General features: G+C 36.2%; 9 protein-coding genes across 19 annotated transcripts; 7 read left to right on the top strand and 2 right to left on the bottom strand.

Moving 5' to 3' along the window:
• The first annotated feature begins 1489 nt into the window (after positions 1 to 1489).
• Positions 1490 to 2797, top strand: LOC145958862 (uncharacterized). The gene is made up of 2 exons (XM_083076400.1): positions 1490 to 2218; positions 2304 to 2797. The coding sequence occupies exons 1-2, from the start codon at positions 1722 to 1724 to the stop codon at positions 2461 to 2463; spliced, it is 657 nt and encodes a 218-aa protein (XP_082932526.1). The 5' UTR covers positions 1490 to 1721; the 3' UTR covers positions 2464 to 2797.
• Positions 2798 to 18971: 16174 nt separating this feature from the next.
• Positions 18972 to 20264, top strand: LOC145958678 (uncharacterized). Its single transcript, XM_083076189.1, has one exon. It carries the CDS (start codon positions 18972 to 18974, stop codon positions 20262 to 20264), a length of 1293 nt encoding a protein of 430 aa, XP_082932315.1.
• A 7135-nt stretch (positions 20265 to 27399) lies between these two features.
• On the top strand, positions 27400 to 28734 carry LOC109801016 (Dof-type zinc finger DNA-binding family protein). The gene has a single exon (XM_020361980.3). It carries the CDS (start codon positions 27546 to 27548, stop codon positions 28416 to 28418), a length of 873 nt encoding a protein of 290 aa, XP_020217569.1. The 5' UTR covers positions 27400 to 27545; the 3' UTR covers positions 28419 to 28734.
• Positions 28735 to 51456: 22722 nt separating this feature from the next.
• LOC109806047 (hAT transposon superfamily) lies at positions 51457 to 56817 on the top strand. 4 transcript variants are annotated; one of them, XM_083076996.1, is made up of 7 exons: positions 51457 to 51611; positions 52404 to 52489; positions 52587 to 52666; positions 52882 to 52927; positions 53178 to 53457; positions 53716 to 55347; positions 56167 to 56817. In XM_083076996.1, coding segments are annotated over exons 5-7 (2040 nt in total). In that variant the 5' UTR covers positions 51457 to 51611; positions 52404 to 52489; positions 52587 to 52666; positions 52882 to 52927; positions 53178 to 53456; the 3' UTR covers positions 56574 to 56817. The 4 variants fall into 4 exon arrangements, with proteins under 4 accessions (XP_082933122.1, XP_020223981.1, XP_020223982.1 ...); XM_020368393.3 differs by lacking the exon at positions 53178 to 53457 and adding an exon at positions 51815 to 51983 and having other exon boundaries at positions 51464 to 51611; XM_020368392.3 differs by lacking the exon at positions 53178 to 53457.
• Positions 56818 to 62397: 5580 nt separating this feature from the next.
• Positions 62398 to 71378, top strand: LOC109805810 (cell division cycle 5-like protein). Of its 3 annotated transcripts, XM_029272850.2 has the most exons (8): positions 62398 to 62539; positions 63294 to 63378; positions 63481 to 63561; positions 64775 to 64822; positions 66542 to 66729; positions 67080 to 68795; positions 69798 to 70079; positions 70542 to 71378. In XM_029272850.2, exons 5-8 carry the CDS (start codon positions 66553 to 66555, stop codon positions 71214 to 71216), a joined length of 2850 nt encoding a protein of 949 aa, XP_029128683.1. In that variant the 5' UTR covers positions 62398 to 62539; positions 63294 to 63378; positions 63481 to 63561; positions 64775 to 64822; positions 66542 to 66552; the 3' UTR covers positions 71217 to 71378. The 3 variants fall into 3 exon arrangements, with proteins under 3 accessions (XP_029128683.1, XP_020223608.1, XP_020223609.1); XM_020368019.3 differs by lacking the exon at positions 64775 to 64822; XM_020368020.3 differs by lacking the exons at positions 62398 to 62539; positions 64775 to 64822 and adding an exon at positions 62646 to 62907.
• Positions 71379 to 72449: 1071 nt separating this feature from the next.
• On the bottom strand, positions 72450 to 75603 carry LOC109805438 (uncharacterized). Its single transcript, XM_020367504.3, has 6 exons — positions 75184 to 75603; positions 74930 to 75041; positions 73539 to 73620; positions 73396 to 73447; positions 73158 to 73212; positions 72450 to 72726 (listed from the first exon to the last, which is right to left on the bottom strand). The coding sequence occupies exons 1-6, from the start codon at positions 75544 to 75546 to the stop codon at positions 72671 to 72673; spliced, it is 720 nt and encodes a 239-aa protein (XP_020223093.1). The 5' UTR covers positions 75547 to 75603; the 3' UTR covers positions 72450 to 72670.
• Positions 75604 to 89542: 13939 nt separating this feature from the next.
• Positions 89543 to 97786, top strand: LOC109806544 (uncharacterized). Of its 6 annotated transcripts, XM_083077001.1 has the most exons (9): positions 89543 to 89795; positions 89871 to 89924; positions 91194 to 91462; positions 93545 to 93603; positions 93946 to 96283; positions 96374 to 96685; positions 96758 to 96850; positions 96943 to 97040; positions 97141 to 97183. In XM_083077001.1, the coding sequence occupies exons 5-7, from the start codon at positions 94503 to 94505 to the stop codon at positions 96798 to 96800; spliced, it is 2136 nt and encodes a 711-aa protein (XP_082933127.1). In that variant the 5' UTR covers positions 89543 to 89795; positions 89871 to 89924; positions 91194 to 91462; positions 93545 to 93603; positions 93946 to 94502; the 3' UTR covers positions 96801 to 96850; positions 96943 to 97040; positions 97141 to 97183. The 6 variants fall into 6 exon arrangements, with proteins under 6 accessions (XP_082933127.1, XP_082933123.1, XP_082933125.1 ...); XM_083076997.1 differs by lacking the exon at positions 97141 to 97183 and having other exon boundaries at positions 89544 to 89795; positions 96939 to 97041; XM_083076999.1 differs by lacking the exon at positions 97141 to 97183 and having other exon boundaries at positions 89544 to 89795; positions 93962 to 96283; positions 96939 to 97041.
• A 15489-nt stretch (positions 97787 to 113275) lies between these two features.
• On the top strand, positions 113276 to 117592 carry LOC109806141 (uncharacterized). Its single transcript, XM_020368519.3, has 2 exons — positions 113276 to 116451; positions 116850 to 117592. The coding sequence occupies exons 1-2, from the start codon at positions 113646 to 113648 to the stop codon at positions 117308 to 117310; spliced, it is 3267 nt and encodes a 1088-aa protein (XP_020224108.1). The 5' UTR covers positions 113276 to 113645; the 3' UTR covers positions 117311 to 117592.
• Positions 117593 to 130685: 13093 nt separating this feature from the next.
• On the bottom strand, positions 130686 to 133996 carry LOC109806038 (Thioredoxin superfamily protein). The gene is made up of 9 exons (XM_020368374.3): positions 133666 to 133996; positions 133482 to 133547; positions 132810 to 132890; positions 132650 to 132703; positions 132500 to 132568; positions 131683 to 131745; positions 131484 to 131566; positions 131040 to 131105; positions 130686 to 130933 (listed from the first exon to the last, which is right to left on the bottom strand). The coding sequence occupies exons 1-9, from the start codon at positions 133894 to 133896 to the stop codon at positions 130891 to 130893; spliced, it is 756 nt and encodes a 251-aa protein (XP_020223963.1). The 5' UTR covers positions 133897 to 133996; the 3' UTR covers positions 130686 to 130890.
• Positions 133997 to 144179: the final 10183 nt, after the last annotated feature.

Genomic DNA, 144179 nt, shown 5'->3' on the forward strand with positions numbered 1-144179 from the left:
CTATTCACCTTGCATATGAAGCACGACTTGGTGGTCCAGTTCAATATAGGTGGATGTATCCATTTGAAAGGTACTACAATTATCATACTATTGTATATAACTAGTATTGTTCAATGTTTATTAACCCTAACCTATTCATATAATTTTATAGATTTATGGGAGATTCTAAGCGATCAGTGAAAAATAAGGCGAGGGTTGAAGGATCGATATGTGCATCTTACATACACCGCGAAACAACTCATTTTTGTTCTCATTATTTCCACAACTCCACGTTGTCATCGCAAAGTTGTAGAAATGAATTGGAAACTAAAAGTGATAGGTGTCCATCATTGTTGTCCATATTTAATCAACCAGCTCGTCATTCTGGGAAGCAAAAATCTCATTGGTTAAGCCAACAACAATGGAAATCAGCCCATGTTCATGTTTTGATCAATTGTACAGAAGTTAAACCATATCTTGAGTCAGTATTTTCCAACAATTGATTTTGTAGTATAGTAAATCAAACTTTCTTTTTGAACTGACCATCTCATTCATATTTTTTGATAGTTCATTCCTACAATTAGAACAAATAAGTGAATCAACAGCTCCTTCTCGCATACATGATGATTTCCCCAAATGGTTTAAGGATCATGTACGTAGCATAAAATTTATTTTACTTTAACATTACTTATATAAAACATAACAAATACTTTGTTGAATATTGTAGGTTTACAATGAACCTATAAGCGTCAGAAACCAACACTTGAGAGAATTATCACTTGGTCCGTTCATTAAGGTTAAAGAATGTCACACTCTATATGTGAATGGCTATAAATTTCATAACCATGAATGGAGTCAAGGTAAAAAGACAATAAACAGTGGAGTTTATGTCAAAGGGCTTACTGAAGGAGGTGATGATGACTTCTATGGGGTCATCCAACACATATATGAACTAGAGTACAATAGTTCAAGTTCTCCCAAGAAAGTCATGCTATTTTATTGTGACTGGTATGATCCATCACGAAGAGGTACAAGAGTAGATCCCAAATATAATGTTGTCAATATTCGCATGGACAGAAGATATGTGGCATATGATCCATTTATTATTGCTCATAATGTAAGGCAAGTTTATTATGTCCCATATCCAACATCACGAATAGATAAACGCGGTTGGTGTGTGCCAATTAAAACAAAGCCTAGAGGTCGTATAGAATGTCATGTGGAGGACGATGTACCATACCAAGTAGACCAAGTGTCACACGTCAATGAAGTCATAGAAGTAGAACCTATTTTAGGCTTCCAAGATTCACAAATTCTTGTTGAAGAAGAAGATGAACCATCCGAGATACAACCAGTTCATTTGGAAGAACATATTCAACAAGGGAAATTTGAAGACAATCATTTGGAGCAACATTATGATGATGAAGAAGGAGAATTTGAAGATTATGATTCTGAAGAGGACAATGAAGAAATGGAGATGGATAATGAGAATTCTGACTCGTCTGACTAGGATTATAACTATTATAGAAATTGTGAGTAGACAAATATCATGTTCAATTGTAACATCAATGTTTAATTAATATTTATATAAAACCAATATATATTGTTTCTCATAGTAATCACTTGATATTTGCATTGTTTTAATTGCTACATACTATTTAATTATAATGTTTTAAAAACCATTAGGTGCTGATAAGTTTCCCCAATTTGTTAAATTTGTTAAATTGTTTTTTTTGCAGATAATGGCATCAGGAGGTGCTGATAAGTTTCCCCAATGTCCTTCACTTGGTGGCAACAAAGGAAAAAAGGGGAAAAAACCAAGGTATGTTCTTAGACTACCTAAACAAACAACCCAGCCACTTGTAGGTTTAGAGCCCATAACTCCTCAAACTGAAATCCCTGCACCCATGCCTCACCAAACAGAAGTTGCTATGAGCACACCTCCCCAAACCCAAAATGCTAGAACCATACCTCCTAACACCCAAATTGCTACACCCCCATTACCCCAAACCCAAAATGCTGAACCCACATGCTCCCAAAAACAAAATCAGTTACCTTCTTCTAGAGCTTCACATTGTGAACCTAGTAGCAATGCATCACCAATGTCAGTACCCTCCAGACTTTTTGAAATTCCTACTGGAGATGAAGAGCAAGTGTCCAACAATAATACATCACCATTCAACAATGAAGATCCACTAGCTGGGTCTGTTCTTCCAATGATTGAGCCTTGTAATTATGGGTAAAACTTATAATTTTTGCTTTCTAAATCCTATTTTTTCTTCCCCATCATTGAACTGATTTAATTTTTTTTCCTCATTAATTAGGTTTTATCCAAGCAGAGTAGCATCTAAGGCAATCACATTGACTATTAAGCAACAATTTGTTGAGCCATGGATGACTTGGGGTGCAATGACGGAAGAACAAAAAGATATCTTCTTTCAGCGTTTTAAGGTACATAATTTGTTTATTATCATTCTGTTCTAAAGGGATTACGTTAAATGCACTAAGTTTGTAGTCATGAATAATTTAACTGCTTCCTTATTCTGTTAATGCAGAAAAAAGTTTTATGGAGACCTAAACATGAAGAGAAGATAAAAAAAATATTTCACACAAAAGCATCTCATAGGCTTTCTGAAATGTTCAAGAAAGCTCGTCAAATAAACAAGAAGCCTAATTGGATGTTTGATACAGTTTGGCAGAGTTTGATTGCCCAGTGGATGGCCCAGAATTTAAAACAAAGAGTATCCAAGCTCAAAAAAATAGAGCATCTGAGAAAGGTGGAAGTCTGCACACAGGTGGCTCCATCACCCATCACGAGCGTGCTATGCGGATGGTAATTACATTAAACTAATATATTTTATTTAATATAATTTTAGAAATATGATGATTAACTATTTATACAATTATAGTCCCAAGAGTTGGGTCGCCTTCCACATGTTGATGAGTTGTTCCACCAAACTCATGTACGGAAGCTTACGGGTGATTTTTTTGACCAAAGATCTAAGCGAACATATGTGAGTTATTTTTTTCGTATTATTGCTTTATTCTTTTCAATTTTAATCATCTTTGATAAATTTCACTTCTAAACATCTTTATTTGTGAAATAGGATCAATTTGAGACTATATTTAATCAAGCTAGGTCTGAGGCTGCATCTTGTACTGGAGGTTCTGAAACGTCTTCTATGGACCCAGTTCAGGAAGAAAGACTCCACAATAAGAGTTGGATTGTTGCTGCTGGTGGGGTTACAGACAAAAGAAGAATTTATGGGGTTGGAAAAGTCACTCCTCCATTGACATTGGTGGATACCTTCACAAATATATCTTATGCTCGTGCTACAGAAGATTCAGACAAAATTATTCAATTGGAAGAGCAAGTCCGTAAGTCTAGGAAGGAGGCTCGTCAATCTAGGGAACAAAATGAACGCTTGCAACGCCAGTTTCAATCCCTGTTCAATGTTGTTCTACCTCTCCTACCTTCTGATACACAACATATTTTGCAACAACAAGTGGATCAACAATTTCATGACAACCACGATGACCAACAACCACCACCTATGGACACTATGGAGATAACTATTAGTTAGATGTTTTTTTTAGATTATGGATCCACAACTATTTAAATATTTTATTATGTATAATTTTATGCAAAAATAGTCTTATTTTACACTATGACATGGAAACTAATTATGCATAATTGCTATGGGTATTTAGATTTTAAAGATGTTTGATTTCATATTGTGGTTATAGGATATTTAAAGAAACCTGAGAAGTGATTTTATTAATATTTCTGACCAGGTAAAAATATTTATAAAGATTGGTGTGGAAAGGTAAACAAAACAATTCATGCTATGTTGAAATCAGTTATCTACAAAAATTTCTGTAGGTAAGTTATCTACGGAAATATCCGTAGGTAAGTTATCTACAGAAATTTCCGTAGGTAACTTATCTGCGGAAATTTCCGTAGCTAACTTATCTACGGAAATTTCCGTAGATAAACTCATCCGTAGATAAATTTTATATCCGTAGATAACGTTATCTACGGAAAATTTTTCGTAGATAACGTTATCTACGACCTTATTATCTACAGATTTTTTCCCATAGATAATCCGTAGATAATTATCAGTTATCTACAAATTTTCATCATTATCTACGAATTTTTTCTGTAGATAATGCTGATTTTTCTTGTAGTGAGCACAAAAGAACTGATTATTTTTATTCAAAATAGGAACATTACATTGTTGTAGAACAATTTTTTGAACATGAGAATTTAGATGTCCTAGTCTAGCATGCCATAAGGCTTGAGAACTAGTCCTAGAATTATTCAAGGCATTAACATCAATATTTACATCATTAGCAATATTCAACACTAAACATGTGGCAGAAGTGCTTGGAGTAGTTTGAAGTTGAAGACTAGGGAAACAATAGAGACCATCAGGACCCACTTTGCCATGTATATACCAATACTTCATTGGTGGCCTGATATTTAACAAGACAGTAAGTAGAATGAAATTCAAAGAAGACAGAGTTACCCTTGGCAAATTTACTAACACTGATTAAGTTTTTGGTAATATTAGGAACATGCAACAAATTATGTAGGGCTAGAGAGAATTTTGGATTATATTGAGACAAAAAGAATAAAGAACTAGAAGAATGGATAGGCAAACCTTGACCATTGCCAATGAAAATCTGATCAAGTCCTTTAAAAGGATTGATCTGTTGAATATTTTGTTGGTTTCCTATTACATGAAATGAAGCATCAGAATCTGGAAACCAACTTGTAGGACTCAGAGCATTATTCGTGTTGGTTACCATGGCACTAAGTTGTTGAGAAGTTGACCTATTGTTTTGATTCCATTGATTAGAAACTAATCTGGTATTCTGATTCCATTGATTATTGGATCCAGAATGTGCAAAAAATTATTGTGGCTGACTAACATAACTCAGTTGTTCGATAGTTCCATTTAACAAGTTTTCATGATTTAGAGAATAATTGCCTTGAAAATTGTAGGTGAAGACAGGTTGATAGTATTGGTCAAAATGATGATAGCAATGTGTTGCAATATGACCAATTTTACAACATACTTGGCACTGAATGCCTAAATATCGTCCATTACGACCACGACCACGACGATTACCACGACCATGATACATATTTCTTCCACCATTCATATTTACATCAACACCTTATGAAGATTGACTAACTTGACTGTCGACACTACTATTTTGTTAAGGTTTGTATTAGGAGCTTGTGTGAGATTGACCACGACTGACTCTGATAGGAGTTTCTTCTCACTAGTGGAAAATCAATCTTTTACGTCATCTTTTTGTCGTCGAACATACAAATAAGCGACGTAAAAAAGACGCGGTGGCAATTTTGAAAATAAGTCGAACTATTTTATGTCGAACAAAAGCCACAATTAACATAGATTTGAAATTTTACGTCGGACCCCTATTTAGTCTGACGTAAAAACCTTTTTATATCCCTGGGCGCGCCTTCGTCTTCCTCGCGCACACGACCTAGGTTAATTTGAAAAGCGTTTGGGCGATTTTCGACGAAGGTGAGAACGAGTTCTGGTTGCGTTTTGAGCTCTGGTGACTTCCAGCGAAGGGAAGCTCATCATTGGTGGGCCATTCTCCATCTTTTTGACCGATTGGAATCCAGTGAAGGGCGTTTTTGAGTTTTTGGTGAAGGTGAGTTGCTATTTCCAGTGAGCCTTTCGTTCATTTCCCTTTCATTTCCTATATATGAATCTTCAGCATTTTTGTTTCATGCGTATTTTCGGTGGAGGCTTTGGCGTCATGGTAGATGCTGGTATTTGTGAGGTCGGGGATGGTGACGGAGAGTGGTTGGGCGACGCGTGAGGTTGTTTCATGCGTGTAGAGGGCCAGGATGACGACCTCAAAGCCAGCCTAGGGCTTCCGGTCGCCGACGCGGGAGAGGTAGACACCACCGATGACAGGGAGGATGTTTTATGTCGGACATGGTAGATCCGACATAAATTTACGTCTCCCGCATTAATGTCGGTCTTATTTATGACGTAAAAATCTTAAAATAACCGACGTAAAATATCTCTTTTCCACCAGTGTCTTGCACTTTTGAGTACACATTTCATGTGCTAATAGCAATGCTTCCACTTCTTCAATTGAAGGAGTATCGAATTTGCTTTCAATAATAGATATGATTGAACTATAATCTTGCTAAACCTTCAAGAATCACATTGACATGTTCTTGTTGTGAAATTGATTCTCCGACAAATGCAAGAGCATTAACCAAGGCTTTAATGCGAATAAGAAATTCTTTCATAGTCTTTTCTTCAAGCAAAGTCGATTGCAACTTTGTTCGTAACTGTCAAGCCCTAGCTCGAGTTTGTTTGTGAAAGTAGTCACGGATTTTATCTCAGACTTGATAGGAATGAATACTTCCTAATACTCGCAAGAGAATTGTAGGAGATATAGACGATTGCAACCACAACATAAGCATTTGATCTTGTTGCTCCCAAGTTATATATTTTGGATTGATTCTTCTTTCATCTCAATCGAATTCGTTTATGAATCACAAAGGAATTTGCAAACAAACTACAAAATGTTGAAGGCGATGAGCCTTGACGACCGGCTCAACTTGTTAGTGCTAGATCAGAAAGTTCATTTCATCTAGTTTCGTTGAAATCGTATGCATGAAAGTGATTGGCGCACAGGAAGAGAGGTTAAAGGATGAATCAACCATTGAGATCGTTAAGCTCTAGATACCATATTGAATGACAGAGAGAAAGAAGTGAAGCAGAAAATTTGTAAAATGTGTAACTGATTCTTATTACTTTACAGTAGAGCAAAGCCACTTATTTATAGAGCAAAAACACCTATAACAAACTAACCACCCGAGCAACTGCTCTCTTTACAGTTCACTCATAGAATTGAAGTTACCAATGCCCAGAAAACCAGTTCTATGGTGTGACAACTTAAGTGCTAAGTCACTTGCATCAAATCCTATTATGCATGCTTGTTTCAAACACATTGAGATAGATGTCCACTACATGCATGATCAACCTTGAAATTGTTGGCATGTGGTGAACCAGGTGCATACTACTGTTCTTTGTTTACAGGACATTCGTTCTTCATTAACCAACAACAATCAACATTCGGTCTCCTAGACGTACGCCTCCAAATGGATCAATAGTGAAAGTTAATACAGATGGCAGTTCGTTGGGCAACCCAGGGATCTCTGGATTCGATGATCTTATTCGTAATTCTTTTGGTCACTGGGTCTTGGGTTTCTCTAGCACTTGTGGTATTACTACTAATATGAAGGCCTAGCTTCTTGGTTTATACCATGGCATACGTGCCCGCATGCCTCCCTTATGCAGCTATCGACAATAGAATTGGTTCTCTTATTCATCAAGATTGGACAATTTCCTTTAATCATGTATTATGGGAAGGTAATCAGGTAGTGGATTGGTTGCCCTGGCATGGCTCCTCTGGACTTTATACATTGGAAATGATGGAATCTTGTCTACCAAAGATTCTTCACATTTTGTTTTTGTTAGACATTAGTTCATATCCTTTATGTCCTTTTCTTTTTTGTTTTTTCTTCTTCTTTCTAATCTTTCTTAATGATAAAAAAATTGATTTATATTAGTATATAAGAAAAATGAATAACTATGTAGAATATAATTTTTAATTATCTATCACTAAAATCATAATTATTACTTAATTATTTGCATCAAATTTGTAAATATTAAATAACAATAACCAAATTATCAATATAATCAAACGATATTCTTACCAATAGTTTAATTTAATTGTCCATAATTTAGACACAAGTTGGCTTTTATTAATTTTTGCATAGTCTTTCTTTTATTCATTATTACATTTCTTCCTCTTCTTTGTCCATTATTTGCATTTAGATCTTGTGTAACACACATGATGGTAATTCCAGTTTTCATTTTTTTTTAAAATTCACATTATAGTACTCTTTTCGTATCTTAATATAGTACTGCCCCGTCAAGAAAACAAAGCTACGGCATAATTTCATAGCAATGTAAAGTTTTATTGATATAATTCATATAATAAAAACTTAAATTCAACAGCAAATGATGTTATAAGATAAAATTTTGTAATAAAATTTATTCAATCGTGCAGTTAAGAGTAATTTTGATTGGGGGATCAATCATATTTAATAACTCATTATTTATGTTAAATTTTAATAATATAATTATTAAATTAATTTTTATAAATAAATTATCTATAAATTTTAACAAAATTTTAAAATTATTTAATATTTCATTACATAAATTCAAATTAATATATAATATCAAATTATCATTATTAGGGTTCAAATAAACATAGGTTCAAATTGATAGAGTTTGATAAGAAAAAAATATTAAGAATAATTTTAATGTTGTAAGGTTTCGAGAAATATTATTTTTCAGCAAAACTGATAAATATATCATTACCAATTCTATGATATCCAAAAAATAATTGATGTATAATTTACTTTTATGAATATATGTTAATTTAAATTTATACAAATGAAACATCAAATACTTCTAATTTTGTTAAAATTTATATATTTAATTTATATAATAAAAATTATTAATTTAACAATTATATTATATTACTAAAATTTATTATAAATTATGAGTTATTGAGTGAAGTAATTTTTAAAATAAGTAAATAATAATATTTTATTATTTACATTAATGTAAAACTATTAGTACTACTGTATAGCTTAAGACACACCCAATTATTGCTATAGTATTTAGGATTCTAGATGATGCATTTACTAAGAAGGGAAGACGATGGGTGGTGCATGGCTACTACTGAATTAGCCTACATAACAAAATAGAATTCAAAAGAAGGTCTTACTCCCACAGTCAAAGTAGCAGCTTCGAACATAACGAGATTCCAGTTCTAGAGATTTATTTGTGGGACCATTTGAGACCAGAATTGCTGAAACGGTCTCTTTTCTTTTCATGTCTCAATTGAAAAAGAGTAACATTAAAAGGGACATAGTCAGTATTGATTAGTCCTACGACCTAAACCTAACATGCCATATTTGAAAGTTCTTTGTAACTTTTTTATCCCAAAAGAATAATACTATTCTATTGGATTTGTCCGTAGTATTTTCCATCACGATTGTATGTTCAAGTGAAATTGAAACTCAACTTTTTATTAAAAAATACAAGTGTCTAATTACTTTTAGTAATATCCTTAATTTTTGATTGAAAGTTTTATGTATTAATCTCTATGCTAAGTAACTTTTGAATGAAACTTATACAAAATATAAGTGTTGTTTGTATTTATACTATCCATATCACGAAGCTGAGCTTGAGCTCGGCATCACAACGTAGATTGACATTGGATATACGCCGTATGACATCGGTCAAGACAAAGGCCCACTACCTGAACAGGTCACAACCGATCTCAGGCCCAAGGCCCAGATAAACCCTAATTCACACTAAGGTACGTGCATTACATATACGAGACCCATACACCCACAAACACTAACTTTAGCATCGGAGTCTCTTTTACAGGTACCACCCCCACTTCAGAGCAGTCAACATACCCAACAAGGAAGGCTTATCAATCTTGCCCAGCAGATCGTCCCTCTCAACCGATCTCCGGTAAGAACATTTGGCTTCCACCGTGGGGCCAATCAAGACATCTCTTATCGGCCACGCTTATGGTTTTCACCCGAAGCCATAGTAGACGAGCAACGGATGAACGTACAAGATCACGCAACAAGAATGGAAGGCGAAACGACATTGAGGCGGCTGATCGAGCAGGTCGATCAGATGCGGCAACAGCACGCCGTCGACTTGGAAAACATTCGTGCTCGACACGAAGCCGACCTAGCGACATTGCGAGCCGGGAATGAGCGCATTCGCGCCCAGCTTCCTCGGCGCCCCTCAGATCAGCCCCCTCAGCCAAGCAATCAAAACGAGGAAGAAGGGCACTCAGTTTCCCAGCCACCGACTGCACCCAGGGCGGCGATCCATAGGTCTACTGTACATCGGTCACACGTACCGACCAATAGGTCAGACCATGAAGTCAGCAATGCACCTGCTCAAGCTTCAGGGCATAGGGCGAGCATCTGCCGCCATCCTTTTGTTGACGACATCATGGAGACGCCCCTTCCTTTTGGATGGAAACCTCTCAACATTGACCGCTATGATGGCACCACCGACCCAAATGAGCACCTCGATCTGTATGTCACGTAGGTAAACTTATACACTAACGATGATGTTATTCTGTGTAGGGTTTTTTCGACCTCACTTAAGGGATCGGCACTCGCCTGGTATACTCAATTGCTAGCGGGATCAGTCGATAACTTCATCACTCAGGTGAGGTGATTCACGGCGCAGTACGCAACGAGTCGACCTCATCACATCACATCTGTTGCCTTGGCCAGCCTTAGACAGGGCGACGATGAACCACTAAGAACGTTCATGGAACTCTTTGCCAGCATCTCGGTCAAAATCCATAACCTAAACCTTGAGGTCTCCCTACACGCCTTGCTCATGGCGCTCAAGCCAGGACCTTTTGTTGACAACCTATGTCGGCGACCTCCCTCGAACATGGATGAACTCCGCGCTCGAGTTGCAGGGTACATTCAGATGGAAGAGCACACTGTTTTTCGTGACCATGTTCGGGGAAAACCACCGGGAAAGCCAGACCATGGCCATAAAGATAAGGTAAAAGTCACCAATGATAGCCAATTCAAGAAGGCTAGGGCAAGCAAAGGAGGGAGGTATGACTTCTACACCCCCCTGAATGTGCCCCAAGTACACATCCTGGAAGAGATACCAATCTCATCACTCTGCCACCGCCTGGGCACAGCCCCAACAGTGCGGACAAATCCAAGCATTCCAGATACCATAGAAACTATGGTCACACAACCGAGGAGTGTCGCACACTCAGAGACTCGCCGAAAGAGGAAGATGACTCATTTTACTTATATTCCTCCAGTTTCATTCTGTCTTGATACGAACCTTAACACGAATTATATCAATTAAGCCAAGGTCAAATTCAAACCTTGGCATGAACCATATTACACCAAGGTCGAATTTGAGCCTTGGCATGAATCATGCTAAGCCAAGGTCGAATTCGAGCCTTGGCACGAATTAAATCAATTAAGCTAAGGTCGAATTTGAACCTTGGCACGAATCAATTAAGCCAAGGTCGAATTCAAACCTTGGCACGAATCATATTAAGCCAAGGTCGAATCCGAACCTTGATATGAATCATACATATTAAGCCAAGGTCAAATTCGAACCTTGACACGAATTATATCACTTAAATCAAGGTCGAATTCGAACCTTGATACGAAGCATATTAAGTCAAGGTCGAATTCGAACCTTAGCACGACTCATTTTAAAACAAGGTCGCATGTTAGGAACCTTGCGCTTACTATATTAAGGGTCGAGTTCGAACCTCACAAAGGCGAAAAGGTCAAGTTTGAACCTTTACAGGCTAAGATTGAGCCTCAAAATGAAAATTACAAGTCAATTTCTAAACCTCAAAGGCCAAACATGAGCCTTAAAATGCAACATAGAGGTCCGGTAAGAACCATGACCAAAAAAAAAAACTACCCCTAGTCGAATTCATTCAAACGCAAGATCAAAAGCAAAGTAAAAACTCAAACAGCAATGGGAAAAGCAATTATATACATAGCAGGTTCATCAACAAAAACATGAGTTCAGAAAGAAAATAAAATAAACTAAATTAATACAGACAGCAGCCTAAGCAGTAGTATTCTCGCTCGAGCTATCAGGAAGGTCGTCTTCATTCACTAGCTGCCCACCTCGCACATCCTTCTCTATGTGCATAGCAGAGAAGTCGACCCCTGGTGCCAACACCCTAGCCTGATGAGTTGCCTTGGCGAACCCCCTCTTGTGCTCCACCAAGACAGTCCGCTCAGTCTCGACGAGCTTCCTCTCTAAGCCTGCCCTTGTCGTTGTCACTGCATCAAGGTTGGCCTTTAAGGCCCCAACCTCTTCCTCCTTCCCAGCCAGGAGCACCTCGTCACAAAGGCGCTTATCGACAGCCTCCCTCAGGTCGGCCCACAACGTCGCGCTCTCCTCCTCCAAGGACTGGACCCGGCTCCGCGCAATCTCCGCGTCAGCCTTGTAGATCTTGGCAACCTCTTGCAGGATACCAACCTCGGTGGCGTACGCCTCATTGGCCTCCAGGGCAATCTCCAAAGACTTTTGAGTCCTTGCAAGATCCCTCCTCGAAGCTTGAAGCTCAGCCTCATCCTTCTTCGCAGCCTCCAGCGCGGCCCTCAAGGCTCGGTTCTCCTCCTCCAAAGGCCGAACTCGGCTCTGAGCACTCTCAAGCTCTCCTTGCAGCTTTGGCCACTTGCGCCTCCAGTGGTCCACGATGGCGATAGACCTCTGCATAAAGACCTCTGCAGAGTCTAGGACCTCCACTGGACCAACCTTCTCGATCATCACCTTGTTAGCTGCAAGGAGTGAATCCCCCTTGTATAAGGCCTCGGCGGTCACCTTGGAACTCCACATTGAGTCTACATCTGGTGACACGCTTACATGATCCAATCTCGCTAGGGGGCGACTAACATCAAAGCGTTGTATAATGCATTTCCCCCTTGGAACCCCTAGCGGAGGAGGAGGCAGCGTAGTGGCCGGAGGAGTTGACGTCGGCGCCCCAGAGCTCGGCCCCTTCTCGTGGGCCTCGGCGGAAGAAGGCGTAGGAGCCGCCTACGCAGCAGTAGGAGAACTCGGCCTTGGCGCCTCAAAGCTCGGCTCCGCGCGAGCCTCGGTTGAAGTTGGCACAGGCCCCGCCTACACGAAACACAAAAAATTTTCTAAGTTACAAAGCAGAACATCATGCAATATAGAAGAAGAATCAGAAGGTAAAGACACAAACCTGTGCATCACGGGCGACCTCTGCCACGGGCACCCTCGGCGATCCCTCGCACGGAGGACTCCTGGTAAGGTTGACGGGATTGGCATCAGCAGCCCTCGAGGTCACCTCCTCAAAAACAGCAAGGGTCGAGGTCTCACCGACCCTCTTCTCGCCCTTCTTCCTCTTTCAGCGAGTCTCCAGTGGAGCGATCTCCTCCTCGCTGGGCTTGAGGACCTCAAGCTCCTCCGTGTTGTAGTGGGCCTTCAGCTCGCGCCACTTGTTTTTCCCCATTATACCTGCAGACACAAAGAGCCCAACACATAAGAAGAGAAGAAAAAAGACAGAGAATCTTATAACGGAGGATGACGAGGTACTCACTCTCCAAACTCCTCTCCTTATTTGCCAAGTTAACAAGCGACAAGACGAGCTTGCAATTCAAGGGACGAGCGTGGCTAAATCAGCAATGGCAGTGGTATCCGAATCCGACAGCTGAAGGCTGCTCGACCCATAAAACTTTATCAGATTCTGCTACTAGAAGAGGGGGAACCTCGGCAACCCACCAAAGTGGAAGACTTCATCAACTAGTGGGTCGGCCTCAGCAGGCCAAACTCGGAAGAACTCCTTCTTGAAGCTCTTGTACGACTGGGAATAAAGCTGGAACAACCCCCCAGCCTTACTCCCATTCAAAGACACCCAACCCAGGGGAGGATCACCCAATTTGAGTTGGTAGAAATGAAGGAAAACGGGCAACGACAACCCTATCTCCAAGGCCGAGCACAAGACTTGGAAAACCCTCAAAAAACTCCAACTATTGGGGTGCAATTGGCAGGGAGCCACATTGACAAAATTCAAAAAATCACATTCAAACTGAGAAAAGGCAAACACACACCCAAATCTCGGAAAAAACACTGGTACATATAGAAAAAGGGGGTATTCGGGGTACCCCCCATATACACACGCTCACCGGGCTGATAGGACTCAACCCAGATGAGCTTGGAAATGGACGATTAATAGATCCTGTGTGATTTCCACATCGCATTCATTTCCAGGAACGATTTGAACACACTTTGAAACTCTCCGACGTCCCCCCTAACCCACTCATACCTAGGGACGGAGATGGCGGGGTGCGAGTCTTTGGGGTTATTACCCCCCCCCCCCCTCTTACCCTTAGGCTCGCCATCAGCAACGGCCGCTTTCGCCTTACCCTTCCCCTTGGCCTGCCTAGCGGCGGCCTTAGGGGGAATAGAACCTTGACTGCCTTCACCGGCCATTCTCTCAATAAGACCAAACGAAGAAGAAAGAAGAAGGAGACTGACAGAGAGAAAGAACGAGGGAGAAGGCAATAGAGAAGAAGTACCTGGTACTCCTTCAACAGTGACCTTAACGGCAACCTGGTTGCCGGAAACGGCGATGACAGAGTAGAACAGAGACGAAAAAGGTAGACGATGAAAGGAAGAGTGCAGAGGAAGCGTTGGTGTGCACGGGAAGCTAAAGAAATGAAAAGGTAAAGTGCGCGAAGGAGGAGAGAGGCAAAACGTTTTGAATTAAAAACGGAAGTGACACGTGGGCACAAAATGACAAAACTGACGACACATTAAATGAAGGCCATAATGACGGGTACACCCATCATTACAAAATCGTCACCCCCCCATTAACACGTCGCCCACACGTTTGAGGGAACGAGGTGACACTTATGACACATGGCGTTACGCCAAGGAAGCGTACACGAAGTGTTGTGACCCTTCACTGAACTCGGTATTAACTCCTCGATCCACGGTCTTCGGAGCTCGGGGGGCTAGTGTACTATCCGTACCACGAAGCCGAGCTTGAGCTCGGCATCACAACGCAAATTGACATTAGATATACGCCGCATGACATCGGTCAAGACAAAGGCCCACTATCTAAACAGGTCATAATCGATCTCAGGCTCAGGACCCAGATAAACCCTAATTCACACTAAGGTACGTGCATTACATATACGAGACTCATAGTCCACAAACACTAACTTTAGCATCGGAGTCTCTTTTGCAGGTACTACCCCCACTTCGGAGCAGCCGACGTACCCAACAAGGAAGGCTCATCAATCTTGCCCAGCAGATCGTCCCTCTCAACTGATCTCCGGTAAGAACAATATTATTTTTTTTATTAAAATACTTTGGTTTCAATAATATGTATGTATAAAAATCATTAAATGTGAAATATTGTATCCGAGGTAAACCTTCAATTAACATTAATATTACCTATCAAGTTTTCTCCTTAGCTTAATTTAATCGTATGTCATACATATATGACATCTTATTCTTAACCAATCCTCTGAGCAGTCCTCCTCATAGACCTAATCGAAGTTGTCAATGGACTGAACTAATCAACATTTAAGCAGTTGTGAAATGAAACAAGTGGCTTCTAAACATTATTTTGACTTTGGGCCCAGAGGATGAATGTCAATGGTATTATTACTTAAATGATTACGAAACTCAGCCAGATTTTCAATATTTTTTTTTTAATAAAAAGAGAAAGGCAAATGGGAAACGTTATGAATATGATGGACGAAACGAAAATCTTGATTTAAAAATATATGGATATTAACAACTCTGTTGGGGTACTTGAACCTGGCTGCATGTGTTAAGAAACGTGATGAAGTATGTTTTCGGATAGATGCTTACAAATTTAATTTTAGTTAAATTGATTTTGATTCAAAATAGTAATTTTTAACTGAAGTGAGTTTTGTTTAAATTGTTTTATTTTTGAAAGTGAATTTGCTATATAAAAAAATTATTTAATTGTAAAACTTTTTTTATTTATCACTTTTAGTCAAACCTAAGTTTTGAGTCAAAATTAACATTTATTATTTCAAGCGTGATGTTCTACCAACTTAACATGTTATTTCTACGCTCAAATTATCAATATACAACTATATATTAAATATTCAATAGGAACCGACTCAAATAATATTACCTCTTGTAGGAAACGCATGATCAATATTAAAGAAATCTATATTTTTATAAATTACAGTCAAATTCAATTATCATTATTTTCATTACAAAACTAAACACGATCTGAATAGTCTCTAGCAACCTTTGACAATAGATTCTTTCAGATATTTTAAAAAATTGTATTTGGTGTCATATACAACATATATATATATATATATATATATATATATATATATATATATATAATTTTATTTTTCCTACAGTAATTGAAGATGAAAATTAGGCAATAATTATTGCCGCCTAAGTTAGTGTTTGACGATAGGTCAGAAAACAAATCGCAAAGAGGAAAGGTGACTTATTTTTTTCTTTTTACAAAGGTTGCTTGTGAAAGTTAAAAGGAAAAAATCTGGGTTCATGATATATATATCTCTTTTTTTTTTTTTTATAAGTACACCTCCTTTTAAAAAAAATAATTTTTTAAAATATTCCTAATTTTTTTAAATTTTTTAATTTTACATCCACAACATTTAATTTTAGTACTTTTTTTTCACACATCATTCCTCTTTTTTTCAATTTTTACATGCATTCCCTTTACCTTTTTTTTACCACCTATTTTGATAGCATGTGAAAACTAAAAGAGAAAAAAAAAAGTGCGTGAAATAAAAGAAGAAAGTAGAAAATTAAAAGTTGAAGGTATAAAATTAAAAAAATTTAAAAAAATTTATAATATTTTATAATTTTTTTAAAAAAAGATAAAGCAGATGTACTTATAAAAAAAAAGAGGTGTATATATCATAAGCCAAAAATCTGTAGTATCTAATAGTGTATGGGCTTAAGTAAAGTTGGACAATGGCCCAATGAGCGTATCAAGCCCAAAAATAATATTTCTAGGGCCCATTATATCATCTGGTTCACCTGGAATTGGATCAAACACCTGAAGCTCCAAATTCTCCTACTCATTGTGCCCCAAAAACATGCTTTTGTTACAACATTTCTTATTGCTGAGGTGATCATGTTACTGTTAATTGGACTTGACTTGAAGTTTGATTTAGAATAGTAAGAATAATAGTCGTTAAATTATTGCATTAGAAATCGATTTAGGGTGCAATTTAGAATGAGTTAGATTGGTCAATTTTGAATTATTTTATTATTCAATTTAATTAAATTAAATTAAGTTCGATTGAGTTGAGTTTATGAATTTTTTAAGCGGTCTAATCCAACTCAATTTCAATCAGATTGAGTCAAGTCGAATAATTGGATTCACCAGTTAAAAGATAAATTTATTTTAAATATTGAAACACAATAATAAATAATAAATAAAAATACTTCATTCAAATTTTAGGATTTGACTTTTTTAAAGTAAGAAGATTTCACTTTAAAAAAATAAAGTGCAATGATAACCATTAATTAAAAATTAATGATAAATATTATATTTAATCTTAAATTTTATCATTTGATTTTATACAAAATTTTCATTGTTCATTTTTTAATCAATCATTATTATGGTACTTTATCCTTTAAAAATCTAAAATATAACCTCCATTTTAAAAAAGTTCAGTCTCAAATTTTAATATAATAATATATAATTTAAAATATAGACAACATTACAACAATCATAAATTATTTTAAATAAGTAAAGACTATGTAACTAACATAAAAAAATTTAATTAAATAAAAAGAGGAATTAAATTATTATTTTTCTTTATGTCTTCTTTAATAATATTATATATATATATATATAAACCAAAAATAAAACTAAATATAAACTCATTTAATATATAAAATATGCTATATCATGTATACCATTTTTAATTTAATTTAATAATGTATTATAGGTGAAGTTAATTCAAATTCATTATATAACAAACTCTTTAATCTATTATTCAATCCCCATAACCGGTTAATGAAAACAATTATCCTATCCAACCCACAAAAGTGCAATTGAGTAATTATCCGCTTACACTTTTGGTGCAATTCATTCGCTAAAATTATAGGTATAAAATAATATAAAACTATTTGTTATATATTTAATTTAAAAATTTGTTACCGGACAAAACAAAATAAAATAAAATAAAATAAAATAAAAAAACAGAGGGAACAAAAACATAAAAACTTGTAACTCATCAGCAGTACAACTTTTTGTCCAATACATAATGAATTTGAAATGTAAGAAATGTCTTCGTGGTACTCTTTCTTCACATGCTTTTTTTTTTCCTCCTTAATTATTCCAAGTTTTTATTGCTTTCTTCACTCACGAATTGTTAAAGTATGTAAAACTCACATAAAAATTATTGCATAATTCAGGTGTCTCTTCAATGGATTTTATAAAATTGAATGGATTATTATTTATTTTAGTAAATTATCTTGACGTGCCTATCATAGATTTTAGTAAATTTATATAATTTGATGTGAAGACTAGAATTTACTCGAAGAATCTTTAAAGCATATGAAACGAAATAGGAAAAGAATAATTTAGAAAATTTTACTTGTTTTAACTAGTACGCAAGCCTGTCAAATAAAATATAATATAAATATTTTATGTTATCCATCTAATACTAAACAACATATAACACAAAGTTATGTTATGATTCAATTATTTATCCTATATCATTCTATTCATCGTGAATTTTATATAAATCAAATCATAGGCACCTTAGTGTAGTGTCAAAGTAGTTTACTTAAACTAATGTTATTTATTTTTGTGAGTGAGAGAGAGTCATAGGCTTCAGACAAAAAATACAACTAAGTTTTATATCAAGGGTTAACCCTAACACATCCTTGTAAAGCAAGGAAAAATAATCTAATGAAGGAGTATATGATAGTGATGCGGGTCCTAATTCAGGCCCAAATGAGGAAATTTACATTAGTGGAATAACTGACCCAATGATGTCAACAAGGATTCGTAGGGTGCCAAAGTACTTGGCTGACTATAAGCTGTGAGAATTGGGTTATGGGTGAGGGAACATTCATGTATGACGTGTCAGTATTTTAGTGGGTTTGTTATGAGTTTGTTATTAACTTTTCTGTTATATAGTGCTGGTAAGGAATGAATGAAGTAAGAAAAGAATATTTCCATCATTTCTCTATCTCTTTCCTGCAGGAGGCTCCTTGACCTCGAATCAAGGCAATATTTCTCTATCATTTTGGTGCTCTCGTTGTCCCTTTCTATCCTTCTTTTTTCTCCATTTCTTCATCATGTCAGATCATAACACTCGTTCAAAATCCATCACCAATTTGGAAGAAGCCGTTCTCAAACTCACCGTTAACCAAACTGAGATTACTACCCGTTTGGACGCTATTGTTTCTCAGCTTGCTAACCGTGACACATCTTCTTCCCATTTGGACGATCGCCGTTCCGATGCTCCTTCGTTTCCCCCTCACCTCCGTTTGGATGTTCCTCGGTTCGATGGCACAGATCCCATGGGGTGGATCTTCAAGATCTCCCAATTTTTTGAGTACCATCGCACACCGGAGGTGGATCGGCTCCGGATTGCGTCTTTTTGCATGGAGGGTCCGGCTCTCAGTTGGTTCCAGTGGCTGCATCAAAACAACATGATCCCTTCCTGGCAAGAGTTTCTTCAAGCTCTTGAGGTTCGTTTTGCCCCTTCTTATTATGAGGACCCACGTGGTTCCCTGTTTAAATTGACACAAAAAGGTTCTGTTCAAGATTATTTGCATGAATTTGAACGCCTTGCCAACCGCATTGTTGGCCTCCCTGTAACTTTCTTGTTGAGTAACTTTATTTCCGGGTTAAACCCGGATATCCTTCGAGAGGTTCAAGCGTTGCAACCACGGACATTAACACAAGCCACGGCGTTAGCTAAATTGCAGGAGGACAAACTTGCTGACCAGCGCCGTTCTTTCCGTCCTCGTCCTGGTCTCTCTGGACCACCGCTGCTTCCGACACCGCCTCGACCATCGGCATCGCCGTCCACCCCGTCTAAATCTCATTACAAAAAGCTAACTCATGAGGAGATGCTGGCTCGCCGTGAGAAAGGATTGTGTTACAACTGTGATGACAAGTTCAGTCCAGGTCATAAGTGCAAGGCTCGTTTCTTTCTGCTAGTTTCTGTTGATGATGAGGATGAGGACAGCAGGGTTGAGTCACCACGTTTAGAAACGGTTCCTAGCCTGCTCCATCTGGAAGGTGCAAATCTGGGCCAGAGTGAAGCCCAAATAAGTTTCAATGCCTTGGCTGGGTTACCAGCACCTGAAGCTCTCCGTATTGTGGGCCACATCTCTAACCAGCCCACTACTATTCTGGTAGATGGGGGTAGTACCCACAACTTTATCCAGGCCAGGGTAGCCCGTTTCTTGAATTTGGATGCTAAGGCCACTAACACTCTTAGAGTAATGGTTGGAAATGGTAGTGAAATTGAATGCCACAGTATTTGTCCAGGGGTGGAATTAAAAATTCAGGGCCATAAGTTTGTGGTGGACCTTCATGTACTTCCCATTAGTGGAGCTGACGTCGTTCTTGGCATTTAGTGGCTCAAAGATTTGGGCCCCATTGTTACTGATTACTCCCAACTCACTATGAAATTCATTAAGGATGGGAAATTTGTTGACTTTAAAGTTGATGCCCCTCCTAAGCCCAATGACATTTCAGCCCAACAGGTTAAACGTATCCTCCAAACACATGGTGCAGCAGGTTTTTTCCACATTCGTATACTTCCCACTACTCAACCAACACCTAACTCACCGACCATACCTACTCATCCTCTTCCCCACATTTCTACTCTCTTGAACAAATATTCTAAACTTTTCCAGAAACCTACATCCTTGCCACCCTCTCGCCACATGGACCACCAAATTCATCTCCTTCCCAATTCTTCCCCGGTTTCGGTGAGACCGTACCGCTATCCTCATTTCTAGAAGGCTGAAATTGAGAGACAAATTGAAGAAATGTTATCTGATGGCATGATCCAACCAAGTCAAAGTCCTTTTTCCTCCCCAGTTTTACTTGTCAAGAAAAAGGATGGTAGTTGGAGATTCTGTGTTGATTATCGTGCGCTTAATGCCATCACCATCAAGGACAAGTTTCTCATTCCCACAATTGATGAGTTGTTGGATGAGTTGGGGGGAGCCTCATGGTTCTCAAAATTGGATCTGCGCCAGGGATATCATCAGATTCGCATGACTCTTTCTGATATTCCTAAAACCGCCTTTCGTATCCACCATGGACATTATGAATATACGGTGATGCCGTTTGGGCTTTGTAACGCCCCTTCCACATTCCAGGCAACTATGAATGAACTGCTCAAGCCATTTATGCGCAAATTCCTTATTGTTTTTTTTTTATGACATCTTGGTTTATAGCAGGTCTCTGGAGGATCATATTCAACACTTAGAATTGACTTTCTAGCAACTGTTACTGGGCGAGTTTTTTCTGCGAGGCTCTAAGTGTTTGTTTGCACAGCAACAGGTTAAATATTTGGGGCATGTGGTTTCTGCCACTGGTGTTGCACCGGAACAGTCAAAAATTCAGGCAATGTTGGATTGGCCACCTCCTACCACGATTAAGGCATTGCGTGGATTCTTGGGATTGACAGGGTTTTACCGGCGATTCATAAAGGGGTATGCATCCATAGCTTCTCCCTTGACTGCACTATTGAAGAAGGACGCATTCATGTGGAACAGTGAAGCTCAAACCGCTTTTGACACTTTGAAAAAGGCTATGACTGAGGCGCCAGTCTTAGCCTTACCCAATTTTGAACTGCCTTTTGTTTTGGAGACAGACGCATCAGGCTTAGCCATGGGAGCCGTTTTGATGCAAGAAGGTCATCCGATCGCGTTCCACAGCAAACCTTTTTGCCCTAAGCTTATGCGTTCTTCTACTTATGTTCGGGAACTTCATGCCATTACAGCTGCTGTTAAGAAATGGCGCCAATACTTGCTTGGGCACTTCTTTACAATCCTCACTGATCATCGTAGCCTCAAGGAGTTGATGTCACAAGTTATCCAAACTCCAGAACAACAAGTTTATTTGTCAAAGTTGTTGGGGTTCGATTATTCCATTCAGTATAAATCAGGGAAGACAAATGTAGTGGCGGATGCTCTCTCGCGTCCTGTTGATTTTGGTGACAGTCAACTCTTCGTTTTATCTATGCCTCGTTTCTTGTTCCTTGAGGAACTTCGCAAAGCTTTAATCACAAGTGCTGAATTTGTTCAACTGTTCCTGGATGTTCAGGCTGACCAGGATGCTTATGAACATTTCAGTATTCACCAAGGCCTTTTGTTGTACAAAGGCAAGATTTGGTTGAACCGTGATAATCCCTTTGTTTCAGTTTTGTTGGAAGAGTTTCACAAAACTCCACTTAGTGGGCATACAGGGGTTGCCAAGACTTTGTCAAGGCTTCAACATAATTTCTATTGGAAGGGTATGCGTGAGGATGTTCAGAAATTTGTCGCTCACTGTACAACTTGTTTGCAAACCAAGTATGAGACTAAGCGGCCAGCAGGATTATTACAACCCCTCTCAATTCCAGTGGAACCATGGGTTGACTTGTCCTTGGATTTTATTACGGGCTTGCCACCTTCCCAGGGCTATACAGTGATTCTAGTGGTTGTTGACCGTTTCTCGAAAGGTGCACATTTTGGGATGCTACCTACACACTTCACTTCCTTCAAAGTTGCACAACTGTTCCTGGATATGGTTTGCAAACACCACGGGTTCCCTCGCAGCTTGGTTTCGGATCGTGACCTTATCTTCTTAAGCAAATTTTGGAGAGAACTGTTCCGATTGTGTGGTACCAAGTTGCGCATGAGCACCTCCTTCCACCCTGAAACGGATGGCCAGACAGAGGTTCTGAACAGGGTCTTAGAACAGTACCTGCGTTCTATGGTTCACAACAAACCAACTGATTGGGGTAGATACTTGGGCTTGGCAGAATGGTGCTACAATACCACTACTCACTCAGCTACTGGAATGTCCCCTTTCCAAGTCACGTTTGGCAAGGAACCTCCTTCGATTCCTCAATATTTAGTAGGATCTTCGTCTGTAGAGGCGGTTGATTCTCTGCTAGCAACGCGCCAAGACATGCTGAACGACCTCCAAAAGAAACTTCAAAAGGTTCAAAGTCAGATGAAACTTGTTGCTGATGGCAAGAGGAGGCAAGTAGACTATCAGGTTGATGATTGAGTTTATGTTCGGTTGCGACCCTACCGCCAGAATTCAGTCCGTGGTTCAGCTTATGAGAAGCTGGGCAAACGTTTTTATGGTCCCTTTCGCATTCTGGAGCGAGTTGGACCCGTTGCTTACAAGCTAGAGCTGCCTTCAAATTCCAAAATTCATCCGGTTTTTCATTGTTCAGTGCTTAAGGCTCATATTGGCCCTCCCCCTGTGCATCATGTTGAATTACCTGCTGAGACCCATGGTAACTGCCCAACCATCACCCCTATGGCTATACTTGATTCTAAGGTTGACACCTCCACAGATCCCCCTGCGAAATTGGTTTTGGTGCAGTGGTAAGGATTGACGCCGGAAGACACAACTTGGGAAGATTGGAATGATTTGCAGCTGAATTATCACCTTGAGGACAAGGTGTCTTTTCCAGGGGACAGTAATGATAGTGATGCGGGTCCTAATTCAGGCCCAAATGAGGAAACTTACATTAGTGGAATAACTGACCCAATGATGTCAACAATGATTCGTAGGGTGCCAAAGTACTTGGCTGATTATAAGCTGTGAGAATTGGGTTATGGGTGAGGGAACATTCATGTATGACGTGTCAGTATTTTAGTGGGTTTGTTATGAGTTTGTTATTAACTTTTCTGTTATATAGTGCTGGTAAGGAATGAATGAAGTAAGAAAAGAATATTTCCATCATTTCTCTATCTCTTTCCTGCAGGAGGCTCTTTGACCTCGAATCAAGGCAATATTTCTCTATCAGTATACCCTTGAAAACTAAAAAAGATTTATATAATTTAAGATCACATGATGTCAAACAATCTTTACCTAGTATGTAATTATATTTTTTTATAAAAATAATTAATAATATAATACAAGAAATTACTCATATTCTAAAACCATATAATAATTTGTATGGAGAGAATGGCTAAAGCTAGAAAGTTATTTTTAAGATGAGATTAATTTTGTTGCATAACCAATGTCATATTTGGCTTGTTTAATAGTATATATGTTTGACTATCTATTTTAAAGTATTTCTTTTAGGGGAATCTATTTTAAAGTATTGAAATACATGTTTTCATTTTTCAATACGTGAAATCCAAAAATAACAAGATTATTATTTTAAAACAAAAGTTTATTAAGTTTAATTTAACTTTTATCCAAACACACTTTTTATAACATGCCTATGCGAGTATTAATTACGACGCAAGGTAATGTTTTAATTGTGCATTTAGCAATCAATAGCTTTTATGCTAATATTACTTAATAACATCATAAAAAGTATTCTTTATTTGATGGTCATCGATCAAATTATACTTTCATATTATATTGATCTTACAAATTAAATTTTACAAAATTAAATTTTATTTAAATTTATACTATTAATAAATGAAATTAATCTATTTGGTATTTATATTTTTTTTTTGGATAATTTTATCTTTAAAATTACCTTTTAAATTACTTTTTCCTTCTCTACTATTTTTTTTTAAAAAAAACTATCCTTTATAATCACAATTATCCAAAAATTGCAACTTCAAACGTGTGGTTCAGCGGTAGGAGTTGATCTAAGCTTAAGCAAGGTCAGGGGTTCGAATCTTGCCTTGTGTATGCAGTCACGTTAAATCTTGGGGCTAGCTATCCCACCTTTTGAGGTGAAAGCGATCTATATTTTATATTAATACTTTCTAAGTGTTGTTTTAACTTGATTTGAGATTACCAAGAAAATTAAATTTTTTTTTCTAATTTTAAGAGACTTTGTTAATATATTTTCTATTTTAGCCTTTTTAAAATGAGTTATTTCCATAAAATTCTATTAATTAACTACCGCCTATTTTTTTTTCTATATTTAAAGTTTTCAATGATATCTCTTTCTCTTTTTAAATACTTCTTGTTGTTTAGCTTCCACTAAGATATACGTAAAAAATTAAAAGATATAAGTTACATCAGGTTGCCGATTACAAGTTGAAACAATACAAGTTTTTATTTATAAAATAATAAAAGAATTCAACTGTATAATTGAAAAAAAAAATTAATATTATCTTAAAATCTGTAAACGATGTATATTAAAAATAAAAATAAAAAACAGAGGGAGTATATAACAGCGACTAACCAATTAATGTTTGGCGAAACACCAAGTAATTACGTATTGACCTTGCCCACTATCCAAAGAATGAATATTCATAGACATTGTATTTTAAAGGATTTTTTATTTACAATAAAAGTGAGATAATTACTTTTTAAATTTAGCAAAATATTTTAAAATAATAAACATTACAAAAGTAATTTCATATGCCATAATTAAATTATCACGTGTGATTTAATTATTTTATATTTAAATAATAAATTTGTAACTTAAAAATCCGATAACGATCACCTACAAATATGTGAATTAATCGATCAAAATAATTCTAACTTTGAACTTGAATTGACTCAAGTTCAAGTTTTAGAATATTGGTGTGTAAAATAATCAGAAGAAAACTTTTGTAATTACAGTAATCAGACTCAAATAGGATTATACATGATGAATATTAACTAAAAGAAAAAGGAAAATAGATATTGGTGTTGCAACAAAATAGCAGAAACTAAAGGACAAAGTTTGGAGTGTGATGGTAATTTGGAAGTTGCCTACAATGGTGTCCTCGAGTACCCATATACAGGCCATTAGGACTTATAATCGCCCACCGCCCTCATCTCTATTCTAGCTACCTACAATCATGCTGCCTTTATTTCTACTTCTCATTTCTCAACTTCAATATTATTCATCAAGCTTCAACCACATGTGCCACCTATATATATTATTCTACTTCACTCATTAACTTCTTGATGCATGCACGTACACATTCATCATAGATGCATGCTTAGTTCAAGCATGTATTTACCAGGTCAGAGCAAGTGAAGTATTAGATATATATGTTAAGTTTATATATATAATCAACTAAAAATTACAAAACTTTACCGAAACATATAAAACAAAACAAAATTCGGAGGAGTTTGAGACGTGGAAGCCACTGATCCTCAAGTATGAATACGTATGATAGCATCTTTCGTGAAAGCAACGTTAAACCCCCACGTGCCTCGAATGTTCTCTTTGGATCGAATCTCCACTCCTACGATTGCAACCTTTAGCTGCACCCTCCTCTCATTATCTTCCTTCCATGTAACATCAATTCCTTTCTAACAATTTTATTTTAGTTCCATATAGCAACGCCATGCATGTACGACTAGCTATTAACCATGAATTATGGCAAAGTTCACCAATTATATATTTTCTGCACGAGTACAACTTCACTTTGGACTCGGTTGCAGAGATGTTCATTTATAATTTTAGCAAAAGTCGTGTAATGTGTGCCAAACCATATATATACAACATACTTTGGAGTCTAGGACAAACAAAATCATAAAGCCTAACGCCACACGTACTGGTGATGATGTGATCCATTAGAATAAGAACAAATTTAAGAGTTGTATTTTAGTGCTATTTTTTTTAATCAAATTAAAGTTTTATTTTTGGTAATTAAATTCAGTTTTAAATAAATAAAATATTACAATATTGTATTTAAGATTTTCCGGTACTAGTAATTAAGAGATGAAACACGTATTATTTAATTTTTTTTAAGGAAGATGAAACACGCATTATGATACTGTTTAGTTTGATTGGATTATTGGATTTGGATCCTTGGAAGGTGATGTTCTCCAACCCTCCTAGCTAACTCAAATTTGAAGTCAAATCGACGATGAAATTCAATGAAGTGGAGACTTAATAGTTTGACCGGTACAAGTGTGAACCAAACCAAAAAAAAATGCACATAATTGCGACGAAATCTATGGTGATTTGCGGATTTAGCATGAATAAAAAAAAAATCAAAGGATGGAAGACGTGCCACGTATCCCCGTTAAGCACGTGCTCGTGCTTCGATGCCCGCAACGCTAGCCTTCCATGATGTGTATACATTACTGTATATAGCACATATGTGAAAACTTGTTCCATAAACCGTAATTCCCTCTTCTGCATTGTGTCACACATTCTTGCCGACTTTTATCAACCTCATGTGCATGTTGAAATTCCACAATTGCCCCCCTCCCTCTGTTAATTTGAAAATGCAGTGGTAGCTGAATTTAACCAACCAAGACCATGGAAATGCACAATGCACTTAACAATAACTCAACTCAAAGTCTCAAACCACTAATGAACTCATCTGAAACACTTGTAACAAAGCCATATATGCACCAAGTTACTGCAATCAGTATTTGTCAGGTCTCAGTGTATTATTAAGACTGAATTCATCTCTACAACACCTTGAACAAGATGCGTGTGATATGATGAATTGGTAATTTGACAAGGGTTTGACTAAGAAGAAGAAAAATCCAGTGGAAAAAAGGAGACACGCTCCATCCGCCTATGAAACAGCATAACATGAAATTGACATCAACATCAGTAACTCACACATGCACACACACACCCTTCCTTAATTTTAACGATTCCCCAACCGCCCACGTTCCTCCCAACACCTCCCCCACACATATATTCACTCACCAACGAATCCCTCTCATCACACTCTCTTATTATATCACACCTCTCTCAATTCTCAACCCCATTATTCCACATCCAAATTATTAATCAATCATTAAATAAATATTTAATGTTCCCACAAACACACCAGAGTTTTAACATCAGCCGAGCCGGCCTTCACCCAATGTTGCAACATCACCACCACCACCACTCAATGGAACAACAACAACAGCAACAACAACGTTCGAGGTGGAAACCAAGCGTCGAGGTGGCACCCAATTGCCCTCGCTGCGCTTCCACTAACACCAAATTCTGCTACTACAACAACTACAGCTTGTCGCAGCCCAGGTACTTCTGCAAAGGCTGCAGACGCTACTGGACCAAAGGCGGCTCTCTCCGCAACGTCCCCGTCGGCGGTGGCTGCCGCAAAAACCGCCGCTCACGCCACCACCAAAGCCACCGCCTTTCCGCCAATGACTCTGCCTCCGACGACAGAGAGTCGTCATCATTAGGCGATGCCCATGAAAATAGCAACAACAATCACGGGTCACGTGACATAGACATGGCCCTTGTGTTTGCCAAATTCTTGAACCCAAAACCAACCCAGGATAACAACAACAATGCCTCATCCTCCACTTCCAACAATTACCTAACACCGGAAAGTGTAGAAACCGAGAACGATGCAGTGGTGGATCAGAATAAGCCCATTTTATCAGATCCTGCTATCTCTGAGAATTTTGGAGGAGAGGAATTGAGTTGCTTGAGTGGGATTGATGAGTTGGAGATGGAGAGGTTTTTGGGTGTGTGTGGTGATGAAGATGGTCTTTGGTCTGATGCTACAATCTCCTCTTGGCAGTCACATGCAAAGGAAATTCAATTCCAGGAGTTGGAGTTGGAATATTCCATGGATGATGCTCAATTATTACCCTTCGCATCTACAATGAGTGACACTTGGAGTTCCTTTGATCTTTCAACCATGCAACTCTTCTCATCAACTCCTTGATCAATTAATCGGATATATCTAGTTCCATCTTCTTTCTATTATTTGAAACAAGAGAAGATAGAGAGGGAGACTTAATTAATTGCTACTACCTCAATTATATATGTGTTGCTAATTAAATTAAATAGGATCTATAGAATTAAATTAATGTTATATGGAAATTGTTTATGTTTAGAGGATGTAGAATAAAGTTGTATTTCGGCTGCCATGGAAATGCAGTCGAACAAGTATACTCTCGGATCTGGAATTGTGTTCAGTTCACACAGCCAATCTGTACCTTTTGGAATATATATATAAATAAATACTATAAATTTTAATATTTTGTATAGTTTAGTTTTAAGTCTTCATACCTTATATGTGCTTGCAGATGTTGATTTCAGTCCAAATTTTAGTTACAACTCAATCTATGAAAAATGATGATTATACCGGTTTCTCACGAATGACATGATAATCCAAAGAAAGCATACAAGAAACCAAGCTCAAACTTCCATGACTCCGACGAAATGGGTAGAAGAAAGAAATAAAAAAGCTAAATTACAATTTTAATCTATATAATACCTATTTCGAAAATTTAATCTCCTAATTTTTAATTTCATAATTTTAATCTTAAGTTTATAAAATTTAAAATTTTTCTAATTTTTATCTCCTCATTAAATGTTTATTTATCAATTATTAAAATTATAACATGTCCTAATTTGGTAATAAGTATATAATATAACAATTAATATTTAATGATATTTAGAATAATATAATATAAATTGTATTTAGTTCTTTTATGGGTAATATGATTATTTTTAAAAAATTTAAAAACTCTTATTGAAAAAAAAAATCTAAAAATGTTCTTACATGAGATAAAAATTTGTAATATAAATATTTATTTTAGTTGATTTTATTTTATTTTATTTTATATTATAATGATGTAACAATTTTATCTTTATTACATCTTCAATGAGACTAGTTCAATTGATTGAGTGTGTTGTGAATTTTTTGGTACCAAATTTGATTTTTGTTCTTACCGGAAATTTACTGTAGAGCTGATCCGCCAGGTAAGATCGGTGAGCCTCCTTTACTGGTATGCTCGTGCTCCAAGATGGGGATGATACCTGCAAAAGAGACTCCGATGCTAAAGTTAGGGTTTGTATGAGTATATGTCTCGTATAAGTAATGCATGTACCTTGGTATGATTTTGGGTTGCCTTGAGCCTTGGGCCTGAGATAAGATATAACATGATTAGCTAACGGATCTTGTCCGGGGCGAGATCCTCGGGGATCAGTTGTGATTCACTTAAATGCCGAGCTGATGCCACGCGGTGCACGTCCGAGGTCGGCTTGCGTTGTGGTGCCGAGCTCGGAGCTCGACTTCGCGGTACGGATAGTACACTAGCCCCCCGAGCTCCGAAGACCGTAGGTCGAGGAGTTAAGACCGAGCTCGCTGGGGGGAGGTGACCTTTCGCGTACGTTTGCTCGTTGTGGTGCCATGTGTCGCGACTGTTCATTTCCCGGAAACGTGCAAGTGGTGCGTTAAGGGAAATGACGGTTATGTAATGATGGTCTTGCAATTAATTGTGTTGTCAGGCGTGCCCTTAGGTTGACACGTGGCATGACCGTTTTGAATTTTGAGAGAAAACTTTCTTTTCTCTCACTCGCGCCTCTTCACCTCTCACTTTACTCACTTTTCGCTCTTTCAGCTTCTTGCGCACGCTGTTTCTCTCACTTTTCTGGTCATCTTCCGTCTCCACTTTCTTCGTTTTCGCCGTCATTTCCGGTAACCCAGTCATTGTTAGGATTATTTTCTGAGGGAGAGTACCAGGTACTTCCTTTCTAAAGTCTTCTTTTTCCTTCTTCCCCAATCTTCTTCAAGTCTTTCTTGTTTTTTCCATGGCTGGGGAGAGTAGTGCCAGTTCTTCTGCGCCTTCTCGAGGCAAGGCGCGTGGTAAGGCGGTGGCTACCGGGAGAGCCGCTGCCGAGAAGAGGGATCCGCCTCCGCCCCGGGGCCCGGAGCCAGGCGTCGCTGGCTACGACTGGGTCAAGCGTGAGATGGCGGGGGTCCAGAGCATTTTTCAGTCCTTTCTTGAGGTTAACGGGATCCCGCGGTCGTGCAAGGTTTGTGACCCTTCTATTTCCCGGATGATCCAGCTTGAACCTTGTCAGGCTGGTGAGGGTGTGTACATGGGGAAGTCTACCGACCCTCCCCATTTCTATATGTATCATTATTTTTTTTAGAGATTTAGGTGTCTGTCTTCCCTTCACTCAGTTTGAGTGTGATTTTTTGAACTTTGTCAACTCGGCTCCTTGCCAGTTGCACCCCAATAGTTGGGGTTTTTTGAGGGCTTTTCAAGTCCTGTGTACAGTTTTGGGGATAGAGGTGTCTCTTCCCGTCTTCCTTCATTTTTATCAGTTGAAGGTGGGCGTTCCGCCATACGGCATATTGTCTCTAAGTGGGAGTAGGGATGGGGGTTTGTTTACTCTCTACTCCCAGTCGTACAAAAATTTTAAACAAGAGTTTTTCCGAGTCGCTCTTGTGAACGTTGACCCCTTGGAAGATGGAGCGTTTTATTTCGGGGGGCTGCCAAGATTTCCCTTCTATTGGTGCCCCCGACCTTCTAGGTTTCACGGGGTGGGCCAATTGAAGCTGACTGCTTCGGAGGCGGCTGCCATCGAGAACCTCGCTGTGCTTCCTCGTCCGTTGGATTGCAAGCTCGTTCTGTCGCTTGCGAACTCGGCGTTCAGGGAAAGGGGTTTGGAGAGTGAGTATTTGGTTTTTTGGTGGTTTGGGGTTTGTGTAAATTCCACTTGCTGATGTGTTTTATCTCGTGAATGCAGGCATCATGGGGAAAAACTTGTGGCGTGAGCTGAAGCACCGCTACAATGTTACCGAGCTCGAGGTCCCCGAGTCTCGGGAGGAAGATGCCTCCCCTCTGAAGGTTAATCGAAAGAGAAAGAGGGGAGCAAAGGAGGTCAGCGGAACCTTTGCCCCTCCAGATGTCGAGGAGGTGACCTCCAAGGCTGCTGATGTTGGTGCGGTGGACCTTACCGAGAGTCCACCGCCCAAGGGGGCTCCTCAGGTGGCCTCTGAGGAGATGGCTCAGACTGCCGAGCAGGTTGCTCAATCTTCCGAGGTGGTGAGTACCTTGTCTCTTCGACTTTTTGGTGTCTTCTATTGTGCTTTTTTGTGTTCTGACCTAGGGCCGTCTTCCGCAGGCAGGAGATGCTGCCGAGGCGGCGACCCAGGCTGCTGGGCAGGCCGCCCGGGTTGCCGAGGTGGCGACCCCAACCACCGAGCAGGCTGCCCACGTTGCTGAGGTAGGTAGTGTACCCTGCTTTTTGTGATTCCTCGTATGTTGTCCTTTTCCTTTTTTGACATGGTGGTGGTTTTTATAGGCGAGGTCGGATACTCCTATCGCTGACCCTCCAGTTGCCGAGCAGGGGACGCCGGCTTTTGCCTCTGCCGAGGTTCGTGGCAAGGAGCCAAGTTTTGAGGTCCCGACGACGACGCCTGTCATGTCTGCCCCTTCACCTGGTTCGTCCCAGGGGGTTTCCCGAAGCCGATACCTCGCTCACCGCTTCGGGAAGGGTCGCTCCGACATGAGGTTGGACCATGTTAGCGCCTCGGCTGACATGGACTCGTTATGGAGTGCAGGGGTGACCGCCGAGAAATTCTTCCCCACAAGCTCGTTGAGCGCTGGGGACCAAGAAATGATCGAAGGGGCAGGGCCTGTTGAGAGCTTTAACGCAGCTCAGGTCCTTTTGCAGAGGGCTATGGCCATCATGGGCCACTAGAAGCATAGGTGGGCCAAGCAGCAAGAGGATCTGGCCAAGCTGAGGGGCCGAATTCATCCCTGGAAGGATGCTAATAAGATCCTGAGGGAGGAGAACAAGGTTCTTAGTGCTACCCTTGGTGAGGCGAAGCTGCGGGAGGCCGAGCTTCGATCTGCGAGGGGCGACCTTGCAAGGGTGCAGAAGTCTCTTGAGATCGCCTTGCGATCCAACGAGGCTTATGCCTCCCAGGTGGGGGAGCTGCAAGAGCTCGTCGCCTTCTCTCGGGGTCGTGCCCGCTCTTTGGAGGATGAGGTGACGTCTTTCCGTGCCCAAGTGCGGGCTCTGGAGGATGTCGTGACTTCTCTCAAAGGAGAGTTGGCGGTGGCGGCTGAGGAGCGCCTTCGTAGCGAGGTCATTCTTGGTGGCCGGGAGGACGAGATTGCCACCTTGAGGGCGGAGCTTACAGAGCTGGCGACGGGGAAAGCGGCCGTGGAAGGGAGGCTTGCGGAGGTTGAATGCTCCGTTGTGATGGAGCACAAGAGGGGCTTCCAAAAGGCTGCTCGCCAGGCACAGCTCCTTGCTCCCGGGTTTGACTTTTCCTCCATGCATGTGGAGAAGGTTGTCCGCTTTGGGAGGCTGGTCAAGGAGGACGATGTCGATGACAGTTCTAGTGAGAATGCCTCAGCCTAGGCCGTCTTTGTAATAACTTAGTTTATTTCTCCCTTTTTCATTTCCTTGTTTAGTATTTTCCTTTGAACTCAAGTGTCAAACTCTGCAAGTATTTTGTATATATATTGTTCTTCGAGATTCGATTTTCCTTACTTTGATTATTTTTCTGTCTTATCTGGCTCAATCTTGTTTTTAGAGTAGGATAGACTGTATTAAGGGTTCGAATTCGACCTCAGATGGACGTCCTAAGGTTTGAACTTGACCTCAGGTTTACATAAAATGAATTGTATCGAGGTTCGTACTCGACCTCAGTTTTTGTGTAAAATGAATATCATCGAGGTTCGGATTCGACCTCGAATGAACGCATCGAGGTTCATACTCGTCCTCAATCTGGAGTAAAACGGGTTTTGTCGAGGTTCGTACTCGACCTTGATTTGGAGTAAAACGAATGTTGCCGAGGTTCGTACTCGACCTCGGGTGAGCGTATTGAGGTTCGTACTCGACCTCAATTTGGAGTAAAATGAGTTTTGTCAAGGTTCGTATTCGACCTTGATTTGGAGTAAAACGAATGTTGTCGAGGTTCTTACTCGACCTCGGGTGAGCGTATTGAGGTTCGTACTCTACCTCAATTTGGAGTAAAACGAGTTTTGTCAAGGTTCGTATTCGACCTTGATTTGGAGTAAAACGAATGTTGCTGAGGTTCGTACTCGACCTCGGGTGAGCGTATTGAGGTTCGTACTCGACCTCGATTTGGAGTAAAACGAATGTTGCCGAGGTTCGTACTCGACCTCGGGTGAGCGTATTGAGGTTCGTACTCGACCTCAATTTGGAGTAAAACGAGTTTTGTCAAGGTTCGTACTCGACCTTGATTTGGAGTAAAACGAATGTTGCCGAGGTTCGTACTCAACCTCGGGTGAGCGTATTGAGGTTCGTACTTGACCTCGATTTGGAGTAAAACAAATTTTGCCGAGGTTCGTACTCGACCTCGGGTGAGCGTATTGAGGTTCGTACTCGACCTCGAATAAGAGTGTTAAGGTTCGTACTCGACCTCAGAATTTTAACGAGGTTCAGACTCGACCTAGGATTAGAGTGAAAGAGGTTGGTTCGATTTCGTCCTTTATAAAACCAATAAATAAGAATGTGGATTGAGCAAAATGAGTGATTTTATTGATCATTTTTGTGTGCCTCGTTAAAAACCCTCTCAGTGAAGGACTGAGGCGGGAAAAGAGTGCACAACTTCGTTCATACAGAAAAGAGAAATGGAACTTAAGGAGCTACGGTGGGGGGACCCCCCTTGCTTTGCTTGCCGGATGAGGAGATCTTCAGACTCTCGGTGTAACACTGCCGAGCTGTCTTCTGATTTGCTCTGACAGAGATGATCTTATTGTCATTCCCTAGGAACTTCATGGTGAGGTGCGGAGTAGATACCACCGCTCCGAGCTGATTCAAGGTTGGCCTCCCGATAATGATGTTATAGGAGGTGTTGGCCTCCACGAGGAGGTATCGAACCATGATTCTTCTTGTATCCGGAGGTACCCCGAAAGTTGTTAGTAGGTCTACGTACCCGCGAGTATGAACTCGCTCTCCTGCGAAGCCGACTAGGGGCTCCGTGTGAGGTTGGATGAGAGAATGGGGGACGTCTAGCCTGAGGAACGTCGGCCAGTACAGGACGTCGGCCGAACTTCCTTGATCAATGAGTGTCTTCTGTACCTCCCAGTTGGCGACTTCCACCATGATAACCATGGGATCATCCTGGTTGGGGCTGACGCCCGCGTAGTCCTCGTCAGAGAAGGAGATTGGCGGTGAGCTTTGGTGCGAGGCCGAGGTGGTAGAGTGGATGCAATTGACATTCCGTAGGTGCCTCTTTCGGGCTGAGCTGCTGGCGCCGCCCCCAGCGAAACCACCTGCAATTGTGTTAATCACTCCCCGTAAGGGGGCTGTCCCTGTCTCCTGGCTTATCTCGGCCTGCACTGTGCCGCCGACATTTTGTTGGGAGCCAGAGGGTTGGTCCGTGCGAGCTCCCGAACCTCGGCCTCTGCCACGCCCCCGACCGCCATAGCCTCCTCGGTGACCCTGCTGTCGCTGGATGTATTGGCCGAGGTGACCTGCCTGGATGAGCTCTTCGATACGGTCCCGGAGCGTGCGACACTCCTCCGTGGTGTGACCGTGGTTCCTGTGGTACCGACAGTGCTTGGACTTGTCGGCGCTATTGGGAGTGTGACCTGGTGGTGGAAGGGCGAGTAGGTTGTTGTTGCTGGCTTCTTCCAGGATGTGGACTCTGGGTGCGTTCAGGGGAGTGTAGAAGTCATACCTCCCCCCTCTGTTTGCCCTAGCCGACTTCTTGAACTGGCTGTCATTGTTGACCTTGACCTTATCGTTGTGCCCCTGCTCTGGCTTCGCTGGTCCTTTTTCGCGAACCTGGTCACGGAAGGCGGAGTGTTCCTCCATCTGAATGTAACCTGCAGCGCGGGCACGGAGCTCGTCCATGTCGCGGGGAGACTCACGACACAAGCTGTCGATGAATGGCTCGGGCTTGAGTGCCATGAGCATGGCATGTAGGGCGACCTCGGGATTCAGGCTCCTCATCTTGATCGAGGTGGCAGCGAACCGTTCCATGAATGTCCAGAGCGGTTTGTCATCGTTTTGCCTGAGACTGGCCAGGGCGGCTGAAGTGACATGGTGAGGTCGGCTCGTCGCATATTGCGCAGTGAACCTCTGGGCTAGGATGCCGAAGCTGTCGATGGATTCGGGAGGCAGTTGAGTGTACCAGTTGAGCGCGGCCCCCTTAAGTGAGGTCGGAAACACCCTACACAAGATAACATCGTTGTTGGTGTAGAGATTTACCTGTGTTGTGTACAGGTCGATGCGTTCGTCTGGGTCTGTCGTGCCATCGTAGCGGTCGAGGTGGAGAGGCTTCCACCCATGAGGGAGTGGTGTCTCCATAATGCCATCCACAAAAGGGTGGCGGCGGAAGGTTGCCTGATCCCCCGCGGCATGAGTAGGAGCCTTGCTGACTTCATGGGTCGGCTTGTGCGTCGGTGCATGAGACCGATGTGAAGCAGGTCTGGGGGTTGGGACCCTAGTTGCAGTCCGGGATTGGGAGACTGAGTGCTCCTCCTCTCCATTATGGTTGCTCGTGTGAGGAGGATGATCGGAGTGGTGTCGAGGGAGTTGAGCGCGGATTCGCTCGTTCTCGGCGCGTAGCGCCGCCAGGTCGGCCTCATTAGCGGTACGCATTGCCGCTAGGTCAGTGTCGTGCTTGGCACACATGTTTTGTAGGTCGGCAACATGTTGCTGCCGCATCTGTTCGACGTGATCGATTAGTCTCCTCAACGCTGCTTCGTTATCCATGGTGGTTGAGTGGTTTGCGTCGTCTGTTGTGCGTCTACTATGGCTTCTGGTGAAAACCATAAGCGTGGCCGATAAGAGCTGTCTTGATCGGCCCCACAGTGGGCGCCAAATGTTCTTACCGGAAATCTGCTGTAGAGCTGATCCGCCAGGTAAGATCGGTGAGCCTCCTTCACTGGTACGTTCGTGCTCCAACATGGGGATGGTACCTGCAAAAGAGACTCCGATGCTAAAATTAGGGTTTGTATGAGTATATGTCTCATATAAGTAATGCACGTACCTTGGTATGATTTTGGGTTGCCTTGGGCCTTGGGCTTGAGATAAGATATAACATGATTAGCTAACGGATCTTGTCCGGGGCGAGATCCTTGGGAATCAGTTGTGATTCACTTAAATGCCGAGCTGATGCCACGCGGTGCGCGTCCGAGGTCGGCTTGCGTTGTGGTGCCGAGCTCGGAGCTCGACTTCGCGGTACGGATAGTACAATTTTCATTGACAAAAAATATCATTAAATTATCATAAAAGGTAGAGATATTACTTTGTATCAAAATCTATGTAGAAGTATCAACTATAATTGACTTTATTGTTGAGTTCAACTACTTGATATGCAAATTTATCGTTAAATGGTAGTTGAAAAATCAATCAACTCCTATATATTTAACAAGAATCTCTATCTTACGTAAAAGTGTTTTTAAAGACTTTTTCTTAATGGTAGAGTTTGTAGAGATTTTTTTAAATTTTTATCTAATTCGATTTTTATTTATCATAATTATTTATAAATTAAATAATAATACTTTTAAAATAAATCATCAAAAAATAAAGATAAAAATTTGTTACAATACAAATTATTTATCATAAATCTAAAATATAATTTATATATTTAAAATATTTATACATATAAAAATACATATACTCATACTCTTTAATAAAGATAAACAATAAAAAATTAATACCTTATAAAAATTATAAAATATTTTATAAAAGAAACCTACTAATCATTTTAAAATTGTACTTTTTAATAAGAATTAAAGAGAATAACACATCTAAATCCAACTTTAATTTGAGACAATGGAGTTTGGTTATTACAGTAATGACATGACAAGTCACTACACTTGTTATGGAACAATTGCAACGTAGCGGAAAGATAACAACATACATCAAAAACAAAGTTTTTACTACCATTAGTGATTAATATCCTGTACACACCAATTATATACAAAATATAGTACATAGAATAAAATAAATCTAAGTGTTGGTTGACATCTATACAAATCATAACTACATCAAGTAGCCATCAACTTAATCTAGTCACTTTTAGTGTGACTATCCTCCAAATTGTACAGGCCATCCTGCTAATCATACATTACTCGCATACTAAGTATGATCATTGCAATTTCAACTGCAAGAAAAATACAAGGTAAACTAATGAAAAAAATTCAGCATACAACTTATAAAAACATTTTTGTATTAAAATATTTCGTCTTACAATAGGGTAACATCATAATCATCATATCAACTAGACGTCACACATCATATTCATCACATTAACTAATTTACAATATGGCATCATTAACATAACAACTAATCAACTCACAACATATTCATCACATCAACATACATATATTTATATCATTTGATGCGTCGTTATGCATATCAACTATGGAGATTTTCTACATCTTAGGTTGAGCAGTTTAAGTGGCTTAACCCTATCAAATCACAACGGCTAGTATAATACCAGAATCAATAGTTGACACTGAGGCCAAAAAAATGATTAGCATAAGGCTAGAAACAAAGACTAACATAAGCTAAATTGATTTATCAGGTTTCACCACTTAAACAATGAAATATGATACTATGTCAGCGTAGAACAATTTAGATATGAGTCTACCATGACATTAGTTTGCAACATTAAGTCACCTATGAGATTAACCCGCTAACTATCCTCCAAATACTGCAACCCTCCGAAATAGGTTAGAGACTAAGTCTCCGACTATATACTTTACTCAGTTAGTCGCTTTATACATGTATGCCTCAATCTTACCCATACACGGATACAACATAGAACTTAGAGGAGACAACTGAAAAACAACTTACTGTCGCCACCCGCCGAAACGGACCTTGGCATTCGCGACGATGGTCGGACTCATTTTAAAGGTTTGAAAAGTGGTGGATTGCTAGAACGACTTATTCTCAAACTGAGACCTTGTCGAGCTAACAATTTTATTAAATGATTCACCAATCCATGTTAATCCCAAGCGGGACCCTCCATAGATTAGTGGTTTTCGCAAAAGGTAGGGTTCTTGGAGTCGCCACCAATGTTTTACTCAAAACATTGGAAAAAGATTTAAGGCAATTGATTTTATAAATCAACCTTGGCCATTACAACCAGAGTTGGGTAAGGGAGTCGGTTACGTGCGGGGAAGGTGTTAGCACCCCACAACGCCCCTTTCGGGTTCCCTATGACGGATTATTTCATAAATAACAGTGTAAAATTACTAAATTACCCCTATTTATTATAAACGATTATAAATTAAATATCTACATGATGACAATATTAAATATGCGACAATCAGAAAGCAATAAAAGAAGGGATTTTAAGAAAAACCTCTTGAAGCGTGCTTTTATATATCTAAACAGATGTTAGGAGGCTTTTTGGCGCTCCCTCCCACTACACGCTCGCTCGCTCCTTCCCTAAAAATTAATCTTTACTATGGAAATCAAAAAGATTTCCCTTCGACTAGTTCGAATTCTCAAGCTAAATGCTTAGAACTCAAGAACTTCGTCGGATCGGCTCTCGGAGAGAATTCTAGGGCAGAACACTGCTCAAAAACCCCAGAATACTCAAGAAGAGAGTCCAAGAAGTGTGAAAAAGTGTCAAATGACGTCCAAATGACGTCTTATTTATAGGGGTGAGGCGCAGTACGGCCCCTGGTGTCAATACGGCCCGTACTAAAGTTTTGAACTACAGTACGGCCGTATTGAATTTGGTACGGCCGTACTGAAGTTCAAAAACTTCAGTATGGCCGTATTGATTTCACTACGGCCCGTACTGAAGTTTTTTGAACTACAGTACGACCGTATTGAATTTGGTACGGCCGTACTGAAGTTCAAAAACTTCAGTATGGCCGTATTGAGTTCACTACGGCCGTATTGCAGTTCAAATGGTTCAGTACGGCCGTACTGAACTTCTAGGAGGCCGTACTGAGCTCAAATCCTCCCACATCCTTATTTTAAGCTACTCTAAGACTTCTAAACCTATGAAGAATCATCCTAGGGTCTTCCAGGGTCTTCCAGGAGTCCTTTCGGCTGACTTTCCTTCGGTCTTCAAGAGTCTTCGAGTCTTATTTCCGACCCGGACAATTTTAGGGGTCTACAGCTGCCCCCCCTTTACTTAGTCAAACGGATTTTTGGTGTACCGGTTGACAAGTAAAGGAGTTGACCCAATTGTCCGGGGAATAAGCCATCCTTCCGACTTGTAGTGTCTTCCGGTGGAAAATTGTTGAGTAGCCTCTCCAGGTTGAGTATTAGTCGTCGCCTCTCCAGGCTCGTGCATACCTCGGTGTTTCTGACAACCTCGGTAGCTGAGTACCGCCTCTCCAGGCTCTGCCTCCGTGTTTCTGACGACGTTAGCAGTTGCACACCTCCGTGTTTCTGACGACGTTGGTGGCTGAGTACCGCCTCTCCAGGCTCTGCCTCTGTGTTTCTGACGACATTGGCAGTTGCATACCTCCGTTGTTTCTGACGACGGGGTAGCTGAGTACCGCCTCTCCAGGCTCTGTCTCGGTGTTTCTGACAACCTTGACAGTTGCATACCTCCGTTGTTTCTGACGACGGGGTAGCTGAGTACCGCCTCTCCAGGCTCTGCCTCGGTGTTTCTGACGACGTTGGCAGTGTGAGTTTGCCCTCTCCAGGGATTTGTGATGATTTTGTCTCCACAGTCCACGATGCTGCTTCGACGATTGTTTTTGATTTTTGTGCCACTGAGGGCTGGATAACGCAGGGATCCGTCTAGGGGATGTGCAGTTACTCATAGTTTCTTGTGTCCCAACTTTCCATTGCGTAGTTGGTGCCCACTGGGGAATTTCTGATTCCTTGGGGATGTAGACACAAAGATGCTCTTTCTGATGTGAGCGGCGCCTTATGATTTGGCTGACGTCCTTTCGACGTTGGTGGAGTATCCCGGTTATCCTTATTCGGGTGACTCTTTTTGATTTTCTGATTTTGTTGCCTCTGTGTAGGCTGTTATCCGCTGGGGGATTTTGTCATTGATTGTGATTAGCCTCTTCTGTTAGGCGGATCATCTTGACGCTTGATGTTTGGCTGAAAGCCGAATTCCACTTGGGGAATGGTTTATTGATTTTTGCTTTTTGTAGGGATGCCTCTTAGTAGGCGACTAGGGATTTGAAGTTCTTATGTATCCCAGAGTATTATTTAGGAAGCCTCTTCGGGCTTAGCTTCACTCATTGCTTGAGTTGGAAAGCTATTCTCCACTGAGGAAGTATGAGTCCTTTCGACTTGGATATTCTGTTTGGATGATCAAGCCTTCCTTGGGGAATCTTGCTGATCTTGGTTTGATAGCTCTCACTGGGGAATTTGGCCCGTGAGTGGAAGCTGAGATATCTCTGGGGAGTATTATTTCGGCAAGCCTCTCCAGGCTCAATTATTCTGATGAGGGAGTATTATTTCGGCAAGCCTCTCCAGGCTCAGTTATTCTGTGCAATTTGTTGATTTTCTGAATCTCTGTCTTTTTTGTTGATTTCTGTATTTTTGCCTTTTTTGTCGTTTTTTTGGCTTTTTCTGTTGACTGCTGTCATACACAAGCAATTTTTCTGTTTTTATGCAACTACCTCATGATAAGGTCTTTGAATGTGCAACTAACGTGTGTGTAATGCACAAATGCACGTTTTATCATTTTTATTAATGTTTTTTTAGAAAAATGAATGGCTCTCCCTATCCTCCTCTTCTCGGAGGAATTTCTGTCGTCGACGTGAGGGAATATTTTTGTGAGCCTTTTATGCAGGAGATTACGGATTTTATAGGAACCCCTCCAATTTTCTTTATTGACCGATTATTAAAGGAATTTCGTACAATTTTTATGAAACACCAATTTAGAGGCATAATCGCATGGTCAAGAGAGAAAAGAAATGAATAGATATTTCATTGATATTTGCAAATGTATTTACAGAAAGATATACAAAAGGAATTTCTGAAGAATGGTTGGCCAGGGTAGGCTATATACATCAGGCTTAACAATTATATCTGTAATTGTTGCTCTTACGTTCCCCTAATTGCTTCGGGTGATATGCCTGAGCCAGGAGTGTAGATACTGCAAGACGCTTGCTTCTAGAAGATAATCACTTGAACCGCCTTTCGGTTTTCGATTCAAGTGATCGTTGCTTGCTTTGTTTTCGTATCTTATTCTTTTGCCCCTAATTTTTGCCTAGGACGTATCCTAGCGGGGATAAATTCGCCTTTGTTTTGCCTAGTACCCTTGTACCGGCGGGCTTTTTATTTTGCCCTAACTTTTGCCTAGGACGCCCTTTTTGGGTTTTCATCCTAGCGGGCCTATGCAAGCAACGTCTTCAAGCATAGTACTTCTTTACCACGTCAGCGTTGACTGGGTATCGAAGTTCTTCTCCATCCATGTCTGTGAGGATCAATGCTCCTCCTGAGAAAGCTCGCTTTACCACGTATGGTCCTTCGTAATTTGGGGCCCACTTTCCGATTTTGTCCTTTTGAGTTGGTAGTAATTTCTTCATTACCAGCTCTCCCTCATGGTAGACTCGAGGGTGGACTTTCTTGTCAAAAGCCTTTTTGATCTTCCTCTGATAGGCTTGACCATGGCATATGGCGTTCAGCCGTTTTTCTTCAATAAGATTCAACTGGTCGTATCGGCTTTGAACCCACTCTGCCTCGGAAAGTTTTGCTTCCATGATTACCCTTAGAGAAGGTATTTCGACTTCGACGGGTAGAACTGCCTCCATCCCATAGACGAGGGAGAATGGAGTAGCTCCTGTAGACGTGCGTACTGAAGTCCTGTAACCATGAAGAGCGAAGGGTAGCATCTCGTGCCAGTCTTTGAATGAGACAACCATCTTTTGCACAATTTTCTTGATATTTTTATTGGCTGCCTCGACTGCCCCATTCATCTTTGGCCGATATGGGGAAGAGTTGTGGTGTTGGATCTTGAATTCTTGGCACAGTTCTTCCACCATTTTGTTGTTCAAATTAGATCCATTATCAGTGATGATTTTATCGGGAATGTCGTATCTGCATATGATATTCTTCTTGATGAAGGTCGTTACCACCTTTCGGGTCACGTGAGCATACGATGCCGCTTCTACCCATTTGGTAAAATAGTCAATGGCCACAAGGATGAACCTATGTCCATTGGATGCTTTTGGTTCGATAGGTCCAATAACATCCATGCCCCACATTGCGAATGGCCAAGGTGAAGCCAGTACGTTGAGTGGAGTAGGTGGGACTTGAATGTTGTCGGCGTATGCTTGACACTTATGGCATTTCCGCACGTATTGGTAACAATCCCTTTCCATGGTCGACCAGTAGTACCCTGCCCTGAGGATCTTTTTAGCCATTGCAGGTCCGGGGATATGGGTACCGAAAACCCCCTCATGTATTTCTTTGATCATATTTTGAGCTTCGACTTGGTCTATACATCTCAACAAGACCGAGTCATAGTTTTTCTTGTAGAGGGTTTCACCAACTAGCAAAAATCCCATGGCCCTTCTTCGGATATGCTTCTTGTCATTATCGCTGGCCGCATCGGGATATTCCCCTTTTGTTAAATATTGCTTGATGTCATGGAACCACGGACAATCATTGACAGCTTCATCTATCAGTAGGCAGAACGCTTGCTTATCGTGCCGCCGGATATTGATGATGGGCATTTCATGCTCCTTATCCAAGGCGAACATCGAAGAGAGTGTAGCAAGAGCGTCAGCAAACTGATTCTCCTCCCTCGGAATGTATTCAAAGATGACACTTTGGAAGAGATGTGTCAAATCTTTGATGTGCTCAACGTATGGTATCAATTTAGGATTTCGGACTTCCCAATCACCTCGTAGTTGGTAGATGACTAGGGCCGAATCACCAAACACTTTGAGCTTTAGGATACCATTGTTGATGGCTGCTTGGATTCCCAACGCGCAAGCCTCGTACTCAGCCATGTTGTTTGTACAATCGAAGTTGAGTCTTGCCGTTATGGGAATGTATTTTCCTTGTGGAGAGATTAGCACTGTGCCAATCCCTCGTCCAAGCATGTTGGAGGCTCCATCAAAATACATGGTCCATGCATCGCCTTTAGGCTCTTCATGTTGTAGATTCATTATATCCTCATCGGGGAAATCATCCTGAAGGGATTGGTAATCATTGGTCGGCCCGTGTGCTAGGTAATCAGCTAGGGTACTACCCTTGATGGCCTTTTGTGTGACATGTATGATGTCGAATTCTGATAACTGTATTTGCCATCGGGCAATCTTCCCAGTGATTATTGGTTTTTCGAACACGTACTTAATTGGATCCATTTTGGAAACCAACCAAGTAGTATGCCTAATCATATACTGCCTGAGCCGTTGTGTTGCCCATGCTAACGCACAACATGTCTTTTCTAATGGCGTGTAGCGGGTTTCGTAGTCAAGAAATTTCTTGCTCAGGTAGTAGATGGCTCGTTCTTTCTTTCCCGTTTCATCTTGTTGTCCTAGCACACATCCCATGGACTCATCAAGCACGGTTAAATAGAGGATTAATGGTCTTCCCTCGACAGGCGGCACCAATACTGGTGGATTGGCCAAGCACTGTTTGATCTTGTCGAAAGCTTGTTGACAATCCTCATTCCAAGATTCGGAATGATTCTTGCGCAACAGTCTGAATATTGGTCTACATGTGTCGGTCAACTGTGCGATGAACCTTGCGACATAGTTCACCCTGCCGAGGAATCCTCTTATCTCTTTTTCGGTCTTAGGAGGAGGCATTTCCATTATTGCCTTCACTTTATCGGGATCCACCTCTATGCCTTTTTCACTGACAATGAACCCGAGAAGCTTACCCGACCGAACTCCGAAAGTACACTTAGCCGGATTTAGCTTAAGCTGATACTTGCGAAGTCGGTTGAATAATTTTCTCAAATATTGGATATGGTCCATTTCGTCTTTTGACTTTGCGATCATGTCGTCCACGTATACTTCGATTTCTTTGTGGATCATGTCGTGGAATAACGTCACCATCGCTCGTTGGTAGGTGGCACCCGCATTTTTGAGTCCAAAAGGCATCACCCTGTAGCAAAAAGTGCCCCAGGGTGTAATGAATGAAGTTTTCTCGCGGTCTTCCACATTCATCTTGATTTGGTTATACCCAGAGTACCCATCCATAAAGGAGTAGAGTGTGTTCGTGGCTGTATGATCCACTAGTGTATCAATATGTGGTAAGGGAAAATCGTCCTTTGGACTGGCACGATTCAGATCCCTATAGTCAACACAAACTCTAACCTTTCCATTCTTTTTAATGACTGGCACGATGTTAGCCAGCCATTCAGGATACTGAGATACGACCAAGAATCCCGCGTCTAATTGCTTTTCGACCTCCTCCTTGATCTTTAAAGACCACTCGGGCTTGATTCGTCGGAGCTTTTGTTTGACGGGTGAAACCCTTCTTTCAATGGCAGCTTGTGCTCGACGATGTTAGTGTCCAAACCGGGCATATCACGGTACGACCATGCAAATATGTCTTTATATTCCCCTAACAATTGGATCAATTGTGCTCTTATTTCATCACTGATATGGGTCCCAATGTTGACCTCTTTTATTTTTTGGCCCTGCCCCAAATTTACGGTCTCCAATTTCTCTTGATACGGTTGGAGTAGGCGAGCTTCTCGTTCTAGCAGTCTTTGCAAATCCGGAGAGATGGTCTCCTCATCACTGTCCAACTCAACCCATTCATCCTCAACTTTCGGATCCCGGTCGGAGCGAACAATCACAGACATAATTGTTTTATTGGTTCTGTTTTTGGTTTAGAATTATTAATATTAATAAGAGAAAGAGAGAAAAGAACAAAAGAGAGAATGATATGTGAAAAATGCCTCTTTATTGATATGTATTAAAACTGTACAAAAAACCCTTATTTACATGAAAAGGATCTCATGATCTCGGGTACTGATCATGAGTCCCTAGAAAAAGAAAAAAATGTGGAGGGGCCCTATCGTGGCTTGCCCTTCTCTCTATTCCTGCTTTGGCAGAGGGTTCTTGCTCACGTCGGGCGCCGTTGAATCAAAGGTGACCCACCCAGCATCGATAAGTTCTTGGACTTTATATTTGAGAACTCTGCAGTTCTCCGTTGAGTGCCCCGGTGCCCCCGAATGGTATAGACATTTATCTTGTGGATTGTACCAATCGGGGTAGGGTGGATCCATTTTCTTTGGTGGAACATAAGTTAGAAGACGTGCTTCCACTAGCTTCAGCAGGAGGTCGCTATATGTGGTCGGAAGTTTATCAAACTTCTTCACAGGGTTGTATTGCGACTTTCCTGACTTCGAAGTGGAAGAAGATGAAGAAATATTTACGGCATTGACTCCTCCCTCCTTCTTCTTCCCGTAGGTCTTCTTGGCTTCAAATGATTGGGAAAGCCCAGCTAGCTTCCCACTTTTCAGCCCTTGTTCCACTCTTTCGCCAATGGTGATGATGTCCGAGAAGAGTGTTGTCGTGTTCCCTATCATCTTGTCATAATAGGGACCGGTCAACGAGTTTATGAATAGGGACACCGTCTCCTTATCCGACAGCGGGGGCTCTATTTGTGCCGCCAACTCCCTCCATCGTTGGGCGTACGCTTTAAAGGATTCATCATTTTTCTTACTCAAGGCCTGAAGATCGGACCTATCGGGTGTTAGGTCGATGTTATACTTATAGCGCTTGAGAAAGGCGTCGGCCAACTGCCTCCATGTACACACTTGATTTCCATCCAGCTGCATATACCAATTGAGTGCAGTTTCAGCTAAGCTCTCTTGAAAGCAATGAATTAAGAGCTTTTCATTGGTGGCATATGCAGCCATTTTTCGGCAATACATGGTGAGATGACTTTTGGGGCAAGTCGATCCCACATATTTTGGGAAATCTGGCACTTTAAATTTGGGAGGGAATTGGATGTCCCTCACCAAGCACATGTCGGCGGCATCTTTGATGTCAAAATCATGCCCCTCCATAACTCTTAGCCGATCCTCAAGAGCATGGATTTGTTCCTTTGAAACCTCGGGCTCTTTAATCATGATCCCCGCCCCAAGGGGTACAGCTCGTGGAGGTTCTTCCTCGTGCTCCTCCTCCTCATGATGATGGGACTCATGGTCACTGTGGTGAGACCCATGTACATTATGATGACGCATGAGCTCCATCATTTGCGCCATTTGTTCTTTGAGCTGCGAGAGCTCGGCTGTAAGCTTCTTATTTTGGTCCTCCAGCTCTTCCATCTTCTTGATTTTCTGCGCGCGTGTGAGGACAGAGAGATGACCAGCCACTTTCTAAAATGAATGCTTAATTAGTTTATTTTATGGAATGAATACGCTCTTGACATGAGCTTGATAACCCTCCATTTTTAAGGCGCTGCCTTTTTAAAACGGAGTGTTACCACCCTCCTTGACTTATGATCCCTCCCCAACGGAGAAACTCAATAGTCGTGGGTCTCTTTCACTCATGTCAAGAGGTATTGGTGAACCTAAAATGCATGGTTTATGAGGATGCATGATGTCTTATTGGTAATGATGCACATGCTCCTTACTTTTATTATATTTTCACACATGGTCTTTCCTCTCATGTCATGGTATTTTCATGCATGAGGATTATTCTTTAGACCTGATCACGAGGTTTTATTAATGTACAAACAATATCACATAAACCTATACACAAACAATTCACTCATCCACGAACAGTCACGAGCGAATCACGAGGTAGGGGTATCCTGCAGAAAAGTGCATATTCAAGGTGGTTCTAACTGTTCTCACCGGTCTGAGGCCCCCAAGGTGCCCCCATTATAGGGACCCAATTCCTCTTGTCGTAAGTCGATGGAAAGCTCCAACGAACTGTCGGACTCAAGTTCATGGTTATCACCTTGAGTGATGCTTTCCGACAACGGTCTACGGGCACCTATAGACCCATTCGACAACCGGCCGTACTAACATCCACTCCCTATGGCTTACCACTCATGCCCCCGGGTATAGAGGGAACTGTTGTGTGCAAAGGTTCGTGTGCAGTTTGTATTTCAAACAATTGCGAGAATTTAAAAATACAACAGTTATTAAAGCCAAATAGATAAAGCATGTTATCATACAAGTAAGGGGTAATGAAGTAATTTTAAACTATTATTTTTAGAAACAATCCATCACTAAATGGGACTGACTCTCGAGGCGTCCTCAACGGAGTCGCCATCTGTCGCCACCCGCCGAAACGGACCTTGGCATTCGCGACGATGGTCGGACTCATTTTAAAGGTTTGAAAAGTGGTGGATTGCTAGAACGACTTATTCTCAAACTGAGACCTTGTCGAGCTAACAATTTTATTAAATGATTCACCAATCCATGTTAATCCCAAGCGGGACCCTCCATAGATTAGTGGTTTTCGCAAAAGGTAGGGTTCTTGGAGTCGCCACCAATGTTTTACTCAAAACATTGGAAAAAGATTTAAGGCAATTGATTTTATAAATCAACCTTGGCCATTACAACCAGAGTTGGGTAAGGGAGTCGGTTACGTGCGGGGAAGGTGTTAGCACCCCACAACGCCCCTTTCGGGTTCCCTATGACGGATTATTTCATAAATAACAGTGTAAAATTACTAAATTACCCCTATTTATTATAAACGATTATAAATTAAATATCTACATGATGACAATATTAAATATGCGACAATCAGAAAGCAATAAAAGAAGGGATTTTAAGAAAAACCTCTTGAAGCGTGCTTTTATATATCTAAACAGATGTTAGGAGGCTTTTTGGCGCTCCCTCCCACTACACGCTCGCTCGCTCCTTCCCTAAAAATTAATCTTTACTATGGAAATCAAAAAGATTTCCCTTTGACTAGTTCGAATTCTCAAGCTAAATGCTTAGAACTCAAGAACTTCGTCGGATCGGCTCTCGGAGAGATTTCTAGGGCAGAACACTGCTCAAAAACCCCAGAATACTCAAGAAGAGAGTCCAAGAAGTGTGAAAAAGTGTCAAATGACGTCTTATTTATAGGGGTGAGGCGCAGTACGACCCCTGGTGTCAATACGGCCCGTACTAAAGTTTTGAACTACAGTACGGTCGTATTGAATTTGGTACGGTCGTACTGAAGTTCAAAAACTTCAGTACGGCCGTATTGATTTCACTACGGCCCGTACTGAAGTTTTTTGAACTACAGTACGGCCGTATTGAATTTGGTACGGCCGTACTGAAGTTCAAAAACTTCAGTATGGCCGTATTGAGTTCACTACGGCCGTATTGCAGTTCAAATGGTTCAGTACGGCCGTACTGAACTTCTAGGAGGCCGTACTGAGCTCCAATCCTCCCACATCCTTATTTTAAGCTACTCTAAGACTTCTAAACCTATGAAGAATCATCCTAGGGTCTTCCAGGGTCTTCCAGGAGTCCTTTCGGCTGACTTTCCTTCGGTCTTCAAGAGTCTTCGAGTCTTATTTCCGACCCGGACAATTTTAGGGGTCTACACTTACCCATTCAAAGGCCAACTTATCTATCGAAGGGTTCAACCAGGTTCTTAGAATACCACAACATATATTCGCACAGTGAGATATTAAGTTCGAAAACATTTTTAACTCCCCTTTGGTTTCTATGTATCATACCTAAGATATGTATTTAACCCACACACACACATATATATATATATATATATATATATATATATGTATATATATATATATATATAGCTTATCAACTTAACAACTTATGCATCTTTCAGCATCCAACTTATTAACTTTAACAATATACAACACATACAACCTTTAACTTTCCACATTCACAATATGTCAACCTAAACAATGTAACAACATACATCTTTACAACATTCCCACCTTGAGCAACAATCAACAAAAATCAACGTAAGCAACCGAAACAACTTACAACTTTACATCATGCTCAACTCATTACATATCAACTCATGTAACATCTCACCATACCACTTATACAACTTATTCATCATACATCAATTGTAAAACAACACTTAATAACCAACTATTCATCATACAACTTATCTATCACCAATCAGCTGAAAAACATCATAAAAAATGCAATTTTAATCATCCAATTCACGCTTGGCACCATTCATTGTGTGCTTGGCGTCATTGAGATAGGGAGCTTCCTGTCTCACCCACGCCCGGCGTCACACTACTTGTGCCTAGTGTGATTGAGGTAGAGAGTACCCTACACTCTCACACTTGACATGACAACTTCCACGCCCAACCCTAATCAGGCAAAGAACTCTTTGCTTGACTCACGTCTAGCATCACACACCTTAACGCCCGACGTGAACCCAAGTAAAGATGAGTCTCTCTCTTCACGTCTAGTACTACCAATCTTGCGTCTAACATGAGTTAAACAAAGACCTCTCCTTTAGAACCATGCTTAATGTCTTGAAGATGTGCCCGATGCGATATGAGATTCTGCACTTGTGCATAACCCAATTTCACCAAATACCTATAAATCAACAAGTTTTCACAGCATGCAACACCTCAAACAACATCTATACAACACAAATTTATCATTAAAAACAACATGCAACTGAAATTGATCAACAATCAATCATGCACCTTCATGAGCACCTCAAGCACTCAAAACCATGGACAACCCCTTTGAACTCCATCATTGAAATCAATCAACAAAAAAAGCAACTCATAATCAACATTTCAGCTCACAACATGCTCAAGAATCTAAATCACAACTTCCTTTACCTCTTGGAGACTCAAATCCACAAGATGAGAAGAGAAGGAACTCCCTATGACAACAATTTGAATCTTCTACCTTCACAAGCTCATATTCCAACCCACAACCCACCCAGATTTAGCTAAGGAGAAGAGTAGAAAAGGAAATTCAAGTAAGGAAGAAGAAGGAAGAAGGGAGAAGAAAGAAAAGATTCATCTTTAACTTATCTCTAGAGTTTTTAGAAAACATAAGTTATGAACTTGCTTTTGAAAATTTTCCTTTTATACCTTTCTTGAGCAGGTTTCACTTATCTTTGTTTCAACCCTCCAAAGATCAATGTGTTCTCAAGATCTCTCAATCTTAAAACTATCAACAGCAACTACCAAATCAAATAGCAAAGTCGTGAGATGACAATGTTACAATTAGAATCTCATATTTAATTATATTTTAAATAAAAAAATCATTCTTCAAACTTTTCAAAAAGATTTACCTCATTTAAGATGAAAGAAATGTATACGTTTATAATTATTGATTTTCTAATCAATAATTGAAGATTGTGATAAAAAATTTGTTTGCTTAAGCTTTTTTCTTATAAAAACACTTTTTAAATAAAATAAACATTTTTTTAATATATTTATCTAATTTTTTTTATTAGAAGAACAATTTTTTTAGAAGCAATTTTTATTTGCTATTTAAAGAATTTTTTTGAAACACTTATTCATAAATATTTTCTTTTAAGTTTAAGTAAGCGGGTCCAAAATTAAATATTATATGTATAATAAGTTGAATTTTTTTATTAAACGATTATTATTATACATTATTTTTAAGGTGAAATTAGATAAGTCAAATTAAAAAAAAAAACTTGTTTTACTCCTTAAAAAAGCCTATTAAACACTGTTTGGTTGATCTTTTTTAATATTGTAATTTTGATCTTCCATTTGGAAAATGAAAATTTTAGTCACACCATGCCTTGAACTCACCATCTAATTTTTGACATACACGATGAAATTGTAATTCTAATATGTCAATTTTACTAAAACAAACAATTTATTCCATATAAGTATTTGAGTGATATTATTTATCTATTTTTATAAGTGAAATTATTTATTATAAAATTATCAATAAATTATTAAATAATTTAATATTCAATATACAAAAGTTAGTTTATCAAAATCAAATAATTAATACCACAATTAATACTTGTACCACAATTAATATTTGTGACACAGTTGTCCATTTTTTTTTTAAATATGTAGATTAAAATTAAATTACGATGTCCCTGCATTAAAATAAGAATAAAAGTATAATTAAGTCTTATATTTATATTTATGAATAAATAATAAGTTTTTTAAGAAAAATATTTTAATTTGATAATTGAAATGTCTGTTGTTACACTGGTTGTTTTCCCTGTCTCTGTGAGGGCACGTCGCACCTCCGACACGCCGCACCTCCACACCTCCGCTTTGCTCTGCTCAACCGGAAGCACGTGCTCTTCGAATCGTCGCCGCCGAGAAGGTTCGTACAATTATCTCTTCATTCATATTTGCTCATTGCTCATTCTGACCTAATTTTCTTTGCCCTAATTTATCCCTTATTATTCATCGCACTTGCAGCTGTATGAATAGTTTTAATACTTGTAATTGCACGCTAGTTGTAATTCCCCTTTTTGAAGCACTACAATAGTTCATAATCTTATTAGTTTTAATTTTCCAATGAAGTTGTAATTGTACCTGATTGAAGCACTGCTGCTGTGGCTGTTGCGGCCAACTTCGTTGACTTTGCATTGGGAGATCTTCTTGATATATTCTTAATTTCTTATGATCCTCTTTTGGTGTTGTTTCAAAGACTAATCGCGAGTTCATTGCCACTCATTGATCACACTAAAAGGTTCATAGGCAATTGTAATCATCTTTTTTTTTTTTTTTTTGTGTCTGTGTGTTTTGCAAGTATTATTTCGTTGGCCGGAAGGTCTTCTGTAGAAACCAAGTAATTGTTAGGAGTTAGGAAGTTAGTTGGGACAGTCATTGTAGCATAATTCAGTCCACAGGGGTAGAATAAATGCCAACTATAATCCTGCTCATTTTTCCTATACAAGGACTTGATAGGACAATGTTCTTTCTCGTGTTAATTATTCCTTTTCACTTCTTTCATTCCATGTAAGGAAATGTTAATTCCCTTTAAGCTCTTCCAATATATTCCTGGAGATTCTATCATAGATAGAGTGATATTTCCATTAAACAGACTTTTGGCACATGAATAGTGGCACATGAACATGATTTCTGATCTCTGTAAAATTGTGTGGGACAGGTAGCTCTGCTAAAACTCACTTCTTTCTCCTGCTCATTGTTGCTCTTCATTGCTTGAGGTTTGACTTTGAGCTTCTTTCTCCATAGGTGGGTGATGCTTCATAGTTAATATCAACCTATGTATTTTTTTTTTCTGTTTGCTTGTTTCTGGATTTGTGCTAACTTGTTTACATTCTGCTGGTAGGTGGGTGTGATTGATTTATTGCTTCAGTTTGGGGACTTGCTTGGTGTTTGTGTTTTTCTTGATCGTTACTTAGAAACAAGGTATGTTCTCTCAATGCTTAAATCTTTATAACTGTGTATGATGGATTACTGTGTCTCTTGACAAAATTCACTAAACCACTTTGGTTTTTATTCAAGTGCAATGCTTTGATAATTGAATGATCACTGTTGTGCTTGAATGATTGAGGTTCATGTTAATGTGTTGTGTTTCTGATGAGATTCTTACTCTATTTTTTTGGTTGGATCCTTTTGTGTAGGTTGTTATATATTTATTCTACAGGAGCTACGTTGCTGCATCCTAAAGTAAGTTAAAGCTTATGTTCCACAATACATGTCTTTTAAAGTAAAATGGATGCAGATTGTGTCATTAATGGACCTTGCTTGGTTTCAAATTTGTGGTCGTGGCAGTGTCTGCAATTGCATTGTTTTTGAAAATCAATAGAAAAATTTAAATGCAATGGCGTAACACACTGGATGAAATAGCTGCAACAAGCCACGATGTGCTTCACAGTCCTTGCTTGATTAGTTTTCATTTTTCATATTTATTTTGTAGATTTATGGCCATTTTGAAGGGTTGGATGTATAGTAAAATGATAATGAGCTAGTAATGAGTTAAAGGTGGAGTTTGGGAGAAAGAAGAACAAGAGATGCAGAGTATTTAAAATATGTTGTGATGAATAACATTTGGTGCCAACATATAATAAATTCACACTGCAATGACCGAAATAAGCACTGCAATAGTCGATATGCCTGCAATCAAGTGGCCGCAACCACAACCACAATCATGACTGCTAATGCAATTTGAAACTGTGGGACCTAGTATTAACTATTAAGTAATTATTATTTATGTCGTATTGATTTCATAAGCTTCTACATTAATATTCTTCTTATCATATGAATACCATTTTTCTTTAGGGGGCTAAGATATCAATTTTTATTTTGCATTTTGCCAATCCCTAATATTTAATTTGAATATTTTGTTAACTTACTCTCAGTTACTCTGATGCAATTGTAATAATTAACAGAACCAAATAACAGCTTCTTATCATATAATGTGCTGATTTTAATTTTTTTTATCTGAACACTGGTAGTGGTTCGAGAGAAAGATGTATGTTGGGAATATGCAGAGAAATTAGATGGAAACAAGGTAAGATGTAAATTTTGCCAGAGAGTTCTAAATGGTGGCATAAGTAGGTTGAAGCATCATTTATCTCGATTCCCAAGTAAAGGGGTAAATCCTTGTAGTAAGGTCAGAGATGATGTTACAGATAGAGTAAGGGGTATAATAGCATCAAAGGAAGAGGTCAAAGAAACCTCTAGTGTGAAGAAGCAAAAACTAGCAGAAGTCAAGTCTCCCAATAATATTTCGGCCGCTAAGGCTCTTGTATCTTTGGATGCAGCATCCCCTGTTATGAAGATTTTCCCTACTAGCAATCCTACGACCCCTTCCTCTACAAATAACCAAGAGAATGCAGAGAGAAGTGTTGCCCTATTCTTTTTTGAAAATAAACTAGACTTCAGTGTTGCACGGTCTTCATCCTATCAATTGATGATTGATACAATTGCAAAGTGTGGTCCTGGATTTACCGGTCCATCAGCAGAAATCCTGAAAACAACATGGTTGGAAAGGATAAAATCAGAAGTGGGCTCACAGTCGAAAGATGTTGAGAAAGAGTGGGCCACTACAGGTTGTACCATTATTGCAGACATGTGGACTGATTATAAATCTAAGGCCATAATTAATTTCTTAGTCTCATCACCTTCCAGGACCTTCTTCCATAAATCTGTGGATGCCTCTGCATATTTCAAGAACACAAAGTGGCTGGCTGATCTTTTTGATTCAGTAATTCAAGAGTTTGGCCCAGAAAATGTTGTACAGATTATTATGGATAGCAGTATTAACTACACTGGTATTGCTAATCATATTGTGCAGAGCTATGGAACTATATTTGTATCTCCTTGTGCCTCTCAATGTTTAAACCTAATCTTGGAGGAATTCTCCAAGGTTGATTGGATTAGTAGATGTATTTTACAAGCACAGACCATATCAAAGTTAATATACAATAATGCCTCACTGCTCAATCTTATGAAGAAGTACAGTGGAGGCCAGGAACTTATCAGGACTGGGATTACAAAGTCTGTTTCCACCTTCCTGTCTTTACAGTCTATGTTGAAGTTAAGAACAAGATTGAAAAGTATGTTCCACAGCCATGAATATGCCTCAAACACTTCCTATGCAAATAAACCACAGAGTCTTTCTTGTATTGCAATTGCTGAAGATGGTGATTTCTGGAGAACAGTGGAAGAGTGTGTGGCCATCTCTGAGCCTTTTTTGAAAGTATTGAGGGAAGTATCGGAAGGGAAACCGACTGTAGGTTCAATATATGAACTAATGACCAGGGCCAAAGAATCAATCAGGACATATTACATAATGGATGAGAATAAGTGTAAGACATTCTTAGATATAGTAGATAAGAAATGGCGAGACCAACTCCATTCACCTTTACATGCAGCTGCTGCCTTTTTGAACCCTGGTATCCAATACAATCCTGAAACAAAGTTTATTTCTTCTATAAAAGAAGACTTCTTCAATGTTCTGGAGAAATTGCTTCCTGTACCAGATATGAGGCGTGACATCACCAATCAAATCTATACTTTTTCAAAGGCACATGGGATGTTTGGCTGCAGCCTAGCAAAGGAGGCAAGGAATACAGTTGCACCATGTAAGTTTTAAATAGTGCCTCTTATACATTTTGTCTCTTAGAGAGCAAATTTTGTGAAGTTCATTTTAAGCTGCATCTTTCAATCCAACATCAAAGTTTGTGGATAATATTGTCTGACTTCAGCTTTGATCTTTAGGTAATGAAAACCTTGTAGTTTGGGGGTAAAATGCTATCAAGCTACTGAGTCTAATTTTAGAACTAATGATGTTCCAGTTTGGAAAAAATGGGTTTTTTTGGGGGAGTCGTGGAAGACTAGTTCACTAATCATAAATGGAATGCATTTTAAAAGATGGGCCATGTGAAACTAGATTATGACTTTTTAAAGTTTATTTCTGATTAGTAAGATTCTTTTTAGTTTCATTTAACTGTACAACTAGTTAGCATCTGATTTCTCCTTCAGTTGCATCCTGTGAAACTTGGACTCAGTTGATTACTTGATTTTTTTTCTCTTGGGAGAGGGGGACCACATGAAGATGAAATTTGCCTGTTACCATGCGTAGTACTTTTTGTGTTTGTCATTATTTTCTAGAGAACGACATAACCACACATGTTTCTGACATGTCTATTTTTAGTGCATGTTGAACCAAGTTTTGGTTCTCTTCCATCATAACAATTGTATTACTGAACAAGCGGCAAGGATGGTGATCATTTCAGTCTGTTGTTTACCTTGTACAATGGATTTTGAACAGCATGTTTTCATTAGAATGTGATTTTTGTTGTTTACTATATGCTTTTTTCGATTGTTTTATTTGCAAATCTGCTGGTACCATTGCAAAATATGGTTAGTAATTCTGCAAACTCATTGCTTATTTGTTGTAGGGCTTTGGTGGGAGCAGTATGGTGACTCTGCTCCAATATTGCAACGAGTTGCCATCAGAATATTAAGTCAAGTTTGTAGTACCTTCTCATTTCACAGACAGTGGAGTACCTTTCGTCAAATTCACTCTGAAAAGCGGAACAAGATTGACAGAGAAACATTGAATGACCTTGTTTATATTAACTACAATCTCAAGTTAGCTAGACAGATGAATGCAAAGTCTTCAGAAGTTGATCTGCTTCAGTTTGATGATATTGACATGACTTCTGAGTGGGTGGAGGAGAATGAAACTGCAAGTCCAACACAGTGGTTGGATCGTTTTGGTCCAGCCTTGGATGGCAATGATTTGAATACAAGACAGTTTGGTTCTTCAATATTTGGTGCAAATGATCCCATATTTGGATTGTAATTTGTATCTCATCAATTCTCATGTATCATAGCAAGTGTCCTTTCTAGTTCTAGATCGTGTTCGGCCTTGATGATGTAGGTCTCAGTTTTCCTTGTAGGAATGTATTTGTAAGTGATGTAAAGTCAGGACTATTTTATTTGTCTCCCTTTCTCTACTCTCATGAAGTGCATGTGGGAGCATAGGATTATTGATTATGTGTTGTAATTTTGTTGTATTTGAATATAGAAATTCAACAGTTTTCACATTTGATGTAGGATTATTTTGAACATAGAAATTCAACAGTTTTTCTGTATAAAGATAAATCATTTACTGTTTCCAACTCAGTGTAAAATGAAACTTTTTTGTTCAGGTTATTGCTTTGGATCCCATTGTGAGCAAATTAGTAGCTATGGGGCTTAGCGGAGAAGCTGTTCCTATTGCTGTTGACAATTATGGTGATAATCCAACCAAAGTAAGTTATGATCCCTGTAATTCATTATTGACATGATATTTCAGATAATGGCATTGCTTAGAAGTATGATTATGTTGCTGAAAATTAATGTCATACTCTTTCATCCTCTCTCTGTAATGACCATGCTGATTTAATAATATTCTTCGAAACTCAAATGGTTCTTCTTCCCTTGACCAGAATTTCTCTCCAAATTATTACTGTAAACTTACCTCTAGTCATCAAGTTGATAGTGTTTTCAGGAATGATCAAAAGTGACCAGTATGATAGATTCCCTAAACATTATGTTCAACTTTGCATGTCTTGCTTGATCAGATTGTCTTCTTCTGACCACTCGTCTGTGCTGGTAACTAAGGAAGAATTCCGAACTAAGTTTCTATTCAAGTAGACTGGTTGTTGACTTCTTGTTTGCACTGGTAAAGCTTTTCCACCTCTTATCTGGAGTCTGCCTCCAATTCAAATATAACTACTTGTCTACCTTGTAGGGAAGTTCTTTCTTAGCATGACAGAATTTGAGGAGCTTTTCCTGGCTTGGGTCTTATTTCTAAGTTTTTTGCTTTGTCATTCTTTTGATGATAAGGAACTAAACTGTACTAAAGGCAAAGGGGTGTCATACTGAAAATCACATATACCGAATGGTTTCCATACCATCTTCCGGTGGTTTAATGATTTTCTCATTTAGACTATTGCTAAAATTCTGTATTGGATGTTGGCAGCTGCTACAATAGTAGTAGGCAGAAGATTGTCGGTCTTTACTGATTACTTTGTTTTTCTGACTTGATGTATTATTCATTGAAGCTTCAGGAATTTAAGGTTACACCCAACGATGCTGAAGCCCTGGTTACGAATGACAATCATACGGACAAGGCACTACCAATATGGCATCATTTATTGATCAAGGAATGTGTTAGTTCCTTTTGTAGAATGATAAATAATAGTCAAATATAGGTTGGAACACAGGCAATATGTTATTGTCTATTGCTTTACTTACATATATGTTGTTGAAGACTCGTGGATTGAGTGTTTGTTGGGATGCAAGTAAAGTCTCACATCGTTCAAACAAGAGGATGAACATGAGTTTATATACATACACTTGTCTCCATTGGTTAAGAGGCTTTTTGGGTGATGTCCAAAAGCAAATCCGTGAGGGCTTGGGTCCAAAGCGGACAATATCTCACAATGTGGAGACATGTGTATATGTGTGGTAACCCCAGGTATCCAACAAGTGGTTTCAGAGCCGATGGTCTGATCAGGTGACCGACTCGACGAGTATGATGGCTGGCAGGTGGATCCAAGTTTGAATCTCTTGTGTCAAAAGTTTTCCTAACGGTAGATCCATGTGAAAGAGAGGCCTTTTGGGTAATGTCCAAAAGCAAAACCATGAGGGCTTGGGTCCAAAGCGGACAATATCTCACCAATGTGGAGATATGTGTATGTGTATATGTGTGGTTAGGAGGCGTGTCCGCTATCATGAGCGAGGTCATGATGGAGCGGCGCTGCAGACACTCTGAGCATGAGTGAGCTCTGTGGGGCCACCATCAGATAATACTCGTAGTTTTCGTTGCAAGGGAGGGTTAAACAGTGGTCCTTTGTTTGATGAGAGGATTGTTGGGATACAAGCAAAGTCTCACATCGTTCAAACAAGAGAATGCACATGGGTTTATACACACACAATTGACGAGTATGATGGTTGGCAGGTGGATCCAAGTTTGAGATCTCTTGTGTCGAAAGTCTTCCTAATGGTAGATCCATGTGAAAGAGAGGCCTTTTGGGTGATGTCCAAAAGCAAAACCGTGAGGGCTTGGGTCCAAAGCGGACAATATCTCACCAATGTGGAGACATGTGTATATGTGTGGTAACCCCCTCTTGTGCACAACAAGTGGCATCAGAGCTGATGGTTTGATCAGGTGACCGGCTCGACGAGTATGATGGCTGGCAGGTGGATCCAAGTTTGGGATCCCTTGTGTCGAAAGTCTTCCTAACGGTGGGTCTATGTGGAAGAGAGGCTTCCTAGTAACATGGAGGGTTAGGAGGCGTGTCCCGCTGTCATGAAGGAGGTCATGATGGAGCGGCGGTGCAGACAATCTGAGCATGAGTGAGCTCTGTGGGGCTAGCATCAGATAATACTCGTAGTTTTCGTTGCAGGGGAGGGTTAAACAATGGTCCTTTGTTTGATGGGATGATTGTTGGGATGCAAGCAAAGTCCCACATCATTCAAACAAGAGAATGCACATGAGTTTATATACACACAATTGTCTCCATTGGTTGAGAGACCTTTTGGGTGATGTCCAAAAGCAAATTCGTTAGGGCTTAGACCCAAAGCAAACAATATCTCACAAATGTAGAAACATGTATATATGTGTGGTAACCCTCCCGGTACCCAACAGTGTTCTTAAGAGATAACATATAGAGCCTGTTAAAAGATTTCATTTCAGAAAGGCCATATCTTTCCTGTTAAAAGATGTTATGGTGTTTGCTTTTGGTTAGGACCTTAACTTCTAGTTCTTCCATTGGCCACTACAGAGCAATTGAAGTGGGTGTGTTCTCGCTGGAAAGCTATGTTTAACTCGTTCAAGAAATTTTTTGTTAGGTACTTGAGATGTGCTATGGTAGTTATGAATTAAATTTGGGATAATAAGGGACCTGAAAAAATTAAAGACTTGTTTGGTTTGACCGATTCTTGTTTTCATTTTCAATTTATAAGCAAGAAAATCAGAAAGGAAGATTGTTTGAATTGTTGTCTTCATTGTCAAATTTAGGAAATGAACTTCCATTTCCAGAAATATTGAAAGCAACAAAATATATAATACAACGATGTATAATACTCTATGAAATAGTTGTAAATGGAAATATGACCATAACTCTTACCAAACAAAATCACAAATTTAAAGGCAGTTTATGAAACTACTATCTTGAAAGACAAAAATTATAATGGAACGGTCAAACAAAATGCATTTATAATTCAATAGTTTCTTTTTCATTTAGCAATTTAAGTTAATCTAATTTTTCATTTTCTTCCATAAGAAATTGTGGAAGTAAAACTAATCAGCAATAAATCGTTGAATTATGTTATTTGAATCAATTATATAGAATCGCACTGATTTATCTGTGTATTGCGATTTGCAAGATTCGAAGTCAATATTCGAACCAATGACCAGCCAAATAATATCAAATGATGAATTATGTGATTCAAATTGCGAATAGTTAGATTCTAATAATAAATAGTTAGCATGTATTAATAAAACATAACCATGATTAAAAATTCCCTGCCCATTTCATATACAAAAACAAAGTTCCCTCTACTGCAAAAGAGATGGTCACATTTCACAGAAAACAGTATGAAAATCATAAAATGTGTAGCAGCTTAAGGGGCTCACAGCTCTGAGAAAACTCCGCCTGATTTCATGCATCCCATGCAAAGAAGAGGTTTGTCCAAATGTGTAGCAAGTGTAGTTCCTAAGGCATCTGTGCATAGTGCTTGATGAAACAAATAAGTTGTAACTTGTAAGACATATATACACAATTACACATCTAAAAATGGGAAACAACTTCTTTGGAATTTTATAAAATAGGGGGGAAGAAAAGCAGAAAATAAAGTTTTATAACACAATTAAAAGGAAGAATGCAAATTTTAGGACTTGGGACTTAGGAGACAGTATTGATTTAGATAATTTTTTTCCTTCGTTTTTTTTTTTAATATATTCCCCACTCTCGATGGTGCTTTTATAATTTATTTAGAACTTGGTAATTCTGTAGCTTAATCACTTTGTTAGTGTGCAATTTCCAGGCAGGGACTCTTTCAGTATCAATATATTAAGCAAGTCTGTACCATTGAAACGATTGCTTGGCCTATAGCTGTTGACCCGTGCCCAAATGTTACCAATCTCAAATAGTGATGAGGCTAAAATATGAAAAGGAGAGGGAAAATAAGTGCAGGAAAGGAAAGTGTTTTGAAAATACGAAAGAATATAAAAAATTAGTGTATAAACAAAAAAAAAAAAGAAGAAAATTAGTGTATAAACAAAAAAAAGGAAGTTGTAAAAAACTAGACCCAAATTTCAATCCCCTTTATTATAAAACACTTACAACTAGTCAGAGTCACACTTAAAGAGTTGGAGTGTGTTAATATACATAAAATTCTAAATTTCAATTTTGTTATTGTTGTTATGATATTTATGAATAAAAAGAATTAAGATCCTTATAATAGCATTATGCATATTAATATAAGTAATTATTTTAGTAAATTTTATTATTATTTTTAATTATAATGATGTGTCAATACCGATAATATTTGTCTTTGTTGTTGAGTAAACTACTTATAAATGTATGTGAAATTATTGATAAATGGTAGTTGAAGAGTTTAAGGTGAGAGAAAAAACATTTATTTTTATTTTTTTTTGTTATTCAATAATAAGGAATACATATATTTACAAATTTTAATAAGGATAAATAATGAAAAAATTAATACTTTATCAAAATTGTAAAATTCTTTATAAAAAATTCACAAATTCCTTTTAAATTGAGTTCTATAATCTATCTATAACAATATACAAGAGCAATAAATAGTATCCATTTTTTTATAAAAAAATTTATACTCCTTTATCATATTTCAATATCTTTTCACCGATATACCTTTTAAAAATTAAAAAAAATGTATACAAAATAATGAGTTATCCCATTAATATTAACGACTCTTATTTTATTTTTTAATGGTAAGGACCAAAGTGAGTAACACTTCTAAGTCTGATTTTAGCGAGACACTGGAGTTTGATTATTAAAAAACTAATATTTAAGTTATTTTTTATAAATAAAATGACCGAACTCCAAGTTTTACAAAAAAAAAAAAGTATATATTGATTGATTAGTCCATTTATATAATATATTATTTATAATCATATTTATATTTATGCTTAATTATACTTTTAATCTCTCAATTTAATATTGGATAATTTTGATTAATGTATTTTTAATTGTTTAATTTTGATCCAAACACTCGGAAAATGGAAATTTTAGCCACCTATAAAATCACCTTCTAATTTTTAACATATGTGACAAGTGATAACATTGCAATTCTAATTGATCAAAGTTTTTAAGACAAACAATTTATGCCGCATGAGTGTCTGGCATGATATTGTTTTTTACAAGTCAAATTATTTAATATGCTGTTAATATATTTCATAAATTATTAAATATTATATAATTTAATATTTATATAAAATAATTTAATTTATTAGAAACAAATAATCAATACTTCATCAAATGAGCACGTGTACAATTTCCCATTTTTTAAATCAAGTAATTAAAATTACAATTACCAAAATTAGTCATTAAAATTACAACTTAAAGTATAATTAAAATTTATATTTACATAATATAATTATACATAATGAGTTTTTTAAGAAAAATATTTTAATCTTACAATTGAAATGTCTTGTTACACCGGCTGTTTTCTGTGTCTCTGTTAGGGCACGACGCACCTCAGGAAGCTCGCGGTGTTCGAATCGTCGCCGCCGTGAATGTAAATACAAATATCTATTTATTTATATTTGCTCATTCTTCATTCTAACTTAATTTTCTTTGCCCTAATTTCTGGCTCATGATTCATCGTAATTGCATCTGTATGAATAGTTTTAATACCTGTAATTCCCCTTTTGGAAGTAGTACAACAGTTCATAATATTATTAGTTTTTAATTTTCCAATGAAGTTGTAATTATACCTGATTGAAGCTCTGCTATAGTGCTGCTGCTGTGGCTGTTGCCTGTTGCCTGTTGCGACCATTTTCGTCGACTTTGCATTGGGAGAGCTTCTTCATTATTCTTAATTTCTTATGATCCTCTTTTGATTTTATTTCAAAGACAAATGGCGAGTTCATTTCCACTAAAAAGGTTCATAGGCAATTGTATACGTCTTTTTTTTGTTGTGTGTTTGCATGTATTATTTCCTTGGCTGGATGAGAAAACCAAATAACTGTTGGGAGTTAGGAAGTTAGTTAAGACAGTCATTGTAGCATAATTCAGTTCACAGGAATAGAATAAATGCCAACTATATTCCTGCTCATTTTTCCTATCCAAGGACTTGAGAGGACAATGTTCTTTCTCGTGCTCATTATTCCTTTTCACTGCTTTCATTCCATGTAAGGAAATATTAATTCCCCTTTAAGCTCTTCACAATATATTCCCGGAGTTTCTATCATAGTTAGAAAGATATTCCCATTTAGTCTGACTTTTGGCACATGAACATGATTTTTGATCTCTGTAAAATTGTGTGATAGGTACCTCTGCTAAAAATCACATCTTTCTCTTGCTCATTCTTCCTATGCATTGCTTTCTATGAAGTTTGAGCTTCATTCTCCATAGGTGAGTGATGCTTCATAGTTCATATCAACCTTCTTATGTTTTTGCTGTTTGTTGGTTTCTGGTTTTCTGCTAAGTGCTAACTTATTTGCACTCTGCTGGTAGGTGGGTGTTTTTTGATTTATTGCTTCAGTTTGAGGACTTGCTTGGTGTTTGTGTCTTTCTTGATTATTACTTAGAAACAAGGTATGTTCTCTCTCATTGCTTAAATCTTTATAAATGTGTATTAATGACATTGACTCATAATAACCCAGCCAATTCTTATTTAGTTTTTGATTAATAGTTAGCTGGGTAGTTTTTTCTGTTACTTGGGTATCAGTTCACATATTCAGGATTCTCACTCACGTATTTCTCTGTGGTACTGAATCTCATATACTTTATTATCCAATCTTCTAAGGGTTTAACACTCCTTAAATCTGTCCCTGATTTTGTATTTTCCCAAAAAATGTGATTCATATTAGCTGCAGAAGTCATTATATCGAGTATTAACAGAATCTAATTAGGCTTTAATTTTTCCAATCAAAAGACAAGGGGAAGACTATGGCTGATTGGTAAAAGTATGAGCAAATAAATTCCCAAAATTGAAATTTAAATTGATAATTTGCAAGTCCAAAGCTCTTTAGTTGATTAAAATAGGTAATTGGTTGAAGGAAATATAGGAAAGATGCAGAGAACCATAAACCTAGTGTCAACACTCTGTTCATTTTTTTTTTTGTCAATTTTCTTCAGCTTATCACCAGCTTGTGCTTGTTGGTTATTCACTTAGTTGATTGATTGGGTATAAGGCACAGTTACCTTTTGTTTGAACATAAAGCTATGCCCTACATATTCAGGTGATATATAAAAACAACATCTGCGGTATGCGCCGAACATAAGCTTGACAAGATTTCTGTGCTCAACTATATTGAATGCAAATTCTTGTCCAAATAACATTCCTTCTGCAGACTATGGCTTATAAATATGACCAAAATCACCCTCTGCAAGCTTTTGGATCATAATGATGGAAAAAATGTTCCGGGTTAGAATTATACAACATACCAATGCCTATCATCAAGTAAAAGATAATACTTGAAAGAGTCCCACCATCTTACTAAAATATCTTATTAAATGTTTTAAATTATTTCAAAAATAAATATTAAATGGTTATTGTATTTATACTGTAATTAGTACTTTTTTATTAGTGTTTTCTGAATTTATCTTCATATTGTGTTTATTAGCATATATTTTATTAAATAATACTAACTACACACTTGTGCACACACAATTTTATATTTATGTAATATTTATTATTTTGTTTTAATTAAATAGTCTTATTCATATTCATATTTTTTTATTTTATTACTTTATACTTTATATATGTTGATATAAAATGATATGCTTGGTGTACGTATATGTGCAGCAAGCATGATTGCACTTCATTACAAGAACTATTTGACACGTGTATGAGGTATCAATTAATTATGATTTATTTATCTCAAGAGGTTTGACATTTTCAGATTTTATGATATGATTAAATCATTATTAAATTATTTGAATAAATAATTTGTTTGAGTACCAATCCAACAAACTCAAGTTTTCATACAACTAATTCTGTAAGCAGTTTGATCTTTCATTCCCCCTTTTGCTTGTTTGGGAATCCGAACTGACTTTGACGTACATTCAGATTAACAAGAATTTGAGACTAGAGATAAGAAAATTTGAGTATGAGTCATGCATGATGATGCTTTCTCTTTCTCTATTTATCTTGTGCAAAAGAAATGAGCCCCAAAATAATAAGGCAGATGATATAAACACCTCCATTTCTTTATAAACACACTCCCTTTTTTTTAAAAAAAATAATAAATTCCTAAATTATCCTCAATATTTTTCTATAATTTTTTAGATTCACACCTCCCTTCTCTCCGTTCTTCTTTCTTCTCTGTGCACCCTGTTTCTTCTTCTTCACTTTCTTCTCCGCACCTCCCTACCTCCCCTTCTTCCCTTTTCAATTTCTGCATTATCCTCTTCCCTTTTAGGTTTTGTTATAAACCGTAAGCGGGTTCAGTGTCGAAGAGAAAGGTGTCAAATCATATGCATTTTTTCCTCCAAGTAATTCTTCTCACTATTTGTTCCGAAAAGTGCTTTCTGGAATAATAAAGCTTTTGTTCCGGAAAGTACATTTAGGAATGGTGAATTTTTTATTTCAGAAAGCATTTTCCGGAAGTGTGCTTGTTACATAATTCCGGAAAATATTTTCTAGAATACTAAATTTAATATTCCGGAAAGAACTTTATGGAATTATATAAGAAACACACTTCCGAAAAATGCTTTCCGGAACAATAAATTTTACTATTCCGGAGAGTACTTTCCGGAAAGCTAAAATTAACGTTTCAAAATTTATTTTCTGGAAGTTTGAGAATTTTAAATTACCAGTGTTTCTTTGTCTCCGTCATCCACTTTCGTCGTCTACCAATGCCAAAAATTTAACCAATTATATATTCTTGTTGTGCATAAGTAATATTAAATAAGTTAAAAAAATTATAAATATAAAATGAAATTTAACATATTTATTTGTACCTTGCATTGAATGTAGAACATAATGAAGATTGGGTGAAAAATTAGGGTTTGAAGAAGGATAGAGTAGAAAGTGAAAAAATAGAATTTTAAAGATATAAAGATAAAATATGATTATGTTGATTGGAAAAGGAGAAAAATCAAGAAGGAAAAACAAAAAAGAATAAAATCATCAAAGAGTGACTAGAGTGATGAAAAAAGAGAAGAAGAAAAAGAAGATGGTGAATAAAAAATTATTTTAAAAATAACTTAAAATAAAAATTTAGTTAGAAGGATATTTTAGGAATTTTATTTTAAAAAAAGAGATTGGAGGTGTATTTATAAAAGATAGGAGGTGTATATATCATAAGCCAATAATAATGCGTTTAGGTCCAGTTTTTTGTTTGATGGACTGGGGCTCTGCAAGAGGCCCAACAGAAGCTTAACCCTTGGGCCATATGCCCATGGCTTAATTTTATTTTTAGTGCAATTACACAAGACAAATAGAATGCTGTAGCAATCTGAGAGAGGGAGTAGAAGGGATTTGAGTGAGGGAAAAATTGTTGCAAAGCTAAACTGTAAACTGTAATAGGGTTTCCAAAAAGTATTTTAATTGTTTGATTGCTGTCTGTAGTCTAAGCAAAGATGAGGATTATGATAAAGGGCGGTGTTTGGAAGAACACCGAAGATGAAATCCTGAAAGCGGCTGTTATGAAATATGGCAAGAACCAGTGGGCTCGAATTTCTTCACTCCTTGTTCGCAAATCTGCCAAGCAATGCAAAGCTCGCTGGTATGAATGGCTCGATCCTTCCATCAAAAAGGTACATCTCTTCTCAATTTTCTACTTTGTTGTTATGGTTTGTGTTTTAAGCTAAGAGAGAATTTTAATTTGATTTTATACTTTTATATGACTATGTACAAATGGGTAGTACATAGTAGAGTAGTTGTGGACCTTACAGTGATATTTCGTTTAGTGCTCTTATTCTCTGAAGCCTTCATATATGCATTGAAATCTACAACCCAATGCCATTCTATTGTTAATTGCAACTTTTTTAAATGCATTTTTCCATCTACAATGTTTATCTTCCACCTTTTAGATTTTTACTATCTTGCTATCTGTGCTTTTTGCACATAAGGATTGATTTTCTGATTTGGTGTTTTTTTTTTGTAGACCGAGTGGACGAGAGAAGAGGATGAGAAACTACTTCATCTTGCTAAGCTTATGCCTACTCAGTGGAGAACAATTGCTCCAATTGTGGGCCGTACACCTTCCCAGTGTCTTGAGCGGTATGAGAAGCTCCTTGATGCAGCCTGTGTAAAGGATGAGAACTATGAACCTGGTGATGATCCCCGAAAACTGCGTCCTGGGGAGATTGATCCAAACCCGGAGTCAAAACCTGCACGCCCAGATCCTGTTGATATGGATGAAGATGAAAAGGAGATGCTTTCTGAAGCACGAGCCCGGTTAGCCAACACAAAGGGAAAGAAAGCCAAAAGGAAAGCTAGGGAGAAACAGCTTGAGGAAGCCAGGAGACTTGCTTCTTTACAGAAAAAAAGAGAATTGAAGGCTGCCGGAATTGATGTTAGGCAGCGGAAAAGGAAAAGAAAAGGAATAGACTACAATGCCGAAATTCCATTGGAAAAAAGGCCACCTCCGGGGTTTTTTGATGTTACAGATGAAGATAGACCAGTGGAACAACCCAAGTTTCCTATTACAATTGAAGAACTTGAAGGAAAAAGAAGGGTCGATATTGAGACACAATTAAGAAAGCAGGACATTGCCAAAAATAAAATTGCACAAAGGCAAGATGCCCCATCTGCCATACTGCATGCCAACAAGCTGAATGACCCAGAAACAGTAAGAAAGAGGTCAAAACTGATGCTTCCACCACCCCAGATTTCTGATCAGGAATTGGATGAAATTGCAAAGCTGGGTTATGCCAGTGACGTTGCAGGGAATCAGGAACTTGCTGAAGGTAGTGGTGCAACACGTGCTCTTCTGGCTAATTATGCACAGATGCCTGGCCAAGGAATGACTCCTTTACGAACGCCTCAGAGAACACCAACTGGTAAGGGAGATGCTATCATGATGGAAGCTGAAAATTTGGCCAGGTTGAGGGAGTCTCAAACACCATTATTGGGAGGAGAGAACCCGGAGTTACATCCTTCTGATTTTTCTGGGGTTACTCCTAAGAGAAAGGAGATTCAGACTCCAAATCCAATGCTGACTCCTTCTGCAACTCCTGGAGGTGCAGGACTCACTCCAAGAACTGGCATGACACCAGCAAGAGATGGTTTTTCTTTTAGCATGACACCAAAGGGAACTCCTCTTAGGGATGAGCTACATATTAATGAGGATATGAATATGCATGACAGCAGTAAACTTGAGCTACAAAGACAAGCTGATATGAAAAGAAGTTTGCGTTCTGGTTTAGGAAGCCTTCCACAGCCCAAAAATGAATACCAAATAGTGATGCAACCGGTTCCAGAAGACAGTGAAGAGCCAGAGGTGAATATTGAAGAGGATATGTCTGATAGAATAGCTAGAGAAAAGGCCGAAGAAGAGGCAAGGCAGCAGGCCTTACTTAGAAAAAGATCAAAAGTTCTTCAAAGAGAACTTCCTAGGCCTCCTGCTGCATCATTGGAGCTTATAAGAAATTCTTTGATAAGAGCTGACGAGGACAAGAGTTCCTTTGTTCCACCTACCTCTATTGAGCAAGCTGATGAAATGATTAGAAGGGAACTTCTAACTTTGCTGCAGCATGACAATGCTAAGTATCCACTTGACGAGAAAGTGACCAAGGAGAAAAAGAAAGGAGCCAAGCGTGCCTTAAATGGGGCTGATGTCCCTGTGATAGAAAATTTTCTGGAAGATGAAATAAAAAATGTACGTGTTTACTAATGTCTCTGGGGCACTTAGTTTCTTTCTCACACCCTTTATTTCTATTTGTGATGACATCTCATTCTCTTCACTTGATATGAAGTAACTTGGTCAACTCACACCCTTTTTGATACACACAAGTAACTTGATTTCTGCTGTGGAGGATATCCTCTTCTTTTTATGTAGATCCTTAGATTATAATGACCTCGCCCATTTTTTATTTTATTTTATATATATATATATATATATATATATTTCATTTATAATTAATCCCCCTTCCACTGCCCTCCTCCCAAAATAAACACTTCAAGAATCATCATACAAACTAGTGAAATGTGAATAATTTGGATCTGCCAATGTTCATCACTTATTCAATTTAAATTTTGATCAATGTGTTAGTCATGATTTTTTTTATTAGGAGATTCTCCCTATACTCCTATTATATATTGCCATCCTTTCTTGCAGGTTCTTTTGTCATGATTTTTTTTTATCAAAGCTTAGTTATCTACACCAGTGTTGTACAGATTTACAAATTTATGAAAACTTATCCTTTTTATTTTTTTATTTTTTTTATTTTTAAGGTGATACTTTCTGCTCATTGTTTATGACTCTTTTATATATTTTCTCCCTTGTGAAATTATTCTTCAATGTCATGGTGGTATGAAAAGAACCTGTGCATTGGATCTGAAATGCTCTCACTGCTTGGTTATAATTCTTAAATTAATAAAGTTTGATTAGGTGTGTTCTTCTCTGAATTTTGTGGTGTTCATATTTCCAGATACATCCTGAGTCACATGTAATTGCTCAAGTTCCGCCCCTGAATTTTTTTTTTTTGCTAGTGTACTATCATTTGATTTAATAGCATACATGTTTTGTATTTATATTCCTTTTCCATTTTGATACAATTTGCTCTCTACTAAGCATCTAATTATCTTGCATTGTAGATGACCTTGTAACCGGGGCTGATGATACTTATTTTGCATTCTATTTGTATACTGTTTATGGTAGGCTGATAAGTTGATAAAGGAAGAGGCCCAGTATCTTTGTGCAGCAATGGGACATGAAAGTGAACCCCTTGATGAATTTATTGAAGCACACAGAACCTGTCTCAATGATCTTATGTACTTTCCTACTCGTAATGCCTATGGGCTCTCAAGTGTTGCTGGGAACATGGAAAAGCTAGCAGCTTTGCAGAGTGAATTTGAGAATGTGAGAAACAAATTGGATGATGGTAAGGAGAAGATGATACGGGTGGAGAAGAAGGTGATGGTTCTCACACAAGGCTATGAGGTATGTTATTTATATCCTGTATGCTACGTTTAGTTACTTGCAGTGTCAGCTTGAATTATTGATTTTTTTTGCTACTTTTAAACTTTTTGTTGCTGGTTGTGTCATGTGTGTTCTTGCTTAAGAGCTAGCTACATAGCTTGTATTACTTTTACAAATATTCAAGGATCTTTGTTGCTTGAATTCCCTCTGTAAAGATTGTTTTGTAATTGAACATCTGTGTTAAACCAAACCAAAAATTGTGACCGAAAAATAGTTGGAAATCAACACATTAGTTGGGAACGTGACACTCCCATCTCGAAAATTGTGGGAAGTGGGGACAAACATGAAGAAAGCAGAATTTCTTTGGTTTGATTTTTCTCTCTGAGAAAATAGATATTTCCTTATAATTCTAGATATTCTTTTATATTTGTGTTGCCTAAAAGCTTGCTTGCAATATTATAGTTGGGCTATTTCATTTTTCAGTTGAGAGCAAAAAAAAGCCTATGGCCGCAAATTGAGGCCACTTTAAAGCAGATGGACGTAGCTGCAACAGAGTTCGAATGCTTTAAAGTTTTGCAAAAGCAGGAACAATTAGCAGCATCACATAGGATAAACAATCTGTGGGCTGAAGTACAGAAGCAAAAGGAACTTGAGAAAACCTTGCAAACTAGGTATGGGAGTCTAATTGAAGAGCTGGAAAAGATACAAAATATCAAGGACCAATATAGATTACAAGCACAACAGCAAGAAGAAATGGAGGCAAACAACCATGCTCGTGAGTCAATTGAGACCAAGGCCGATGAAACTGATGTAGAGTGTACAGAGAATCGTGAAGCTTCACCTCCCTCAGTAGAGCTTGGACATGCTCTAGCAGCTGAGTCATCTCATGGTGGAACTGCTGATCAGCAAGTAGATATTGTGCAAGACCATATTACTTCTAGCCCCAGTCATGACATTGACGTGGATTCTGACAAAATGCAAATAGCACACGACACCTCTGTGAATTTGGCAAATGGTACACCTGCTGCAGAGAATGTCGATGAGAAAGTGGAAGGTACCAGTACTGCTGCAGTTGAAATAAGTGACCCCACTCATGATGTAGTTGTAGATGCTGTTAACTCACATGATATCAGCATGGAAGAAACCAATGCTGTTTAGCATTCTTAATTTACATAATCTCAAGTGGTAGATATTTGCTTTAGCAGATACGGGTACAGAACAATTTTTTACCCAACAGGACAGGTGACAGTGGCTTCTATCTGTGTTTACTCTGTCCTATTTTCATTTCTTGCATTTAGTGATTTTCGGAGCTCCTCGATATTTCCCAGTTTTGTTATTTTGCTTTACAGTTACAGATGCATGATGTTGATTCTCGTTGGGTCCACAATGTTCCAAGAATTTTAGGCTTCTCCATTCAGTAGTCCGAAACAATTTATAAGTAACAAAATATAATCAAATAGTTGATTGTTGTATCAATTATTATTTATTACTTTATTATGGAGAAAACATAGGGATCAAAAATAAGTATTAAAACCTAAAGCGGACAACAAAATGGTTGTATCAATATGTACACAGTTTTTATTTATTTATTTATTTATTTTTATACACGCTGGCCGAGCCAGGCCAACACTCGTAATGACTTATGGTTAACGTAAAATATAATGTATTATGGTATTGGGTGGAGCTTGGCAAATAATTACAGTATTAATTTTTATTTGTTATTTAAAATTGAAACATCGTATAATAAATTAGTTAAAAATATAACATACATACTCGGTGCTTTAAATATAATAATTTAAACGAATTTAAATCTAATACAAGATAGATTATGACAGTTAATTTACAAATTTATAATTTCAGCATTTGTATACTCTTAAAAGATATGTAAAGAAAATCAAATACTAACAATAATTAGTTATATATAATGATTTGTTATTGCTGAGAAAACATTTTTTTTATCATATAATGATTTGATTAATATTTATTACAAATAATTATCAAATTGTTTAATATTACTCAAAATAAAAATAAATTATGTTTAATGATTTAGTAATATTAATTTTTATTTTAAACTTAATACACTATATAAATGCAGGTATAAGGTAGGTTGATAGTATATTATCCGTACTTACACTAATTCCTATAATTATTTTGCAAATAAGTACTCATACATAAATTTAGCCCCATCTGTTATTTTCTCAAGATTAATAACAAATCTTTGAATTTTATGTTATCTAAAGTGGAAGAGGTATACTTTAAAGAAAAATGAATAGTTATAGTTGTTGATCAGAAAAACAATTATTAACATTATGATAACATACATATAACAAATTATAAGTTTATTTTTTTTCAACAAAAGAAATAGATTTTCGCCATTAAGAGAATATTAAGAATACAATAAAGAATTACATTATGAATAGTGTCAATATGAATAGTCTCAATAATCTCAATATTATGAATAGTCTCAATAAAGAATTACATTATGGTTAGAGAACGAGCAACCATATTAACAAATTAAAAGTTTCTTAAAATTTAAATATTTGATTTTCTAGTCAATAACTTCGTAATTACACTTTATCATCTATTTTTCATTTTAATTATTTTAAAGCACGTCATGGACTTCCTCCGCGTTTGATACCATCTTGTAAGGCATGAGTGTCAAGCAACGCTGCCACGCACCAAATTGAAAATTTATTTTGTTAGAATTATATTATACTATATCCCAAAATATTACGGTATTAAAAGTTTCTAACTTTATCAAATATTTTGTGCAAATGTATAATTGAAAATCAAGGATGATGCCTAAATATTACTATTTTTATTTATATATATTAATTTTGGAGAAACTTTTTGTCATTAATTTCTATCATTTTAAAATTATAAGATAAGATTAATTATCATTTTTAATTATACGCTTATAAAAAAATAAAATAAAATGTCAAAGTAATAAATGGGAGAGATAAAGTACATTTTAAAAACTTACTAATAATTTTAACTAAAATAAAGAGATCAATTATTTCTCTTAAATTGTGTATTATGATATTAAATAATAGGTAACAAATAGAAGAAATAATTAAGAAAGTGATAACATATACGTACCTGAAGCCATTTGTGGGTAGGTGTCGAGGAGAGTACTAATTGCTTTTAACACATTCTACAGATATTTGAGCCCCCAGTTAATTATTCACCACAGAATTGGATGCATGCATTGAAGTGCAAGATTTTATTAAAGAAAAACATGCTACTAATTGTATTTTTAAAACATTAATTACCTCTGTTGTAACTTGTAAGTTGTAACAAAAAATTAAAAAGGTAAAATATTGAATGAGGAACATACGAGTACTAGTTCACCAGGTTTTAGTGGAAGTTCCTCCATGCCGGTTATCTTGCTGCACATAGCCACATAATACATTAACATGATCAATCTAGCATACGGTTTCGTTAAGTACAGAGACACAATATTATGTTAATGTTATGTACCTGATAATTAATCTTCCTTCAACTTCTTCAAACCAAAAGAATCTGCATCCATTTGTGAAGGGTATTTTCTTTCCGTTCCACTCTGCAGAGAACGTACGTGAGCTTATTCTTTAATCACGCATTCAATCAAATTATATTTCTTTTTTAATCAGAGCTATAGAGTTCTATATATTTTCTTTTGCACCACCAACAATAAAGAATTTAGTGTGTATAACTTCATCGTAGAATGATGCAAGAACTACAAATCAAGGATAAAGCCTAACTTTTAATATATATATATATATATATATATATGAGTTAATCACCTGTACACTAAATTTTTAGTTGTGTCATGTTATTATAAACATATTTACTTTTAACAGTGACATGACACAACTAAAAGATATAATTAGTTGTCGGTGTAAAAAAACTTTATACTGACTCTATAAGTGATTAACTATATATATATATATATATATATATATATATATATATATATTTTTTTTTTTTTCTTTTACTTCATGTGGGTGTACTTTCATGAATAATATTTTCAATGACAATACTTTCATTAATAGGTCATGTATTCAGATAAATTATGTCCTTATTGGGGGCTTATATTCTTATAAGTTATATAGTATATGATGTGAGTGACCTATATAAAGCAACATACAGTTTTTTATTTTAAGTAAACCACATACTCTTGTTATTTTTTTTTCCCTTCTGAAACAGAGTAAATATTAGTGTCATATTTGGTTTCGATTTATTTTTAAGTGGCTAATCGTTTTTTTATTTTATGGAGATTATAAATATCTTTTATGAGAAACGAGTTTGTTTGAATTGTATAAGATTGTTGTGATTAACAAAACTCTTTCTTTAAATATTTACTTTAGTTACATATCTAATACTCAAATTCAAAATTACTGTATAAACTGCAATAATTTTGTTCTCTTTGATCAATTACTTGAGTGATTCTTTTTCTTTATTTGGGTTCAAGTCATAATTACAGAAAAAGAGTTTATAATTATTGATTAAAATGAATAATTTATAGCCTTATAAAATATGAGCATTTAATAAATAAAAGCGGTCATGACCCAGATGGAAGGCTTCAGATTGGGCCACTTAAACGCAAAGTATTGGGCTGTTGTTAGAGATCTTAATTAGAGTTTAGGCCTTTGCTATTAGCAATCGCTCCAAAAATAATTTAATGGCCTTTTTATTTTGTGGAAAATCTTCTTAATGGAAAGCTTTCTTGGTGTAGTTAATTGATAATATGTAATTAGTCGAGATGTAGCACAGCACAAAATTTATATATATATATATATATATATATCATGAAAACTAGTTTTTATACCACAATGATGAAGTGAGTGAAGTTGACCAAAAACTAAATAAATAATAATTGAGTGACGTACCCAAGTGCCAAAACACAGTAACCATGAGATTGTCCTCAGTAACGCTATCTACTGCAATTTTAATATTTGGACCCATTGCTTCCATCAATTTCTGCCATAAGTTTATGACATCCTGAAAAGTCAAAAGGTTTCACCATGTTTACTTATTGATGGTATTTATCTACAAACAATTGTCCAGATTAATCTTATAAAAAAATTCCATATTTATTATTTGATAAAACATATACAAGAGAAGAAAAAATGTTGAAACTAACCTGGGCTTTGAAGGGAGTGTAGAAGAGGAGGTCCTGGTACACACATTCATCGGAGACTAATTGCTTCAATTTTTGAATGTCTCTTTCATTGAAGGCTTCGTAGAAATGTTGGACATGTACAGCGAACTCAGGAGTTTCCCCAACCCGTGTTTTCCATTTTTCATTTTGGCATTGCTTCCATAAATTTATGCCCTTCTTCTGAGCTACTAATGATGATGGAAAGCATGTTTCTTTGCAAACTAAGTTTCTGAAATGAGTAGTTTTGTTGTTGTGTAATTGGGTAATGCATGGTGGTGTGTGGATAATCTTGTTGCAGCTCATGAAAGATCCTAATGTGCTACACATTTGGGGTAGTGATGCCATGGCCCAGCAAAGACCATTTCCAAATTCAAAGAGCTAGTGCTTATTTTATTATTCCACTTACTTGTCAAGTGGTTTCGTATCTAAATACTATAGTTTTCCATTCAAGAAAGGAATGGATGCCATTCCAACATGCTTTTAAGTTTATTTTTTATTTTTATAATTATAATATTACTATGAAATATCTATTATCGAAAATAATAATTAAAGTCTATAAAAATTGTAAACATATATTAATTTATGTTTGTTTCTAATAAATAATTAACCGAGAAATTCTATGGTACCCATCTTATTTGAGAAGGTACCGGTACAGTTTTTTATATTTTATATTTTTAATAATTTATTTAAATAATATTTATGATATTTTTTATTCTTTCAATTTTTAAATTATTTAGTCATTTTATTTTTATTTTATATATTCTAATTTATTTGTAATAATATTATTATATATTTAAATAGTTTAATTTTAATAATTTTTAAGTATATTTTTATCTTTTTACTTAAAATTTTTAATTTCTATATTTTAATTTTAATAATTTTTTTAAGTATATTTATTCTCTTTTTGTCTTAAAATTTAAAATTTCTATATTTTAATTTTAATAATTTTTTATTTCTACTATTTATTAATTTTTTTTTAATATTTTATAATATTATTGAAATCTTATAATTTTAATCTCTATAATTTTATCTTATTTTTTATTTTATAAGTATAATTTGGATTATTCATTTTATAATTAATTTTTTTAAATTTTTATGAATTTAATAGAAAAATGTATTGAAACCCCTCGATCTTTGAGGGTACCGTAGCAACTCCCTAATTAACCTTCACATCTTTTCATGTGATATATTAGGAGAAATTATTAGATAATTATCAACTACATGATTTTTTAACTAATTTTAACATTATTATATGTAATTAAATATTATTTGTTTTAAAATTAACAACTTAAATACATGTTATGTGAAAATTAATTGGGATAATAAATATTTAATAATTCTAAAATTCTTAATTGCTCGTATATTAAAGGACGTCTAAGTAAAGGAAAAAAAAGTCCACACATTTTTCTAAAATAGATTAAAAAGTTATAAATTACTTTCATAAAATATACATGACCCACCCTAACTTATTGATATCAGTGGATTGAACTACCGACCTAAATAGAACTACGGGTTAGTGGTGAAGTAAAGGTTTGAGTCATGTAGATAAATTTATTATTTTATTGTTATCATTTGTATATACACAAGAGAAGAAGTAAAATTTATAAGATAATAATCAAACTATATAAGTTATAAAATCTCAACATATCATATTTTATTTTATATAAATCACATCTTTTACATTGTTTAAACATGAAATATTCATATAAATGGTGGAATTAGTTCTTTTTTTAGTAAAAAATAATAATAAAATTGTACTATCCGTACTGCGAAGCCGAGCTCCGAGCTCGGCACCACAGTGCAAGCCGACCTCGGACACGCACTGCGTGGCATCAGCTCGACATTTAAGTGAATCGTAACTGATTCCCGAGGATTCTGTCCCAGACGAGATCCGTTATCTAGTCATATTACATCTCATCTCAGGCCCAAGGCCCAAGGCAACCCTAAATCACACCAAGGTACGTGCATTACTTATACGAGATTAATACTCACACAAACACTAACTTTAGCATCAGAGTCTCTTTTGCAGGTACCACCCACCCCCATCTTGGAGCATCAACGTACCAGTGAAGGAGGCTCACCGATCTTACCTGGCAGATCAGCTCTACAGCAGATTCCTAGTAAGAACATTTGGCGCCCACCGTGGGGCCGATCAAGACAGCTCTTATCGGCCACGCTTATGGTTTGCACTAGAAGCCATAGCAGACGCGCAACAGACGACGCAGATCATACAACTACCATGGATAGTGAAGCGACATTATGGAGGCTGATCGATTAGATGCGGCAGCAACACGCCGCCGATCTACAAAACATGCGTGCCCAGCACGATATTGATCTAGCGGCAATGCGTACCGCTAATGAAGCTGACCTGGCAGCGCTACGCACCGAGAATGAACGTATTCGCGCTCAACGACCTGCCACGCATCGGTCTCATGCACCGACGCACAAGTCGACCCGTGAAGTCAGCAAGGCCCCCACTCATGTCCCGGGGGATCAGGCAACCTTTCGCCGCCACCCTTTTGTGGATGGCATCATGGAGACACCACTCCCTCATGGGTGGAAGCCTTTCCACCTCGATTGCTATGATGGCACGACGGAACACTCCACTCTCCACGACCAAGTTCGGGGAAAAGGACAAGGACGAGACAGAGGTTAGGGTTCAGGAGCTCGCACAGACCAACCCTCTGGCTCTTAACTCAACCCCGGCGGAGCAGTACAAGCCGAGGTAAGCCGGGAAACAGGGTCAACCCCCCTACAGGGAGTGATCAATACAATCGCAGGTGGCTTCGCAGGAGGGGGCGCCAGCAGCTCGGCCCAGAAAAAACACATGCGCAACATCAACTGCATACACTCCACCAGCTTAGCTTCGCACCATAGCTTACCGACGATTACTTTCACCGACGACGACTACGCCGGAGTCAATCCCAACCAAGATGATCCCATGGTTATAGCCGTGGCGTTAGCCAATTGGGAGGTTCACAAGACACTGATCGACCAAGGGAGCTCAGCCGACATCCTGTATTGGCCAACGTTCCTCAGGTTAGACGTCCCCCACTCTCTCATACAACCTCACACAGAGCCCCTAGTCGGTTTTGCAGGAAGGAGCGTTTACACTCGGGGGCACGTGGACCTACTGATAACTTTCGGAGCACCCCCGGATACAAGGCGGGTCATGGTTCGATACCTCCTCGTGGAAGCCGACACTTCCTACAACATAATCATCGGGAGGCCGACCTTGAACCAACTCGGTGCAGTAGTGTCCACCCCACACCTCACCATGAAATTTCCAGGGCATGATGGGAAGATTATCTCCGTCAAGGCGAACCAGGAGATGACACGACAATGCTACACCGAAAGCCTGAAAATTGCCTCACTCGGTGAACAGTGCAAGAGCGACCCTCCCGCCGTGGCTCACGCCAACCACGAAGAAATCACCGATCTCGATCCAAGATCCGACTCTCATGACGAACGGCCTAGCCCCGTTGACGAGCTCGATGACCTCCAGATCGGGAAACTCCCCGGGCAATGCACAAAGATCAGCAGACAGTTGACCCCAGAGTTGCGACAACAGCTCGAAGCAGAAATCCTCAAAAATGCCGACCTCTTCGCCTGGTCCAGCGTTGACATGCCAGGCATAGACGCTGATTTCATCTGCCACAGGCTAGCAATACACAAGGAGGCAAAATCGGTCGCCTAGAGGAAGAAGAAGGTCGACGGCGAAAGGTGGGAGGCCATCATCATCGAAACCCAGAAACTGCTGAATGCTGGCTTCATCCGCGAGGTAAGGTACATCACATGGCTGGCGAACGTGGTCCTAGTAAAGAAGAACTCGGGGAAGTGGCGCATGTGCGTCGACTACACCGACTTGAACAAAGCATGCCCCAAGGACTCATACCCCTTGCCGAGCATTGACAGGTTGATCGACGGAGCCTCCGGACATGCCCTACTCAGTTTCCTCAACACCTACTCCGGGTACAACCAGATAATGATGTACCCACCTGACGAAGTGCACACGTCCTTTATCACTGACCACGCCAACTATTGCTACCGGGTGATGCCCTTCGACCTCAAAAACGCGGGCGCAACCTACCAGCGGCTGATGGATAAGGTCTTCCACCAACAGATCGGGAGGAACATGGAAGTCTACGTCGACGACATGGTAGTCAAGACCACCTCGGAGACACACCATGCTGCCGACCTCGCCGAAGTATTCACCCAAGTCAAGAAGCACAACATGCGCCTCAACCCGGAGAAGTCTTCGGTGTCCAGGGAGGCAAGTTCCTCGGTTTCATGATCACCAGCAGAGGGATCGAGGCCAAGCCCGAGAAGTGTAAAGCGATCATCCAGATGCAGAGCCCACAAACGGTGAAAGAGGTCCAACGCCTAGCTGGACGATTGGTCTCATTATCCCGTTTCATCCCCAGACTCGCGGAGAAGGCAGGGCCCATTTTCACCTGCTACGAAATCCCAAAGACTTCCAGTGGACGGATCGGTGCGAAGAAGCTTTTCGAAGCTTCAAAAACTTCCTCACAACCCCGCCGATTCTACAGAGGCCGGACCACAAAACCGACGTCCTCCTTTACTTGGCCATAGCAGAAGGCGCTATTAGCGCGGTAATAGTACAAGAGCACCAGAAAGTGCAGACACCAATCTACTTCATCAGTCGAGTCCTCCAAGATGCGGAGAAGCGATACCAGATGATCGAGAAGCTGGCACTAGCACTTGTCACCGCAGCTCGGCGTCTCCGACCTTACTTCCAGAGTCACCAGGTGGTATTCAAAACCGACTACCCTATCAAGCAAATTCTGCGAAAGCCCGAGCTCGCCGGACCGATGATTGCGTGGTCAGTGGAATTGTCTGAGTTCAGCATCCAGTACGAAAGTCGCGGACCACTGAAAGCTCAATGCCTGGCCGACTTCGTAGCCGAACTCACGCCTACTACTGCCGAGGAACCTTAGGTATGGACTTTACATGTTGACGGATCCTCCAACTCTAAGGGTGGTGGTGCAGGCATCATATTGGAAGGACCAAACCGAGTCACTCTGGAGTAATCCCTCAAGTTTAGCTTCAAAGTGACCAACAACCAGGCAGAGTACGAGGCACTCCTCGCGGGACTAAGGCTAGCCCGCGACCTCGGAGCTCGAAAGGTGAGTTGTAACAGCAACTCAAAACTCATGGTGGAGCAGCTCAGCGGGACGTACCAGGCAAAGGACACTCTGCTGCAGCGGTACTTTCACATTGCATCCCACCAAGTCTCGTCCTTCGACGAATTCACCATAAAACACGTGCCGCGAGAACAAAACGCCCGAGCTGACCTCCTATCAAAGCTTGCCAGCACCAAAAGGCCTGGACAACACCGAACCATCATCCAGGAAACCTTGCACTCACCCAGCTTAGACGACAAAGTCGTCAACGTCAGTGACAATGAAGACCTGGGATGGATGACAGACATCTGGAGCTACCTGAAAGAAGGAACCTTGCCCGAGGATAAGAACGAAGCTCGGAAGATAAGGATGAGATCGGCTAAGTTCATCATCATCGGAGATGAGCTATTCAAACGCGACATTTCCACCCCGCTGCTCAAGTGTTTGACCGCACCCCAAGCAGCCTACGTCATTGACGAAATTCATCGGGGCATATGTGGCTTGCATTCCGGAGCGCGCTCGATGGCTGCCAGAGTACTCCGAGCAGGATACTACTGGCCCACTTTGAAGTCGGACTGCCAAGACTACATACAAAAATGCAAAGAATGCCAGCAGTTCGGCAACACACACGGACAACTACCTGAAACCCTACACCACATGATATCGGCATGGCCTTTCTCCTAGTGGGGAATAGACATCCTCGGACCGTTCCCCCTGCAAAAAGGCCAGCTTAAGTTCCTCCTCGTGTCAATCGACTACTTCACCAAATGGATTGAAGCATACCCACTCGCCAAAATCACCACGGAAAACGTGCAAAGGTTCACCTGGAGAAACATTGTTTGCAGATTCGGAATCCCTCACACCCTCGTCACCGACAATGGCCGACAATTCATCGCACAAGGATTTGAGGAGTTCCTCCGCGAACTCGGTATCAAGCATCTCCCGACCTCGGTGGAACACCCCCAAACCAATGGCCAGGCCGAGGCAGCCAATAAGGTCATCCTCTGGGAACTCAAGAAGCGGCTGGGGAACGCCAAAGGTTAGTGGCCCGACGAACTTCCCAGCATCCTCTGGGCATATCACGACACCCCCCAGTCAACCACGCAAGAGACGCCTTACAGGCTCACCTACGGGATAGACGCAATGATCCCAGTGGAAGTAGGGGAAACGTCCCACCGACACCAAGTTTTCAACAATGAGCAGAACGCCCAAGAGCTAGCAGCCGACCTCGACCTAGTTGACGAAGTCAGAGAAATAGCTCAAATCCACGAAGAAGCCTGCAAGCTCCGAGCTTCCAAAAGGTACAACACGCGAGTACGACCTCGCTCTTTTCGAGTTGGCGACTTAGTATGGTGTTTGCTAGGTGATGGAACTAGTTGAAGTAGATTGTGATTTCTTCAATAGCTCCATGCTTGGACCGAATGCCTCTTGAGGTTAACACTTGAAAATCTCTGAAATCTCCTTTGAAGTGTTCTTCAATGGAGAAGAAGTCTTGATAGGGATTCGGTTACTTCAAGCTTGAAGTAGAAGCTTGATGAACCAAGGCAAGGTTTGAATGAACCTTGAGGGAAACCTTAGAGAGAGAGTTCTCCACGGTTCTAGGGACTCTTGAGTTGAGAGAAAATCTGATTTCATTCTCAAAAATGCTCAAAAGTGTCTACAAATGAGGTAATTACAAATATATAGGGTAGAGGTAGCTTCTAGGAGAAGCTAACCTTAACCATGGTTCACTAGGAACCATGGTAAGGTAGACTTAACTCCCACGGTTTAGCTAGCTTCTAGGAGAAGCTAACCTTGACCATGGTTCACTTAAGAACCATGGTAAGGTAGGCTTAACCTCCCTTGGTTTAGAAGCTTGCAAGGCAAGCTTCAAAAACCAAGAGGTGAAGCTTGAGAAATTCGGCCAAGAAGAATACTTGGAGCTAGGCGGCCTTGGTCTCAAATGGCTCCTTGATTTATTTTGAAAATCCTTGATTTGGTTTAGTTAGGTTCATCATATGATGATGAAACCTAGCTAAATCAAATCTATGAAAAATTAGGAGCAAAATGAGTCCAATATGCAAAATTTTGCCTAGGCCCAACTCAGGCCCAATTTCTAAGCCCACCCTCAAGCATTGCTAAATGTCACCCCTTTTTTCCCTACTGAAAAAATACAAAATGAATGTATCAACTAGGGAGGTTAAATGGAGTTAAACTCTCCAAGTAACCTACCTTAAAATCAATATACAAACACTAGTTAAAAGTAAGTAAAGTGCCTCACAAATACAAAGGCAAAAAGTGAACCTATACAAGGAAACTATGTACAAATATATGAAAAGGTCTTGAAGATCATCCCATTCCTCTTGGTTCTTTTAGGATATCACCTCTTGGATTCCTTGGCCTTGGCCATAGTCTATCACTAGGCGAAGCTCGGAAAGACACGACGGAAGGAAAGTTGGCACCCACGTGGGATGGCCCATTCCGAGTTACGGAAGACTTAAGGAATGGGGCATACCGGCTAGAGGAGCTCAGCGGAAAACCTATACCGCAGACTTGGAATGCCACGCATCTCAAGTTTTACTTTAGTTAAATTTGTACGAATGAGTTGTGCACTCTTTTTCCGCCTTAGTCTTTTATCCCAAAAAACAGAAAAATGGATTTTGGCTGAGAGGGTTTTTAACGAGGCACATATACACATCAATAAAATGACTCATTCTCCTTCGTTCATATCCCCCTATCTTCATCTTTTTTAATTTGAGGTCGAGTTCGAACCTCAATGTAATACATCTCTCTATAAAGTGAGGTCGAGTACGAACCTCAATAGGCTTATCCGAGGACGAGTTCGAACCTCAAGATAACTCGTTTTTCCTATAATTGGAGGTCGAATACGAACCTCCATACGCATGTCCGAGGTCAAATTCGAACCTTAACGCAAAGTGAGGTCGAACACGAACCTCAATACGCTTATCCGAGGACGAGTTCGAACCTCGAGATAACTCGTTTTTCCTATAATTGGAGGTCGAATACGAACCTCCATACGCGTGTCCGAGGTTGAATTCGAACCTTGACGCAAAGTGAGGTCGAAACGAACCTCAATACGCTTATCCGAGGACGAGTTTGAACCTCGAGATAACTCATTTTTCCTCCAATTGGAGGTCGAATACGAACCTCCATACGCGTGTCCGAGGTCAAATTTGAACCTTGACGCAAAGTGAGGTCGAACAAGAACTTCAATACGCTTATCCGAGGACGAGTTCGAACCTCGAGATAACTCGTTTTTCCTATAATTGGAGGTCGAATATGAACCTCCATACGCCTGTCTGAGGTCGAATTCGAACCTTGACGCAAAGTGAGGTCGAACACGAACCTCAATACGCTTATCCAAGGACGAGTTCGAACCTCGAGATAACTCCCTTTTCCTCCAATTGGAGGTCGAATACGAACCTCCATACGCGTGTCCGAGGTCAAATTTGAACCTTGACGCAAAGTGAGGTCGAACACAAACCTCAATAAGCTTATCCGAGGACGAGTTCGAACCTCGAGATAACTCGTTTTTCCCCCAGTTTGAGGTCGAATACGAACCTCCATACACTTGTCCAAGGTCGAATTCGAACCTCGGCACAACTCATCTCACCCTAAGCCAAAAACCAAGCCCGAACACCAAGACAAAACATTCACATCAGGCCAAGTTTGAGCCCGGTAAAGCGCAAAGCAGACAAGCTCAAAGGCACAAAGACCACCCAAATCTCAGAAAACAACATATATACAAACATATTGACAGAGTTCAACGTTTGAATTCAAAAATCCAAAACAAAAAGGAACAGAAAAACTAAACTATTACAAAAAACGGCCTACATAGAGGCATTCTCGCTGGAGCTGTCCTCGACATCATCCTCCTTGACCAGCTTCCCAAAACGAACGACCTTCTCCACATGCATGCTGGAGAAGTCGAACCCAGGCGCAAGGAACCGGGCCTGGCAAGCAGCCTTGAGGAAACCCCTCTTATGCTCCACCACGATGGAACGCTCCACCTCCTCAAGTCTCCTCTCCAGCGCCGTCTTCTCGGCCTCTAGTGTCGAAAGGTCTACTCTCTGGGCAGCAATCTCCTGCTCTTTGCTACCAATAATAACCTCGTCACGGAGACGCTCCTCAGTTACTGACACCAGTTCCCTCCTCAAAAAAGCGACCTTGTCTTCCAAAGAGCGAACCTGGTCCCGAGAAGACATCACCTCGCCTCGGGACGAGGTAACAAGCCCCTGCAGCTCACCTACTCGGGAGGCATAGTTCTCGTTGGAGCGCAGGGTGATCTCCAACGACTTTTGGACCCTGGCGAGGTCCCCCCTCGCCGCCTGGAGCTCGACTCCTTGCATCTTTGCCTCGCCAAGGGCTGCAGTCAGAACCCTGTTCTCCTCCCTCAGGACTCTATTTTCATCCTTTAGAGGTTGAACCAAGCCCTTCAGCTTCGCCATGTCCTCCTGCTGTCTCGACCACTTGTGTTTCCAGTAATCCACAATGGTCGTACCTCTCTGCAGGAAGATTTGGGAGGCATCAAAACTACCCATTGGCCCGGCCGACTCGATCATCGCTTGATCAGCCGTGCTCAGCGACCCCTTTGGGAAAAACTTCTCCGGAGTCACCGCGGCGCTCCATAGAGAGTCGATCTCCTCCAACGCACTCAAATGCTCTAATCGCATCGGCACGCCCTCTTGCGCATAGCAGTACGCAAGATACGGTCGCTTCGGCTTTGGCACTGGAGCATGTGTAGGGATTCCTGAACTCGACCCCTCCCTACGGACCTCGACGGAAGTAGACGTGGGTACCCCCTGCTCGACCACGGAAGGAGTTCCTTCCGGCGCCCCTGAGCTCGGAGGATCCGAAACCCCAGCGATGTTCCCCACCTGCAAAAAATAAGCAATACTCTTCTAAGACAAAAAGTAAACAGAGGGGTAAGACGTCAATGCCATAGAAGGACCAACCGCTTACCTCGCCATCCGGGGTAGCAGGTACAACAGCCTGGATCACCTCCTCGGCAACTGGGGTAGCCCGCCCGGCAGCAAGGACCACTTCCTCGGCAGCATCCCCTGCCTATGGAAAATAACCCCAAGTCAAAACGTAGAAAAATAGCAACAAAGATAAAAGACAGAGGCAAGACTAAGAAAGGAAAGGTACTCACCACGGCGGCCTGGACAACTCGCTCAGCAGCTTGGTCCACCGCGCCGACTTTAGCGGCCTCGAGGGCAACCTCCCCTATTTTGCGAGGGGCAGAGGTCCCCTCGACCTCTTTCCCGCCCCTCTTTCTTTTCCAGTTGACCTTCAGGGGAGAAACCCCCTCCTCTAGAGGCTCGGAGGCCTCGAGCTCGGTCACGTTGAAGCGATGCTTTAGTGCAAGCCACGAGTCCTTCCCTATAATGCCTGCAGACAGAGAATAGAGCACATCAGCAAAGAAAAAATTATACAAACCTCAACAAGCTACCGAAATACAAGATACTCACCCTCCAGGCCCCTCTCCCTGTGCACCGAGTTCGCAAGCGACAGAATCGACTTGCAATCCAACGGGCGAGGAAGTGCCGAAAGATTCCTAATAGCATCAGCCTCCGAAGCTGTCAGTTGCGAAGGGTCCACCCCGTGAAACCTAGACGGCTTGGGGCACCAGTAGAAAGGGAACCTCGGCAGCCCTCCAAAGTAGAAGCCCCCATCCTCCAAAGGGTCAACATCCACGAGGGCAACCCGGAAGAACTCGTGTTTGTAGTTTTTATAAGACTAGGAGTAAAGAGTGAATAAACCCCTTTCTTTACTCCCGTTCAAAGAAAGAACGCCATAAGGCGAAACACCCAACTTCAACTGATAGAAGTGAAGGAAAACGCGAAGGGACAGCTACATCCCTAGGACCGCACACAGGACTTGAAACACCCTCAAAAACCCCAGCTATTGGGGTGCAGCTGGCAAGGAGCCGCGTTGATGTAATTTAAAAAATCACACTCAAATTGAGTGAAAGGAAGACAGACGCCCAAGTCCCTGAAGAAACACTGGTAGACATAGAAATGAGGAGAATCGGTAGACCTCCCAATGTACACACCCATATCGGTCGGACAGGGCTCGAGTCGAATCATCCGCGAAATGGAAGGGTCGCAAATTTGGTGCGTCTCCCAAACCGCATTTACCTCCAGAAGTGATCTAAACACACTTTGGACCCCCCCATTTCACGCTTAACCCAGTCATAACCAGGAACGCCTGGCTCCAGGTCCTTGGGCGGAGGTGAATCTTTCTTCTCGGCAGCGGCTCTCCCGGTAGCCACTGCCTTACCGCGCGCCTTGCCCCCGGCAGGTGTAGAAGAACCGGCGCCACGCCCACCAGCCATCAAGAGAAACAAGAAGATTTAGGAAAAAGAAGAAAGGAAACCGTAGAAAGGAAGTACCCGGTACTCCTCCTCAGAAAATAACCCTAACAAGGACTGGGTTACCGGAAATGGCGACGGAAATAGAGAAAACGAAGGCGGAAACTGAACCGAAATGAGAGCGCAGAAGGCAGCGTACTCAAGAAGCCAAACAAGAAAGAAAGAGAAAATGAGTAAAGTGAAAGGCCAAGAGGCGCGAATGCGAGAAAAAGGCTTTTTTCCAAAATCCAAACGGCCACAACACGTGTCGGCCAGGGGGCACAACTGGCGACAAATTTAATGAGGCCCATCATGATGGATGAAACCATCATTGCATAACCGTCACCCTCGTTAACGCGCCACTTGCACGTTTTCAGGAAGTGAACAGTTACGTCACATGGCATCTCAACAGGCAGACGTACACGAAAGGTCACTTCCCCCCAGCGTGCTCGGTCTTAACTCCTCGACCTACGGTCTTCGGAGCTCGGGGGGCTAGTGTACTATCCGTATTGCGAAGCCGAGCTCCGAGCTCGGCACCACAGCGCAAGCCGACCTCGGACGCGCACTGCGTGGCATCAGCTCGGCATTTAAGTGAATCGTAACTGATTCCCGAGGATTCCGCCCCAGACGAGATTCGTTATCTAGTCATATTACATCTCATCTCAGGCCCAAGGCCCAAGGCAACCCTAAATCACACCAAGGTACGTGCATTACTTATACGAGACTAATACTCACACAAACACTAACTTTAGCATCGGAGTTTCTTTTGTAGGTACCACCCCCATCTTGGAGCATCAACGTACTAGTGAAGGAGACTCACCGATCTTACCTGGCGGATCAGCTCTACAGCAGATTCCCGGTAAGAACAAAAATCATATACATGTATAGTTGATCTTATTTCGAGTATGATTTTTTACAATATAGTAAGATAAAATATTGTGCAAGTTATTAAATGTTAGAAAAAACATTAAAAAAAAGAGAGTAAACTTTAGTTAGATGGTACAAGGAAAAGTCCATATATAATTTAAAGTATGATACGATTAAAAAAATCAGAACTTTTAGTCGAGATTCTAATTAACCCGATAGATCCACTTAACTTAAATCTTGGGTTAAGTATCTTAATCAAGAAAATTACTAAATATTTTAATTTATGAGTTATATCAATCATTTTAGTGGGTTGTGATGATTTAAGGGTGTAAATGGGTAGGAGATAATTCGTGAATTCAAATTGATTAAAATTGATTTAGTGAAGATCAAAATTTTTTAATTTTTGAATAAGATTTGATCCAATTTAATCAAAATTCGTTATTTTACAAATTGGATATTATAAAAGAAAGAAAAATAGAGAGAACAAAAAAGATAATATGAGATAGAAAAAAGAATCTGACTTGTGTATTATCTTTGGGAGAGGAGTAACTTATTTATAAGTACATGTGGTAACTGAACAATTACACAATAAAAGGAATAATACATAACGAAAATATAAATGATAATGATTGATAATGAATATTGACATCTACTAATTAAGTCACTAATTATTATTCATAACACTCCCCCTTGGATGTCCAATATTTAGAATGTGCCTCATTAAAACCTTACTAGGAAACACCCTGTGGGATAAAAACCTAGTGAAAGAAAAATAGTACATCATTCATAAATATTTATTTCTCCCCCTCATGCATACAATATTTAAGACGACGGAGTCTAATCTTGTGTATCAACTGTTCAAAAACTTTTCTTGGAAGTGACTTTGTAAAGAGATCTGCTAGGTTTTCACTTGAGCAGACTTGTTGAACATTTATATCACCATTCCTTTGAAGATCATGAGTAAAAAGAATTTTGGTAGAATATGCTTTGTTCTATCTCCCTTTATGTATCCATCTTTCAATTGTGCAATACATGCAACATTATCTTCATATATAACTGTCGATGTCATTTTTCTAGAAGATAAACCACAAGTTTCCCATATGTGTTGAATCACAAATCTTAGCCAAACACATTCACGACTTGCCTCATGTAATGCTAAAATTTCAGCATGATTAGATGAAGTGGCTGGTATGGTTTGTTTTACAGATTGCCATGAAATAGTTGTACCACCACTTGTAAACAAATATCTTGTTTGTGATTTACCATTATGAGAATTTGACAAATAACCTGCATCTGCATAACCATTTAGTTCTAGTTTGGGAACATTTGAATATAATAACCCCATATCCATTGTACCTCTAAGATAACGAAGGATTTGTTTAACTCCATTCCAATGTCTTCATGTAGGTGAAGAACTATATCTTGCTAACAAATTAATAGCAAATGTTATATCAGGTCGTGTATAATTAGCAAGGTACATTAGTGCTCCTATAACACTAAGATATGGTACTTCGGGACCAAGTATTTTTTATCCTTGGAACCAATTGGTCTACCACGCTTCAAGCGTATTTGTGTCTCATTTGTAGTATTAAATTGTCCAACAGGGACTTCGCTGGTACATATGACTTAGTCACCCCTTTTTGGATCTGTGAATACATTTAGTAATTGATTGGCTAGATTTTGCAAATGAATTATCTTTTGAACTTCTAGTTCACATTGTTTTGTACGAGGATCAAAATGAGATAGTGATAATTCATTCCAACTAATATCTTTTTCTAGCTATTTGTGTCCTCCCCCCACTACACCAAATAAAAGAAATAACGTCGCATATTTTGCGGCAGTTTTAAAGAACCGCCTGCGCTTTTTAAATTTTGCCTAAAAACATTAAAATTACGGCGGTTTGAAGCAACAGACGCAATTTTCAATTTTTTTTTCGGCGGTTATTATAGAACCGCCGCAGGTAGGTTAAAATTTTTCCCAAAAGTTAAATGTTCCCTCCCCTCTCATCAGAAACGTAACCCTGAACAACATAATCCCCCTCTCTCTCGTTCCATTCTTCTTCATCTCTCTCGCTCCATTCTTCTTCATCTCTCTCGCTCCATTCTTCTTCTTCTCTGTCGATCACGGTCACGCCTTTGCTGCTCAAGAGTCACGCCTCTAGCCTGCTACGAACGTTGTGCATAACCACGGGTTCACGGGCTCCCAACCTCTACTTTCCTCTGCCTCGTTCGGTGAGTTACAAACTTGCTCACAGAGCAACAGAGATATTGGGTTTTATGTTGATTGATTTTTCCATGTGGTTGCAGCTTCTTCGCTGACACAAGTCGCAGCTAAGTTGCTCTGGATAAACAAAGGTTTATGTAAGATGTGAATTCTCTTATGTTAAAGAAAACTTTTATTTTGCATTTAGAAAACAGAATGTGGTTATTTTCTCTAGCCGAACAGTGTGTATGGTGTGGTTGGGAAATACAATACTGCTGGATTTGATTTGATGCATTGTTGGTTGCTACTGTTTTAATGCTGTCAATATGCTTGCCGCAACAATTTGTAGTGAAACTGTATTGAAAATAAAGTGAAGTACTAAACTTTTTCCTAGTTTGTTACAATTTAAATCAGTGCCAAAATGCCTAAACCAATTGATTTGTAGGAGAGAATTTGATTTCAATTGAGATTTGCTGCTTAATTACGTCTAAACCTAAAACATAATTGGTAAAAGGAACTAACTAATATTTTGTAGTCAAGTATAGTTACTGTAATTGAATATAGCAAGTTTTATGGATTAATGCTTTTTATTAATGAATAGTTTCTTACATTTTTATGTTTAGAGCATTGAAACAAACCCAACTTCTCTATCAATTTTATTCATTTATTTTTTTTAAAATTTCATCTTGCTAAATATTTTTAACTAATTGTGAACTCACTCTTAATTTCATACCCAAGGTTCTTGTGAAAACTGAAAAGGATACTAGTGTCTAGGTACCTTGTAACCGTAATTTATTTGGAAGCTCTTTTTTTTAACTTGTTACTATTGACGTTGTCTGATTATCAAATCTTTTGGGGCTCCTTGTACGTGTCATTTTTGTTCAAAAAAATGTTTATATTTTCCTTATCTAGCACCTTTTTAAAGTTTTAGTTTTGGTTACGGGAGTCACTTCATCATCTATTGATCTACTAGAACGTATTTCAGATTCTTTCATACAAAGTTTAGAAACTGTTTAAGTATGTTTCTTCTCAAACCTGTGGTTATTTACCCAAAAAAAATGAAAAACCTCTGCTTTTATGACTTGATTCTTCAATATGTAAAGCTAGAGAAACCTCATGGACTCTTAGAGCTACAAGGAGTTTGTCTAATGTAAGTGATTTCATGCTTCACATTTCTTGGATATTTATACTCATAGGTTCTCAAGCCTTGGGATGTTGTTAAAACTCTTTAGATTGTTCCTAGCCTCGGTGAATTCATGTCCTATGGCATGAAGTCCATTTAATGATCTCTAGTTCCACTTATTTCGTTGTTTCTTTTGTATTAAACGATGGGATCATGTCTAATGAAAATGCGCAGTCTTTCATAAAGCTTGGTTTCTCCTGCTGTTGATCTCATTTGATTTTCATCTAACTTTTTCTGATTATAGGTTCTTAAATCCCACACCAACTTGGTTGCCTCTGGACAACTTTCTCAGCAGTTGGAGGGGCTGCATATATCTATTGAAGATTACTCTCTGTTTTTTACTCTTCAATTTCTCAGTTTCCTATGTTTATTCTATCGTTCGTGCTCATATCATTTTATATTTGCACTTAATTTTGTTGCTACAATTGCAGTTACATAGTACAGACAGAACCTCATCAAGGCTTTCTTCTAATCCTGGTTTTGTTGGTCCTTCCCGTGGATCTATTTCTACTGGTATATTTCTATCACTTGTGTTTCTACAGTTACATAGCCTGTTGCTTTGCATAAAGACATAAATTTATGCTTTCTATTTCTGAAAATATGTTGTGCTCCTTTGATATGTGCATCTGGTGTAGGGTTTGGATCATTTTGTTTTAGTTGTTATACCTCTATTTTGTGATAATTTTACACTGCTAGGAAACTAACAAGAAGGTGTAAAGTGCTGCGTGGTGTCCAATCTTGATCGTGTATGTTTCTAGTAACATTATGTGCTTACAAAGTTACACACAATCGTGTATTATATATCTAGGAATATTTTTAAACAAAGTTACATAATCACATGATTTTCTCGCATCATTTTAATACATTGTGTTTTAATATGACCATATAGGGTGTTTTAAGCCATTTTCTTCCCAAACTTGTGCCTGTTTTAAAATGAAAAAGAAAAGGAAGCTGCTAAAGTTGAAGACACGGTTCTAATATAATATAAGGTTTTGACTTTCAACCTTAATTAACTTGAGATTGCTTTGGACCAAAAGGAGTTTTGTCCCCTGTTTTCTCTTATTCATCTTTCTATGGTTATTTTCATGGATTCTAATTCAAGATTGTATTTTCTCTTATTTTGTCCCCTGCCAGACTTTTTATTTTTATTTTTTTTATCACAAATATGCAAATAATTTGTCAAATTTGATCAAATTTTAAAAAATAAAATTAACCTATATATATATATATATGCATGTATCATGTATGTAATTATCAACTCTCTCTTTTTCTTTTTTCTTATTGAAAGTTTAAGTGAATTGACTTCTTGCATGTTACCAACTCTTTCAATTTGATTTGTCTCTCACTTTCTCTAAAATGATCTTATCTTTTCACAAGATATCCTAGTTTAATTAAAATATCTTAAACAACTGCTAATTACTCGCTTAGGTGCTCACGTTCAACGATGATGCACATAGATCATTGTCGATCTGTATAGCAACAATGAGCCATTTCCATTGGTCACGTTTAGAATGAAGTGCAGTTTATTATTGTAATTAAAACAATATAGTGCATTCTACAGTAAGCCACACATTCTCCTTTACCCCTTTTTCATCTCCCTTGTTTTTCATTTATTTTGCTCCATATCAATTGCTTTACAATATCTATATTTTACTATTAAACTGAGTAATTCTTTGGCAAGGGACAAAATCTGGCAGAAGTGTGTAATCCATTATCCACATGGGCATTAACCATAAATGTCATAGCTAGTGTCGTGCAGCCAGCTTATAGTGGCAAGCATAACCTCATATGCACATAGCAGAACCCGTGCTTAAAATAGCCAAGACATGAGATAGCATAATCCATGTCCCCACTTTCTCCTGAATCTTCATTAGTTAAAAATGAATATTCATGTAGTATCCTCTTCATTGCACGTAATGTATGGTGTAGATTCCTAGAGTGGTACTGCACACTATTATTTTTTTAATGTTGCTGGAATCATGATTCATGTAGCTTAGACTTTGGTCTGAATCATGTGCATTAATTTGCATCATTGTAACCGCATTTCACTTTGACAAGAGTACCCAATTTATCTATTGTATAAGCTTAATGGTCAAATTGAGTGGCTGCTGTACTGTACACGAGTCCATATGTTTAAAAGCATCACCTTATCTTTTTTAGTGTAAACTAGTTTTTATAATAGTTTAGTTTTTAAAAACTAAACTTAAAATATAGTTTAGTGTAAACTAGTTTTTATAATAGTTTAGTTTTTAAAATCTAAACTTAAAATATAGTTTAGTGTAGTTTTTATAAAAGTTAGTTTAGCTTTTTTTTTATATTTTTTTATATATAATCTAGTATAGTTTAGCTTAGACAATAGTTTAGTTTAATATAGTTTTTTAAACACTCCTAGCTATTATTTGTCCTGCACTATACAAACCTTGCAATTATTATTTAAGCTCCAAAAGTATTTAGGCAACACTTGTCCCTATTTCCAGTAAGCATAAGATTGTCACATGATAAATTAGCCTAGTCAAACACAAACACAAGTTTAGTGATTTCAATAGATTGGTTGGTTCAACTTTAACACCATTTCATTTATCTTTTTATGAACAGCCAATAAAGGGTTATTTTGAAATACGAAAAAAGGAAGCGAGAAGTACATCATCCTAGAGGTAAATTCTACTCAAACTTGAATAATTGAAACTCTTGTAATGTAAACTACTAGTCATCAAACAATTTTTCATTATATCAAAGCATGTATGGTTGTAGGAGTTTATCTTTATTCAAAGCCTCTATGCTTGTAGGAGTTTATCTTTAATTATTAGAGAAACTTCACTCCTTTTAATTATTATTTTTTACTATTTATTTTAATTAGTTTCGATTATAAATGCCTTATTTTAAAATGATGTTATTGAATGTATTATTTTTTACTAAGAGCATATGCATTTCATATGTATTGTCTAAATAATATACGTTTATCAATTTATTAAGTGTTATATTATGTTTAAATCTAGAATAAAATTTTTGAAGCAATGGATAAGTCATGGATTATGAAGCCGCGAAACACAATTGACTATGAGCAAGGAGTTAGGGGATTTATTGATTTTGCTTTTGAACACAGTTCAGTAAATGACAAAATAATATGCCCTTGTAAACGATGTGGTTTCAAAAAAAGACAAATCAAGGATGTGGTGTATGATCATTTAATTTGCACACCGTTTCCATGTGGGTATACTAGTTGGACTCATCATGGGGAGAGAAGGATAAGAGAAACTTGTAATACTCCAAATGTAGATGAAGATGGCACTAATATTGAAGATCCTATTCAAAACATGATTAATGATGCTTTTGGAGTTGATAGGCACCATGGAAATGAAGTACCCATTGCATCAAATGTAGAGATTGATAGAGATGAAGAAGTGATGCCAAATGCATCTGAAGAAAGGTGTGAAGCTGACGAGTTTTATGAACTAGTAAGAGATGGGGAACAACCCTTGTACGAAGGGTGCGTACAAAGTATTCAAGATTGTCCTTTTTGGTGAGGTTGTATCATATCAAATGCTTATGTGGAATGAGCGATAAGGCCATGACAATGATTTTAGAACTTCTGAAAGATGCCTTTAAACATGCAAATATTCCAAGTTCATTCTACGAGGCAAAGAAAATAATCAACAAGCTTGGTTTGAACTATGAAAAGATACAAGCATGTCCGAATGATTGTATGCTTTACTGGGGCAACATGGAAGATGAAGAAAGGGAGACATGCAAAGTTTGTAACACTTCAAGGTGGAAATCAAGGGCAAAAACAAATAAGTCTAGGTTATCTGGTGATGACAATAGTATGAAGAAAGTGCCTGCAAAAGTACTTCGTTACTTTCCATTGAAACCTCGATTACAAAGATTGTTTCTGTCATCAAAGACAGCTGAGGATATGAGATGGCATTTTAACAATAGTAATAATGATGGAATGATGAGGCATCCTAGAGATTCTGAAGCTTGGAAGCGATTTGACTTGACACACCCTTGGTTTGCATCTGATTCACGAAATGTGCGTCTTGCATTAGCTACTGATGGTTTTAATCCTTTTGGTGTTATGAGTTCAAGTTATAGCATTTGGCCAGTAATTCTCATTCCATACAACACTCCACCATGGGTATGCATGAAGCAAACATCTTTTATAATTTCAATGATAATTCCTGGTAAAAAGATGCCAGGAAATAATATAGATGTCTACCTACAACCTTTAATCAAAGAGTTGAAGGAGTTATGGACAATAGGTGTGGATGCGTATGATTCTTTCAAGCAAGAAATGTTCAAATTACATGCAGCTTTAATGTGGACGATTAGTGATTTTCCTGGGCTAGGAACACTTTCTGGGTGGAACACTTACACCGGACTTGCTTGCCCATCTTGTAACTTTGACGCTATTCCCTGTCGTCTTCCTTATAGCAGGAAATGGTGTTTCATGGGTCATCGTCGCTTTCTTGATCAAAAGCACAGATTTAGACTGAACAGGATCCACTTTAATGGTGAGCAAGATTTGCGTAGTTCACCGAAAGCATTATCTAGTTCTGAAATTCTTGAACAGGTTCAGAATATTAATGTCACATTTGGTAGAATACCAGTGCAAGAAGGGACAAGAAAAAGAACCCGAGGTGGACATCTTCCACAAAGTAGCACTCAACAGTGGAAAAAGAAAAGCATATTTTTTGAACTTCCATATTGGAAGGATAATTGTTTACGTCACAATCTTGACATGATGCATATTGAGAAGAACGTGTGCGACAATGTCATATATACTTTGTTAAATGATAGTGTAAAGACAAAAGACAATGTTAATGCGAGAAAAGACTTGCAAGCTATGGGTATTAGACCTGAACTTTGGCCAAATGAACATGGAAAATATCCTTTAGCTATCTTTGCATTGACTAATAGAGGAAAGAAGGCATTTCTAACAACTCTAAAGAATATCACTGTGCCAGATGGTTATTCTAGCAACATTTCTAGATGCATTGACTTAGATAACCTTAAATTGAATGGAATGTTGAAAAGTCATGATTCACATGTATTGATGGAGCAATTCTTACCATTAGCCATGAGGACAGCATTGCCTGATGAGGTTTCAACAATACTAATTGAGTTTTGCTCATTCTTCAGACAATTATGTGGTAAAGTGTTGAAAATTGAAGATTTAGACAAATTGCAAAATCAAATTGTCTCCACTTTATGCCACATGGAAATGTTGTTTCCTCCTTCATTCTTCACTGTTATGGTTCACTTGGTTGTTCACCTTGTTAAAGAAGCCAAGCTTGGAGGTCCTGTTCATTATCGATGGATGTATCCTATAGAAAGGTAAAAAACGTGTTAGTGTTCCTTTTTATTTTATCATTTTAGTAATAAAACACATTCATCTAAATAAAATTGATTGTGGCTTAATAATAGGTACTTAGGGCAACTAAAATCTTATGTACGTAATAAAGCACGACCAGAAGGCTCTATAGCAGAAGGCTACCTTATGCAAGAGATTCTTACATTTTGTTCAAGGTATTTAGATAACATTGAGACAAGATGGAATCGACCTGGTCGTGTAGATGATGAGCCATATGATAGACAATCTCAATCACAAGTAGGTTGTTTCACAAAAATTATAATTGGGAGATTTCTATGGAGGAAAACTGTCAGATGCACCCACCAGAGATTGACCCAGACCATTGGAGGCTTTTTGTACAATTTCGGACGAGTTCTAAACAAATGGTAATATGTTTTCATCTTCCATTGGTTATAAGTTTGGTTACATATATTGACTTTTAATTTTGTTAAATGTAGGACATATCTGATAAAAATGCAACAAACCGTGAAAAGTTATTGATCCCACACACTCTAGGATCAAAGACATTAGCAAGAAAAAGGGATGAGTTGGTATGTAAAGTTCATTTAGTCTATTTTGTTTGAAGAAATTGAAAAAAATTGTTTGTATAATTATTTTTGGTATGGTGAAAAATGTTAGGAAGTGCAATATGGACGACGTTATAGTAGAGGAGATATGTATCCTATTGCTCATAAAAAGAAGGATGGATCATTTGTGAACGAAGATGCTAGACAAAAATATGTGAGTACAATATATTATTTGTAATTTTCAATTGCCATTTGCTTTTCACTCATATAAGTAATCTTTTACTATTTATCTATGTATTCAACATTATATGTAGGAACAATTGCATAATGAAATTCAGGAGACTTCTTCTGAGAATGAAGCATTCTTGAAAGTGTTTGGAAAAGAGCATCCAGGATATGTTCGAGGCATGGGACTTGGGGTTACTCCAACTCAAATCATTGGATCATATTCTTCCTTTACGAGGTCAGGATCTTCATCAGATGCAGCCACGATAGCACAATTGCGATCTGAAGTTGAAGTACTTAAGGCACGAGTTGGTGAAGTTGATGTTTTGAAGGAACAATTAGCTTTCCTTATGCAAATTGTTAAAGGAAATCAGGTATAAAATAAAGTATTTAAAAAATTGTAAATTTTATTGTCTAAGTAAAAGTTCAAATCTAATTTGTTATTATTTTAATTTCAGGCAACTGAATTGGAATCTCCAGCAGATTTGAGACGTTCTTCTCAGTCTAGCCATATTCCTGAAGATAATGGAGGATCATCATGAGAGACTATTTAGATATTTGCTACAATTTTAGTTTGTTAGGAGCTTTTAGGACCGTCTTTATATTTCGTTGTTTTTATGTGCCTAAGTTTCTTAAACTTAAGGACCATTTCTATGTTTGAAAGATGCAAATCTATTATGTACTAAATTTGGATTTAATATCTTTATTTAATGAATGACATTTTTATTTGTATCATTTGTATTAGTTTATCTTGATCACATGTTTGAGATAAGAATTTAAACAAACAGGTTGAAAATGTAATTATAAAAAACATTTAATTATAAATTGGATGCGAACTAAATTGTGGCGGTTACAAACTGCTGCAAATTGTTAATTAAAATGAATGTTCAAATTTGCGGCAGTTTTCAAAACCGCTGCAAAGTTTTTGAAAACCGCCACAAATTTTTTACTAATTTCAGTTTCCAAAATAGCGACAATTTTATAACCGCCGCAATTTTATCGAATATGTTGCGACAGTTTAGAAAACCGCCGCAAAATTTAGTCGCGACGCACAAGATTGCGGCGGTTAACAAACCGTCGCAATATAAGTTTACGACGGTCAAAACCGCCGTCGCTCTCACTAAAAAACCGCCGCAAACAAACAAGTTTTTTGTAGTGCCCTAATGTTGGGAAATCAACTCATTAAAAGAATGAGATGTGAATTCACCAGCATTATCTAAACGAATTTTCTTAATTGGATAGTTAGGAAAATGAGCTCTTAATCTAATTAGTTGAGCTAATAATCTCGCAAAAACGTCTGGTTGCGAATTGATAATAAACAAACATGTGACCATATTTTTGATGCATCAATTAAAATCATAAAATATCTAAATGGTCCACATGGGGGTATATTGGTACACAAAGATCACCTTGTATCCGTTCTAAAAATAAGATAGATTCATCCCCAATTTTTGCTGGTGATGATCTGATTATTAACTTCTCTTGGGAACAAGCAGTAAATGAGAAAATATTTGATTGAAGAATCTCCTAGCTCTTCAATAAATGTCCACATGAATTTTCAATTATTTTTCGCATCATGATATTCTTAGGGTGACCCAACCGGTCATGCTAAACCTCAAATTTATTTTGATTTGTAAACTTCTAGTTTACAATAGTATATAATTCAACTGTATTAATATACATGCAATACAGTCCATAGGAAAAAGAAAATAATTTTTCCAATACTTTTTTTTATTCAAGTGGAGTTTCATGATATAAATATATTATACATTTCCTTCATTATTTGTTTCAATGTGAAACTCATTTAAACGAATATCCTTGAAACTCAATAAGTTTCTGTAAGACAGAAAAATATAATGCATTTTTAATATATAACTTCGTTTCTTTTAGTAATAATATATTAGCTCTTCTAGAGCCTTCAATTATATTTGTAGTATCATATAACATTAATTTCTTGCATTATTGAATATGAGAAGACAAAAATTAATACATTATAACATTTACTTCAGGGAAAGAAATAATGCTAGTTAAAATGATCTCTTGCATAAAAAAAATTTCAATATTTTGTTTTAGTTTTTAAGAGATAATAAACCAACTAAAGATATTTCTTAATCCTTTTTTTTATAAAAAGATATTGCTACTTCTGGAACAAAATAAATGTATGAAAAATATAATATACTTTTCAAATTGAGAAATTATTATAAAAATGACATTCTGGTGAAATTTAGTTTTTTTTTCCACTTTTCATATTATTTTCTCACTTCTAGTGAGAAAATTTATTCTTTCGTTTTCATTTTTTTCATCATTTTCTCACTTCTGGTGAGAAAAAAAATATTAAAATATCTTTATTTGACAATATTTTCTAGACCATTATAAAAATATTTTTTTTTTTTTTGATTTTGTCTTTAAAATCAATTATATTTAAATAAATTTCACAATCATAAAAATACAAGTATTCTATCAAATTCATAATATAAAAAAACATGATTGCATAATAATGACAAAATATATTACGTCAATGAAATATTGATATTTCTCACTTCTGGTGAGAAAAAAATAATAAATTAAAAGAGATTGAATATTCTCTTTTGATAGCATCTTCTAGACACATTTAAAGAATGTATAATTTTTTTTATTTAATAGTATCTTCAGGACTACTATAGTGTCTTCAAGATTAATTTAATACATAACAATGTAAACAATACAAATATTTGATAAAATTCTTATTGTGGAAGATGAATAACTAACCTTGAAATATTTGTTTTGAAAAATATGATTTTCTTGATGAAAATTCTTCATAGCTTTGTCTTAAAGTTGCAACACCAATAGCGGAAAGACTATCGTGCTGATAACGTGTTATAAAAGAAAGAAAAATAGAGAGAACAAAGAAAATAATATGAGATGGAGAAAAAAATCTGACTTGTATATTATCTTTGGGAGAGGAGTAACTTATTTATAAGTACATGTGGTAACTGAACAATTACACAATAAAGGGAATAATACATAACAAAAATATAAATGGTAATGACTGATAATGAATATTGACATCCACTAATTAAGCAACTAATTATTATTCATAACAGATAACAAGTTTTGTATTTTTTAATTCGTGATCCAAACTTGATTATATGTAATAAAAATATAATAATAATAATAATAAGTTAATGTTTGAATGATCACTTATTCATGATAATACTTTTTGTTACTCTTGATCTATAACGAATTTTGTGTTTTTAATTTATAACATTATAACAATACAACATAGTTAATTTAAATTTTATTTTATATTAATGTTAATTAGTTGTTTGAATCGATAATAATGTAACAAATTAAGAAATTTATTTTAAAATTGAATTTGTATCATTATTTATTTCATGAGTTGAAAACATTATATTTGCAACAAGTTATCAAATAATTTACATATATTATGAAATATTTAAATTTTACAATTTTTTTTTAATTATGTTTGAATTAATTGATTAACTCAATCTAATTTGTTCGTGATTAAATTAGGTTAGATTAAATTTAAAAAAAAATATAAATCTAACCCAATTTAATCTATTAAATTTTGATCGGATTATTAAGATAGAACTCAACCTCCTTACCCTCTTATATCTTTTATAGTAAATTTGACAACTCTGTTGCATACATACAAAAATGTGTTCCGATATATATAAACGAATAAATGAATGTATCTTAACATTTGTGGTTGGAAGATTATGTGAAACAACTTGGTAGAGAAAAATCAAAACGGAACAATATTAGTGTTATATTATTGTTGTGCCAGATAATGCAACGACAAGCAAGGGCCCCTCAATTATAAGTTATCATGTCATAAGAATGTTTGCTTTCCCATTTAATTTAATTCCACCCTCCATGCCTTAGTTCTTCTCTAGTTTCATTTCTGGGCAAGTAAAACCTAATTAATTAATTAGTTCAAACACTGCAGACAAAACATTTCTGTATTTATATATATGACACATCAATCACCACGGCACCACTCACACACATGCATGGTGGGAAATTATTGAGTTAGTTTGTTTCTCATTTAAAATTTTTGCCCCCTCCATACCACACTAATTATTAATATCTGTACAGGTTCTATATCTATATATTTAATAAAATACAATGGAACTTTAACGATTTATTTCAAGGATCGCATCTTCCTTAATTTTGTTGCATTGTATTCATATAATATTTTTTAATTGAATTGTCGTACATTTCATTTTCTTATATTATTCTTTAAGTGTCATATATTTTAAGATAATTCAAAAATTTAATTTATTTGTGAAATTATTTTAAATTTGAATTTAAATTTAAAATAATTATTTTATTGATTATAGGTTTTAAATTTTAATTAATATTAATTTTATTTAATTTTTAAGGATCAATATTTTAAAATTAATTAGTTTTGATTCTCATGATTAATTATAGTCTAAATGATTGGTATTTCCTTTTATAAATATTGAGAATTAGTAACCATTTGTATTGAATATTACTCTTTCTATATGTTTTCTCTATATGTGAAGAACTTGTCAATTCTGTATTCTTTTCTAACATTGAGAAGATCCTATTGTATATTGGGGATAAGTGTCCTTTAGGACAATACAACTCAACATTCATTAATAATAATAAATTTATTTAAATTATAATTAGTGAATTGTAATCCTTTTTAAAAAAATTCATGTTTTTTCTTGATATTTATACTTCTAAATTTTCATTTTTATAGTTATTTTTCCTATATTTCTTAATAATAAGAAAATAACATTAATTTTAAAAATTTACATATTTAATTCAATATATTAATCTAAAAAAAATAAAAATGTAACTTAACATCCTTTAATCATTAATTTATTAATGTTTTTCTTAATAAGTTAAATAAAAACATAGCTGAAGGTTTATTTATATTTTTGTTTATGCTTCACTAATAATATATTTAATTTTCATAATATTTGTAAAAAGAATTAGTAAGATATATATATTTTTTTGTATCTCTCTTCTCCTTCTAAATTTGAGTATCAATTAACAGAACTTTTAATTCGATTTGATTATAAATATAAACTTAGCTCGCAAAATATAAGTATATATGAACTTTATAATAAGACTTGAGCTTCATTTTAGAAGTTCCAATTAAATCTAGATTTTTTTGTTTGACTCGATATACTATGCAATTCAGCTGTCTTTGAGTTCGTAATCAACTAGTTTTAATTTGTTCGATGAAATATAGGATTAATTTTATCTTTAAATTTCAAACAAAAATTAAATTAAATCTTAATATCGTGGTCCGATACGGTAATTGGCTTTATATAGGTTTAACTTGTAAAAGCCAATGAAAGATCTTCAAAATTTATCTTTTATTTTTTCTTCTTCTCTCAAATCTCAATGTAGCTCGATCCAGATGTAGTGTTTAGCAATGCAAACACAACCTTATATCCAAAGAACGAGGTAACTTCACCAGGTTGTTACACTAGCCAATCTCAACCTTTGTAGTCCTCATTTTCCCTAACTCGTGCACACACAACGTAACAAATGAAAGATTACATGACGTCACCAAAATATCATACAATATATACAGGATGATAACCAAGAAAGCCATCATGCAATAAAACCACAATCAACATCTCCAACAATTATAAAAACACAAGTACAATATGATAAAGAACTTGCAGATTATCTACCCTTAAGCTCCCTTGGTGCCTTTAGCGACAGTGACACCATAATCTGTTGCTTGCTCGAAAGATGGATCAACGATGGTAGCATCTCCCCCAGCAGCAATTGAAACTTCAGGTCTCCCAATTTGCACAGGAAAATAAGCCTTTCCAATCGACCCCTTCAACGACTTCAACCCCCTTAGTAGCCACAAACAAATCCTCCCACTATTGAAGGTATCTGTAATGAGCATAAGGCTAAGGAGGGGGACCATCCCTCAAAAACCGGCCCAAGAGGTTGGAGAACCTCCCGCCTTATAAGGCCTCCCTGGTAAGGAGACCTCCCCGATGTGAGACTTGTTACATTACCACCCCCTTCGAAAGCCAGCGTCCTCGATGGCTGCACTCCACGGTACTTCACTTACCGGTACTTCACTCAACGAGAGCACCATTGTAACGAGCATAAGGCTAAGGAGGGGAACCATCCCTCAAAAACCGGCCCAAGAGGTTGGAGAACCTCCCGCCTTATAAGGCCTCCCTGGTAAGGAGACCTCCCCGATGTGGGACTTGTTACAGTATCCTCCGTACCATCCTTATCAGGAAGGTTTGCTTCAGGAAGGTTTGCTTCATTTACTAGTGATGAGATTTTCAGGCAAGCGCACCAAATAGAAAGAGTACGAATTGTTGAACCTCAGACTTAAAAGACACTTATAATTTTTGTTACCCTAGTAAGAATTTGAAATAGAAAGATTCATAGATATTATAAATATGATGTTGTTCGTATTTTAGTATTGGAATTATAAAAAGATAACAAACAAAACAATAGAAAAGCTGAAAGATAATAGTATGCAAATCTATTGGGATTGTGTTTCACTAATCTCACCCTTGTGTTCTCCTAATATCATATATATATGATTTCTATCATTCACTTTTATTGAGTTCATTAAAGTTATTCCAAATCAATTCCTTGCATTTATAAATTCTAAGGAGTCTAACTCAATAAATGATTCCTCTATTTATCAAATTAGAAACCTTGCTCTAAGTTTAAAAACTTGTTCAACTAACAACTCCAAATATATTCCTAGTCTTTAGAGTTGTTAAGTGATTTGATTCAAAACCATATTTAGAGAATGTTTTCCAACCAAAATCCAAATCAAAGATTAAAGAGGAGTGATTAAGTCACCTTAGCATTAAGAACAACATCAAAATCATGAACACTATATAATAGATTATCATATATATAAATCAAAAGGAGTACACAAGAGTTTGATGAATTACATTCAACCCCAACAAAAATTAAAGATCAACCACTCACAATGATGAAAGTTAATCCAAAATACATAGAGAAGGTGTAGAAGAAAGAAAGATAGATCCTAGAACCCCCGTTCCCGACTAATTCTTGGATTCCTTGCTTGCTTTGTAACTTTCGCTCCTATCTCTATGATAATCCCCCATTGTGTTTGCTCCCCAGTCCTTATATCGTGTAGTAAATAAAATAGAGTATGGAGGAGAAAGAGTAAACCGCCTAGTCCTTTCCAAATAGCTGAGTGGTTTGGAAGATTCTTCATGGCAAAGCAACTGCAATGATCGAGCCCTTTTGAATTTAATTTATTGAGTCCATGGGAAGCCAAAAATCTGCATCCCTCTAAAACTAATACACTTCGTCTTTTTCAAATGGTTGAGCATTTTGGCCACTACAAATGACTCCAAATCCTCTTTTAAATCTTGTAAGACAAGAAATAAAGGGTTATTAATAAAATTCCTATCAAGTATCTACAAAATGACTAATTACACAACCTTTTGATTTTTCTAACATTTAGGGGTCAAGTTAAAATTTTCTTTCAAAACCAAGTCAGATAAGTGTCAAGTTAATCTCCTAATTTAAGTAAAATATATGGACACACTTATCAACTAGCTTCCCCTCAATAATATCAAAATCAACAAATAACTTCCGACAAGGTAAGTCTAGCGAGAAAAACACTACTTGCTAAGTAGCCCTCTAAAACTATGTGCATGCTCCTCAGACACGACCTTCTCTAACACCACAAAAATTACCTAGTAGTCCCTCCACTATGCATGGAGAAAAACCTATTCAAAGGATAGATTACCCACTTTGTTAGCAAACTTGTCACGCTCTTACTACAAGCACATCCTTCTTAACTACTAGAAAACTTAAAATTAGAGAGGGAATAAAATTCGTCACTAAATATGTTAAAATTCGTCACAAAATAAATTAGTGACGGAATTTGTGACGAAACTGATTTCGTCACAAAAATTGGCGTCACAAAATATTTAGTGACGGATAATTTTAGTCTGTCACAATCAGTGACGAAATTAAGGCATCACAAATTCCATCACTAATTTATAATATTAAGTGTTCATAAATTAATAAATTTCCATCACAAATTGTGACAGATTTAGTGAGAGACTTTTTTCCGTCACAAATTTGTGATGGAATTTGCAAATTTGTGACGAATTTGTAATTCCGTCACAAATTTGTGACAGATTAACTCCGTCACATATTTGTGACGAAATTTGTGCCTCTTATTAACGCTACACGTTGATAGGGATGTTGGCCTCTCAAGAGGGGTATATTTTACGACATTTCACTTTTTATCGTGTCTTATCGTTGCTTGCACAATTTCTGGGAGACTTCCCAGAAGGTCACCCATCCCTACATTACTCCAAGTCAAGCACGCTTAACTGTAAAGTTCTTATGAGATAAGCTACCAAAATGTATATGCATATTGTCAGTATAACTTGTACAAATTAATTCATTTATGTCATCCTCAACTATACAATCTTATACTTGTACTATAATAATAATATATAATAATTTTATATTATGAATAATAATAATAATAATAATAATAATAATAATATATTTAATTATCTTTATTTATATATACTTACTTTTATAATTAACAATCTACTTATTTCTATTTTAAGTTATAATTTAAATTATTTTTTTTATAATTAGAATGATAATATAATTTATAAAATTATAAGTATTTATTTATTACATACTTATAAATTAAAATTTAACATTTTAAATAAATTATTAAATAATTTAATATATTTATTTATCTTAAATGATATAAAATTCAAATAATGTATTTATCCTTGTTTTATTTTCTAATTATCAATCATTAATAAAATACTAACTTAAAATCTTATCTAATTATATCATAATATTTCCACATCAAATTTAAAACCATATATATTAGTTATACAAATATATTAAGATCATATAGTAATAAGATTTTAGTTAAATAATTTAAAATAATTAATGTTTCAATTATATTGTTAATAAGCAAATAATTAATTCCAAAGCTAATTAATTTTTTCTATATTAATTTTAGTAAAATTTAACTTTTAATTTAACAATTAGATCGATGAAATTTAACACACACGATGAGTTATTGAGCGAAATTACTTTACCAAGAGTTATTTCGTAAATTATTTGATTCCTCCACTCTCTCTCTATCTCTCTCTCTCTCTCAGAGAGAGAGGATGATTATACTAATACCGGTGTAACTTTTACTAAGTATTACACATCGCTTAATAACTTTAAATTAAATGTGAATTTTGTAAATTCAACCATTAGATTTTTATAAAAATATAATAATATATAATAATTATATTACGAATAATAATAATAATAATAATAATAATAATATATTTAATAAATCTTTATTTATATATACTTAATTTTATAATTAACAATCTACTTAATTCTATTTAAAATTATAATTTAAATTATTTATTTTTATAATTTATAATGATAATATAATTTATAAAATTAGAAATATTTATTTATTACATACTTATAAATTAAATTTTAACACTTTAAATAAATTATTAAATAATTTAATATATTTATTTATCTTAAATCAAATATATAAATTTAAAAAATGTATTTATCCTTGTTTTATTTACTAATTATCAACCATTAATAAAATACAAACTTAAAATCTTATCTAATTATATCATAATATTTTCACATCAAATTTAAAACCAGGTATTAGTTATACAAAAATATTAAAATCATATAGTAAATTGTCAATAAGATTTTAGTTAAATAATTTAAAATAATTATTATTTCAATTATATTGTTAATTAGCAAATAATTAATTTCAAAGCTAATTAACTTTTTCTATATTAATTATTAGTAAAATTTAACAACTTCTAATTTAACAATTGGATCGATGAAATTCAACACACACCATGAGTTATTGAGCGAAATTACTTTACCAAGAGTTATTTCGTAAATTATTTGATTCCTCCACTCTCTCTCTATCTCTCTCTCTCAGAGAGAGAGGATGATTATACTAATACCGGTGTAACTTTTACTAAGTATTACACATCGCTTAATAACTTTAAATTAAATATGAATTTTGTAAATTCAACCATTAGATTATTATAAAAATATAATAATATATAATAATTATATTACGAATAATAATAATAATAATAATAATATATTTAATTAATCTTTATTTATATACTTAATTTTATAATTAACAATCTACTTAATTCTATTTAAAATTATAATTTAAATTATTTATTTTTATAATTTATAATGATAATATAATTTATAAAATTATAAATATTTATTTATTACATACTTATAAATTAAATTTTAACACTTTAAATAAATTATTAAATAATTTAATATATTTATTTATCTTAAATCAAAGATATAAAATTTAAAAAATGTATTTATCCTTGTTTTATTTACTAATTATCAACCATTAATAAAATACAAACTTAAAATCTTATCTAATTATATCATAATATTTTCAAATTTAAAACCAGGTATTAGTTATACAAAAATATTAAGATCATATAGTAAATTGTCAATAAGATTTTAGTTAAATAATTTAAAATAATTATTATTTCAATTATATTGTTAATTAGCAAATAATTAATTTCAAAATTCGTCTCTAATTTTATTTTTTTATTCAGTGATGGATTTTGTGACAGATTAAATTTTGTCTCTAAAAAATTCGTCACAAAATCCATCACTAATTTTATTTTTTTATTCAGTGACAGATTTTGTGATGAATTAAATTTTGTCTCTAAAAAATCCGTCACAAAATCCGTCACTGATTTTATTTTTTTATTCAGTGATGAATTTTGTGACAGATTTTTTAGAGACAAAATTTAATCCGTCACTAATTTTATTTTTTTTATTCAGTGAAGGATTTTGTGACGGATTTTTTAGAGACAAAATTTAATACGTCACAAAATCTGTCACAAACCTCAATAAATGGTAGTCCGTCACAAAAATTAAAATTTCCTCACAAAATTCGTCACTATTAGTGACGATATTTTTTCCGTCACAAAAATTCGTCACAAATGCAACTCCGTTTAGGCATGTCACACTCGTGCGATCTACTAGGCAACTTGATTGCAAGAAGAACATCCAATTATATCAGTAACATTTTTCCTCCTAAACACATGAGTCTTGTTTAGCCATTTGTTAAGCTATTGTCACTTGTAATGTACTTTGACTCCGTATTTTAGAACTAGACTTGCAACTCAACAACTTGAACATCTGAGCCACATGGGCACTACTGATGGAAGAGGTTAGGAGGAGTAGAAGATAACTTCTCCTTAGCTCTCCTTATGCACGGATCTTCTTCAAGAGAGATTGAACACGGATTGAGGAACCAAAGAAGGAGGAGAACTCGTAGAAAGGAAGGCCTAAGCCTTGAAGGAAGTATCCAAGCTCAAGCACTCAAGAGATTGCTCACTTCAAAGAGGAGGAACTAGGGTTTCCTAAGGGATTTGAAGGCACTCTCTCTTGCTCTCTCTTAGAACTTCGGTGACTCTTGAAGATGGCTGAAAATTCAATTCAGAAATCTTATTCATCAAAAGTGTTTTTACAAGGTAAGAAATGCACATTTATAGGTGGGAAAGCTAGACTACTTGGCGGCAATTCAAATGGTCATAGTTGGCACCAAGTTTGAATTTCAAATTTGAATTTGAAATTCAAACTTTGGCCACTCACATGACTAATCCGGATGCTACCATCATTTATATGTCATTTAAGAGTTATTTGAAGTGAATTTGAAGCTCACATGGCCGGAACCACTCCATGCCATCCATGTGACTTAAATTCAATTCAAATTACTTCTAAATGACACATGAATGAACCCTAATTCACCTATTAATGTATACTTCCTAAAAACCTAATCTAATGACCGAAATACATTGGTCAATCAAATACAATGAATAGGAAAAGTTACAAGAATGAAAATGAGCCCAATATTGGGTACCAAAAGCCCAAAGGCCCATGAAGCCCAATAAGCCTATGGCCCAAAAATGCTACTCTATGTGGTCCAAAATACAAGACCAAAATATGTGAAACCTATACTAATATAATATGTACAAAATATAAGAAAAATGGATTTATTAAGAGATGGCCCATGTGAAGCTCAAATTGGGCCTTCCAGGCCCATCGGGCCCATTGGGCCTTGATTGGCCCAAACCTTCATGTCTAGCCAATTCCTCTTGGCTCCTTCAATGTGTCACCCCTTGCCTTCCTAGGCATGATTCCATCAACTACTTGGTGTCAAGAGTTGAAAAAAATCAAAACACATTTTGAATTCAACTTCCAAGCTTACCAACCTTTCGAGTTTGCCATCAAGTCATAAGCTTGTGAGCTTACCATGATTATGAGCTTTCCATTAGGTCACAAGCTTTCAAGCTTATCAAGCTTTTGGGCTTTTTAATGCTTACAAGTTGATCTCTTCACCATTATGATCACAAGTTGATCACTTCACGAAAACGATCAAAAATTGATCTCTTTACCATTATGATCACAAGTTGATCACTTCAAACTTTTGAGCTCTTCAACTAAAATGATCACAAGCTGATATCTTTACCATTATGATCACAAGTTGATTACTTCAAGCTTTCGATTTCTTCAACTAGAATAATCACAAATTTATGTCTTTACCATTATAATCATAATCTAATCTCCTCATCATTATGATCATAAGCTAATCACTTCAAGTTTTGGAGCTCTTCAACTAAAACAATCATAAGTTGATCTCCTTATCATTATGATCATAAGGTTATCACTTTAAGCTATTGAGCTCTTCAACTAAAACGATCACAAGTTTTTATCTTTACCATTATGATCACAAGGTGATCTCTTCATCATTATGATCACAAGTTGATCACTTCAAGCTTTCAAACCTTGTAACTAAAATGATCACAAGCTGATCTCGTAACTGTTATAATCACAAGCTAATCACCTCAAGTTTTCGAGTTCCTAAACTACAACGATCACAAGTTGATCTCTTCATTATGATCACAAGTTGATCAACTACGAGCTTCCAAAATCCCCACAATTACAATCATAACTTGATCACTTTACCACTACGATTACAACCAACAAGCCTTCAAGTTTATCATCTTAAATGGTTATATATTAGTCACTACTATGAACTTATCACTTCTAACAAGCTAACCATAAAGCTAGCCGATGGTTATTGTAACACATAAGCTTAAATCTCTGGCAAACATAAAACAAATGATTACTAATAAAACACGCAAACCACTTATGCTTATGCAACATGCTTCAATCTACAAAACAAGTTTCTCCAAACTTCAAATTGGACAATCTACCTTGACATGGGCGAGAAATAAAGCTACTTAAGCACAACTCATAACTCTTTACCTCTAAAGAGCTCAAAGTTTGGGGGGCTTATGTACCACCCAGTTCAACCAGGCTAGGCTAGCCTTCTCTTACTCGTTCACACTAGGCCTTTAGCCCATCATCATAAAGTGAAATCATAGGTAGTTAATTCTTAATGACTAGTGGGATATCTCGACATTTTCTAGAATATTGTAATCAAACACATTATATTTACCTAACATATTTACTCATCAGGAAAAATATCTCTACTAATCAATAATAATATCTCTATGCAATCATTGGAATATATCTTCAAGATATCATACAACATCATCTGTAAACCTAGAGATAAGATCAATCACCTTTATATGAGGTACCATACATCATTCTATCATAATTTCATTCGTAACCTAAACTTCCCTCTAACTTGAGCATCAAAGTGTTTTTGTAGGTGTCCTCACTGCTGCAGATATTGGAATAACAAGGACATCATCTTATTGTCGAAGTACTTGTAAATTTTGATGAGAACAAAAAGTTTTGTATTTTTTTTGTAAACTTTTTAAAGAAACACTATAAAGTTGATAATAATTTTTTTAAATTGGAAGAAAAAAAAATCTTAAAATTCATTTTAATTTTTAAAAATTTTAACACTTATCAATTTCCTGTATTTACTAAATAGATAAATATATTGATTTTGAAAATTTTGTATGAAATTTGGGGCTCACTAAGGTCAAGACAAGTCTCAAGACTCTATGAACATTTATTGAAGTACTTATAGATTATTCACTAATAAATTTTTTATATCTAAAAGAATCAAATTCACATCTTTTTGGAATATGAATTTGTAAAGAAGGTTGAAATTTATATTATATATATAAAATCTATAGCATTTTTTGTTTCTTCCTTAGAGAAAAAAAAATGAGAAATTTGAAGGAAGGGGTAGAACTGCAGAAGAACTCATTGTGCAAAACAAAAATAATGATTGTAAAAATTAGTCACTAATATGTAGTTGTGGTTAGGGAATCAGTTGTCCCCACCTTCCAAATCCCCAGCTTATCCTAACCCCACATGATCCCTAAACAGATACCCAACTTGTTTTCATCCTCAAATCACTCAACATCTCCTTAAGTCCTCTGCTTCTGAAATATCATTTTCTGTCCTTCAATTTTTTCTCTCTGTCTGCTTTCTTCACATTAAAGTTCTCTTTGCTCTTCTCAACTATTATTTCCCAATATATCCCACACAGTAAAACACAAGGTCACCTAGCTATAGCCTGTAATAATTTAATTAATACTCATACTGATTTTCTCAATCCTCCTCTTGGACCAATCACAATCCCTGACCCACATATCTCTAGCTACATCCCACCATAGGGTATGGATCAAAAAACTACGCAATTAAATGAGGTGCACAGTTTTCATTTTCATGAAAATTTGATCTCATAAGCTATTAAAGGAATAATTGTCTTCAAAGAGTTAGATTTACATCACTATTAGTTGGAATGAGAAGGAGGTTTATGTGTTAGAATAAAGGCATACATACAGTGCACCAATATTTTCCCTTGAGAAGGTCATCGGCTGACTTTCATGATAAGGAACAACTTTATTAAATATAACATGATTTTGAGACCTCACCATGCATATATAACAGAAAAGGTTGAAGCTATGTGCTTTCTCTACTTTTCACTTATATATGTGTTCATCATTTTTTTATTAGGTGCCGCTTAGTCCATCTCAATACTTGGATTTTTATGCCAAATTAGATGTACCACCATTATGATGACTTGGGAAATTCGCAGCAACTCCTTTCATTTGCACCTAAAAGGAAAGGAATAGAATCGAAAATAGAACTCCTGTCATGTCCTTCACATGTGTATAAGAAGTTTCTCCATCTACCTTTACATGTGAAAGGGATATACTCAATGGAAGAGTAAGACTTACACTAGCAAATTTAACAAATTCAACTGATATTATTTCGATAATTATGCATGTTAAAGTTTTGTATAAATTGAATATTTATGGATATGTGATATTATAGCTGAAATTTATTTGTATTTTAAAAGGGATATTACATGTTAAAAAAAAATGTGTATCTAGAAATTCTGTCAATAACAAGTTGAGTTTTATAAAATTGTATAAAATACAATCAGAATAAAGAATTATGTTTCGTTATACTTCTATACAATTTTGAGGCACAGATTTATGGATTTCATTTTCTTCTGTGCATGTTGAATACATAACAGGGAAAGCAGATTAGACTTCAGACCACCACCTTGCAGGATTGCTAGTTAAATTTAGGTCTCAAAGTTTATCCACCATAAGAATGTTCTGTCAAACTATAATAACTTTTTCCTTCTCTATTGTCCAAATTGGTATCTCACTAGAAATGGCAGCACATGCACAGGACCCAGTAGACAGCAAAAAAGCCAATCCAGTCATTTTCCCAATGGATATTCTCTTGCATTAGGTCTTGTATATTGCTCCATTACGCTCTTCGGAATCTTGCATGAGAAATGTTGTTAGATCTCATAGAATAGAACTTTGGTGAATAAATTTTAGTTCTAGACTTTGTGGTGTATATTTGGACTCGTTTAATTTTGGATGAATAATTGTTACTTTCTAAAAACTCTAAAATAATTGTCAAACTAAAACATTTTTTTAATACCTCTTACAGCATCTCCAAAGGAACAACCATGATGGAGTTGTTTAACACACTTTTGGTGGGCCGCATAATGCCACGTAGGATTTAGGAACTTCAATAAGTTTTTCCTCACATAGTGCTATCCTAAAGAACTTAAAATGAATCATAAAATTAATTAACAATTCTTAAGAACTGTTGCTTGTATAAGCTACCTTTCATGTGGATTGTACCGGTGGTGAAACTACATAAGAACTAGTTCTTAAATTCAAGAATCCCATAGGCACCTCCAATTGAAGATTAGTTCGTTTATAGTAAGAAAGATTACTGCAAGGAAAGGTTAATACTTAATAGTATCACTACATAGCCAAGTGAAACTGAAAATCTTGTACTACCAAGTCTTGCTTATCCATCAGTCTGCTTAGTGCTTCTAATTTGTCTGTTTCTTTCTTCAACCTTTGCTCAAATTTCACCTCAAAAACAAAAGTGAAACAGTGTTTGAAGATTAAGGAACGGTCTACATCTTCATCAGTAACCTTAAATTGAGATAAGAGACTTTCAACATCCAACCGTGATGCTAAAGAGGGCATAGTAACTTTGAGAGACTAGTGCTGCTATGTTTGGATGAGATACAACAGTAGAAGAACACCACCTCATCATGTCAAGCAATGCCTTAACTCTTTTTATCTTGTTTCTTAATATCTCCGTGTGTCCAGCCATCTCTGCTCTGAACCAGGAAGGCCTCTCTCTACTTTCATGGCTTTCAACCTTAAACTTCTCCAACTCTGTTACTGCCTTTTCTTCATGGGATCCAACTCACAAAAATCCATGCACATGGGATTACATAACATGTTCCAAAGAAGGGTTTGTGTCAGAGATCATAATAACATCCATTGATCTACGTAGCAGCTTCCCCACACAGCTCCTTTCCTTTGGTCACCTTACCACTCTTGTCATCTCAAATGGAAATCTCACTGGTGGGATTCCAAGTTCAGTGGGAAACTTGTCCTCTTTGGTCACTTTGGACCTTAGCTTCAATGCTTTATCAGGAAGCATTCCAGAAGAAATAGGAATGCTTTCTGAGCTGAAGTTGTTATTATTGAATTCAAATTCCTTCCAGGGTGGAATTCCAACCACAATTGGAAACTGTTCAAAGCTTCAGCATCTGGCACTTTATGACAACCAGCTATCTGGTATGATACCTGGAGAAATAGGCCAGTTGAGGGCTCTTGAAACACTAAGAGCAGGAGGAAATCCTGGTATTCATGGAGAAATTCCAATGCAGATATCAGACTGCAAGGCTCTTGTTTTTCTGGGACTTGCAGTTACTGGGGTGTCTGGGGATATTCCACCAAGTATAGGAGAGCTTAATAATCTCAAGACACTTTCAATCTACACTGCACATCTCACAGGTCATATCCCAGCAGAGATTCAAAACTGTTCAGCCTTGGAGGATTTATTTCTGTATGAAAACCAGCTTCATGGAAATATTCCTTATGAATTGGGCTCCATGCATAGCCTCAAGAGGGTGTTGCTGTGGCAGAACAATTTAACTGGCACCATTCCAGAAAGTCTCGGGAACTGTACAAATCTCAAGGTGATAGATTTCTCTTTGAATTCTCTGAGTGGTCAGATACCTGTGACTCTGAGTAGTCTACTCTTATTGGAGGAGTTTCTTTTGTCTGATAATAATATTTATGGAGAAATACCTTCCTATATTGGCAACTTTTCCATCCTGAAACAACTTGAATTGGATAACAACAAATTCTCTTGGGGGATTCCACCTGTTATGGGGCAACTGAAGGAACTCACCCTCTTCTATGCCTGGCAGAATCAACTAAATGGAAGTATACCCACAGAACTATCCAACTGTGAGAAACTTGAAGCACTTGATCTTTCACACAATTTCCTCACTGGTTCCATTCCAAATTCACTCTTTCATCTAGGAAATTTGACTCAGTTGTTGCTGATATCAAACAGTCTTTCAGGTCAAATTCCAGCAGATATTGGCCGTTGCACCAGCTTGATCAGGTTACGGCTCGGATCAAACAACTTTACTGGTCAAATTCCACCAGAAATAGGTCTTTTGAGAAGTCTGACCTTTCTGGAATTGTCAAACAATCTACTCAGTGGAGATATTCCCTCTGAGATAGGTAACTGTGCTCACCTAGAATTGCTTGACTTGCACAGCAATGTGCTGCTAGGAACCATTCCTTCCTCCTTAAAATTCTTAGTTGGTCTTAATGTCTTGGATGTTTCTGCAAACAGAATAAGTGGAAGCATTCCTGAGAATTTGGGTAAGCTTACATCTCTTAATAAGTTGATTCTGAGCGGAAACCTTATCTCTGGTGTGATCCCTCAGACACTGGGGATGTGTAAGGATTTGCAGTTGCTGGATATAAGTAACAATAGGATCAATGGTTATATTCCTGAAGAGATTGGTCATTTGCAAGGATTAGATATCCTCTTGAACTTGAGTTGGAATTCTCTAACTGGCCCCATTCCAGAGACCTTCTCAAATCTCTCAAAATTATCCATCTTGGACCTCTCTCACAACAAGCTCACAGGCACACTCAGAGTACTGGAAAGTCTTGACAATCTTGTGTCTCTAAATGTCTCCTACAATAGCTTTTCTGGTTCTCTTCCTGATACAAAGTTTTTCCGGGATCTACCTGCTGCTGCATTTGCTGGTAACCCAGACCTTTGCATTAGCAACTGTTATGAAAGTGAAGATGGCCAAGGCATCAAGTCAATAAGAAATATTATTATCTACACTTTCCTTGGAGTTGTTTTAATTTCCATTTTCGTCACTTGTGGAGTAATTTTAACTCTCAGAATTCAAGGGGGTAACTTTGGGGGGAATTTTGATGAAGGTGGTGAAATGGAGTGGGCTTTCACTCCGTTCCAAAAACTAAACTTTTCCATCAATGACATTGTGACAAAGTTGTCAGAATCAAACATTGTTGGAAAGGGTTGTTCCGGAATTGTTTATCGCGTAGAGACTCCAATGAAACAGATTATTGCAGTGAAGAAGCTATGGCCAATAAAGAAAGAAGAGCCACCAGAAAGAGATCTGTTTGCTGCAGAAGTTCAGACCCTTGGATCAATAAGACACAAGAATATAGTGAGACTTTTAGGATGTTGTGACAATGGAAGAACTAGATTACTCTTGTTTGATTATATATGTAATGGAAGTTTGTTTGGATTACTCCATGAAAAGAGATTGTTCTTGGATTGGGATGCAAGGTATAAGATCATACTGGGAGCAGCTCATGGTTTAGAATATCTTCATCATGATTGTATCCCTCCAATTGTCCACAGGGACATTAAGGCCAACAACATCTTGGTAGGTCCACAATTCGAAGCTTTTATTGCAGATTTTGGCCTTGCAAAACTTGTGAGTTCGTCAGAGTGTTCAGGAGCCTCTCACACAGTTGCAGGTTCTTATGGATACATAGCTCCTGGTGAGTGTAAAAGCTTTGGTCATTCTAAGACTACAGTTCATTCTTGCAATGTCCGTTTGAGAAAACTTTCAGTCTTGCGTCATTGTTTTCTCATAAAGTCATTAAAAAATTAGTGCCTTTATACTTTAAGACATTCCTTCTCTCCCTCTCACTCCATCTTTTGGTACATTAAAAAATCTGTGCGTATAGACTTAAAAACATTCTCTCTTTTTTACATTTCTAAATCTGGTTGTTCTTTCCATAGCAGTTTCCTGAAACCATATTAGAATTAAGAACTATATGCTACTTTATTTTTTTTTATTCCTTTTTTGTATTCTATGTCCTTTTGGGTCACTTTCCCTACCTCTTTGTGACTTGCTGACTAGTGACTAATCACAATATTATCTGTCAAATTGCAGAATATGGATACAGTTTAAGGATCACAGAAAAGAGTGATGTGTACAGTTATGGTGTTGTTCTCCTTGAGGTCTTAACGGGAATGGAACCAACTGATAACAGGATTCCAGAGGGTGCCCACATTGTCACATGGGTTAGCAACGAAATCCAAGAGAAGAGAAGGGAATTTACATCTATCCTTGACCAGCAACTAGTATTGCAGAGTGGAACAAAAACCTCTGAGATGCTTCAGGTGCTAGGAGTGGCTCTCCTCTGTGTGAATCCATCACCAGATGAACGACCTTCTATGAAAGATGTAACAGCAATGCTCAAGGAGATCAAGCATGAAAATGATGATTTCGAGAAACCAAATTTTCTCCATAAAGGCATGGTTACCAATCCTAAAGCAGCGGTTCACTGTTCAAGTTTCTCCAGATCATGTGAACCTTTAATAATAGAATCAACATCTTCTTCCTCTTCATAGCCAATTAATATTTGATTACTAGATTTGTTAATTTCTTCTTTATTTTTCAAGTGACAATTTATTTGTATAGATTAGTATTATATGGATTTGAATCCATCTCTTTAGGAGTTATGGTCTTCTTAGAGAGAGAGACACAAATATAATTAGTTGATTATTGTTTAATAAAAAAAAAATGCCTCTCTCTATTTAACAGGACTGTAAGTCCATATCCTGTTACTGAAGAACAAGATATTATATCTTATTCCAATTCCACTATACAATTATGTTCTTTCTGTAGATAAACTCTTCAGATCAAAACAAGTAAGATAATGCCAGAAACTTGCTTCTTGAATGAGAATAGAACAACGTCCTTGGAATATGGCATCAAAATGTTACTTGTATTGCACTAAAATCCATGAAGAAAAAGCTTTAGGAGTTAGGACGTAGTCCCACTCACACAATCTAAGAACCTGCTTTTGCCGACATCTGTGGCAGAAGTAAACAAATTAATAGTGGTACCGTGCCTTAGACCTCAGGTTCAATTAATCTTGGCAATAAGAAGGGAGCTGAGTATACGAACATAGCTTTCAAGGGACTGAAGAGATGGGCCATTTAAAAGCAAGAGTTGACAGTGTCTTCTTTCCTGGCATAAGCCTCTAAAGCGCAAAATTATAGAGAGAAGAGAAGCACCTGGACCACAATCCTTCATAAATGTTCCCAACAATTATTTGTGTAAAGATAGAGATGGCTCGTGCCCCATGTTAGTGAAAATAAGTCTTGCTTTTATTCATGTGATAGCAGACCATCCTAGGCCCACAGATTGTTTCATACATCTTATCTCTCTGGTTACAATTAAGCAAGCAACCATCTACATTAAGTAATCACTATTTTTTCCATATAAGAAACAGTAACCTCTATAATAAGAAAGGTAATATATCTAGCTATTTTTCCCAAATAATAAAAGATACTGTACCTAGTTCAGTTCATGTAGAACAGCATTTCATAACGGTATGCTATTTAATTAGTTAGTTTACATCACCCAGTTTCAATAAATTTATTTCCAGAAGAAAAAAGATAAAAAGCAAAATGAATAAAACTTCTAATTAACATAAGAGCCTGACAGAATAAGCAATTTACCACGATGAACTATATAGGCTCTATACCATATTAGATTTTATTTTATAATCGATTGGTATTAAGTGATGATTTAGGACCTTCCAACAATTTTGACTCGTAAGAAAAGTTTAATTCGTACTAGTTTTTTATTTTCTTCTCTTATAATAACATAATTTTGAAAGCTTCCTCCTGTATATTTTCCAACACAAAACCCCGGTCTACCATTGGAAACAAACGAATTATTCCTGGATAGCAACATGCAGAAATATAGCATCCAAGAAATTTTACTCTCTATACTAATTATAATTTGCAGTAAGATAATATGAAAATGATAAAGGAGGAAATATAGAACTGCGTCATCAGCAACAAATAGAACAAAACAACTATGTCTGGAGGAAACAACAACGGGAGACAGTGAGAGGGAGACACAGAAGATTTCAAGAAACAAAAACACACAAGTATAAACTAACCCTACGTACATTACTTGTCTGGAAGAACTGAAGAACTAAGAAACAGTCAAATGATGAAACGATAATGACTAAGGTTCAAAGACAAGAGAATTTCAGAAGCCAACGCGTGAATGCTTCTAAACAAATTTTTTTCATTGTATTAAAGTGCCCTAATTAAGCAGCGGGAACAGACAATGATGTTCCTTTCACGTTCACTCCGGTATGCACGTGTGTAACTGTGCGCTACTTTTGAGTGCATATGCATCAAAATATATTCACTTTCTCTTCCATTTTACTACTATTTCATTTTTCTTTCTGTTTCTCTCTTCAAATCTTGTCACTTATTTGTTATATTTATTATTTTGTCTCTATTTTTCTATCTCTTTTCTTTTCATTTATGCACATCATTTCTGCTGAGTTCTAACTTAATTGATTGAGTAATATGTTATAAACTCTTGACATCCGGTTCCATTTGTCATATATTAAAAAAAAAGTACACACCTTCTTTGTAGATTTTATCATAACTTAATGTATTAATGCTTAGATATTTTTACATCTCATTTCTTTAAACTTTTAATCATATCACTACCATGGTTTTAATTTACGGTTGCGGTTGCGGTTATGGTTACTGTGGTTGTAGGTATTGCGAGTATTGTGATGCGAATTGTGATTGTTGTGATATGAAATTATTAATTATTTACACTAAATATAAAAAAAGTGTAATTATCGATATATATTTTATGTTTAAAGATTTATACATTTTTATTCCTTTTTTTAAACATTCTATTATTTTAATGAATAATTTAATTTATTTTAAAAATAATTTAAAAGTAAGAGAAACACAATAGTGGTTAGATTAATTTCCACTTAATATTTGTCATAATTTCTCAAAAGTAGATTGTCTCATTGATACATATAAAAAACTTAAAGGTACACACATTTAGGCAAATTTCAAATAGACAAGAAAGAAAAAAGGAAATGGTTTGACATAAAGTAATATGATTGCCCACAAGTTTCATTGTCATCAATTATCTGAGAAGCAATGCCACCCTCAGAGATGCATTTCACTACAAGGAAAAAATATGAATTTTTTTATTAATATTGTAAAACTATAAAAAGCATGAATTTTTTTCACAAGTAAAAAATTATATATAGTAAATTTTTAACTCACATGATACTTATTACCACGTAGTAGAGTGACGAGGATGATCATAGCCTCCACTCTCGCTTTGGTTATCCCCTTGTGTAGCTCCTTGTCCAAAAATATAATCAAAAAATTCACCACTTTGTTGTTGATAATAAATATCATTATAATTCATTGATGGTTGGTGGTATGAGGGAATTTGGTAACTTGCATATTAATTATTGTATACATTAAAATAAGGATGTTGATAAACTGATGGCGGATAGTACCCTTGACTACTTTCTGAAAAATCATCAATATTGAAGTCACTAAAACTTTGTTCAATATGAGAAGATGAAGAATCTTTACATGACACATTTTGTTTATTTTTTCCTCTTCTAACTTTTGAATTGTCTCTTCGATTATTACCTGAAAATGAATGATCATGAGGAATCATACCTGGCATAGAAGTAGTGAAATCAATTACCAGATTTTTGTCACGCCTATTATATGGAATCTCTTTATATGGATCATTTCATCTTTGTTCATCCTCACCATCATTTTCTTCACCTTCAATATCAACACCATCATCACCACTATTATTACTTGGTGGGCTTAAGTCACCACCATCATTATCACTATCTCCATCTTTCACATCTTCGTCATCTATATCAATTTGAGGCAACCACTCTGAATTTTGAACTCCATCTAAAAGTGGATTTTATCTTTCTTCTATCCATGGAGATAATGGATCATCTTCTCAAAATATATAATCAAGATTAATTGGATTGAAACTTGCTTCAATTTCTTCTTGACTTTTTCTCATTTGATATGCCTCATTTTCAATTGCATGTTGTAATGTGTAAAGACAAGTTTTTGCAACTTTCTGTACTTAAGTCTATTCCTTGTCTTTGTATGAATATAGCTAAACGTACTCCAGTTTCTTTCACAATTTGTGGTTGAAGTTGTTTGACTTAAAACTTTAATAGTCACACGTTGAAGTTCAGGAGAGCATGAACCAAACATCAACCACCATTCAGCTTTTTAAGAGATTAAGCAAAAAAATTTATTATTTATAAAAAATACATTTATTTATTGAGAAAGGAAGAAATTATATTTACCTGGATTCATTCTAGACCAAGCTCTTTGAGCTTGAGGTGTAGCAAATGTTTCACCCATGTCTTTAAACAATACCAACTATATAACGTTATATTATATAAGGTATCAATACATAGTTATATAACAATAATTTTAAAAAACAAAATATAATTATTTATTACTAACCGAGTTCAAAGCTTTAATTTGATCATCCATGTTTCTCTCCAATTTCATAATAACCTTTTAGGTCTCTCCAAATGTCTCTCGATATACAACAGATCCATGTTCAACTCCATATTGAAATTGTGGATTAAGAAAATAACCTAAAAAATAAATAGCTAATCAATATGTATCTATAATTGTATTAATGTATTACTTTATATAATAAAAGTAAAATTATAATGACATACTAGCAGAATGAAGATCAAATGCATGAATCTCCAACGTTTGTCAATTATTTCTTGGTATTGAGAATAATAACGAGAACTTTTTTGAATTGATTGTTTTGCTCGATAATTGCCTCATATATAAAACCCATTGTTGGTTTCTCATCACCATCAACTAGCCTCAAAACTTTTACTAAAGGCTCAAATACCTTCAATATTTCATTAACCTTGCTCCAAAAATCATTGTCAATAACAATTTTTCTTGCTTCAAATGTCAATTCATTTTTGTCTCTTTCAAATTTAGATCGTCTAAATTCTTCAAAGTTGAACATGTTCCTCAAGCCTTGCTTTTATTGCACAATTGCTTGAAGTTGTAAGAATTGCTTTGCAAACCGGGTAACACTAGGACGAATAATTTCTCTACATTCAGTGTATTTTTTCATGAGATTTACAATCCATGTGTGATTGTAGATAAAAGTTGTTAATTACTACTTTTGCATCACTTAATAACTTTTGCACATTCTTTTTTTTTTTTTGCCCTATATCCTCCAAACAATGTGTTGCACATGTAGTCCAATATAAATGTTGTCTCTTTTCCATCAACTTTTGACTAGCTACTTTAAGTGCTTTTTCATTATCTGTAACAATTTGAATTACAAATTCTTCTCCCACTTCGTCCACAACCTTATTCAATAACTAAAAGTATTAATCAGTATTTATAGTGTCAACACTATAAACATCAATAGATTTCAAGAAAATCGTTCCCTTACTACAATACACTAGAAAATTCATAATATGTGTATAATTTACACTATCTGTCGAACCATCACACATTATTGTTACTCCTTTTTCTTTCCATGTAGTTTTCAACTTGCTTATCCATTATTGCATGCTTTTATATTCAGCTTCTAAATACACATTAAAAACTTCATAAAGTGTAGGAAATTTAACTAATGGACCTACCTCAGCTACTGTAATAATCAAATTATGCAACCATGGAGAATTTGATAAATTCATAGGTAAGCGTTCATAAATTATAAACTTGCTTACCGCTTCTCTGAGCTTTTTCTTTAATGTTTTCATAAGACCCCCACCTATTTTTGGTTGTTTCATACTTTTACTTCTCACAAGATCCACATTTGTAGATCTTAAAGCAAAAGTAGCATCTTCTTGTCTTGAAGTTTGACTAAAACTCATGCGAGAGCTTCCACCTGATTCATAGATGTTATTAGATCCTCCTGTTTGTTGTTTGAATCGTTGTCTAACTTCCCACTCACATTGTGATCTAATGCTTTGTTGTGAAGTTATCCTCATCCCCTCATCACTATCTTCTTCATCATCTTCTCTTAATCGATATTCAAATTCTTCTTTTCTTTTTCTAAAGTCAATTTTCTTTTCTTTTTTATCTTTGAGAAGTTTCATTATATTCTCCCTAACAAATGATGTGACTCTTGGACAACCTGCTACTTGACCTTTATTATGTGCTATGTGTTGCTTCAATCTTGTAATTCCACCCCTTATTATTTTTTGACAAAGTTTACATTGGACATTGTTACAATTTCCTACTATACGTACTCCAAAATGCCATCCAATACTGTTGTTTGGAGCACCTTCTAGTCTTCCTATAGAAATTCTTCACTTGATGTCATTGTGTATATATATCTGTATAAAATTTTGAAAATATAATATCAATCAATAATTAAATTATATTTCAAACTTCAGAACAATGACTAATAAATTAACATAAAAAATAAAAATAAATATAAACAAGTTAATATTGATATACATATAATTAGGCTAAACATATTATTATATATAAAAATATCACAAAATATTCTAATAATCATTCACATGTATTATAAAAATAATAATAATCTAATGTAAAATTAAAATATTAATAATTTATCTTTATTAATATTATAATTAATATTAATCATGTTCATATATTTTAAATATAAAAATATTGATCTAATGATTCTAATCTAAGTATTTATAAATATTAATTATTTACATATATTATAAATAAAGATAAATTTCAAATTTCAAATTTCAAATTTTAAATCTTTGCCACAACCCAACATAATACTGGAGATTCATGTTATTAAGCCCACGACCCACCATTTGAAATTGTAAATTAGAAACTTTGCCAACAGCCCATATAATATGGAGATTCACATGTCTAATTGTGTAAGGAAAATTAATATGAAGATTTCTCATTAAAGGCCACAAGGCTCAAAGGCCCCAAAACGTGCCAAATCCACATTTCATTCTAATCTATTTTCATGCCACATTACCATTGATTGCAGGTTTGCAGCACTCATTAAAAAATTATATTAAAATAATTGGCTAGGTCTCCATTCGTATGGGTTGATGGCACCGTTAACCCCAAATTCCAGATTCACCACTACAGCACAACCAAAATCAAGTGATTCAAGCCAAAATCATAGATTCATCACCATTCACCGCGGAACCAGTGGATTTGAGAGTGTGACACTAGCAACAACACCGGCAAGGCGACATCAACGACAAAAACACACAAAGAGAATAGAGGTAAGAGGCAGAAAACTTATAATTAACAAGCAAGCTTCCTACTTGGTATAGATACAAAGGATTATCTACATTCTAGAGTTTTAAATGAAAGTGAGTTACTGACTTTCCTACCTTCAAAGTTCTATATTATTGTTTTTCACCTTTTAAGTCATTTTAAAGTTTCAACCGACATTATTGATCTGAATTTTGAGACGATTCTCTGTTCTCTTTGAAATGATTCTTCAAAGTTACTTTAAAAAAAAGTTACTTTTTTAAAACAATTCTCTGTTCCAACCTTCAATTTGTCGTATTGCGGATTCATAACGGAGGTGTTTCAGACGCAACACCGTTACATTGCAGAAAAATGTGTGATTTATGATCTCACCGCAATTGCGGTCCGATGTCATTGCGGACAAGGCCGCAACCGCAATATTGCGGCCGCAATGTGTGATGCGGTCCACAATTTAAAACATTGTTTCCTACCCATTACAAGTGGATAGAAATGTCAATTTTATGTTTATTGTACACTAAGTTGGTCCTATAATATACATCGGCTCCTGTATAGTCTAAGTTGGTCATCATTACAAAAATAAAATTATAGTTTCGATCATAATTTAATGTTCAAAGTAAATATTGAATTTCAATCTTTAGTTAGTTAACAAGTAAATTATACGTCAATTCCTGTATAGTTTAAGTCGGTCCTTACAAAAATAAATTAAATGATACTTTTTAACATAATTTAATGTTCAAAGTAAATATTGAACCTCAATCTTTAGTTAGTTAACAAGTATAAATGTCAAATTACTTAACCTACTAACCTTTGGTTATGTATGTTGCTTTTGATCATACACAAATGCATTAAAACTTCCATATTTTCATATCTCATTTATTTACATCCCTATGTTTACATGTTATGATTTATGAGTGAAAGAAACAATTTCTCTTTCTCAACTTACAACCATAAGTGATGAATGTAGAAATTTTAGATCATAGAGACAATACTTATACGTAAATTTATAACATTAAAAATATTAAATATAACTTTTAAAAGTATAAATATGCATCATAATTATTCTTTACCGGTATCTTTGAGAGAGTTGATTTAGTGAGGAATGAAGAAGAAAGGGATTGTTAGATCAAAAGACAATCTTGAATTCTTTAATATATAAGTTTTTAATATAAAAAAACTCAAACGTTTTATAAGAGAAAATTTTTTCATACTATAAAATAATAATAATAAACTATTTATTATTTTGACATTAAGTCTTTCACTATAACATGAATAGTAATAGAGGATCGATTATTTTGACATTAAGTCTCTTTGATGAATTACTTCATCTATAAGATAAAAATATTTAATATATATCATTTATAATTTTTGATAAACAAATCATTTTTTCTATGTTATTCCTTAACAAATCGAAAGAAATAAAAATTTTCTTTGGTACTTGCATGACAAAAGGAACAGAAACATATTTTGCATCAAAGAAAGGACAAATAAATCTCTTGAATCATGCAAAGTCTCATAAAAAAGTTGCTTCTAACTAATACACACAACAATTTCTCTATTTTGATATCTTAAAGGTGAGAAGTAGCTTCCTTGATTAAATAAGAAATGACAATTTGGTGAAACGCATTTATTAAACACATTTAATGCACCAAACAAACACTTCCTTCCACAAGGAACAAAAATGAAAACAGATGAATCAAACCTATGAGAAAGGCTCAAGGATTTATGATGGTCATCTTCATAAAAAACTTAGATAAAGAAACTTGAAGGTTAAAAAAAATGGAGAACAACAAATGTAAAATTTATATGCATTCTTTTTGTTAAAAACTTTGTATTTAATTGAGTGTATCACGTTTTGATAGTAAGACAAAACAATAAAGTGATTTTCAAACTTTAACTTTGTATTATTGTTTTGAGATTGAAGAGACTTAACTGTAAAAAAAAATATTTGGTTGTTGAAGTCTGGAGAAACTTTGTGTTCAAAAAATACTTTTGTAGTTGCTTGAAGAGACAAATTAAAGAAAATTTAAGCCAAAAATGACTTGTAAAAGAATACTTGTATATTTGTAAAAGATAATGGAACTTGATTGAGTTAATCAAGAATTGGACGTAGTCTCGGTGGTTGAGATGAACCATTATAAAAATAGTGTTCTTTTCTCTTAACTCTTCGTTTGCACTTGTAAGACTTTGTAACCATTTCGTTGTTTAAAAAATGTTGAGTATTTTTATTGACATTATTCTAGTATCTTTCTTTTCTTCTCAGGGATCGATTATCAAAAAATAAAAAAATAAAAAAAAAGCATGTGTTTGGAGGAGAATATTTAAGTTGGTTTGAAAGGATATTGTGGTGAGGTCCATGTGGATTTAATTTCAATCTCCTATAGGTGAATTTGGGTGGAATTTTCCATAAAAAAAAAATTCATTGACAAGATTACCCATACACCATAATCTAAATGTATATTGGAAAATAATTAGTAAAATGTAACAACCCGTCAGGTCTCACACAATCTATAGTGTTAGGGGGAAACATAATAATACATTTTCCATACCATACATAATGCATAAAAATAAAACATCTCCATTAAACAGTTGTGTACATGATGAGAAACAACGACTAAACATGATTTGTTCCTCAACTATGTCTCGACCAAAAAATCTTCAATTGTGTCTCGACCAAAAGTCCGCTTTCCCGCCACAACATCACTTAAACCTGATCTTCTCTCATACAAAGGCATGGTCATCGCAGTCCCAACCATAAGGGAAACATGCTAGGGTAAGCTCATAGCAATAATCATCATCAAATAGCATCAACATATAATAAACACCAATAGAATAAGTCATTCATCTTTTATCTTTCAACTTGAAGCGACAACAACACATACAACAATAGCTATACAACATCAACTATTACTAACAACATTTTCAACACATCCAACAGGAAATACAACTTAAATGCAACAACATAGGCAACATCAACTAATGTGTTGTCACACATATACAATTACGAGATCTCCAACAACTGAGATTGAGTAGTCTAGGTGGCATAAACCCTACCGAATCCAACGTTTAAACTATCTCAACTAGGTCAGGTATAAGGCATCGTTAGGAACTCTAAGAGAACCAGGTGTAGACAATAATAGGCGATTGCTTAGGTGTGCCACTCAGACTTAGAGGTCCAGTACTACTATCAGGGCAGAAGGGTTTGAGTGTGGGCTTACCACGGCTTTGGCTTGCATCACCAATCCACATATGGAGTTAGCCCACCCACTACCCTCCAAGTACGGCGCACCCTCCAGTACCTAGTCAAAGACTATATCTCTAATTAGATACCTTACTCAAATTGATCATTCAACCATGACATGGATCAACTACTTTCATGCCACTCACACAGTACTAAGGGATTCAACTTTAAAAACAACTTTTAACTTATCACCTTAATACTATGTATCTTAACATAGGACATATGTCTTAGCCATATATCCCCAACTTTACAACAATAGTCATCTTGGTACAACTTTACAACAATAGACAACATAACATCAACTTGAATAGACTACTTGAGCAACTATAGGCATCATATAATCCACTTGTCAACAATAGGCAACTTGCAACTTTTTCACATACATCACAATACAACTTTACAACTTATAAACAACTTTAACAACATAACAACTTATAACTCTAAAACAACTATCATATAGTTTTTCAACTTCACAACTAAAAATCAACTTACAACATATAATCAACTTGAATTTACAACTTGAATAACTTTAATATACATTTTAACCTTTAAAAGTAAGGAATTCAAGAAGAAAATTCTCAAACAAAGTCAATCACACCCGTGACTCACCAGTCACACCTGTGACTCACTCTATCTTAGCAATATTATGAAGCCCGAGGAGATCATGGCCACTGTGACTCAGCAGTCACGTCCGTGACTCTTCCAAAAAAATTCGAAAAGAAAATCCCACTTCAATTTTTCCTCAAATCTTGTATTTTCAACTTTTCCCAACCCATGCAACCAGTGTTTCAACAATTATAGCAACAATACACATCCAAAATAGCTAAAATCCTCCACATGCAACAACAAAATCATCTCAAATCATCAATTTTCTACTTTCATTTAATACCCATTTCCAACCTTCAGCCACTAGAATCCAACCCACACCCAAAGACTCAACCAATTCAAGGAAAACAAGGAAATGGAGCTTCCCTAACCTTGAATCCGTAAACTCCGAGGTTTCGAGATTCGTAAAGGAAGAAAATGAGGAGAAGAAACAAGATCAACTCCAAGCTACCACGGATAGAGAAGAAGAATGAGAAACTCTGAAGAACAAGAAGAAGAAGAAAAAGAATAAGCCAGCAACTTCACTCTCCTCCCCCTTGCCCCACTCTTCAGCCTTGTGAAAGATAAGGAAAATAAAGAAGTTTAGAAGAATGAAGGTAGTGGGAAGAAGAAAAGAAAGAAAAAGGCTCAAGTATTACATAAAAGGTGAAAATGTAATTGTCTAAATAATTTATTGTTACATAAAAATCTAACTATATAAAATACAATTTTAAAATACTGATTTCTCTCTATTTTTCACCTAATTCCACTCTATTAAACAAGTACAAATTTCAATCTATTTCCTAACAAATCAATAATCACCTATTTTCTTCCGCTTCCTCCAATCCTTCTCCCTCCCCCAAGCAAAGCATACGAGTTTCATATTTGCCCCTACAACTAGAATGAAAATAGGTTAGGTCAAGCAAGGTTTTTTTAAATTTGGTCTAACCTTCATTAAAAATATATAGTCTAAATCTAACTTGTTTGTATGTCATAAGTATTTATTAACATCTCTAACTTACATAAAAGTTTGGTCTATTTAAATGCTTACTTTGTATATTTAGCACTAAGACTATAGTAAATGTTAAGTTTTATAAAAATTGAGTCTAATTTATTTATATAATATCATCATATTTTTAATGTCTAATATAAAATTTATAATTTAAAGGTATATTTTGGAATGAGATATGTAGGACATAAATTTAACGGTACATTTGTTAGTTTTTAATTATCAAATTTTAATTTAATTTAATTTTTTAAAACATATATTATATATAATATAATATATGTATATTAAAAGAAAGTTAGTGGGGAAAACTGTCCCGAGTCATGCACATTGATACGTCCATACACGTGTGGTGCAAGAATAGTGGGTAAAAAATATATAATCAACGAATCATTTTTGAATGCCTTGTTGAAATAGCATACCTTTTGCTCCTTTTAAATCTGGATCCAGAGAATTCCCGAGGAAAGTTGAGCAAAAGACCTAGAAGCCTAAACTTTCTGGTTTAAAACCTTCAGTATTAACGTTGTGTTTGGATAAATTTTTCACAAGAGAAAAATATAAGATAAAATGAGTTAAATTATATTAACTTCTGCTGTTAATTTTTATAAAAACTCTTTATTTCAATTCCCCAAAATGGGGAAGCTCAATATATTTTTTTTATGTTTTAATTTTATGAAAAAGCTTATCTAATCGGTACCTTGAGTAATAAAGGTAAAAGTTTGAAAATTACTGGTAAAGAAAGTTTTTTCCAGCAAAGGTGGGAAATATATAACGCTTGAACAGCAAAAATAGGGTAACCAATATTAGTGAGAGGGAAGTTATTCTAAAAAGAACAGGTGGAGCAGAATATATTGGTACATTTTTGGGGTCCATCGTCCCTAGCTTCGTACTTTAAAGTTACTTGTTTCGCCATATTAAAATGATTAGGCCATTTACGTTGAAAGAACTTGACCATGTCATAATGGTCTTTAGCAAGCTGGGAACTTGAAAATATCAATTATGAGACGAATCACACGGACCCCCCATCATCATTTTTCAATTATGTGTTTACAGAGAAGTACATAACCCGAGCTATTTGTTTGCCATATACCAAAATAGTGTAATACAAAAAAACTAGAGGGGTTGCGGGAGAGGCAACAAACATGAGAGGATGTTAGTGTGATTTAATCTTGTATTGTATTTATATTTTTAGAGTTTTATTTTCATATTTTATTAATGTTAAAGATTTTTATATTGTCTATTAATAAAAAAATTACCCAAATATGAGAATAATCAATATCAAATTCCACATACTAGAAAATATCACAAGTAGTTTATCAGAAAAGGAAATATAATAAGTTTGATTATATTTCCCAAAGGATTGTACTGCAAAACAAATTCCATTGTTATTACAACTGCAATATAAGAAACAAAGAACAGAATGAATGCTATATCAATATATTGAAAGGAAATTTGTGATTAATATACAGCTAGGTACATGAATTCTCTCTGATGAGATTTTCACCGGAACTTTCTCAAGTGAAAATCCACACTATCAAAATCTCATGTAACCGAAAGTTGTTTACACAAGTGATTCGAGATTTAATCTCTTTAGTTAAAGATTAAAAATTTAATTCTCGTTTTAGGCATAAAGTTACCACTAGAAGTAGTACTTTACTCTTAAAGTACACCCTTAAAATACGTAAGTTTAGTTAGAAGAAATTATAACTTCTAGTTATACCAACTAAAAGATTCATGTCCCCCTTTCTATATTAGTTTAAATCTCTCTCTCTCTTGGTTTTTAATTCAAGATTGAGATTTCACTAAACAGAAATGTCACATGTGGGATGCAAACTTAGTGACATGCCAGCAACTATAAGAAACACAAATAACAACACTTCCTTGCAAGTCACACTTACGAAATTCTAGGTAAACAGGAACATTGAATGGAAAGAAAATTATAAACAGGTGTAAGATTCTAACATGGCTAGTGACATTAACCTAAACATAGAAAACCTGAAAAAGAAACATTAACTCGTTGATTAACATATTTTGAACAAGATAATTACAGCTTATCGATCAAAACTCCTTCCTTGGGTGCCACTTTATGCTGCATCCAACACTTCAAACAAATAGAAAAACAATGACCTTAAACATGTGAATATAACTGAGATCTAAACTTGAAAGATTCTCAAACAATTTAAAGGAGAAGAATATGTACAAAGTACCTAGCTTTTTGCTCTGATGGTACCTCTTGGCCACTAAGAACACGATCTATTGCCAAGCTCAAGTCTCTTTATATAGAAAATCAAATGGGTACTTGTTAGGATATATAATAAAGGGAATTAGAATAGTTATTAGTTAGAAAGATATCATGGGCTAGGCCCATCACATCTATAAATAGGAGGTTACTTGGTAGAGGGGAGGATTCAGATTTGTTCACATTTGTAAATTGAGCATTAGCTCTTTGTGAAAGGAGAAATCCTTTGTGAAGGGGAAACCCTTGGAGGAGATATTTCTCTCCTATTTTTTGTTCTTTTCAAACATATTCAATAAAATCTTTCTTTTCTTTCTCTTTCCTAATTCTTGGTTCCTAACAGTACTACTGTCAGGAAATTAAAATTTTCAAATAATTGTTCAATGCTCTATCTAGTTCAACATAAGAAACCAACCTTCCAGTGACTGGTACATTATTTCTTGGCCGTGAATCATCAAACTGACCATGATAAACAAGCTCAAATGGCCTTCGACCATCCTGTTATTAATTGATAGAAATATGATATTCACTGACATTTGAGGGTTTATTTTAATCCCAAATCAAAGTCACACTGATCAATGTGCAATACACCGAACTATGTCGGTTGTAATTACCTTTTTGAAAAGGTAAAACTCTGGAGTACAAACAGCTCCAAAATCCCGCGCAACATTCTGTGACTGCATAAAAATAAAAATAAAAAAAATCAAATATCAGTGTTTTACCAAATTGCAGACAGAAATAACATCATTTCTTGTTGGTCGATTTCAATTAATCCCATCAGCCAAAAAAGTTATCTGCTGCAAAGATTCAATTCCATTTGTTATTGCTATCAGAAAAGAGCTTCCAGTTTCAGGATAAATATGTTATTGTGGTTTGGAAAATGCAGAACTTATAAACCATTTTGAAATGAACATAGGGATAATAATAAATTTTATAGATATTCCATATCTATTTATAATCCTGACAATCATACCGCATTAGTTGCCAATTCAATAATTCAATAATGAACCAATGTTTGACTGCCACCTAAGAAGTCAAAGCCTACAGCTTCCCCCGCCCCCTCTCCTTTTCATGTAAGATTTTATACCTCTATATTGACATGTTTTATTAAGGAGAAACAATTACTATTATTGACCTCTTTTTCTGTGATTCTTATGGATTTTGAGTTTTAATGATAGAGTTTGGAAAACTGTTTAACATGATTTTCTATATTAGATTACAGAAGTCTCATCATACTAGTATCAACACCCACAGTACATGCAAAAAAGATCGATGCAATGTTACTGCAAACAAAAGGAGACCATAAAAGGATGATTTTCATCACTGATCAGATAATAAATATACAATTAGATATGCATAGCTACCTACCCATCAGCACATCTAATAAAACATGTGAATAAACAAAACAAGTTAAGATTTACTAAAGCATACCTCATCATATAGGTATGGGAAAGGATAGTCAAACAATTTAGCATCTTCTGCCATGAATTCTGGACCATCCTGTGAGGCACAATTCCAAGTTGCACAATTCATTCAACACTTTCAATGTAGCTTTATTCCAGGATATGAAGTTAGTAGAACCTGGGGGTGCGTGGCTACAGAATTTGAAGATATAGCAATGACAGCAAGTCCTTTCTGTATAAAGAGGAGGGAATATTCTTATAATGGATTTCACTTATGCAAGTTCAACCTGCTACTGAAGAAAGAAATATATTTCTTCCAGGGCAATTGTTTTGGCTACCTTCATATAGAACTTTGTAAGCTTTACAATGTCTTTTTGAAGGTGCTTAACGAATGGACAGTGGTTGCATATAAACATAACCTGCATGAATACAAAAAAGAGGGAGGCGAAACAAGAATTTTCACAACTGAGCAGGGAAATACATCACATTGTCACTAAGCAACTAGACAAAGGTCATACTTAGAATTTCCACAACACTCATGCTTTATGCGTCACAATTCATAAGGAAAACCACCAGAACATTTCATAAAACTTAGCCACAAAACGGTTTCTCTCAATTTTCGGCGGTTATGCGACAGGAACTAAATAGCTTATATAAATGAAGACATCAGAATCTCATAATTAATCAGACAGGAAATATAAAACTTGCATGGAAATGCTACCACTTTGGAAAAATTGGCAGCTGGTATTCTGCAATATCTACTATAATTAATCTCATAATTACTAGCTGGTATTATGCAATATCTACTATAATGAATTACTGTACGAATATAAAACTTGCATGGAAATGCTACCACTTTGACAATTAGCAGCCAAATGAACTCTTTCCAATTATATACTCAAGGCTCCAAACGTAACATAAGAAAATTGAACAATTAGTGAACTATGCAAAACAAACAAAGTTGAAAAAAAAAAAAAAACATAAATAATGAAGAATAAGTGTCATCCTACCAGTAAAGCTGGATATGATTCAAAATCTTCCAATGTCCAAAGCTTTCCAGTAAGTGGCTCCGGAAGCTAATTCAATTTCAATACATCCATTAAAAACAAGTAACTATTCCACGTTTCAAAGAAGATAATTAACAAAAAAAAAAAAAAAAAAAAAAAAAAAAGGTGGAATGGTGAAGGTAAAAACCTGAAATTGTGGGGCCCTGAAGCCCAAGGTAACACCTTTGGACTCAATTCTTGCAGCCCGAACAAGGAGCCTTGTTGGGGATGAATTTGTGTTGCGTTGCAAGCGTAGAGGATGAAAAGCCAGTTTGGAAACAGAGCATGCTTGTGAGAGTGAGAAGCGAGTTGCAGAAGAACCTAACTGCAGAAAAGGTGACCCAATTGAAGACACTTTGAGTCTCAATCTCAATGTCATTGCTGTGTTACTCCAACGTTCATCTCAACCTCAATTTTCCATCTTCAATATCATCCTTTTCTTCATCACTCTTGGTTCTTTTCTGGTCTTCGTTTGAGTTTTTTTTGGGGTCGTTCTGGTCCATGTAACCGCGCTTAATGGATGTAGGCCCAATTATTGAAGCCCAATTATTAGAGTCCAAATCAAATAAAAAATTCGGCTAAATTATATTTTTGTGTTTTGTCTTATTTTTAAAAATTATTTTGTTTTTTAATCTTTTAAATATTTAATTTGATATTTTAAATTTGAATGAATTTGATTCTTTTGAAATAATTATTATTTTGAGACATGATTATGAATTATTCTTTGATCGATTAAAAATGTAAAATTTGACATTATATTATTTGCATGAAAATTATGAAATACAATTGATATTCAAACTCAAAAAAATTATAAACATAGTAAAATTTGATTGAAAAAATTTTGTTTTTTTTAAAAAAAGAAAGATCACTTGCTCATTGGAATCATTTTTCCAGGATTTTTTTTAATAAGTCAATGAGCATGTGTTGCTGGGATAACAGGAAAATTTCTCAGTTATAAATATTATTGTGTAAGTTGCATTGATTAAATTAAGATAATATAAATTAATTTTGAGAAAAGAACATCGATAGAGAAATGAGACTCAAACGATTAAAGGGAGACAAAAGATAAATGTATTTTGTCGATGTCATTATGACAAAGGAAAGAAAAAAGTAACCCCAAGCGTGTGGTTCAGCGGTCCACGCTTAAGCAAGGTCAGGAGTTCGAATCCTGCCTTGTGTATGCAGTCGCGTTAAATCTTAGGGCCAGCTATCTCACCCTTTGAAGTGCCTCCAACGTTAAAAGGGTGAAAATAAAGGTGGGAAAGTATTTAGATAAGCCTATTTGAAAGAGAAAAAGAAGTTTCATTTAATAAAAGTAGGGTAGTTTTTATTATTGTTATTATAAATTATGTACATATTATTTTAATTTCTTATTATTGGATCGACTCTAGTAATTTAAAAATAATAGTTCTTTCATTCTAATTAGCTTGATATTGTTTTTTTTTCTTTCTTTTAAGTCTAAAATTTTCATATTATAGTATAACATAAAATAGAATATGTGTTTTATTTTAATAATAACTAATCCAATATTTATTTATTTAATTATGATATACAATATATAATTAATCGATAATATTTATAAGAAAATTGTTACGATAAACTAAAATTAAACTAAAAAAAAGTGAAACCATATGAAATAATTAAAAGATAAAATTTATATACATTTTCTTAAGTGGTTCTACTTTATTTTAATTTGATAATCTACCTAACGAGAATATCTAATTAAATATCGATATAAATTATTAAAATGAAACTTCAATTCTAATCATAAAATAATATTAACAAAACATGAAAATTAGTTTATGACTAAAAATCAATCCATGGCACATGCCACAACACAACAACCGCATATAAATAAGGGAAAGAACATAAAATTAGATACGAGGTTGGTTCCTCGAATTTACTAATATAATAACGGAAGGCCGGACCACAGTTTGTACTTTGGAACTACACATGAAAATTAAAATGATAATAAAATAAACTATCTATATAAATATCATTATTGTAATACTATGTTTCATTAATTGATTATTTAATTTTATTAATTAAAGGATTTATGTTGATATGTTGTTTTAATTTATAAAATTTTAAAGGAGAATTACGAAAAATATTTTTTACTTTTCTTGAAATCTTAAATGGGGATTCTGATTTTACATATTTGGTAGCTATTTAAAAAAGTTTAGAAATATAATTTTTAGAAACTCTTTTTTATCATATTTTCTCATAAAAACATTCCTATGAGAAGATAAGAGTCTATCTTTCTCAAATTAGGGAAAAAAATTAATACATATAAAAAGATCACAATATCTTTTTTTTTTTAAATAAGATTTGTCTTTTTTTCTCTTTCTATTTTTCTTTTTTCCTCCCTTTCTCTCTCTCTCTCTCTCTCACTCTCACTCCCCATGATCTCTTCCTCTCTCTCTCTCTCTCTCTCTCTCTCTCTCTCTCTCTCTCTTTCTATTTCTCTTTCTCCCTCTCCATTTGTCTCTCTCACTCTCATTCTCACTCCCTTTTTTTCCTCTTTCTCTCCCATCACACTTTCTCTCACATCTCTATTTTTTTGTCTCTTTCTTGTATTTTATTATTTATTGACCTTATCAATTTTAATAATATTATTAAATGTTTTTTTTTACAATTTTATAGTATTTGTTAACACTTATTCATTTATTTATTTTATTTGAATGAAATAAATAATATATTTTTATCCTTCTTAATTATTATGTAACATTTTTCTTTGTTATTTCTTATGTTTTTTTGTATTTAAATAATTTAAACTATAAGTTTTCAATTTTTTAAAAATAATTTAATGTCATATTAGTAATAAGATTTGAGTAAATAAATTTATCTAATGAGTTTATTTTAATAAAGAATATTTTTTATAAAATGTATTTATATAACTAGGAATATAGTATTATAACTAAACATGAAAATCTTTAATTCTTGAGAATCATATATGAATATTCCCATGAACCTTTATGAGTAACTAAATATATTTTAACTATTCTTAGGAATCATGATTCTCAAGATTTGTAACTCCTAAGAATCACGATTTCTAGGTATGAAAAAACTTTTCCTCTACCAAACGTCGTTTATATAAAGTTTTCTTAAAGGCTTAAACTTCATAAGTTCATTCCTTCAGAAAACTAAAGAGAAGTTTTAGAGAAATGAACTTTGGAGCCAAAAGAGTCATTTTCTTCTTCTAACTCCATAGAAGCATCTCAATTCTTCCTTTAGAAAAAACTTTTCCTCTACCAAACACCCTCTAAGGATAAAGGAATTCTTAGGAGTTTAGTTATTTGAGGATTATTTTGTATTGAAGTTAAAGTTGACCAAGTTTAGGAGAAGGTATATAAGGTTTCCTTAAAGCCTTAAACTCCATAAGTTCATTCTTTCAAAAAACTAAAGAGAAGTTTTAGAGAAATGAGCTTTGGAGCCAAAAGAGTCATTTTCTTCTTCTAACTCCATAAAAGTGTCTCAATTCTTCCTTGTAGCAAAGTTATGGTGCTCAATTGGAGATCCAAAGCTAGGAAGCTAAGAATCAAAGGTCAATGTTGTCGTATGATGAACTCATGGGAAACCTCCATTTTTCCCTCTTTTTCTATTGTTTATAGGAGATTCGAGATAAGGAAAACTTGTTGTTTAACTTTCTAAGATGAATATGTTGATTTGTTATGTTGAATTCATGCTTGAAACATGATTCGTGTTGATTTTGAAGAGTAAGACTCTAAGTGTTATATTTTGGAATTTCTTGTTGATTGGAAGAAATTTATGATCTTATATCTTTTTGTTGATGCATATTGTTCCTTTTGATGAATTTGAGTTGTTTATGATATATATGTGTTGAAATGAGAATTGCATTTTGGATTGAAGAAGGATTCTGGTGATTTGTGATTGATTGGATATTTGGGAGAATCCCATCATTTACGTCAAGCATGGGATGAGTTGCATTGCGCGTGAGTGAGCTACAGGCTCTCTATCTCATTTTCATCAAGCATGGGATAAGTGGCGTCGAGCGTGAGTGAGCCAAGGACTCTATCTTATTTACATTGGGTGTAGAATGAGTGGCATCAAGCATGAGTTAGCTAGAGGCTTTCTATTTCATTTACACCGAGCATGAGATGAGTGGCACTAGGCATGAATGCTTCAAAGGTTGTTTGTCTTATTTGACATTGAGCGTGAGCTTTATCATGTTAGGCATGAATATGTTGAATGTAACATCCCGATTTTCACAGATTATATGAAGGCTCAAAGCCCAATATTTTGAATTTTAGTAGCCTAGAACAGGTCATTCCCAAACTGGAACGGGCCGTTCCAAACTACTAAAAAGGCCTATAAACCCTAGTTGGGAATGGGGCGTTCCCAAACTGGAATGGGGCGTTCCAAACCATCAAAATGGCCTATAATCCTAGTTGGGAACAAGCCATTCTAGATTAAGAACAAGTCGTTCCAAACATGGCTGTTATGAGTTAAAATCAACTCCAGAACGAGAAGTTCTGGTTTAAGAACAGGCCGTTCCGGATCTGAAATGAGCCGTTTTGGCCACTCTTGACATCTATAAATAGTAGACTTTGGCACTGCTCCTGGACACACTCTCTAAAGACCAAGGAGAATCAAGAGAAGAAGATCAACCAAATTCTACTCTAGTCTCGTCTTCTGCTTATCCAGGTAAGGAGGGAGTGAGAAACCTCGCTCTAGGTGTGAGAATGTATGTTGGGTAGTGGGATTGGCCCCAATCCTATGTTTGTTGTATGCTCATGTATGAGGGATTTTTCCCAATTATATCTGTTTCATATATTGCTCTTCTTATATGTAAATAATTGTATGATTTGATATCTCTATGGGTTCCTATGAGAAATCCTAAGGGGATGCATTGGTGATTGTAATAGGAGATTGTTTGAAGAGGCAATTATATGAGTAAATTGTATTGTTTTAAATGTTTATTGTATGAATTAGAGTGTTTTGTGAGTTCTTGAGAGAACCCTATGAGAAACAGGCAAAATATGAATATTTTCTGTTTTGCTTTTTGATTGTTCTGTTGTGTTCCTTGTTGGATGAGATGTATGAATATGTGTTTAATTCCGCAAATAGACAAGTTTTGATATAAATTCAAGTGCTCTGTGGAGGCTATGTGAATATGATGAGATTATGTGAAAAGTGAATATGAGACATGAGATATGAGGATACGTGATAATGAGACATGATAATGTTATATGACAATGAGACATGATAATGTTATATGATAATGAGACATGATAATGTGATATGAGAATGCATAGAGTCTTGATTTACATGCATCATTTGCATAAATGTTTTTAAGGGTGCGATATGGAATACACCGCCAGGGAAGGCCCCTTTGTGTAAAAGCCTGGGGATTAATCCTTGGGGATAGCTCGGTTTGTAAGTCCTAGTCTCGTCCATTGTGTGCATGGGATGTATCTTGCGCGGCTTAGCTATCCCGACTAGACCTTGGTAGTATGTCCTTCTAGTGAGAGTGCGCAGAGGGTATGACCCGACATGTACTCCTAGACTACTCTCGTGTGTTACTAGCGGCAATACACCATGTGATGTGTTACTAGCGCCACATGCATGCTAATATGTAGTCCGTGTACATGTGCATTTTAATGTTATATGTTAAAGTGATTTTTATGTCTTTGATGAGTGGAATGTGATATTGTTGTTAATTTATCTATGTTATCTACATATACATGTCTTGTTTGTGTTTGGCTATCCGGTGTGTATTCCTACACCGTGAGCCAGAGTGACATGTTTCTCACTCCCTTTTCTTTTGTGTTGTTTTCCTTTGATTATTATACATGTCATCATCAACATGAGACTGAGGATGTTGGTAACGAAGCTTAGGCTTCAATGTTGGGTTTTACTCTGATAGGACATGTGACATCGGGGCATAGATAAGATTAGATTAGGATGTTGTTCTTATTACTTTAGAAACCTTAGCATTATTTCTTTGTAATTTTCGTTGATTTTGTTATTTGTTTAAGTCATGGATGTGATACTCTCTATCTGAACACGTTTGATATTTTAAAAATGAAAGATTATGTTCTTCAAATTTTGTTATTTATGTGTTATGGTATGCAGGGTAGAGGGTGTCACACTGAAGGAATATGTGAAATATATTTTTGTGTGGTATGTTGATACTACATGAGGCATCTTGTTGTGTTAAATTATGTTGATAAGATGTATGATGCATGATATTGAACTATGTTGTGAACTTAAACCTATAGGAGAGATGTTGTCTTAAAATATTTCATTATGTGGATATGTGTTGTGGTGCTTTGAGAGTCTAATTATTGAAAAACCCTTCTCGAGTATTATTGTCTCTTGAAGCAAAGTGTTGAGTCTCATCCAAGTCTTTAGTTGATATCATAAGAGGGTTAAGTCGAGCCATACTGGTTTAAAAGCGACCAATTTGAGTAAGATATGAAATCGAGAGGTAAAATCCTTAACTAATTACTAAAATGGTGTACATTATAAAGAAGGTAGTCGACATGTTAATTCCATATAGGCTTAGTTGATGCTTACTAATGTCTTAGTAAGCTTATACCCAAGTTGTTCTATTCCTAACAAAGATATTCCATACTTTCTTAGTTTAAGTGACGAAATTTGAGACACCATGTTGTATTGTTGATTGATATCCAAATTTGTTGTTGATCTAGCAAGCCAAAAAAATTGTGTTGTTAAGTTTGTTCGGTAGGGTCAAGTCATTTAGACTGTTCACCTATGTTGTAAAATATATCTCTTAATTAAAATGCATGACAACACATGTTTTGATTCATTGTGTTATTCATATGTTGTGTTGTTCGTATGCTAAGTTGATATGATGATTAGTTGTATAATTATGTTGTAAGTTGAAAAGTTGTTAAATTGTAAAACTATGTTGATATGATGACCTGTGTTGCTAAACTAGGCCTTAGGTTGTTGTGTTGTGTAAACGAAGTTATTTGTATAACTAATTTATTGCTTTTATACTATGTTGTTTTCTTGATTACGAGTTTATCCTGTTATATTTATTTATATAATTATTCTCTATCTTTTATTATTGTTATGGATTAACATTAATTAATAAATTATATTTATATGTTAATATCAATTATATTACATGCTATTGTTAATTTATGGGTAATGCTTATTGGGCTTTTGATAAATAGTCTATGATAGGTTGGACTATTCAGTAGCCCGTTGAGAGGTTCCTGATCTCTACTGGTAAGGATATAGAATTGATATCCTATTAGTCAGTTCATAAGAAGAAAAACATTTTTTTGTCTTCTATTTTTTTTCCTCCTACCAGGAAGAGAGCAATCTTCTCTCACGTTGCTCAAGATCGATAAGAATGGATCCCTCGTTGATTCCGGGTACGCAATTCTTTCTAAATCCTACTCGAACATACTATAATATTGTATCTTACGTTATTCATTATCTGATGATTACTATAATTTTTAACAATTGGTATCAGAGCTTTTAAGATACAAATTATGGTTGTTTTGGGTTATAGATTTTGTATCCAATGAATCCTATAATTATATTGATAAAATTATTAATTGTTTGTGCATTAAAAATAGGGATTTTCATTGTAGAATATTCGTCCTTCTTCATAGCAGATTTCAATGACATCGTTTCAGAGTGTTTTATTTACTTATTTATTTAATTTTATTTGATGTCTTCGTCAATAACACCTGAATTCTTATTCATGATATAATTCAACAAGTTTATTAGGTATATCTTATTGATGAATGGAGTGTGCTTCTGATCTCGATTTTTTTTTCGCCCTTTCAACTCCTAATTAGGTTTTTTGTTTTTTGTTTTTTTTTAGTATTTGGTTGGCATTTGAAGTTAAAACTGTTGTATCAGTAATTTGATTAATATTAAATACACAATAAATTTTTATAAAGGTATTGTTTATGACTAATTCGTTTGCGCATCATAACAAGCGAATAAATATTTCCATGATGAAGATTGTATTCAATTCATTGCAATCGTGTTAGTTACCATTTTTTTATTTTGTGTATTGCCTTTATGTTATATTTATTTATTTATTGTAATTGTAATTATTTTGAGAATATATATATATATATATATATATATATATATTAATATTATACTCTCAGAATTTGGGTATGAAATTTTAGATGACATGGTAGTATATTGTACTCTCTTTGATAGCATGTTTATACTCTAATTAATTTTTTTAACCCTTACTTGTATTAATAGTTATTTATTTTGTACATACATAATATAATTTTATTATATTTTTTAAGCATGAGTAATATAATTTTATATGATTATGAGCTCACCTATCGTGGGTACAGTTATATAAAATTTGTGTGAATGAAATAATTTAATTATTTCTCTAATTAATTTTATATTACATTAATGATAATTATGCCCCATCGGTATTTTGTTGTTAATGTATTTTGGTGTTATGATACAATGCATTTTTAATTTTTTTTCTTATGTCGATTATTTGTCAAGTACCCTATCGGTATTAGATTTTTTTTACATGAATTATGCATTGTATTTTGTATTTCTTATTTGTTATGGTTCGGGACCCTTAGGCGGGATCATAATGAATGATAAATTTTATATTATAGGCAGGTTTGGCTGTGTATTCGGAAAGATTTAATTTTTTTTAATTGCATAATGATTGTGCATATTAAATGTTTCTTTGTTGTTTTGATACCAGCTTCTTTGCCTATGCAATTGACTTCGGTCAAAATTTTGAATGGGACAAATTTTGAGGACTGGAAAGAATCTCTTGATTTATATTTGGCAATTACTAATATGGACCTTTCTTTGAGAGAGGAAGAGCCTACAGCTCTTACTCCTGAGTCCATTGTTGCCCAGAAGGATTCTCATGAGAAATGGGAAAACTCAAATAGAGTGTGTCTGATGGTGATGAAATACACTATGGAGAAGTCTATTCGACAAAGCATTCCAGAAAATGATAAGGCTAAGGATTTTTTAAGGTCAGTTGGTGAGAAATTTAAGACTTTTGACAAAGCTCAAAAGGGTCAATATCTGTCTCTTCTTGAGAAGACCAAATATGATGGTGTCAGTGGTGTTCGTGAGCATATGATGAAGCTTTTACACTACTATAACAAGCTCAAGTCTCTAAAGGTGGAGCTTGGTGAGAGTTATTTGATTTGGTAGATTTTAGAATCTTTTCCTTCTTAGTTTGATGTGTTAAAGACTTCTTACAACACTCAAAAAGAGGAGTGGAAAATTGATGAGATGATTGCCATTGTTTCCCAAGAGGAAGCATCAATTAAAAAGACCAAGTCTCATAGTGTGCAATTTATCGCTTCTACTTCTGGCACTAAACATATGAAGAAGGGTTTCAAAGGCAAGTCTCATTTTGAAAAGGCAAACACAGGGAAAGCACCAATGCATTTGGAGCCTAAGTAGAAGCGCTTCAAGGGGAACTGTGCCTATTGCAAGAAATTTGGGCACAAGATAGATGATTGTTATTTTCTTAAGAAGAAGAATACTGATAAAGAAGGTATACTCCTATTTGCTCTAGCTTGTTTTGAATCTAATGTGGTTGATGTTCCTCCAAATTCTTGGTGGTTAGACTCAGGTGCCACTATTCATATTGTGAATTCTTTACAGGGGTTCACAAGCCTGAGAAAACCAAGTGATGTTGAGTCCAAGGTTATCATGGGAGATGGAGCTAGAGCATCTGTTGAAGATATAGGAGTAGTGTCTTTATGTTTACCTTCTGGACATGTTTTGTTATTAAAAGATGTTGTTTATGTACCTTCCATGAGAAGGAATTTGATTTCAGTTTTAGTTTTAGACAAATGTGGCTACACTTTTGAATTTGGTAATGGTAAACTTGCTGTTTTTTTCAATTCCATTACTGTTGGTTCAGGAGTTTTATGTGATGGGCTTTACATGTTGAATCTGAATGACATGTCTGTTAATTCTGTTGTTGGGCACAAGCATAGTAGAGTTGATGAAAATTCCTCTATGTTGTGGCATAGACGTTTGGGGCATATTTTTAGACCTCGGATTAAGAGGTTGATTAAAGAGGGTATTCTTCATAATCTGGATTTTTCTGATTTTGACACTTGTGTTGATTGCATTAAGGGCAAGCTTACTGTAAAAGTTAGAAATAAAGGTGCAAATAGGTGTGATGATGTGTTGCAGCTTATCCATACTGATATGTGTGGACCTATTACACCCATTGCCATGGGTGGATATAGGTATTTTATCACTTTCATAGATGATTATTCTAGATTTGGATGGATAGATCTTCTTCAGGAAAAGTCAAGTTCTTTGGATGCCTTTAAGTCTTTCAAAGTTGCTATCAAGTTGAAAACAGGAAAGAAGATCAAGTGTGTGAGGTCTGATAAAGGTGGAGAGTATTATGGCAGGTATGATGAGACTGGTAGAAATCCTAGACCTTTTGCTAGATTTCTTGATGAATGTGGGATTGAAGCTCAGTATACTATGCCCGATACTCCACAACAAAATGGAGTTGCAGAAAGAAGGAATCGCACACTTTTAGAAATGGTGAGATGTATGTTGAGCCATTCCTCTTTACCAGATTTCCTTTGGGGAGATGCCTTAAGGATTGTTGTGTACATTCTTAATCAAGTACCTAGTAAATCTGTTCCAAAGACTCCCTATGAGCTTATATCTGGG

The sequence above is a fragment of the Cajanus cajan genome, chromosome 6, assembly GCF_000230855.2.
Source record: "Cajanus cajan strain Asha chromosome 6, NIPB_CcT2T_4, whole genome shotgun sequence".
Classification (NCBI taxonomy): domain Eukaryota; kingdom Viridiplantae; phylum Streptophyta; class Magnoliopsida; order Fabales; family Fabaceae; genus Cajanus; species Cajanus cajan.

Bases quoted from the DNA above. Each gene is read 5' to 3' on its own strand.
- LOC109806047 (XM_083076996.1), top strand. The intron at 55,348-56,166 runs GTAAGTTTTAAA...TATTTGTTGTAG, and splicing joins AAGGAATACAGTTGCACCAT to GGCTTTGGTGGGAGCAGTAT.
- LOC109806544 (XM_083077001.1), top strand. From the start codon at position 94,503: ATGAGCGATAAGGCCATGACAATGATTTTAGAACTTCTGAAAGATGCC. The intron at 96,284-96,373 runs GTAAAAAACGTG...GCTTAATAATAG, and splicing joins TGGATGTATCCTATAGAAAG to GTACTTAGGGCAACTAAAAT. The intron at 96,686-96,757 runs GTAATATGTTTT...TGTTAAATGTAG, and splicing joins GGACGAGTTCTAAACAAATG to GACATATCTGATAAAAATGC.
- LOC109806141 (XM_020368519.3), top strand. From the start codon at position 113,646: ATGTCAAGCAATGCCTTAACTCTTTTTATCTTGTTTCTTAATATCTCC. The intron at 116,452-116,849 runs GTGAGTGTAAAA...GTCAAATTGCAG, and splicing joins TTATGGATACATAGCTCCTG to AATATGGATACAGTTTAAGG.
- LOC109805438 (XM_020367504.3), bottom strand. From the start codon at position 75,546: ATGGCATCACTACCCCAAATGTGTAGCACATTAGGATCTTTCATGAGC. The intron at 73,621-74,929 runs GTACGTCACTCA...CGTTCTCTGCAG, and splicing joins TACTGTGTTTTGGCACTTGG to AGTGGAACGGAAAGAAAATA. The intron at 72,727-73,157 runs GTACGTATATGT...GGTGCGTGGCAG, and splicing joins CTACCCACAAATGGCTTCAG to CGTTGCTTGACACTCATGCC.
- LOC145958862 (XM_083076400.1), top strand. From the start codon at position 1,722: ATGGCATCAGGAGGTGCTGATAAGTTTCCCCAATGTCCTTCACTTGGT. The intron at 2,219-2,303 runs GTAAAACTTATA...CTCATTAATTAG, and splicing joins ATTGAGCCTTGTAATTATGG to GTTTTATCCAAGCAGAGTAG.
- LOC109806038 (XM_020368374.3), bottom strand. From the start codon at position 133,896: ATGACATTGAGATTGAGACTCAAAGTGTCTTCAATTGGGTCACCTTTT. The intron at 133,548-133,665 runs GTTTTTACCTTC...AAATTGAATTAG, and splicing joins TCAGGGCCCCACAATTTCAG to CTTCCGGAGCCACTTACTGG. The intron at 131,567-131,682 runs GTAATTACAACC...AATTAATAACAG, and splicing joins AGTTTTACCTTTTCAAAAAG to GATGGTCGAAGGCCATTTGA.
- LOC145958678 (XM_083076189.1), top strand. From the start codon at position 18,972: ATGTCAGATCATAACACTCGTTCAAAATCCATCACCAATTTGGAAGAA.
- LOC109801016 (XM_020361980.3), top strand. From the start codon at position 27,546: ATGTTCCCACAAACACACCAGAGTTTTAACATCAGCCGAGCCGGCCTT.
- LOC109805810 (XM_029272850.2), top strand. From the start codon at position 66,553: ATGAGGATTATGATAAAGGGCGGTGTTTGGAAGAACACCGAAGATGAA. The intron at 66,730-67,079 runs GTACATCTCTTC...TTTTTTTTGTAG, and splicing joins TCGATCCTTCCATCAAAAAG to ACCGAGTGGACGAGAGAAGA. The intron at 68,796-69,797 runs GTACGTGTTTAC...TGTTTATGGTAG, and splicing joins TGGAAGATGAAATAAAAAAT to GCTGATAAGTTGATAAAGGA.